Here is a 144179-nt window from a genome sequence, read left to right on the forward strand (position 1 = left end):
TTAGGCTTGACAGATCCAAGATATCAACAGAGCAATCTACATTTACAGCCTACCTGCTTAACTACCATGGTATTCTCTGTTTCTTAAATCATAGCTAACAATTATTGAGCTGTTATTATGTGCCAGGCACAGTTCTAGCCTGTATTAATAATTAAAATACATTAAGTGGTACCAAACACAAAGAGGCGCTCAATAGATGTTAGAACCCTGTGGAATAGGTACTACTTTACCTACATTTTCAGGGAAGAGAGCTAAAGTCCAGCAAGGTTAAGTAACTTAATCCATTTTATAATAAATTATGCAACTAGGAAGTGATAGAGCTATGATTTGAATCCCAGAATCTGACTACTCTTAACATTTAAGCATTACACTCCAATTTCCGATGTCTCAATATTAGGGGAAAATTTGAGTGCCTGAGCTTGGGCAAGCTAACCTCTATGTCTCAGAGGGAGGAGGGAAGAGAAAGGGGAAATACTGGACGAAGTTATGTTGTTATATTGTGTGTGTGTATGAATATGTAACAACAAACCCCACAGTCATGTACAACTATAATGGACCAAATAAATGTAGCAAAAAAATAAATGCTGATAATTATTATTATTTTACATGACCATTCATGTGTCTTTTTTCTAAAGCATAGAGAAAACTGGATTTGTTTCCTTGAAATTGAGCAAACTTTGATGACGTTTGAATACATCTAAAAAAATTATAATCAGAAGGTATGTTCGACCCTTCTAATGGGTCTTGCTGTTCTGAAAAAGAAATAAGAAACTATATTATGCATATTTTAGTATGTGTTGTGAAGGCAAAAATGCACTTTCTTCAGGCTGGAGATATAGCTCAATTGGTAGAGTGCTTGCCTCCCAAGCACAAGGCCCTGGGTTCAATCCCCAGCACTGCAAAAAAAAAAAAAATGCACTTTCTTCCCATTTATTTTCATAACATCATTCTCATTTAGAAGAGAAAACTGAAGTTGAGAAGTGTAAAGAACTCATGGTTATCTCACAGCCTGAATTCAATTGATGAGGAGTATACAAGACAGGCGTCATCTCATCATCTCACAAATTTTGATTCAACAAGTTTTCATCAAATAACTTCTCTGTGCCTGGTACAGTGAGATTTGATTCTGTGGTAGGTTATTTGGCCAGGCACTCTTTTGTAGTCAGAAACTATAAAGTGAACCATAATCAGAAAATTCACAAATGTAGGCTTCTCATAATGTGTATGGCTATGTGGAACTAGCAGATCTACAACAGTTTATAAATTCCTAAAGTTCTCCCAAACTAAAATTTAAAACAGAATAAGTATTTTGAAAAAATAAAAATAAGATTATTTAGCACCATTAATCAAACAAAAAAGCCTCTCCTTTCTTCTGGGTCCTCCATTACATTTCACCCTCACCTCTGTTCCTATTGCATGTACAGGTATTTTGTAGATAAACTTCAGGTGTTATTTGGCCACAGTCACTGAGAAGGATCCCTCTCACCTTGGCCTCAAAAAAAAATAAAACTAAATTTTTTTCTTCCTGAAACTTATCATATTCTTGTGTTCCTTATCTCAGTTATTGGTACCACTACATTCACTTGCCTAAATAACAATTTCATCACTCATTAGGACTTTTGAAATCTTTTAGCACAGGAAAATAATGGTGCAGCCCCTACTCCCGCTAAAAACACATACCATAAAAAATAAATATTAAGAATAAATATTAAGGAGTCCAACAAAATTCTCATTGTCCTATAAAGACAACTTTAGCACCTTCTTTGAATTCTAAAATGTCAAATTATTTTTAAAATATTCTTGTGCCCCCCCCCCCCCCCCTTGAAGATGGCCTCAAAATCTAGGGAGTAAACCACATTGCTGACACAACTCTCCTCTCTCTCTCTTCATTCATATGCTCTCCAGCCACCTTTCACAACAGTTGGCTGACCCTCCTTAGTGATTTCTCTACCTTTACCTTTCTCACCTAAATCTATCCTTTATAGTGTTGACAGAATAAAGTCAGGCCAACACATACCTGTTCAGATCAGTTCTCTTCATAAAACTCTCAATTTGTTAGCAGGACACTCAAGTACTTCCTACATTGGTAATAACACAGACTTCCTGAATCATTTCTGGGTCCTTCCCTCCTCCCTGTGGCCTGTTCTCCAGGATCTCTAACCACAGCCCTCCCTGGAATGCCAGGGTATACCCATCTCCTGACCTTCACTCGACCTATCTTCTCTGCCCTTCCCTTTTCCTTTCACTGATATTGTTTTGATATTTCAATGATTTTCTAAAATTACATTTTTTTCCTTTCAAGCTATTACTCCAATGTTTCTATTTTAGCCATTTCTCACCACTCTCACATTCACAGCCGAAGTAATTTGCTTTTAGTGTTTTCAATAAAAGTCGGCTTATGAACACATAGAGCACGTACTACATTGTATTAAGGGTATAAAGTCCATTCATTTTCCTGCTAGACCTCTGTCCTTTGGAGGACAGGAACCCCATCTTGCTCCCTACTCTCACATCCCCTTTGCAGGTCTCAGAATACAACTGCCCATGGAATTTAATTTGGCATATTTTCCACACAGTTGTCAGCCCCTGGTCAGGAGGAGAACTCAAAGCACCACTCCCTTTTTCTGGAGCCTCTTTTTTCTCCCACTCAATTTTTCACCTCACCCAACTCTCACCCTCTGTTCAGAGAGAAGGTGGAACTGATTTGATTGATCAGAAGGAATCGCTGATGGAATCAAACTACTAGTTCCCGAGTTGAGGGAGGTGCTGGGGCAGTGTCCCCCAGCCCCTTCTTCACTCTGAGTGCCTGCTACTTCTGGTGGGCAGCTGCAGATAAGGAGAAGACATGTGACTCCAGGGACTCCTCTTGAGCCAGGAGCCTGAGTCATGAGCTCAGCCCAGCTGTCCAGAAAGCTCTGTGTCGGAACACTGGGGGCCAGCCGACAGGAATTGAGGCATTTTTAAATTTAGCATTTGCCTTACCCTTTGGGTGAGCATTTCCACCTTGGGGTGGAAAAAGAGATGGAAACCAGAAGTAGAAGCGAGATATTCTAGAACCCCTGACTCTAATGTCTTCAATATTATCCAAACTAACTCTGATTCCTAACAGCAGAATAAGGCAATGATATTTTGTGTATTGAGAATAGCATATTAAAAAATTTTTGTCGTCTCTGATTTCAGCCTTCTTACTATGATACCTTTTGAGAAAGGAGTTATTGGCTTGAATACCAATTGGGATGAGATCAATAATAACAACATGTTCTTTAATAACTTTTATTATTTGTTTTACTGAAAAAATTTTTTGGTGGTTTAACCAGAATTGCATGCTTATTTTTGAAAAACCTGGATTATAGAGGTAATTTTGTAGCATATTTCAAATCTATCATCTGTAAACTCTCTTTTATTAAGTTCAGGAGTGGAGAGAGATCTGGTTCTTAAATCAACTCTAACAAGGAGAAATATTCTTTTGCACTTGCATTTAAAAAAGGGTAAGGCTTCAGTCTCTGTTCAACTTTGCATACTATGCTTGAACTGATCTTCAAGGTCATCAACATTTCAAGCAAGGTGTTCCCTACTTTTAGTGGGTACACATGAAGGAAAAGTGGGTCATTTACTTCAAAGCTGAAGCTATAGGCTATTAATGTGCTGTGCTGTGAAAATCAGTCTCTTTTCATGTTGCAAGTCAAAATTTTTAAGCAACCACATGTTTGTCATTGTAATTGATACCACAATGCTGTTATTCTCAGCTCTTTCGTCCTCAAATATCTGCAGTATAAATATTCCCTTAGCTCACAGTTTCTATTTCTTTCATTGATACCCAGTGCTCAGGAACTAGAAGTGCTGTCTTTAGTAATGAAACACTACAAACTGCAATGAATAGTATGTGAGTTTCTTTTTCATAATGTAAAACAAGAGCATTTGTTGTTAGTGTATTATTGTATTTCTGAATAAAAGTCCCTATTCCCACTGTAGCCAAATCAAATGAGCTTGTGTCAGATTTTATTCATCAGAATTGTGGTTAATGCAGTCCTCAGCTATGGCATTAGTTATGGCCTGCTCAGGACTGCTGAAGAGCCAGCTTTGTGATTTACCTGACTCAGTATGTAATCAAGCATCTCCATTATTGGAATAAAATGAAAACTTTCAAGATCATGGTCATGCAATAGAGGAAACAATTTTACCTCAGCACTAATGCTCAAACGCTACACTAATCTACAGTAATTCTGTTATTGCATTTGGAAGCAATTCCTTCTATTCACTCAGAGATAACTGTTAGAATACAATAGGCTGCCTCCTGCCTTTTCCCCCCAGAGAACAAAATATGCTGTTCATTGCAAAGAAACCAAGCAGTAGTAGGCTGTAGTGTTTGTTTCTATGTGAATTAACGTGTACATGAAGACCATCAGGAGGCATTGTATTATGAGGTTATAGTGAAATGGGTACATGGGATATGAGACACTCAAGCCAAATATGCATGGGGAGGAGATTATTGCCTTCCCAGATTTTAGTGAGAAATCTAATAAAAGATTCTTTGACTCCAGTAGTCCCGCCAGCACAACTCTGGCTCAAGAACTGAGCTGCCTGAATGGCTTCAGTATCATTATACAGAGGGAATTATGTCTTAAATAAATACCACACATTTGCCCTCCATGTGCCCCAATGGAGTTGATTCACTGATTGTTGGCTTCATGACTTTTGTTTTTTATATATTTTATTTTTAATTGACATAATCGATTTTCACATTTATGCAGAACAGTGTGACATTTCAGTACATGTCACTTTATGTCTTAAGTTTAGCCCCTGCATCCAGATTCAAATCAATCACTCAAGATAGAGGAAAATTAATTTTATTTGAGAAATTACAAAAAAATCCACTTCTACTTACTTTCTTGACTTAGATTTTGATTGCTAACATTTTTACATTGGAAAATCCTTCCCTGACTGTCTATAAACTGTCTTGTAGTGATTTCAAACCATATCCTTCTCAGATGAGGGAAGGATAGCAATTTAAGAGATGACCATAAATATGAGATGCATATTTTTCTTCTAATACCAAATTTTTCTAATTTTCTGTCTTATCAATCTCTCTGCCAACTGCTTCATGAAATGACTTCTCTTAACACATGATTTTGGCCATTCTGATCATTACTCTAATAAAACAAAGTGGATCATCTAGAAGTAACAGATTATTTTACAGTTGGTATCATTGGGTCTCTTAGTTAAAATCCCTGTTACATGTTAAACATTTAAGCTCGGAACGTGATTCTTGTCACTATACGGTGTCAACTTTCACACAAACAAGCCAAAATAAACACAAATGATGTACAGCTTATAAATGGAGAAATCAACAGTATCTGGGGAATGTTAAAAAGAAGGAGTTGAGTATCCATGGCTAAGAGAATTCAAGGAATGAAAATCCAGGGCTAATCACCCCAGACATTTTTGCCTGATTTGATTAAAACATGTGTTTTAAATGATGCAATGTGTAGATTTAAATAGAGTAGCAAGTCAAAGTTACAACTTAATCCTTCCCTAAATTGGGGAAATGAGATCATAATGATTACACAAAGAAGAAAGCTAATGGAAGATAAAAATACTAAACCTACTTTTTTCCATCTCAACCTCTGCCTTGTCTAATAGTCTCATGGCCTATGAAGCAGTTTCAGAATTGAGATGACATCATCACATCTCATGCAACAAAAAGGGTGGAGACTTTGTATACATTTGCAATAAGAAGGATCACACATATATTTGTATGCAGTGTGAAGCCAAAGGCCATAACTGACTTTTAAAGTTTTTGTTTTATAGGATAAAAACTATCAGATTTCTTTCCTATCCATATGAGTATTTCAAATCCTTAAATTTTGTTGCAAAATTTCATGTTAAGTGCTGAATGACATCCATGTGCCCACAGCTGTGCTATATTCATAATCCAAGAAAACACAAAGCAATTTGGTTGTTTCTTTGTATATTTCTTTTTAGTACTGGGAATTGAACTTGCTTAACCACTGAGCCACATCCCCAGCCCTATTTTGTATTTTATTTAGAGACAGTCTCACGGAGTTGCCTATTGCCTCACTGTTGCTGAGTCTGGCTTTGAACTTGTGATCCTCCTGCCTCAGACTCCCGAACTGCTGAGATTACAGGCATGTGCCACAATGCTCGGCTGCATAATTTTTTATATATATATTTTTTCTTTTGTTTTCAATGAAGATTTTATTTATAACCATTCAGGAGAGACATGGGAGATTCACAGTCCAAAGTCACAAGCACAAAAGTGAATGTGCAGAGGCTTAATGTTGCACCACAAGAGAGTGAGTAGTGTACCATGCTGCTCAGGCATCTACACCTCTAAATTCCTGGTATTCTTCCTTTTGAAATTCTCTAGTATGATTGCAAGCAAACAAGAGAGACAGAATCTTCTCTTTAGAAGCACCGTTACAATGCTGAACTTGATTTTCTGCCTCCCCCACTCCACCTGATCCTAACTTTTTAGTTAGGAAAGTTGAAGCTTTTAAGTGAGGCTTGAATACTCAGGGAGACAAGTTCAGAGAATTCCTTTTTGACTTTGTTGCTTCTCAGCTTGAGCTGATATTAGGAATCCCTGACTGCTGTCAGCTTTAGAAGATCTGTCATCCAATCCTTACCTCCTGGATGAAACACCACTGGGTGAACCTTTGAAAGCCTCATTGCTTTCTGTTCTCAACATTGGACTTGATTCTCACACATGGTTATCAGCATTGAGTTCATGCTCAGAAAACCATATATTTTAAAGGATGTCTCACCAACACAGAGGCCCAAAGTAATGAACAGTATTAAAAAATGTTGCTTTTCCTACCTTTACAAATATCACTTTAATAGGTCTCTTGCATGTAATTATAACTTCCCTAGCAAAACTTTTTTTGAGGAACCATCTGGAATAATATGGAAATGTTCATATGGGATCATATGTTGATCCCCCTTTCCTTTCCTCTGATACCTTTGGCATCCATATCCAAAGTAAACCTGGGAGGTGTTTGCCTCCTACGTTCATCTGTACTTTCTTAATTCAGGTTATTAAATACATGACAACTACAAAGATTTTGACAACTATAAAGACACGGATGTATTGGGAGAGTTATTTTAGATTGTGCTGAAAATATTTGTGATGACAATATTATTTTAGACACCAAGCATATACTAGGGGAGATGTTCTAAATTCAAAATTCTTCTTGAAATGTCCAGGGTATGTGCAAAATAAGCATAATCTCGTGTGGGTTTCTTTTCTCCATTTTTGAGTGAGAATAGCAAAGGCATCAGATGTTTAAATCTCATATTGTCATCTGCTGATTTTATGGTACTCTTCTGTCATTTGCATTGGGTTCTAAGGGGTAAATGTGTCCCCTACCAGCTTATGTATCTTAGTCATCATTTGGCTCCTGTGATCTGACCCATTCAGCGTGAGCTTATCTTAGTTGTGACACTCACCATCCTGGTAAAGATTGTTCTTACCAGAGAGGACAATAAGAGGAAAGGCTAAAAACTCTACAGTCATTTCCAGAAGGAGCATGTTTTCTGCCTCTTCTAGTAGCATAGTGCGTGCTAATTGCCACACAGAGCAGATTTAGGTTTTGTGAGGTCTAAAGCTATGCTATTTGGGGTAATATATTTTTAAGAAAAATTGACAAAGTTAATAACTAATGCTAATGCTTATTTTCCATGAAAAACAAATCTTAACAAATTTTAAATTTTAAAGAACTAACAAATATCATGAACACCACAAAATTTAGAAACACAGCATAAATTTTTTTTATGAAATAACTACCAGGCCTTCCTCTAATAATTCACTGTAACTTGGCTGTATTCTTTGAAGACCCTTTCATGGAGCTGTGTGATACATTCTGCAGACTAATAAAAAGATGGTTCTGTTTTCCATTTTCTTCTAGTATGGTTGATTAATATATTCATTATTGTTTTTATATTACTGATAATTTAAATATTTTTCTTTTAGTTTCAAAACCACTATAGTAACTTAATATAAATTTCTATGGGAAAATTTCTACCAATCTTTTTCACATGTGAGTTATATAAGATTTGTAAAAATTTTCCACAGATGAGCTTCTAGCTCTGCTCCTCTTTTTTCTCCTCGCTTACCTACTTCCTCTTTGATGACAAAAATCATATGGCAGGCCCAGTTTGCAATCAGTCTCTGGTTCTGCACCCTTAGGTCATGGCACAGGGTGAACAGGCGATCCCTAACATGTGTTCCTGGAAACCATTCATTTGTGCCCTGGAAACTGGGGCAACTGGAAGCATCTACCTAGAATTTAGCATGAATTCAGATTCTTCACCAGATCTCAGGCCAATCGTAGCCCTAGGTAAAGCAATTAAATGTATTAATATAACCTCCTCTTAGTCATACCTCCAAAATTTGTGTAGCTGCTCCAGTGCCACCCAACACAAAGAAAAGGAGCTGAGGGGGGATTTGGAGTGGATAGGGACAGTAGTCTTAACTGATTACACTTAAAATATCTTACTTTTGCAAATGTTGCAAGACACACAGCCATGTGAACAGACTTTCCTCCTAAGGGGTTAAATGAGCCCATGCAAATGAGGCATCCTGAGTTTTAAAGACACGAATGTCTTTATTTTTATTTTCTCTTATTTCATTTATTTTAAATCCATATAGGGCACCAAATACACATTATTTTAAGATATTTGCATGCAATATTTTTCTTGTTGAGATAAAACACGTCATAAAATTCATCCTTTTAAATAAATGATTCAGTGGATTTTAGTGTATATGTAAGATCATACAATCATCACCATGATCAAATTCCAAACATTTAAATCATCCCTAAAAGAATTCCTTTACCTGTTTACAATCATTCCTTACTCTCTCCCCTCCCTTATCACTTCCACTTCCTCCATCAGGGTCACTTTCTACTCGCTATTCGTATGAATTACTTATTCTGAACATTTCATGTGGATTGAATAATATGTGTCCTTTCTGAGTCTGATTTCTTTCACTTAGAATGTTTTCTAGATTTATCCATGTCTCAGATATTTATCCTTGTCTGCATGTCTCAGTACTGTATTCCTTTTTGAGACAGAATGTGTTCTAACTATTATTCATATAATGCTGCTGTGAACATTTGTCCAGGTTTTCACATGGACATACATTTTCAGTTCTTTTGAGTATATACATAGAAATGGAATTTCTGGGTCATGTGCAGCTCTATCTTTAGTTCTCCAAGGAACTGCCAACCTGTTTTCCTAAGCAGCTGTGCCATTTCACATCCCTACCAGCAGTGCATGAAAGTTCCAACTTCTCCTTACCACCCTTCTTATTTTGTGTCATTTTGGTTATAATACAGCTCCTAGGGGTAAGATGTGGCATTTCACTGTGGTTTTAATTTGCATTTCTCTAATGATTAATGATGTTGAACATCTTGTAGAGTCATCCAGTTAAGGCTATTGTCCTTTTCTACTCCAAATTCCCTTTCAGCTCCATGTGGTGGGTGGCATTGGAGCAGCTACATGAATTTTGGAGATGTGTCTAAGAGGAAGTTTAATTGATACATTTAACTGTAATTGTATATTTTCTTTGGAGCAATGTCTCTTCAAATATTTTGGGCACTTTTTAACAGGGCTATATGTCCTTTTATTATTTCTTTGAAAGAATTTCTTATATATTCTGGAATTTAGTTTCTTAACAGATATATGACCTACAAATATCATTTCCCACACACAGGTTTCTTTTTCAGTTTATTGAAAAGGTTTAAGTCTTGAACTTCTTTGTTATACTTATTCCTAAATATTTTCTTCTTTTAGATTCTAAATTTTCTTTTTTCTTTCTTTCTTTTTTTTTTTTTTTTTTTTTGCTGGTATATAAATTGAACTGATATTTGCATATGCTCTTGTATCTTTCTACTGAAACTGCTTTATTAGTTCTAATAGCTTGTGTGTGTGTGTGTGTGTGTGTGTGTGTGTGTGTAGAAATTAATTGGGATTTTCTTAACACAAGATCAAGCCATCTGCAAATAAATCTTCTTCCTTTATCTGGTTGCCTTTACTTTCTTTCTTTTGCCTAATTTGCCCAACCTTGTATTTCTGAAATAAATCTTACTCAGTTGTGGTGTGTAATCCCCCAGATATGTCACTGGATTCAATGTTTTAGTATTGTGTTGAGAATTTTTGCATCTATGTGTATAAGAGATATTAATTAGCCTGTAGCTTTCTTTTCTTATGATGTCTTTGTTTGGTTTTGATACCAGATTGGTCTCATAAAAAAAAAAAAAATTGGGGGGAAGAGTTCCTCCATGAACTCTTATTAAAAAGTTTGTGAAGAATTGGTATTAATTCCTCTTTCAGTGTTTGGTAGAATTTATCAATGAGGTTGTGGTTTGGGGCTTTTCCCTTGGAAAGCTTTTGATTACTAATTTAATCCCTTTTATTGTTATGGGTGTATTATGATTATTTGTTACTCTTTGAGTCATTTTTGGTGATTACTTTCTAATTTTTCTGCTCAATCTAGGTTATTATTCTTTTTTCTAAGAAAAATAATGTAAAATAGATTAAGGTAATTTTCTAGGGTTCAAATCTTTATATTTGAACCCAGGTCTGTCTGTTGGATGCTTCGGTGCCAAGATCTTCACCATGAAGTTATGGCTTCTCTGTCACAATCACAAGGGGGCAAAAAACATCTCTAGAACTTCCTCAAAGGTCCTCAGAGGTCTAACACCAAGGAAAGACACTTATGTCACTCCACTTGCCAGCTCTCTGCTAGGAGAAGTTTTTTGTTTTTGTTTTTTTGAAACTACAAAGTGGAGTGTGGTAAAATCTGAAGAATTCGTATTTTTATATCATTTGTATTCCTTAAAATTGTATTCCTTAAATTTGGGAATTATTTTCATATATTTTAAATTCAAACTTTATTTTCTGAATCTGTTAGATTTAGCATCATCACTTTTTAAAGTTTAAATTTCACTCCATTTATTTTCATTCTTAAGATTTCTTAGCTATTTTTTTCACGACGTGGTAGCACATGCTTATAATCCCAGCAACAACTTGGGAGGCTCAGACAGGAGGATCACAAGTTTGAGACCAGTGTCAACAATTTGAGAAGGTCCTAAGCATCTTTGAAGACCAAAAATAAAAAATAAAAAGGGCTGGGGATGTGGCTAAGTGCCTCTAGGTTAAATCTTTGGTACAAAAAAAAAAAAAAAAAAGAAAAGATTTTTAGCTACTTTTATTTTCTTATTCTTTTATATTTTATTTTTAAATCTTGGGAATATTTTATTAAGTAGAATTAATATCAAACATAATATTTTCTACTTTCATATTATTTAAAAATTTACCTTAAATAATATACTTCTGTATTAACTGACATTTTTATCTTTTCTTAGAAACTCATATTCACTCAGGTAATACAAAAATTTTACTCAGGTAATACAAAAACCAAATGTATAAGTCAAAGTCAGTCCCTGACTCTAAGAGGTTTACCTTCTATTACTGAAAATATTTCAATTGCCTTTCACATGTTACCATTTTAACTGACCATCAGGAAATTAGATACTATTATCACCTTCATTTTGCAGATGATGAGGTTGCAGGAATACAAGTAAATCAACAAAAGTTATGTAGAAACTAATAATCAAATGCAAAATTTCTCTTAACCACCACACATTTCTGATTTAGATTCCATCTTAAATCCACATATGGTTAACTTCTTAAAATCTAACTGCAAAGACATCTGTACAGACTGAACCAGGCATGTCAATGCTAGAATTCTTAAGAATAAGTGTGTCTTGGCCTATAGGCCTATAGTAATGTTATGTCAAGTGAGATGGGATATAAATATTTTTGGTCCAAGCAACCTATATCATATTAGAAGTAATTTCCCTTTAAATAATGTGTTTTCAAATCTGTTACATATTTAAATTCTTGATGTTCAAGAAAAACTGTAAGTTCATAATATAGTTAATCTTCCACAATTCATTTTCCCATGAACATCCTCTCTTACAAACTCAGCTACTTGGACAGTAATCTAAAAATAGTATGTTAATAGCAATGCTATTTATGTGGAATATCTCCATGCAAAAGACAAGAGTACAAAAACAGTAAGTTCATATTTTCAACCCCAACTTTGAGCTCAAACCAACATTTATAAACCCATCAATATCTGAAACGCAAGACCTAATGGATCTCATCTTCTGTATTCTTTTTCCTGCAATCTTTGCTTTGGTGACAGGCATTGCTACCCACCTGGTGCTCAAGCCAGAAACCTAGAAACCATGTACACCTCTTTATATATTTCCTCTTCCCCAAACCCTCCTTCTAAACACATAGTCAAACCCAAGTCCTTTCAGTTCATGCTCCCAAACAGTTCTTATTTCTTCCTTTCTTTTCATGACTGCAGCTACTGCCCTAATTTGAGCCTTGTCCTTTTTCCTACAGGATATTCCTTCTATTCCTCTGTCTTTTCAGAGTTGAATCCTCAAATTTGCCTTTCTTCTCTATCTCATTCCTTCTCTGCACTGCCACCATAATGATCTCTGGAAAGTTCAAATCTGATCACACAAAATTATCAAATCTGATAGAAAACATTAAGAATTATTAACGGTCAACCACAATTTGGTCTCCAGTGGACTCTCCACTTTCACTACTTCTTGCTTTCACTTTTTGTGTGGTTTTTAGGTTGTTAAGGTCTTCCTTCAAGCTATAACAGCTTATATGAAAGGATGGAGTCACACTTAGTAATCAATTGTGTTTTATCAACCTGTGTCTGCACCTGCTGACTTCTATCTTGTCTGAAAAACTCGCTCTGTACTTTTTCGTGTATCCTTGGAACTGTTCCATATTAGCTCATAAACTACTTGGCTCTGGGTACCATGCAAAAGCAGTTGTATTGTTCTCACTTTTCCCCTTGGAAAGATTTCTTGTCCATGTTAAGAATTCTATTCTCTAATGCTTCCCAATCTGGCACACAGACCAAGTGGAGGCCTAAAATGTGTTGACCTGGGGTTGGTATTCAGATCTGGAGACCCCTCACAAAGTCTTATCCTGCAATCCTGGACTACCAGTTTTATTAGATAATTACCTGGTTTTCTTTCTTCCCTTCTAGAAAAATCTCCTCTAGGAAGGCAATCTGCACTCTCGTTTGGAGACCTCTTTGTGCACTATAATGAAAACCTGTAACTTAGTATGCATCTTACTTCACCGTCTTCATTATTCTACACTTGCTTTCTTTGATTTCATGAGGAAGCGCTGCAATTAGGGACTCTCTTTGTATGCCCAGCATCTACCACAGTGTCGGGACCATAGGAAGTACCCAATTAAAGTTTGTTAAATATACAAAGAACATCCTTTCCCATGTACACTCATGATTATTGGAAACAATTTATTAATGATAAAAAATTCTGCTTATTTTTCCTGCTGGAGTTTCTATCAGGAAAAGTTACACTTCAAATAAATTCAAGTATTTCTCCTTTTTTGAAATATCATTGCAGTATTTTCAACTACAAGCTATGAAAAAGTTAATTCAGGTGACTCAGATCATGAATTAAGACTCTTCACACTCAGTGATGGGAGTCATTGATTAGACATGCCTTTTATCACAAGAAAGACCCAACTAGAGAAAACAAAGAACAAGAAAAAACACAGAATTCTGGTTTTGTAGAAAAATGTTAAAGGAATCTGTACTTAATCAAAACACACAAAACAATATCCAGATACTGTCTGGCAACAAATTTAGGATTTGCAGAGCTGAAATGTTGATTTGTGTAGCTATAAATATCACCTTGATGAAAGACAGTCCTAACTCTGTCTTTTGCCACTCTATGTCTGATAAGAAAGTTGCCATTGCATGTGGTCTCTTAGGAAGCCATTAGATATAACCTTTCTGGAAACATCCACAAAACATAGTTATTTGGTATGTAAAGAGATATCTAAATTTTGTAAAGAAAGTACCCTCTGAACAAAGGTGCAAAAAATTGAGTAAGAGAACAAGAACAAGAGTGAAAATTTTATTCAAATCTAAGGACTAATCCAACAGCTTTATAAAAGAAAAAGAAAGAAAGAAAAGAAAACTCCTTTTCATGTCAATGAGAATTCTGAGTTCTCAAGTTTGGGCACAGAGCCCATCCTGTGATATGTTAACTAAAAGAAAAAATTTCTTTTTCAGGCATCTGCCTTCCTTTTTCTCCATTTCCACGGCAAGCTGTTTCAAGGTGCTTCATGAAAAGCTTCTCAAATCCAATGTGTTCTAAAAGCTACAAGTTTGATGACTGATGAAAGAGTCACAAGAGAGAGTTTTTGCATCTCTTCTTTAGTGGAGATCTTGAAAAGCCAAACGGCTGGGAAAGAGCGTGATTCATCCTCTGCAAATGCTGAAGAGTGTGTTTAACTGTCACCTACTGCATTTCACAGTGGTGCCTATTCACAAGCTCCCCAAAAGATGCACACACTATTTGGAGGAGGAAGAAAAATCTGAGTCATGATAAATCTCATACTGAACTTTCTTTCATTTATGGAAATTAGGAGTTTAAATGTTACAAATAGTCACATTTCTATTCACATTATGTAAAAACACATACAGTAAGTCCTCAACTATACAGAACTCCCTGGAAATGAGTTATTCTGAACAGCTGAATGTTCCAGATGGCTTGAGGTTGGTTAACCCACTAAGTTCCAGCCACAATGTAGTCTCCAAGTCTCCAAAACAGACTTGGATTTGTCCTTCTGAAAACTTTAAGGCATAAACCATATTTACAGATTGGTCAATGTTTCAAAAGTTTATAGTGCACACAATATTCAAAATACTCAGTAAAATTCCGTGTACAAAGTAAATACCTCAAGAAGTATTAGACATTGTTGCTACTATTTCTTTGAATACAACCACTACTCCTAAAGATTCTTGATAGTTTTGGTAAATAGTATTTAGAAATAGGCCAACCTTGGATCATTTGACTAAGAGTTACTTAGAACAGAAAAGAATTAAGTGGTCTCATTTAGATAGCCAACCTAAAAGTGTCAAATGACAGCTCTATGTAATTCAGTATCTGAAAAAGAATTGAAAAGAAATACTCAATGATATTGCACAGAGCAAGTTAGTCATTGTTGTTTTGATCCATCAGGGCACTATAGAATTCTTCTTGAGCTTCAGTGTCAATTTATTCCTATAAGTTTATGACAATTTTTCAGGTTTCTTTCCTTTGTTATTTGAAAGAATCATGTCTGTGATCTACCAGGGTGATTGACATGCAGTAGGTATAAAACAGTTGTTTAATGATGGACTCTGGTGCCCCCTCCACTGCTACAGGTGTGCTTGGCATAGCATAGATCTCTGTGCCTAATTTGTCTTATTTTCTAATTTCACTGGGAGGGCAAATCTCACAAGTTGTTAGATTATAGTGATTTCTAAACCTTTGAGGGCTAAATCCTAAGTTCATTGTAATTGGGGACCATTTAGTATTTAACTTTATCCAGCAGAGCCACTGTGGTTTCTAATACACAGAAGCCCTTCAGGGCTCATAGGCAGAATGAGGCTAATGTTGGTGGTATTTTATCATCACGTCCTGCTTCACTCACTCTCCATCACTGTGATGAGTCTACCACTGTGAAGTTCAGGTAGATTTATATTTTGACCCAGCAGAAGTATTTTTCTCTTCTTCGACATAGCTAATAAATTTTAAAAATAGTCTATTTCCTCAACAAATAGTTACAACCTGGTGGTTGAGAGCAAATCTTTGGAGTGAAAGAGATGTGAGGTTATAAAGCCCAGCTCCATCATCAACTGCTTTAGTAATCTTAGAAAGGTGACATAACTTTTCTTATCCTCATAGATAAACTCTAAAAAGACCTCTTGACTGTCAAGAGGATAGAGTAAATTTCCATACAGCCTTTAGGACAGTGCTTGATACTTAGCAAAGTACTCAGAACCTCAACATGTCTTCAAATATATTTTATATGTTAAAATATTTGACCTCTGCTATGAAAAAGATAAGAAAAAACTATTTTATCTATTTTATGCAAAATATTGTAGTAACCTTCTGTTTACACCACCACTTCAACTGATAAAAGACTGCTTTGCCCCCTTTGGTAGAGTTTGTTCATTGACTGTGGCTGTTTATTAGTAAGGAGGTTTTGTTTTGTTTTGGTATGTTTAGATAGGAAATTAAATTGTTCCAGGAGTCTGGGAATTCTGGAAAGCTAATTGCTGAACTGTCATAATTTTAACAAATATTGTCCCAACTATTTTGAGCACTGTAATTTATAGTATCTTATAAATTAATGCTTCTGATTTTTTAAATATTACTAACCTAAGTTAAAGGGAGAAAAAAGGAAAACACTTTTTTCTCACCAGTTATAACCCTTACCTTTGGTTAAATATTTTTGTAGAGCGACAGTTGCAGAAATGTTTATATCTTAATTTACATATTTAATAATGGGTTAAATTTCTGAGGGAAGAGCCACAGTTTATCATGAATTAGTCAGGACAGCTACATTATCATTGAAATCCATAAATGTTCTACTAAGCATCAAGGATCATCACAAAGCAAATATTATATGCACCTGTGATCACTTATATTCAGATTATATAGAATTGATGTAAAAATAGTAAATGCAATAAAATCTTATCTATATAATCTTCATACACTTTTCAGGTTGTGAAAACATCTAAAATTCTAATGAACATGTAGATTCATCTAGATGTTAATACTGGGGTCTTCCAGGACTCTGTGCTGGATGCTCTTCTTCCTCATCCATACGTCAAAAAGCCATAGATAACTTCATTGATTTTAAAGATCAGAGAAGATACTTCACAAAAACCAATAAGAACAGGAAAAGTCATGTTTTAATCATCAGGAAAATGAAGATTAAAAATCACAATGAGATATCAATTCACCCCTTTTAAATGGTTAAAATTAAAAAGATTGACAGAAATTAAAAAGATGTTGAAGATACTCTCATAATTTTCTGTAAAGCAATTTGGCAACATCTCAGAAAATTAAATATAGACTCCATAGTATAGCAATCACACTACTAAGTATTTATCCAAGACAAATTAAGGTGCATGTGTACAATAACACTGATGTGCTCATATCAGCTTCACTCATGACAGCCCAAACTGGGGACAACCCAAATGGCCAACAGTTATGAGCACAGAAATAGTCATACAATGGTATGAAACTCAGAAACAAAATGCATCAAATTGCTGTACATCAAACAACATGAATGAATATCTGAGATATAAAGTTAAGTGGGAAAATCTCTGTGACAAAATATATAAACTATAATTACATTTGCATGAATTTCTAAATAGGAAACACTGAATGACAGAGAAACAGACCAGATCAGTAGTTTTAGGATGAGGAAGATGAACTGGACAGGAACATGGAAGAACTGATTGGGGTGATTGGAATGATCTGATCTTGAGTGGAGTGGGGAGTATTGGGTGTCTACACATTTGTCAGAGCTCTAACTTTACTATAATATTGAGACAGAGTACACATACATAATTTGTATTAGGCAATATAAATTATTTGCATTGTTATTTGTCCCCAAAATAACAATTAAACTTAGTTGATTCATTTTCTATTTACTCACTGATCAATCCATTTAAAATTTGTTTCACACTAGAGGAATAAGCAATAACCAAAAGAGGCCATACCTGCCTTCTACCTGAAAAAGCTTACATAATAACAGAAAAAGTGGGAAATAAATAAAACAAAACAGAGTTATAAAAAATTATTTTAAAAAAGACTATCTTCCATGACCTCCCCACCATGCAAGCACAAATGTAACTTTGCATAGTGATGGATGCATTTATTTAACTATCATAATGGGCACATAATTATGTTATACACATTAAATATGTATTATTTGTTAATAAAGTATTTTTAAAAAACCAGAGAAATACACCAGTTTTCGGACTATCAAAACCAAGACATATCATTTAGTTTTGTTATTATTAAAATAAATAAAGCTTAAAAAAACTGAAATATTGCCAATATAATGGTGCATGCCTATAATTCCAGCTTCTCAGAGGCTGAGGCTGAAGAATCATAAGTTCAAGGTAGCCTGGGTAACATAGGGAGCCCCTGTATCAAAGTAAAAAATAAAAAGGGTTGGGGATAAATCTCAGTGGTGGAATGTGCCTGGGTTCAATCACCAGTACTGAATTTTTTTTAAAACATAGAAAGAGAAATATCAATTTATAAGTAAACACCTATCTTGATATGTTGATATTTTCCTTTAAATCAGATAATACAATATTGACAGGTCTTGTGGATGCTTTTCCCTAGAATTTTTCCAGATTGTATACCAACCAAATGAATAGCAGAAGGTTTTAGTACTATACAGAATTGGAATATCATCAACTTAGCATGATTTATTCATCTAGGTCTATTATTTTTTAAAAATAAAAATTTCTATTTAGATGAGATCAAATCCACATTATATTCTGTTTGCAGAGAGGTTTTATTAATTGAAATTATCTTTGCTCACCCTCCTGCATTAATAAAATGTGCCTGACAGTCATCACAGTCCTACAGGCCACAGTTGTTATGAAAATATGGTTGCTAGGATACCTTCATTATTTCATTGTCATGTTACACTGGTCTATCAATTAATAAAGAAACACTCAAGTTAATTCTCAGTCACATTTATACACATTCTTAGCATATGATTCCCCTTATCTCCAAGTGACATTTCCCCCGTAGCATTCACCTTCTACTACATAAAATATTAAACATGAGGTTATCACATCAGTTTACAAATTACAGCCATGATGCACATCTTCTACTTAACCTTTCTATTCACTTTCCATCATGGTGAAAGTTCTTACAGTAAATATCATGCTTCGACTAAATTATTTTTTATGCTTCTAGATTTATTTCCAAGAAAATTGATGCCTGGGGAAAAAAATACATGCGTTGAATTGATATCCTCAGTCCATTTTAGTTCTTTCTAAGGGAAACAGGAAGGGAAAGTGAAAAACCTTTTGAAAGTTACTCCTGCATCTTTAGCTGTTCATAACTGTGCCCAGCTTACTGCTTTACACTTTAGGGTTAGAGTCACCCAAAATGTTTGGTATGGGGTCATATGAATATATTTCTTATGACTATTACATTGCAGTCAGATTCACCATATGTTGTCTTGAGTTGCTTCTGTTAGTACATTATAAAAATAAAAACAAATAAAAATCTGCAATACAGTGAATTTATTTCATTATTCCTGTTCATGAAAATTTAGTGCTTACTCATCCCAGTTTATGCTGCCAAAATAAAATTGATTACATTGATTTCTCAAAAAATGAGAAAGCAACACATTCTGAAAATTGGCAAAAGAAAACATTGACTCTAATTATAAAGCAGTATAAAAATATAGAAACTTTTTCAAGACTCCATATATTTTTGATAGCCTTTCTAAAATTCCCAGGAAATAAAAAGTATTCTTAAGGGCTGGGGATGGAGCTCAACAGTACAGTGCCTGTCTATCATACACAGGTCCTGGGTTCAGTCCTTGGTACCACAAAAGAAGTAAATAGTATCATTTACCTTACTCCACAAGAAAACTGAGCATTATATGATTAAGTCAAGTGCAAAGTATAATGTACAGTCAAGGATAGAATTAAGGTTTCTTATGTTTAGAATTGTTCTGAAAGTAGTATCATCCTTCCAATATGGTGGTCAATATTTGCACTTCAGATTTTGTTTAAATTGTATAATCAGTAAAATGGAAGAACACACAAAAAAAGAGGATACGATTCAAGGAGTAGATATCTCAACTATTAAAAATGTTGTCAAGCAGTCCAACATATCTCTATATTATGTGTAAATACATAAAAGGTGATTTTTATCAAAACCCAAACTGACCACACAGATGTAATCTTTCAGAAGAGGTTGCCTGTGCCAAAGACAGTATACAGCTGTTTTAAATTCACTAAAGTATATGTGTGGTCCTCATTTCAAGTCAAAGTAAAATCTGTCTCTTTTAAGATTTCCATGTGGGTCTTGGCAAATCTCAGCATTGAAGTAAGAACACACTTAAGTGAGAAAATCTTTCTTTATCAATCTTGGTGTCTTGTTAAATGGGTTAAAACTCTCTTCAACTGATAGATTTCCTAATGTATTTGATGTTTTTCAAACATTCTCAAGTGCTACTTATGCATTTTGAACATAATGCACCAATTCTTTTTTAAAATTTGAGAATCAGAAATTAAAATAGTGGAACAGTAAACTCAGAATTATGACATTTTCAATGGAATTAAGAGAATCTGAGAATTTTGAGTGTCATGTTGATGTCAGTCTTCTTTGCATCACAGATCACTTCTTATTTTTCCTTAGAAAATGTGGTCACACTTTAGTTCTCAGATACTGTTGCCTCTGGTTCATCTTACCTATACTTCCATCAGGTATAATATATTCTAAATATATATTTTAAGTATAAAGTATTTTCCCTTAAAGCAGGAAAAAAAAATCATTGGATATTGATTATGCTTCCCTATGATTTGGGCAGACTTAAGAAAATCTAAACACATTTTTATTTTCTTGTAAGTTCCATTTCTTGTTTTAAATTCATCATAAAACCTGTGTCTGAAAATATCATGAGGTGATCGTTAACATAACAAATTCATGTTTTCATGCGTTAAATTCCCCTTTCTAATATTAAAAAATTGAATTAGGGTCTAGCAAATGATTATATACAAGGTTATAACAAGAACATATCTTTTCTCAGCTTTGCAAATGGCCTCACCCATCATTCCCTCTAGCTGCCACTAGGGTAACTATGGTTAAAGAATATACTTTCCCTAATTTAAATATTAGCTCTTTTTTGTCTGTTTATTTTCATCCAATTATTTTAATCATAATTTCTAGTCTTGAAGCAGAATTGATTCTTTTTGTTTATTGTCATAATGCAATAATTTCTAGTTAAAATGACACATTCCACGATGACATTCCTCTGGTCAACTCATCAAATATTCATTAATGTGTCATAGTGATGGTAGGCTTCTCTGCCCGCCTCACTTAATCTCTGTACCAAGGTTAAAAATGGCACAGTTGGCTCTAAATATGCATTCAGACTCAAGAGAAGGGATCAACATTGCTTGTGCTTTAGGCAGATGTGAAATAGGATGTAATCTTTTAATCTTTCTCCATCTTTAATCATGAATACCTTCCTGGGGTTTCCCCCACTTCTTTTCTCAGGTATCAAAGAGAACAAACTAAAAAAAAAAACAAAAAACCAGGATGCAGTCAGTTGAAAATGGAGAACGACATCCTGATGACCCCATAAATGAGACTGAATATGTATGGTGTGTGAGGACAGGAAATTATTACATGTAAGAGTATGGAAAAACATGAATGACAATGAAAGAAAATTAAGACCAAAAGGAGAGGATTAAAGGAATGACTCCCTGCCAAATGCCAAATGTTTTCTTTACCTGTGTGTTTTTTATTTGGTTTACTAGTTTGACTTCCATACTACCTGTAAAGTGTTTTAGAAATTATAGAATTCACATACAGGGTCAGTACAAATACTCAATATTTTGAAGCAAGGATAATGTACATTTTTCCTGTAGGTTCTCTACTGAAATACACAGACTAAAATAAGTAACAACCGTGCCAGGGTCGGACTATTCTTTTTAAACATGGAGTACAAAAGTTCTATCTGAATGTTCTGTTTGGAGATCTAGTGTTCAAAATCACACTTTGTCTGCAAAGTTTCACCCACGCTCTGTTGAATACTAATACCTGAGCTCTAATGGGAAGCTGTCTCCACGTGGTCTCAGGATTCCCCTTGCTATCTCAGTCCACATGTTCATCAAGAGGCAGTTCCTGAGCTTTAAATCTCTATTTCACAGACTACTTCAAAGGGATGACATTCTTATTAAAACTCCAGGCTTAAAAGATGCTAGAAATCACCCAGACTTTGGGTCAAAAGAACTGGGACTTTATTTCTAATGCTCTCTGGAGAAGCATAACCTTTTACAAGCAATAATTTACTCAGCAAACAGAAAGGGAATAAATAAACTTCCCCAAACACCTTTATTAGGAACACAGTATTATAAGCATGGCAGGGTATCAGTGGTCTCTCCTTTATACAGATCAGGAAAATGCTATGTTCCTGGTAAAGGTGAACCATACCTGGTACCACAAATCCATTAACCAAAACCCAGACCACAGCCCTATAAGATAAGCTCAGTCCCACACAGAAGCCTGCACAATTATTTTAGGAGTCATGGAGCAGTTGTAAGGGTCAAGAACTATAGTATATAAATGTAAATTCAAACTAGAATCATTCAGTTTTCCACATATTCAAATAATTTTAAAAAAATCTTTTTTGATTCCTGTCTAGCATTATATAAAATCTATTAAAAGTGTATATATATATATATATATATATATATATATATATATATACATAGAGAGAGAGAGAGAGAGAGAGAGAGAGAGAGAGAGAGAGAGAGAGATTCTGCTTCTTGGAAGCTCAGTGTGTGAATAAACTTATGAAAAAATAAATAGAATAAAACTATATGTTTGAAAATATGTCATTCTAGAAAAAATGCTAATAGTTATAAATTCTACAATTTTTCTCCTCCTTAAAATTTGGATAGCACAGACAAAAGTCCTTCAAATATTCTCAGGATTTCCTCCTCCTCAAGAAAGAAATCCCTATTAATAACTTCAAAAATTTCAGCAGTATTTTGACCTTAGATTGAGTCTTCCATTAAGATGAAGAAAATAAAGCATAGAAATTACATTAAACTTCCATGTTCATATACTTATTCAACAGTAGAGTCAGAATTCTGAAAATACCTTGGGTTACCTGACATTGCACATTTATGAATTCTGTAACCCACACTAGACCCAACAGAATTTTAAAAGTGTAATTATTTTTTTTCCTTATCCTTTCCTGCCAACACTTGAAATGAATTCAACTGCAGTGGTGTTAGCAGCATGGGCCTGGTGATAGCACATGGAAGTATGAAATTCAGAGAAAGCTAAGAAGAACTTTATAAAATCCTAGGACATTTCTTCTACTAACTTCTTTCCTGCTATTTTAGACCAAAAAGAAATGTTATTTGCTGCTCTGCAGCATCTGACCACATCAGAAGACATACCTATGAGAATGATTTCTATTGCTTCAAAGAAGTATTTCTCAAATCATGCATAAGAGTGATTTTAAAAAAAAGTTCTACCTGTCAATCACTTGAAAATAAATATGAATATTCACTTGTCACTCATTTGAAACCCTGAACTTTTGTACTTAGTCTAGCTCAGTGTTCATTGTTTCACAACATGTTTTTGAGAACATAATGGAAAGAAAATTATTCATCTAATTTGGGAGAAGTGGCTGCTACATTTTGGTGTGGCATGTGGCCTTTCTATGTACACAATGATACCCTGCCATGTACCAGCTTTTCAGCACTGGCATGTCACCTGGCCTGTGGCATCTCACATTCTCATGTTCTCACACTTGTGCTGTGGCCCAACCAACTTATTAAGCCAAAGCCAAAAAGCAGGTGGAGCTCATGCTTGTTAGAGACTGGAATGGCAGGCCACATGCCTCTCCAAGTGCTGTAAACACCAGGGTTTGTTTGGAAATTTCATCTCCTGGTTACAGTAAACATGACTTGATGGAGCATCCAGCAGAGAAGTGGCATGCCCTTTTTCTGCAAAAAAGAATTTTCTGGAAACAATATAAGCCATTAATGAATGGCAGAACAATTTTTCAGATTGCCTATTTACTGTTGAACTCTATTTAAACAAAACACAGTTTAGTATAATGCAATCTAATATCTTATGATATAATACACAAAATGATATATGAGTAATAAATAAAATGATATAATAATTTGCCTATAAGGTTTGTTGTCCAAATTTTAGAAATATATGATTAAAGTTTAGATGATAAACCTTGTAAGCAATTTACTATAGATTGAATATTAAAATAATGCAGCTCTTGGATATTATGCAATAACTTTTCCAAAGTTAAGGTATAAATTTTTTCAGGAAAAGATTAAATGACAGCATAGTATAATGATTACCTTTTATCATATCCTTTCAGTTCAAAAGAACCCCAATTTTTAAATTCTGTACTAAATTCAGAGAAAAGTCCCATAAAAATCTTTCTAGTCTAAAAACAGAAATCTAATCAACTGTATAAAATTGGGTAATTTAAATTCTACTATTATCAAGTTTCAGCATTGTACAAAACAATCTAGGAACTTGAGAAACTCATAACTGTGACTCAGCAACTTGATTTTCAGTCCATTACTCAGAATTTAAAGATCGCCATAGAACAATAGGCTACTTAGCTCCACTTGATGATTGAGGTTCTGTTCTTCTAAATTGGATTATAGGGTCTTTAAATATTTTGTTTCTTTGATCTTACACTCAAAAACTCCAGTCATATATTTTAACTTACTTATTTTGGACCTAATTGTGATTTTTTTTTCATGTAGAAATGCTAAGAAATTGGGTATAGTGGTGTATGCCTGTAATCCCAGCAATTCTGAGTCTGAAGCAGGAGGATCTCAAGTTCCAGGCCAGCCCCAGCAACTTAGTGAGGTCCTCAGCAATTTAACAAGACTCTGTCTCAAAATAAAAAATAAAAAATGACCGAGGATATAAGATATAGGTCACTTCTAGAGCAACCCTGGATTCAACTGCCAGAAGAAGGAAGGAAGGAAGGAAGGAAGGAAGGAAGGAAGGAAGGAGGGAGGGAGGGAGGGAGGGAGGGAGGGAGGGTGGGTGGGAGGGAAGGAAGGAAGGAAGAAAAAAAGGAAAGAAGGAAGGAAGGGAGGGAGGGAGGGAGGGAGGAAGAAAGGAAGGAAATGAAAGGCACTAAAAATGCATAGGTTATTAGGAAGATAAGAACAGATTTATTGTTAATATATATACACTAAAAAAACTTACATGCTCAAATATATCAAGAGTTTTACTAGATTCTGCTCAGCTCTACCTTATTGGTTACTTTTAGCTAAACTTCAGATTGTGCAGTAGTGACTAGTTGGAAAGATTTTCACAAAGATTAGCCTTCAAAAATTATGGTTCTAAACCAAATTCTAAATCAACCAGTGACTTCCATTTGGCAGGGCCAGTTATCCAGGATGTTAGATGCTTTGCAATTGTCTTGAGGATATGTTAGGAGTTTTCATTTACCAAATAGAAAAACCTGCTCTGATTTGTATTAATGAGGCTTCCATCCTTACTGCTGACAGCATAGGTTAGATGACAAAGATAAATGAAACTTTCATTGAGGGCAACAGGAAGAACAGGGATGATGTCATTCCCTTCTGTTTTCTTTAAAATTGAAACACATTTCCAGTGAATTTCAATTATAATGTTAAAAGGAGTCTTGAAGCGAGAGTGAGAAATGCTTTGAAGCTTTTCTCAGGTGAATAGCTAAAGGTGGAAAGCTTTCTTTTCTTCTGATTTTTCTTTTCCTAGATTACAGGCTCTGTGTATCCATCTCCAGACATTTTACCATGCACCTTATAGGTGCAAAGCATGGCATAGCTAAGGTTATGCAATTTTAGCTAGTCTCTGTCCTCAAAAAGAACAAAGATTTGAATAGCTATAGTGCCTAGCAGACCATAGTAATTTCTGTTACAATTATAAAGTATTAAAGGTGACAGAGAAAGAATACAGGTTGAAGAAATTTTTTTTCAAAAGTTTTCTGGAGGAGGAGGCATTTGAATATCAGTAGGGATTTGACAGAGAGGGACTGTGGAGAATATTTTTGGTAAATGGAGCAGCTTGAGGGAAGATATAAATGCCCAATATGTGCTTGGGAGTTAGCCAGGAGGACAGTTTGTAACTCAAAAAAAAGCAGAAGGAGAATAGGGTGAAACACCAATAAAAAATCTCATGGTCCAGATCAGAGGTGATCCGGGGTGCTAGGCTGAGGACTGTGTATGTAACAGGCATGAGAGAAATACGGAGGGCTGCTGTTAGTTGGAAGATGATGCTCTGTAACGGTTCTTTAAGATTTAGTGATCAGTTCTGCCCTGTAGAGGGAGGATGAATTTGAAAGTGGAGAACAATTATATGAGATTTTAAACCTCAGGTAAGGGTAAGTGGTCAGTGTAAGAGGCCACAGATCTGACAGTTACAAACTGTAACCAAATAGACATGTAACTTGGATCAATTAACCTTTTTTAGCATTTGTTCCCTGATCTAGCTTACCTTCTGACTCTTTCTAACAGTAGCATCCCACAACTCAAGGTAATGCAGAGGCCTGGAGTGTCGCAATGGAAATGAGCATAAAAGTACAAGATGGACTCAAAGCCTTTAAAGAGGTGGACTACTCACATTTCTCCATGGGAGCTTCAGTGACATTTGCAATGTCATTTCCAAAGATAAGAATCGCAGATATTTTAGCATCTTTGGTCCCTACCACTCTGTTTGAATAGCAGCATCCCTGCCATTGTGGCAAACCAAAAGTCTGGTATATTTCTAAATTTTTCCTGAAGGATTGACTATGACTTCTGTGTCTTGCATCACTTCAAATGTAATAACAGTTGTAAGTCTATAGTAAATAACATTTTGACATAGTGAAGAACTAAAAGACTATTGGTGTCATTAATGTTCATGGAGAATGTGCGAGGAAGAACTGCTTTACTGATGAACATTTTAAGGACTATACGGACATATTGAATTTGAAGTGCCAGATAACCTATTTATAGGCAAATAGATAATAAGAGAGTGAAAAATAGCAACGAAAGTTCTTTAATTTATCTATTCAACCTTAAGAGAGAAGTCTTTTCTTTTTCCTATATTCAGGTATTTTTATTAAAACAAAGGAAGTGCTTTGGCCTTTGTATCATCCCTAATGCAAAGGGGACACTAAAATGCCATGTCCCTGAATTTCCCCTTTCAGGGTTCCCAAAAACCTAGCCAAATTAAGGGAAAAATAAGAGCAATCCTGGCCTGGAAAGCTCAGATATATATTCTCCTGAATGTCACTGTCTTTCTCTATACACACTGGGAACCAGGACAAGTAAGTGTTAGCTGTAAAAAGTTACTTTCTCTCATATAGTTGCCCAATAAACTGTATGCCTTCTATGCTGCCTCTAGACCCTTTGTACTATCTGCAAGCTACCCAGCTGCCCTGGCACAACTGGCTGTGCATGAGACAGTCTTGCTGGGATCTGCCAGTCTGATCCACTTCTATTGAAACTTTCTTTTGAATTTCTAAGTAAGCAAACGAAAATGTCCAGATCATGGGCATCTACATGAATCAAATGTTTGCCAGGTATTTTCCATGTGTGTATTTTTCACATTCACAGACAGGTTGAATATCTGAATCAAGATTAAACAGTTAGTAGCAGAGAAGGAAGATTTAAGCCAGTTCTGTCCAGCTCCAAAACCTGGGTTCTTTTCACTACCGTAGTGTGACCGTTGCCTAACTTGAATTTCAGCAAGCCATGCTAACATGCAAATTGGTATTATACATTCATGTACTATTCCCCCAAGGCCTCCCTGGTGAAGAGCGCTTGAGGCAGAGCCACTCTGGTGGGAATTCTCTGTGTCATACATGGTGAACCAAGATGCAAACTATTACATGCATAAATCTCATCAGGGAATACTAACTCCTGTTTGACCAGGGTATTATTATTTAGACCACTTTGTTTGGTTTATATCACCTTTGCAATGGTGGAAACAGATTTCTTCTGTACATTTTAATGAAAATCTCAGATCTGGGCACAATCCTTGAAGTTATGGGGGAACAGTGTACTATTCCCCCCAAGTGCAGACCCAATTATCAGTCTCCTAGTATCCCCAGATTTGGCTTTATTCTGATTTCTACTAGACTTTGCATGATGTCGATATGATATGATTCCTGCATATGTATGTGAGATGTTTTGGAAGTGGCGAGTGCTTCTTACTTTTTGCAATTATTGCCTTAGATTCTTAATTACATCTGGTGTTTGGAGATAACCTTTACTCACCTCTACTGGCTCCTTTATATTGAATTCTCTTTCTGGCTTCTTCTCTTAGTATCCACATCCCCGATCCCCTACTTTTTTTTTTTTTTTTTTTTTAATCATGATGTCATCAGTACTCGGAAGCCTGGATTTCAAAGCTTTTAGTTTTGATCTTGTCTCTGATGCTGTCCTGTCACCTGCAGCAGTGAATGGATTTGTAAAATTAGCTGTGCTCATTTATTCTCTCTCTTCTCTTAATGTTTCAGTTTAGTCCTGTTATGAACTCTGAAATATCCTGGCAAGCCACAGGTTATAATACCTGGATTGTACCTCAGTGAGAGACAAGGAGGGATATCTGACCCAAATAAATTAATGTGAAAGGCTTAAATCACCCTTGTACATACCCATCAGAAGTTAAGATTAAAACTTACTTTCAATGTTGACATAATACTTTGAGTATGTATACCATACAAAAACAAATTATATATTTCAATATGTGAACATGCAGAGGTTTTGTTCAATTGGTCAATGATTTCACTGCTGTTCTGAATAATTGTTTGCTGAGAAAATGTATATTAAAACTGTCTCTGTCATTAAAGTCCAGGAAGAAATATCTGTCTAGAGGGGGCTCAGATCTCTTTTTGTTTGTTTGTTTGTTACTGAGGATTGGACCCAGGGGCATGTAACCACTGAGCAACATCCCCAGCCCTTTTTATCTTTTTATTTTGAGACGGGATCTTGCTAAGTTACTTAGAGCTTCACTAAGTTGCTGAGAAATAGCTACTTTTGTTACATAGAGTAGTCCAAATGAAAATTTGAGGATGAAAGAAAACTAAAATATTTTTTCTCATTTTGAAAGTTATAATAAAATATGTGATTATATCTTACTTGTTAGCTAAAGCAAGAGCAATCAGGCCTTAGGAAATTCAGTGAGCTATATTTGGCCATTTTTAAGCAACACCACTTTTGAAAAAGTGAGTAGAATTCTAAATTAGAGCCTAAACAGAGGTATCCCTATTCTTAAAGAGAAGGAACCAAAAATGACTTTTGATTGAAAGATCTTCCATAGTTGCTCTTACTAATTCTATCAGGTAAAAATTTTTCAATCTTGGGTGACACATCTATTACTTAAATCTGCATATGTCAGCATGTACTTTATATGTATACACTTTAAATCATTTGGATTTTGACTTACTTCCTGTTAAAGAATGATGCATTTTTATGTCTCATTGCAAACAACAGTTGTAACTTCTCACTGACTGTTAACGCAAAATTTATTTAATTAAAATTTCTCTCAAATGAGTTTAGCAGGGCATTTTCAATAAACTACTTCTGGTTATCTTTGTATGTGGTCACAGATCCAGGAAACTCAATATTTTGTTTCAGATATGTGCTACTTTTTTAGGAAAATGTAATCTAGTAAATGATTTTAAATGTGTAAAATCAAAGTTAACTCTTGATGTCAACATCTTAGGGTTACAGTATTAACAAAGCAATAAATATTCAACAAATAATAGATATATTATTATTACTGTCATTGACAAAGTATATTTTATGTCTTCATGCCCAGTATACATCCCAGATGTAAGCCCCTGGTTATTGGCAAGGCATCCACTGTTTAGAGTTGTCCTGTTCTTCGAGATTTAAGTAAAACTGTTTCAAAAGCCCCATCACGATATCTCTAGAGATTCAGAGCCGGGGAATTAGACTGATATTTTGCCTAGACAACCATGGATTTTATCTTCATGTCTCATAGCTTCTCCCTACTCTGGTTTCTCTATGAACCAGTTATAAAACAAAAGTCCCTTTTCATGATAACTTTAACATATGAGAAAGATAGAGTTGTGAACTTGTGTCTTAAGAAAACACAAGTTGAAGGCTTTAATAAGTGTTGCCTGCATTACAAGTATTTTCCTGGTGAATTTTAGACATTTTGGGCTGGGGATGTGGCTCAGTGGTAGAGTATTTGCCTAGCATACAAGAGGCCCTGGGTTCAATCCTCAGCACCACACACACACACACACACCAAAAAAAAAAAAAAAAAAGGAAAGAAAGACATTTCTATTGCCATTATCATCAATGGGACTGTCCCACTTACTGATTCTTCTGCCCACCTCACATCTATACTTTATGGGATATCCTCAAACCCATTCCTGGAGTTCAACCTCTTTTCATTTTTGGGCCTCCTCCCCTCTTACCCTTGGCTGCACCCAGAAATGCCAAATTATTATGCCAAGCGGCACAACTTTGTGTGTGGTGTGTGTGTGTGTGTGTGTGTGTGTGTGTGTGTGTGTGTGTGTAACTCTTATCACAGTCTAGTAATATTCTCAGGAATAGCAAAGAGAACAAATATAGACCCAAATGTTATCTTGAAAAACAAAATAAAATTCTCATTTCTAAGATAATTCAGATGCCATCTTTGAATGAACAGTTTTATCCCCCAACCAGGTATGCATTTCCCAAGGTTATATGAACATGTACATGAAATATATACACTTGTATATTTAACTTTCATCTCATTTTTATTCCATCCTCTGGTATTTCATCCTCTATATAGTTAACTCCAACTAAAAGATGCAAATACTCCAATATTCCTAAGCTTTATTGAACTTACTAACTAGGTGATGCTGACACCTGCTACTGCTATCAGTCTACTTTATTTCTGCATTTAACAAGTGAACCTTCTGCTGCCACTGGTCCTCACCGTCTGTTCTTCCTTGATCTGTACTTGCCTTCCATTACTGCCATTCTGCCAAAGGGATTCATCAATCCCTTTGTACTTCTAGGAAAATCCCTTCTTCTTTTTCCTCTTTATGGAAGCAAGTTTCTTCTTGCAGCTGCATCCAGGAGGTTTATCTGGCAATTAGTACTGGTGGCTGCCCTCTACTCGACCATCCCACCACCACGTCCTGTGGTTTCCATTCTCTAACATTCCACTTCTCTTCTTACTCATGAGGGACTTATGTATTGGTCTACTGCAGATGCTAGCACCAGCCAAACAACTCTCAAATCTACAATGTCAGTCATGACTGTTCAGCATCTTTTCAATGTTGCATTTCTACTTCCTATAGGAACTACTTAAAGCAGGGAACACTGAACTCATTACTTGGCCACATAAATTTATATTTTGTAGTTCTTTATACTAAATAATGATTCTTCTCTAATCAACTTATGCTGATGCCTTTATTCTTTGGAATTGATCAAGTCTTATGCACTGAACCTTTGACTACTTAACACATTCTCTTAAGTTCAATCTTTTCTCCTCTCCATTTCTACAACCACTGCTACTACCTGAGACCTAATTACTATACACTTTAGTCATTGAATCTTCCTCATGTATAGCATAGCTTCTTATACTGATCAGCATTCCAAATTGCTTCTTAAATTTGCCTTTTAATACACTTACATCCAGTACCTTCTCACTGCAAATACAATCAGTACGCATATGTACCTAGATATTTTTCCTCAAATGCAATTTGAATTACATCACATCATGTGATCTAGAATTAAGTTTCTATTGAATTTTGAGTCTACATTAAACACTGTACTTTCCTTGGTCAGTGGTCCTTCCCCTGTAGTGGGAAAACTTGTCTCAACAATTCTTATATGCATGTGCTGCTTTCTACCTTAATCATGGTCCTTCCCTCTGTGTCCCTCACTTGGGCTGACCATTTCACTGAAACCTTCCTTAACATTTACTCATTCCAAACATTTGTACTTCATTATTATCACTTATCTTTCCTCTGCACATGTCAAATGATTATAACATATCAGATAGATCTTTATAATAACACTTCTAAATGGCAAACTTCTAGTTGTGCATTTTCTCCATACTTTCTCAACCTTGTTACATTATGTACTGTGATGTGTATGTAACGGGTGTTAAACTGTAGGTGAATTATAGAAGTAGGCAACAATATATTCTATATGGTGAGTCATTAAGGAAGTCACAGTGTCTTTCCACCTTTAACCTGCTTACCTACCCTATAACTCCCTTAAAAAAAAAAAAATTAAAAAAGCTCTGTTAAAAGTAAATGAACAGAGTCAGGGGAGAGGAAATACTAAAACCCCCTGTTAATTCTGAAGCCCACCCAAGCTGAGCAATGGAGAGGTGACACTCTGCATCAGCCAGCATATCTTTAATTTCTCCCAGCTCCAGCTCCTATTATCTCTCCACTGCCACAGCTGCATACTGCTATTGTCAGTGGTAAAGATGAGACATCTCTAATTAGAGGGCAGGGTAAATTGCTTTTATCTACTTTTAACATGCTTTTACATGGCACCTGGTACACAAGCCTCAGCTAGGCAGCCATAATTTGAAAAGCAAATGAATGTTCAGAGAAATACGATACGTTTTTAAAAGAAAATTAAATATATAGAGTAGCAAAATCAACATGCTGGAGACTGCAGAGTTTTAAAGCTGTCAGAGTTTAGTGCATGTATATATTATAGTGAATTAAAATAAGCAACCAGAATCCACGGACCCTGCCGAGTCCAGTGGTCCTGTCTTTCTTTTTCTGTTGGAAACAAATGGTGGGATTTAAAGCCTAGAAAAATCATCAGGGCCAGAAACTTACTGATGCTATTTCCTTGACAGTCTAGAATAATACATTTTTAGGTGAAAAAAAAAAAAAAAAGAATCAACAGAATCTTTTCTGTTTTTCATTACATCTATTCATCTTTATAATAAATAAACCCATTGTGTAAGAGTTGCTGTTGCCGATTTTGGGTTCAATTTTTGTTTCTTTAGCAGACCATGATGTTTTCAACAATCAATCAGTTTATCTGGTTTTGAAAAAGAAAACAAAGAGAAATCAACCACGGGTAGATCCATAGTGTGTCGGACAGCAATGCCATTGTATAAAAATATCTGACATTTATTATTGCTTGGAATAGAGATTCCAAAGTTCTGGGAGCCTGAGTCACACACAAACTCCACAGGCTCCTTTTCCTCAGATCATTATCAGCAAAAATGTAGCCAGTGTTTTCCTCCAACAGCATCCATCACAGGAGGACACGTGCTCTCCACTCTGTGCCTTTTTACAGCCCTTCCTCCTGCATAATTCCTGCCACTGCTGTAGGAACTACAATGTTGCCCTCCAAACTTTGTTTGCTTCTTTCCGTGGAGATTGCCTGATTACTGACTATAACTTCTAGGCTGTAAGAACTGGCAGCTCTAAATAATAACTGGGCTACACTGTATATTTATGGCTGCTGAGGAACAGAAAACCAACCCAAGTCCTTCAGTGCAGTGGGCAAAAAGGACTTTCAACTAAGAGAAGAGGATCTCATAAATACAGTGGTTATGGCAAGGGAACTGCCTGGTTCTCATTTGGAGACACCATGAACAAGAGGGTATAATTTAGAGGGCTAAAGCAAGAGGCATATTTAAGAAGTATTTCTAATTTAAATATTTGAGCCATATGCAAGATTAGAACAAGTGTTCCCTGCATGAAACCATTTAGAATGTGCTTGTTCTTGTTTTCTTCTTGCTGTCTGTCTTTAGCATACTTGGCTAAACATTCTGTTTTCCGTGCACATGATAGGACTGCATTTCTGGACCACTTATGCTGAGGCATACCCATGTGACTATTTCTAGTCAATGATTAGTGAGTGAAAAGAACACTTGATGGCTACTGTGAGAACTTTCAGATCTCTCCTTTTTTTTCTGCCTAGGCAAACAGGTTTAAAATGGTGGCTAATCCATTAGTTTAGATGGTGGAGTAAAACAATTTAAAGAAGCCAGAATTGACCCATGTTGGTCACATAGTACAAGCAAGAAATGGTTTGTCCTTTTAAGCCACTGAGATTGTAGTACTTTTTCTTATTGTAGTGTATCTAGCCCACGTTGATTGCTACATAATTACTGTACCTTTCACATTCTCAGCTTTGATCTACCTACTTTACTTGTGGATTTAGCTTCTTAGGCATACTTTGATCATAGTATTTGATCACCTAAATTGCATTTACATTCTCTCTCCCCTTTTTAGACTAAAGTGTTCTTAAGAACAGAAATACTTCACTTATCTTCATATTTTCAGCCCTTAGTACCTTGTCCTTCAATTGTAGATACTTGATACTATTGATTTAAACTGAATTAAATTTACCCAAAGTCAATAGTTCATCTCTGTTCTCAAATGGTAGTGAGTGAGTATATGATGATTAATCTTAAGTCACATTATTTGGATATGTGCCTCTCTTGATGTTTAAAGATGAAAAAATAATGAAGTCTGCCTCATGTAGTAAACAGATGTGTTAGAGTTACCAGGTTTTAGTTAGACTTCCAATTCTGACTGTGTGACATCTGCTAATGTATTTTGGCAAATATTTATTAGTTATCCACTTGCTATATGCCCATGGTTTAGATCCTCAGAATATTAAGAGTATTAAGTTTTGTTAAGGAATGATTGGGATTGTGGCATGTCGTGTAATGAGTTATATTTTTATCCTTTATGATAAATTAAAGATAATAATATCTACTTTACTTAGTGTATTTATTATAAGGTTAGATGGAAATAATATTTACGTGTTTTATGAATTTCAAAATATTTTATAAATAGGAATGTAAAATATTTTAATAATTATCTGCATTAATGCTTCATAATTCAGTATTCTAGATATTTGATCTCTCATTTCTTGTGACAAATTAGAACCCACAAAGACATAACTTAAGTCATTTGGTAACCATTGTGAAATTTTTAGATCAGCAAGTATTTTGGTTTGGAGGAGAAGGTCTATGTAAAAAATAATAATAATAAGAGCAGCAAACACACCTTTGGTTTGGCAGAATGCAAGTTCTAATTTCTAATTTAAAAAAATGACAACCCTTCCTGGGGGGAAGGGAGGACACTGCTTTAATTATGTAACCAATGGGAGTCAATAATTATCAATCCCCAGTACCAGAAAAAAAAATGAGTAATATGTAGGAAGAGCAAAGACTATAGTTGGGCTTATCATGTGACTGAAATAGTTACAACTCCCATTTATAAAATGATTTATTCAAATGCATCTGATTCAAAGAAGAAATACTCAGTACATGTAAAATACATATATATATATATTTAATAATTTATATATTCAAAGATAAAAATTTATGCTAAATGAGCCAGCATATAAACACCTACCAAAAATCTTCCCTTAAGGGTAATTCTTTTCTTCTGTTCTCTGATTCTCCCTCCTCTACAAGTCCAGGGAGCATTGGTTTTTACTTTTATTTTTGTTTTCTCTCTACGTCATAGAAAAAAATAAAAGTAATTATAAAAGAATTTGTTTTTCTGAATATCCATGGCTTGTTCCATAAATTTGACTTCATTTCCTTAAAAAAGGCAAGAATTAACTTCAACCCTTTTCCTTTGCACTTGGAGGCATCTCTTATAGTGGATCTCATAATTTTTTAAGTTCAAGGTCTAGTTTGAGAGAGAAAGAGAGAAAAAGAGTGTGTGGGTGAGTGTGGGTAGGGGTAAACAAAAATGTGGTGGGGATTATAAATATTAAATATTATATCATGGCTGCCTGTGTGGTGGTAGTATAATATTTGCACAATGCACAGCAGTGTTAAGATGTATGACACTGAAATAAATATTCCAGAATGTCACAGGGAAGGAAGAATGCAGTGAGAACCAAAGGATTAGGAAATTTTCTACAGGACATAGGAACTCAGTGAAATTATAGTAGGCAAATCTAAGGTCAGGAATTCTAAGGTAGGCAGGCATCAGAAGCAAAAGCGGATTGGAATAAGTCCTTGGAAAGGTGAGAAACTTCACGAGGGTCTCCTGGTGATATTCCACAGAGGGTGGAGGGAGTTAAGAGGGCATATCTGTGTTTGGATGGACTAGGAAGGCTGCTGAAGATGAGGACTACTGTCTAGGTGTAACCATAGCTGTGTCTTCAGGACATAGCTGTTGTCTAGTGACTGTTCTTACCAATACCTACCCTCTAGGGAGCACATCATTTTTTAAAAGATCTTTAAACAAAGGGTTACAGAAATGGAAAGAATATAGAAAAATTACCCAAGTTTTTTTCGATAAAAGTATTATCAGTTTCTGTCCAATAAGGACTAGAGTAATTTTAATGTCATGTATTTTGAAGCCATATCATTTTATTTTCATTAAATTCCACCTTCTCATTCAATCAGTTCTACAATGGCAAATCACACAAGTGGTACCCAAGACCGGTCTTCAGTGAACTCAGCCAGTCCCTCTTATAAGACCATTCTGTGCAGCCACATCTATGCCACCAAAAATGGCTGTTCTTTTAGAAACCCCAGGTTTGTGGTGTTCTTGGCACATGGCTTTTACTCTTGCAATCATTATTTACTAATAACTTCCATTTTCAAGTTAGCATTTCATTTTTAAGAACAGATTCATATAACTAGTTTTTCTTAATCTCTTAAATTTAAATTACATATTATATTTTTAAAAATATTTTTATTAGCTGTTGATGGACCTTTACTTTTTATTTACTTATTCATATGTGGGGCTGAGAATTGAACCCAGTGCCTCACCCATGCTAGGGAAGTACTCTGTCACTGAGCCACAGCTCCAGCTCATATATTTATAATATTTTAATAATCACTATTAGCAGTGGTTTTATAACTTGAATGATTGCCTCCTCATTTATCTGAGTATGTTGATATATCAGATATTAAGGCCAGTATGAGAGATGGAGCCACAGACATTTGGGAATCTTGTTCATATAATCAGGAAGAACAAACAAAGCTGAAAATGCAGTATTCTATGGTTTTGGGAACACTGTAAAGTCATACTTTATCAAATTTTCCATTTCACCTAAAGAAGTTAGCAATCCATTTTGGAATTTTAGCTAACTTCCTTCACATTGCAATTGGATTTTTTTCTTAAATTTTCTTGGCTCTTTGAAGATATTAAGTGCCATCAGATTGGATTGAGCATTTTCCTTTTAGTCTTCTGTCTCTGCATCATGCTTTCTAAGATCATTCCAACATCCAAACAACAATACCAAATGGCAAAATGTTGCCTAAGCAAATGTTAGAGAAAAATTCATGCTAATTTCATACTCCTATGGACCCATTATATATCATGCTCTGTTGAAATTCAACATATCTTGAGAAAACTATAGTGGGAAAAAAAACATGGCTTTTGTCCTCAAGGAGATAAAGGAAATAGACAAGCAAAGAAAAACTTGCAAAGCCATGTTTAAGTGCTGGCTGTCAAACTAATGGGAAAGGCCAACAAATCTCTTGGAATGATCAAAGATTCTTTCTGGAAGAAACACTTTTGATTATTACATTAACCATTCAATTTGCTTTAGTGCTTTTTACTAAGGTGATACTGAACAATAGCTCTCAGACTGCATCCCTCAACCAGTAGCTTCAGTAGCAGCACCTGGGAACTTGTTAGAAATACCTACTGAAGCAGAAACTCTGTAAAGAAGTTCTGCAGTCTGGGTTTAATAAGTCCTCTTGGTGATTCAGATGCATGGTAAGTTTAAGAATCACTGCCTTAATATAACACTAAGCAAAGTAAGGTTGGTATCAAATTATGTGCATCTTAAAAAATGACTGTCTTCCAAAGTGAAGTTATATATTGATGAGGAGTTTGTGAATGACTGTTGATTGCTTAGTGAAGACCACGAATTCTGATTTGGGATTCTGAAATTCACTGTTCACTGTTTGAGAAAAAGTGGTTTTAAATCTCTCAAAAGTTCCCTGATCAAATATTGCATTTAAGCATCCTCAACAATTCTGAATGTGAATGACCCTAGATGAACTTTTGCAAGACTATCAGAAAAAAAAAAAAAAAAGATGAAAAACTAATGAACAAAGGACTTTGAATTATGTCCTTCATGGCAAGTTTAGTTCTTAAAAGCACAGTGAAAAGTAAAACAGAAAAGCTACTCATTTACTGGATGTTTTTCTATCAGGAAAATAATAAATAGAGGAAGGATGAGCAGACTTTCGACAAGACAGTAACTCTTTTAGTGCAAAATCACTCCAGGCTAATCCCACTTTAAATCACTAAAATGTACTGCATGAATGGAGGCAGCAAAGGAGCTCAAAGAAATCGAAACACATGCAAAATTATGACCCTTGGCACCTTCTGACATATTCAATAAGTTTCAAATTCATCAAGATGAAGATCTTTGATATAGAGTGCTCCTTATTTCTCATTCATATTGGGTGAACTAAGAAAACAATAGTTCTAAGATGCAGCACAAGAAACCAGGTCAGATAAAAGAAATCATTTGCACCCTTCCCCAATCCAAGATGATTACATAGAGCCCAAATGATTTTCCCCAATAATGCCCAGCCTTAAAAATGAGACAAGAATCTGGCAATTGGCTATGACTACTTAATTTATCATTACTCGGTGGGGTGAGGGAAGCTATTCAGAAGTTTGGAGTAAAGTTGTATGAACGCTGCTTTGGCATCATTTGTTAAGAGATAAAAATTTCAAAATCCACTTATGACTAGTGCTAATCCTAAAAGAAAGACTTTTGTTTCTAAGGCTAATCCTCCCCCCAACCCCCCTTTTTTTTTAACCAAAAGCAATCTTGATGTTTCTGGATAAAGACAACATAATTCTGATCACAATGAAAATATGGTCATTCTTTGGCCTCTCCAAATACCCACTTATGAATCAAGTACCTGTATCAATGGTTAGATTTCCTAGTCAAATCAGCAGGTATTCACAACTTCAATGTAGAAATTGGTCAGTGTGGAAAGAGATAAGCTCCCATGTACAGGATAAGGATAGGAGTTTCTCTGGCATGTAGCATGTTTACAGGTGACTTCACTAAATTGATCATATGGAATTATTTTAACATGATAAAATTTGAGATTTTTCATAGCATTTGCCAAGGTTTAGAAATTGGCATCTTTTGTGTGTTTCATTGGGAAATGTGGGACATGTCTCTCTCTCTCTCTCTCTCTCTCTCTCTCTCTCTCTCTCTCTCTCTCTCTCTTTCTTTTTTACTAAACTGTGTTATCATTCATTTAGAGACTGTCAGGAGTATAAGAAAAGAATAATGTGAATTCATTTTCAATCTTAAAAGAAGAAAGTCAGGAATAGTATAAAACCTTGCTTAAAATCAGAATGCATCTGATCAACTGTTTTTCAATTTAGTTGTGTCACTTAGGCACACTGAAAGGGATTTCGGTCAGTAGACAAGAAACTCACCTCTATACTATGAAAAGTGAATTCTTCTACCTTTCTATAAGAAATTTTACCAAAAATGTATGACATGATTCTAACATATTAATATACAACATAGAACACATCCAATGAATTATAACATGAACTGTAGGAACCGAAGAAGTTACATTATAACAATAAAAAGTACCTCTATTTAAGTTATAGTGCAGAATACCTAGCAGTGAGTTATCTTCATGATGGAGAGTCCATAATAAAACTTGCTACTGCTTCTATAGTGATGTTTTAGTAAATGCCATAAAGGTAGACATCCAAACTAAAGCAATTTGTATGAAACATTTATAGAATGATATCTTATTCAAACCTGTTTGGAGCTATTATGGAAACTATGTCAAATTTCTTTAGATGCCTCTTACACAAAATTATTTACCATAGACAGTCACCACTCCAAAGAAATACACTCCTTTGCCAGTCAGTTCTCTCTCTAGAATGTGAAGGCTACTTTGAATCACCACACCCTAAATAATGGATTTCTGTAGCTTGCACAAGCTAATTCCCAGTGCAGCCAGAGCTCCCATCTCTTCACATCCATAAGCTGAAAATTAACAGCAATTTTTCATTATGACATTGGGACTCCAACTGTGCTCATAAGTGTTTCAGAAAAAATACAGCATGATATGATTTCCATATATCTATATATTTTTGAGGTTTCAAAAAGCACAGCATTTTGCCGAACCACTTACGTAAATACAATGATACTCTAATAGAGGGAGAATTATCATTATATTTCATTTTAAATGTTTAAGAGAGAAATACCTCATGGCACAAATTTGAACTAGCACATTGTTTTCTTGATTTACAGGGTTTGAAGAGATACTGAATGAATAGCCCTCCCTAAAGCAATATTTCATGTACTTTCTATAGGTCTGTGAAATTTCTATAATGCAGCAAAATAAGCTTTGCCTCAGGTTTAATGTGTTCTGTTTATTAGCAGAATACTGTGCACCTGCTCAAGACACCTGCACATTTTAACTTAGCATTTTAAACCAAATTCAATCAAGTATGCATTAGCACACTGACTCACCATCTAGTACATTAAGGATTTAGGGTTCAATTCATAAATTGCTTAGCAAGATGGATGTCCCCTCTCCCCTGCCTCCTTGTTGCTCCTCCAGTCCCACCACCCCATGCAGAGGATTATCTATCACAGTAGAACAGTAGCTTTATCCTTACTGTCAAGTGGAATTAGAAGGTTATTTAACTCTTGGGAGGCAGATCCATAAGACTCATGGTCTGTTGTTCATGAGACAACAGGAATTTTATTTGTGATTATAAATAGGCATATTTTCAAAAGGAAATGTCCATCAATCATGAGAACATGAACCTGTGCATGACAATTTTTCTTTTCATTTGTAACACCAGCTGCCAAGTCAGTTTCCTATAGGTACAGGAAAAAAATTAAACTAAAAGCCCTTTATATTTCTTCTATATAGGTTTTGATTAATCATCTTTGTGTGCTTTTTCAAAATATGTGGCTCACCTTTTGTATTTATTCCTTCAGCAAATGTTTTTGAGTTCTTACTGTCCCAGCACCATGAAAGGTGCTAGTAAACACCATTTAACAACAGGAAATGTTCTTGCAACTTACAACTTACATCATAGCAATTGGTGTAGATGTTGGGAGCAGACATTAAATGAGTAAATAAACAGATAAATAAAAGCAAAGATTCAATTTACCATAACTGTGATATGAAAGAAAAAAATAGGGTAATATGATAAGAAGAAACTCATTTCTATGTTTAATTCAGTTCACTTAATTTTATGCATTATCTCTGACTGTAATAGTTAGTTATATACTGTTAACCAGTCCCTATTTGATAATGGAGCTACAAAGTGAATAGGTTTAGCCTATATATTAACAGACAGAAAGAGAAACACAAATACTTATGACAGACTGTGACAAGTACTGTGAAGAACTTTCTATGATCAACTGAATGGGAAAAATTCTTTGATGCTACCTAAAGAGGTGAGGGAGACTTTCAAGAGCGAAGGACAACTGAATGGACAGTTGAATAAGTGTAATGTTCATCTAAGTGACCACAAACTCAAAGAGCATTGCTGGTGGGCATGCAAAAGCATGGAAGTTTAGAACATCATGTGCACTTGGGGAACTGTACTTAGTAATTAAAACAGAGCATGCCTGTTTGTGTGCCAGGATTAAATGTTTGGATTTCATCCTGAAGGCAGGAGGTAACTACTAAAAGACATTAAGAAAAAATAGAGATGAGATCAGATTTGGACTTTAGAGAAATCATTTTAACAACTTGGATGGAGTCATCATTCCAGGAGATAGTTGCAGGTCCAGATAAAGGTAGAGGGACCTGCAGGAAATGCAGCAAGTGATAGCAAGATCCACTGGGTCCTGAAATGGCACAGTGTAGGCATTGTGAATGCATATGCATATGTATATGTTAGTGAAGAATAAAAATAAATACCCAAATTAAAGGTGGAGCAGATAGGAGAGTATTAGGGAATGAAAACAGCTTTTTTATTTGACTCAACTCCATGACAGCATATTGTTTTAATGAAACATAATGTGAATCATAGTCCTAAGCAGAAAAGCTGATGTTTAGAATGTGTTCAAGTTCTAATCAGGTGTTCTAGAGCAATGGTTCTCAGCTCAGGGTGATGTTGCCACTCATCCTACACTAGCAGAACATATGGAAAAATTTTGTTTTTCACAACCTGGGGGCAGGTGCCACTGGCACAGTGTATAGAAGCCAGGGTTGCTGCTAAACGTCCTATAACGCACAGGTCAGTCCCCTGCAACAAAGAATTACCCAGACCAAAATGTCAGAAGTGCCACAGTTGAGCAATTGTGGTATATGGTAGACAAGTAATCTCAGTAGGAGCAGGTAAGCCTACAGTACAAAGCCTAGAATCAGAAGTCACTGTATGGAGGGAAGGTCTGGGAGATGAAGCTGAGCTTGAAGATTTATAGAGTCTGGCTCTGGGTCTGTAAGCTCCATCCATGTCAAGTAAGTAGGCTGTTTTCTTCAACCCTGCCTTTCTTCCTATGCCTTCAGAGAAGACACAACTAAAGGAGATATTTGGAAGATACATGTCTTTGTTGGTATTTATTTCTTGGTAATATGCCCACACACTGCTGTAAATATACAGAATTTCCTAATCACTCTGGGGGAGAAATGCAGCAGTACATTACCTACTGGATAAACTATACGCAGGTTTCAAAACCTGTTTTAAAAGTATAATGCAATCAATTACCAGTCAGTGAGAAGATCAATAATGAAATTGGAATATCTGAGAAAGCTGGTCTCTGTGATATTAATAGCTAATACTTAGTGAGTCCTTAACGGATATAAGTTTACCTGCATTGCTCACTTAATCCTTAAAACTTCCCATGAGGAAGGTAGTATAATTACTTGCATTTTGGAAAGAGGGAATCCAAGACACAGTGGAGTTCATGGACTTGTCTGAGTCCTACAACTAACCCGTAGAGCCCGGACTCACTTGCACATGTCTGACTCTAGAGCCACATCATCCTTTTTAATCACACATTTCAATTACTACAGCCTCATACTGTTTAACTTGTGGACAAAAGAAAAAAAATTTTTTTTTTCATTTTTCCTAGAGGTGAAATGGAAATGGTTGCACAATGGTGCCACAATGTTTCCACAGTAGAATCTTTTTTAAAAAATTTCAGATTTAGCAAATGGGAGTAAGACGAAGGTTTATTGATCTCTTCCAAATCATGAGGGGAGATAGTTTCAGTTCTTCTCAAACAAATGATAACAAGTCCTTATTTTAATTGAATGGGAAAATTAAAAGGTTTAGAAAACTTGGAATAAATGAAAAATGAAAAGTGTTTCTTTAAAATTGAAAAATAATATTGCCCCATGGGAGTATTATGAAGCTGCTTTGTTTCACGTGGGACACCTTCTGAAAATAAAAATACATCTAGTGATGAAGAAAAATCCATATAGGAATTAAGTCTTGTTGGAACCTAACACAGCTTGCAATAATAAATTCTGTATTGATTCTATCTCCATCAGCAAGAATAGAAACAAAGAAAATTGTGCATTTATAAATTAGTTCCCCAAAGTACAAAACACTTGCAGCAGAAACCCTAAAAAAATTATTTTTAAAAATCTGGTCAAAGTAAAAAAAGATTGTAACAAAAATTTTTTTGTTTTCCTTTTCTAGATTGTGCTTCAATTATATATTCCTCCCTGAGAAAGCCTTTTAAAATATATTATTCTCAGATACAAAAAAATTAAGGTTTGAGAAAAGATGAGCCATTTTAAATTTAAAATTTAAAAATTTTCAGCTCCTGGTATAGAGTCTTGCACATAGTAGGTATTGGTGGAATACTGAAGATTTTAGAATGTCTTCCCAAAAGTTTAAAGAAATTAATGTTTACTATATAATTTGGTATAAACAAAATATATATAAGAAAGATGAAATATAATCCAAGGAATTGATTAGTAATTGGACTGATTTACCTGAACATCAGATTGTAGATTTGAAGCTGGTGTCTGCATGAGTTGTTCACACACATGTAATATGACATGAGGGGTGTACTCTATAATGCCATTTAAAATGGCACTTTATAAAGTACATTCACCCCCATTATTTCATTTAGACCTCTAATATTCCATGAAGACGCTGGTATATGGCCAGTTTACAGAGTCAGAAATATTCAATAACCATCCTAATGGTCTAACAGGATTTGAACCTAAGTCCTCAAATAATTGAGCCAGTACGGATTATTTTTTTCTCATATAGAGTTTATACATTCCTCAACCCTTTCCCATGCTGGGTGTGCTAGTTAGTTTTTTGTTGCTATGACCAAAATGCCTAACAATAACAACTTAGAGGAGGGAAAGTTAATCTTGGCTCATGGTTTCAGAGGTTTAGTTCATAGTAGGCCAAATTCATTGCTCTAGGCCCAAGGTGAGGCAGAACATTGTGGCAGAAAGGCATGGTGGAGGGGCACTGTTCCTTCATGGCACCAGGAAGCAGAGAAAGGGGAAGGGACTGCAGGGAATGTGAATCCTTCCAGTGTAATTCCCTGTAACCCACCTTCTCCAGCCATGCCCCACTTGCCTGCAGTTGCCACCCAGTTAGTCCATTCAAACTAGGATGAACCTATTAGGTTACAGTTCTCCTAATCTAATTATTTCACCTCTGAATATTCCTGTATTAACACAGGTACATTGGGGGGACACCTCATCTCCAAACCATAACACTGGGATATTTCACCTTTTTATTTTTCTAATGAGAAGTCAGTCCTTCTTACCTTCATCTGGACTTTTCCCTACTCAAGTGTGGGAAGAAGTCCAGAAGTTCATGAAAGTAAAAGGCATCAGCCAGGCATAGCTATCATGTTCCACTTTCAGAGTTTATGGATGCTCTCCAATCTCTTTCACTGGCATGGGAGGTTGAAGCACTATTTGCTTTGTGCATTTAACTCTACCTCAAAGACTTCCATCCTGGTACTGGACCTAGAGAAAGGGCCCTGGCTTTGTCAGCATGCTTGGTGGCATGGGCAGTTATACAGTTCTGGTACTGCTGAACTAGGCAGGATCTTTTTCAATCAAGTAAGAACAGCCACATTCATAGTTGACTGGAAAAGAAAACGCAGCTTTGGGGCACTCAATGGATGGTGGCGGAACATTATAGCGAATGATTTTCTTCCCTTCTGCACACAGAACACATCATATATTCCCTCAGTCCCCTGTCCTGGAGGAAAGGGTGTCTGTACCTCCAGATGGAGGGGACTTAAATCCTTTAATAACTTTACCAGGACTAGGGAGTAGTATCCTTTTTTTTTCTCTCTCTCTCTTTGGTTTATTCTTTTTGGTTTATTCTACCTGAGAATAGGAAAAACAGACAAAAATGCCCACAAAATATATGTGCACAGTAAAAATTATGACAAGAATGCTCTCCAAGATAAACAAGCTTCAGTTCTATTTCCTCTGAGATTCTAGCACTGGCTGTCATACATTGGTAACTCTGGCTTACTACTTTGAATGATTCATGAATCAATGCCTTAAACTGTAACTGATTTCAGAAACTTAATGGCAAATCTCCACTACAGAAATTCAATGTGTTTGTTTAAAAATAAATTAAATTCTTAACCAAAGATCCAGAAACTCTCCCATAGAGAATCCCTTTCTTTTATCAAGAACATATTTAGATAACTTGTTTATTTTAAAGCCTGTCCTTTTTAGATTAAATTTGAATTTGCCTAGCTGGGGAATCTGCATTATTAACTGTCAGCTAAAAATAACACAATAAGGAAATCATGTGGAACAAGTCAAGGCAAGACAGAAGCATGAAAGATTGTTATTCTCTTCAATGTCCCTCTTTTGGAGTAAGAACTTTGAAGCAAATTGTCACCATACACCATGGATACAATATTTTTCTCCTTTAAGTCTGATGATTTTGTTTTTTAGTAAATAAGTCTTCTTAGAATTTTCCCCAGTGCTTCCTCCAAAGAAGTAATTGGAATTGTTTTTCATATAACAATGTGAAGTGACTTAAAGAGAACCAAACGCTCACTTCGCTAAACCTGTGTTCTAATTCTTAAGTTTTTAAATCAAGGGGGTGAGTAACAAGGGTCTACGCGTAATTACTACTACTTCTACCTACTTTCTGAGATCTGGTAATGTGAAATGTGCATGCTATACTTAGTTCGCTGTAAAATTAATTTAAAACTAGCCTTAAGGAAGTATTTAAGGCATTAGAAAACTTATGATTTGAGATTCTTTGATTTGTGTTGGGTGAGCAAGAGGAATTATTTATATTACAGCTATTTTAAGGCTAAAATGAACCTAAAAGGCTAATTATTTTATGAGAGATTTTTCACTATGGAGTGGTTAAATTTCAAGAAGACATATTTTAAAAATTCATGTGCTACCAAGTCAATGTCAATTCCCAAATTTTAACTGTCATTTCTGTGTTCTTGGGCTTGTTTGTGTCTACCTCAGTGTCAGCATTGACAGGATAAGTCTCTAAACACTATAGGATCTTGTGATGTATAGAAATTAAATATCCAACCATATTAAAGGCCAAATATGAATTAGAACCAAAGGGGGAAAAAAAAAAAAAACCAAACTAAAGCTCTTCTATTAGGCTATCTCTAACTGAATATTTAACACTTTTAAAATATTTGACTAGCATTAACACTTTGAATCTTCAGAAAAATTTTATTAAAGAGATTATTAAAATGATCTCTAGGATGTATTAAATAAAGTATAAACTATTCTCTATTTCATAAAAGTGTTTCAAAGACCTTTAAAGTACAGGTTGGGAAGACAAAAAAAAAGAAAGAAATACATTGGTAGGTTCTCTTTCATCTTTTTCATGTGAAAGATGAGGGAAGCGAGTACATTTCGAAATTTTAAAGAGAAATCTTAGAAAATGTACATGAAAGAAAAAGTAAGATTTTGTTTTCAGACAATGTGAGACTTGGCTCATTCTTCCCCATCAGTGAGAGGACAGGGCAGATGCACCCTCAAACCCTGTGAAACTGGCACCCACATCTCCACCATGGTCTTCTGTGGCTTCTCACCTTTCTGTGTGCTGAATATTGTGACCATCATAACCAAGCCCTCTTTCCAGGATCTGTCTGATAAAAATTAGAAATAAATAAAATAAGATAAAATAATTAAAATAAAATAAAATAAACAACTGTCATGTTCCATATGAAGTCTACTCCAGTTGCCCTGGGCAGAACTGTTCCTTGGATTCTCCTTAGAGTTACCAAGACAATTTATTCTTATTAGGAGGTAACTCTCTCCTATCTTATCACCAGACTCTGACATTTTATCTCCATGACCTAGTGCATATGCTTAGCATGTGATTGATTCCTAATAAATTCATGAATAAATGAATGAGAATAATTTGAAGGTACTTATTTTGTTTTAAAGCATATCCCAGAAATTTTTTTTTTCTTTTAAAATATTTGAACTGTATGTGGGGAGAGTAAAACATCCCAGAGTTTTCCAAAATGAGATTCAGTCTCAAACTGTAAGACTTAAAGATGATCAAAGACTAAGAATAAGCAAAATAAGTAACATAGCTGTTTACCATTGAAATTTGGACTTATCTATTGGTGTAGGAAATGAATAGGTACAAACTTTAGGAAAGAAGTTTGGTAGACTCTATTTTATATACTTGAGATAGGTAAATTTTTTATGCATAAAGTTTTCAATACAGTATTACTTTAAACTGCAAGCAAAAATATATAAATGATTGTTCAACAACAGAGATAAAATAAATTCATTCAATAAAATATCAGGGAAATTTCTTAATTTACGGAAAAATAATAATGAATGATATGAGAAAAGAAAAATTTTACATATAATATGACCGCAACAATCTAAAATATGTATAAAAATTCTAATGAAAATAAAAAATAATGTAGGAAGACTTTTTCATTTATCAAATCTGAAGGTTTCTTTTTTCACTATAGCTAATTTGGTTTTTTTCACTATCAAGCATAAATTTTAAAAAAGTGTACAACCAAATATGCTCTTACTATTCAATACATTTTTGTCATAAAATTCCAAAATATTAAAGTTGGGATGAAAGTTACAGAACAGTTGTTTTCACCTTTATCTGAGGAAATCAAGGATTCCAAAATGGTGCAGGTGCTGTTGTGAGTAGTAGATAATGTGTCATTAAAAAAGAACAGTCTTATTCTTATCTTTTTTGTTTTTTTTTTTCGGTACTGGGGATTGAACTCAGGGGTACTCAACTACTGAGCAACATCCCCAGTCCTATTTTGTATTTTACTTAGAAACAGGGTCTCACTGAGTTGCTTAGCGCCTCACCATTGCTGAGACTAGCTCTGAACCATCGCTGAGACTAGCTCTGAACTCACTCCTCCTGTCTCACTTTATTGACTGGGGTTCTACATAATGTATCACTTGGAACGAGAATTCCGCTACTAAAAATAAATTAATTTGAAACTGTAGCTTTTAAATTACAGATGAAGAAACTGAAGCTTGGGCAGTGTTGGTTTCCCAGGGTTGTAAACTGAACTTAATGGAAGTGATGCAGTCACTTTTAGGTCCCTTAATATTCCAAGTTCAGAATTCTATCAGATTTAAAAACATGTCTCTCCCTAAACTACTGCACCAGCCCCCTTTATAACCCGCACATTACTTTGTGTTAGGCGAAAATAGAAGTCAACCTGAGAATTTCACCTGTCACATCAGGACCCATTGTCTTGTTTAGCTTCCCTAAATCTATCCAATGTTCAGAAAGTTCTTTCCTGAAAAAGTAAATTCACTCATGAGAACATTTGTTGAGTATATCTCAACAAATGAATCCCTCTTGTCTAGTAAAAGATGAATTTACAATTTCCTCTCTAAATTAAAAAGAGAACTTTGAGGTTACTTATATAAAATAGCATTCCGAAGATCAAAATTCAGCATGCCAAAATTATATTTCTGATATCAGGGCCTTTTAAGAAATTAATTTTATTGAGGTCTAACTTATGTACACTGAAAAATACCCATTTTATTGGCATGTCCAATGAGTTTGGATAAGTTTATGCACCTATGTACTGTGCAAAAATGAACATGGAGAATATGTGCACTGCCCCCACGTCTCCCTCATGCCCCTTGCAGTGTGATCTTATGCCACCCAGACCCAAGACAACCACTGATGTCCTTTTCGTTACCATAGATTTGTTTTGCCTCCTTAGTAATTAGTTATTATTGAGGCTGCCTTCAAGTTGTCCCAAAGGCATTCATTTAATGTTATGTTATACAGATTGTCGTGTCGACATAAAAACAGAATTAGGCAATAGCTGGCATTTGCAATTCAGTTATGAGCCACATAAAATGTTAGAAAGGTCTGAACATCAGTCCATGAGCCCAATAGTTAGAGGACCACCAACAGGGAATGTGATCTTTGTCCCTACTACCAGAATGGGTTGGATCCAACCATGCATTTCTAATCTTTTACCTTACCAGGATTTTACATTGTTTCACGCTAGAGAGGACATCTCTTTTAGTATAAAAATAGTATAAAATGTGTTCTAAAATATGACCCTGAAAAAAAAAAAATAGTGACCCTGCTTTAAAAATAACCATACAGACTTCCCACGTCACATCAGTAAGAGGAAATTTATGATCAGGTATGAAATGACTCTGCTTCTCTCCCCAACTCTCATATTAAAATATTGCCAATTGGTTTTTAAGATTTTCTCCTACTGCAGCAACTTAAAAATAATTTGGATATCAATTTTTTTGCTTACTGTTGTGTTGTGATTCTTTCCTCTGTTGTCACAAGTATGAATATCAGGTAATGGGCACCATTCATTTTTGTGCTTAGTAGTTTTCCTGGGGTGCCAGTGACAGGAGAAATGTATGCATTAAAACAAGCGTGATGAAAAGCAGCTCTCTTTATAATTTCAGCCCAGCTGCTGTATTGATGGATACAATCTCTACCACATGCTCCAGGTGGCTTCTAATGCCTGACTCCCTGCAGAAGCCTCTATTTGCACATCTTAAACCACTTATTGGATTTGAACAGGATTTTTCAGCCTGAGTGCAGTAACAGTGTTCACTTGTGTAATATTTGTAAATCCTGGCTTTACATTTCACTCACCAAATCATCGTCAGAAGACATTCAACAGCGCCTTTGTGCATCCCTGATTCTCTTTTTTGGATTAGATTGTGTCCATTTTGTGTGACTAAAAAGTGTATTGATAAATATATTTCCATCAAGTTGGCATGCACAATGAAAAGCAATTCAATTAATCAGTCTTCTCCAATGGTGCTTTTCTTTGTCTCTCAAATTCATATAAAATTCATTTAAAGGCTTTATATTCAAAGTTCGCAAAGGTTGACCTTTTTTTTTTTCAGAGCATGCATTTGAAAAGGCTCTGCTCAACTTGTCTGCCTGTGTTTAAATCTCTACTTTCTACAGTATCAGTTGCTTTGAATTATTGTGCTTGAGATCTTTGTTCAGTGCTAACAACACTTTAGTATGAGACCCTGTAGCCTGCACAATTCCAGGGTTTTATACTTACGATGGGAACTAGAGATGACTAATGCAAAGGCCTTTTTTTGGTTTAAATGTATTCAACACAGCAACCTCCACACAGATATTTTTCTTTGCCCTTTGCATGCAGGTAATACAAATTCCAGGAGTTCTTAATATAACTGATATCTCCACTCACATATCTAATTCACATAACATTTAGGAGACTTGATAATAGGCTGGTTCACCAATTAGCAGGAACAGCCAATGCCTCTGATTTATAGGCAATGCCCCGCATGTGATTATGATGCTGAACCACAAGGAAACCTTATGCCTTCACTAGATCCCACTAACTAGAATTAATTGCACATCAACATATCTGTAACTCTGCTCCTCTGGTTTTATTTTAAGGATTCTTATCTCTGAAATTTTGGGCTTCTTTCATCTGGAGTTCTTTTACTGGCGAACAACATTGGTATTCAGAAGCACTATATGTCACATAGGCTAAGCATCGGCATCTCTGTATCCTCTGTGCAGAATAAAGACATATTCTCTTGTTGAATGATACTTGTGAGTTGATATTCCAGAGCAGTTGGCTTGAATTGTGACCTGAATTCAATTATGTGTATGTGAAATGTGGATGATTATAAAAGGATACTCTGAAGGGTGCTGGGGTGACAGAGGAACAAGAATTGTGACCTAATGATTGTGTTTAGCTTTGGAGTGGGCTTACACCAATGTTCTCCACTGAACTCTCCAGAGCACAAAGACTAAGCATGCATGGGCAGCAGCAGAGGGGATATAATAAACCAAGGAAGCATTAGACATCTCGTGGGTCAATAACCCTTGTACTAAGAGGGATTTGCATTCTGAAAGGAACTATCCTTTACCAGTAGTAGTCTGCCAGAATCAAAGTCCATTTTCTGAAAGGTACTAAAACATAGTATAGTGTGTTAATCCTATCAAAATATTCACAAATATACAATACCAAAATATTCACTACGTATATATAAACCCCCCAAAATTCCAAATATGTTTTAAGACCTTTGGGGCTTGAAGGGAACTAACAAATAAGGTATAGGGCAAAATCTATAAGCAAAATATGAACAAGCAAGCATGATTTTATTTATATAAAACCCTTACATGCATGAAGTGCATATGCATATGCTTATACTATGTAACATACAATCTTCATTTTAAAAGTTTTAATGGATGTGTGGGCTATTTTAATAAGATGGGGCAAAAGCTCAGCCTTCAGTTTTATTTGTATGTGGCTCTAGAGACTGTTAAGCTGCATAGCTAAGTATTTATATCTGACTCTCCATATTCTGATTTTACTAATTGTGATCTGTTTTAACACCACACCCTGCTTTCTTCTCAGTGGTAAGTGGTCTGAAAATTGTCAACTATATTATCAATACTCAGTCCCATGATTTGGTAAAATGTAGTCATATATCAAGAGTAAAAATATACTGATGAATATACTGACCAATAGGACTCCACATTTGCTTCATCTGCATCTCATCCACATCAGAGATAAAATTCAAATAAGAATTCAATTTCTCTGGCTATTGGAGCAAACTCACAGAGAGACTATCCTCAAACTAAGTCATTGTTTACTATCTTGAACATTCCCGAATACATACCTGCTTATACCACTGCCTTAGACAATGGTGTCCCTTCCTATCAGCTGTGACACACCTCACTCAGGATGGCACAGTGCTTCTGACACATTCTCTCCTCATGTAACAGTCTCTTTAGGGAACTGTCCTGTCCTGACAAATTCTGCTGCATTTGTGTGCTTTTAGTCACCCCATAGGTATTTTCCCATGCTACCTTCTTCTCCAGAGCCTCACGATAGTGACTGTTAAACACATTGAACTTCCAACATGGACAGGTCCTTGTGTCTCTGTAAGAGGCACACACTCATCACCTCATTATCATTCAGCAAGGCAGAGGCAAAAAATTGCTTCTCATTCACAGTAGCCTAGACAAATGGCTAAGTTTGTTCACTAAAGACCCGTGAGCAAAATGGGAGGGTAGAAGCCTGTAATTACTCCAGTGTCACAAGAAAAGATAACCACAACATTATAGACAAAATAACACAGCCAGAGCCACCATATGTCGAGATAGGCTTAGGAGGACTGATTTAACTGCCAGTCGAACCAAATTCTTTATTTGTGAGGATTGTTATAAAATGCACTTCTTTGCCACGGGCAACTCTACCCTTGTATTTCCCTAAGATGTCACAATGTCTACCCATATGAAAGCAAGGAGGGGTTTGAAATCCAACCTAAGTTAGGTTACAGGTTTTTATTAATCAGTCATCTCCCAACACACACACACACACACACACACACACACACACACACACACACACACACACTTGTCAAATAAAATAGAGCAGCAGAAGAAATTACATAGACATAGAACACCAGATTCTATGCATTGACCTTGGGATTTCCATTCTGTATGAAGCAGAACACAGTTTCATCCTAATTTTGTAGCCTTTGTGGAACAACTAATCAAGCCACCTAGTCCTGTTTCTGCTCATCACATACAGACAGACTCATGCTGATGCAGGGCATATTAGAAAGTCAGAATATGGCACCGCAAATAGCAATCTGTTATGAGAATGGGTCTCCAGGTTGCCATTTGAGAAGAAACCTGTACTTCCCATCACATTGCCTGGAATTTCAGTTTTCCATCATAATCAGTGTTCATGTAATGTAAACCCTTCTTAAAGGTACACTAATAGGCCAAGAAATATTTCTTATCATGGCCACTGGGATGTTGCCTTAAAGTAAATTTGACCTGTTCAAAAAATATGCTTGTTCAAAAGGGGAAATAAATTTATTTGGAAGAACTGGAGGATATTTTTGTGGCAAAAGTTATAGAATCATGGGAGACTACAAATATTAGTATTTGATAAAGCCTTCAAACTGCAAACAACCAGAAAAGGGGAACAGACACAAATACAAGACAATTAAAATAGACTTAATGATCATAGGAAGTAGTTAAACATAAGTATATTTAGAACCTGCTTGCCTAGACTAAGCCACAGTACAAATCCAATGTGTGTGAGATTTGCTACATGAAAACAAATGTTATAGATGTGACATGGAAGTTGGGAAATAAGAATCATTAAATCATGGTAGTTCACCCTTCTTTATGGTACTCATACTTCCTGGTCTCATTGTGCTTGCAGCTAAATGTGCAGTTCTAGCCAGTGGGCTGTGACTAGAAATTACATGTGTCACTCACAAACTGAAGCATTTAACTGTCCTTTGAAAAACCTCCACAACACATTTATTTTCCATTAGTCATAACGACTAGAAACATTCAAGACCATGGCTTTCCCCTGAGCCTGGGCCTAGGGTAACTCAAATGGTCAAAGTGTCTCCACCAACTCACGATGGATAGGAAACACAAACAATATTTTTTGTAGTCCCTGAATTCTGGGATTGTTTGTTAAGGCAGCATCATCTACTTTTTTCTGCTTAAAAAACAAAAATGAACAAACAAAAAAAAAAACCCTCAGGAACAGCAAAGACATTACTTAAAAGGTAACCTGTTTCATTTGGGGATTTGTCTAAGATTAAGTTTTCATCTCTTTTTATTTTTTATATTGACTCCATCTATGTCTTTCCTGTACCACCCCATTATTGTACTGTTTTTACCTCTGGAGACTATAGAAGCAAATCTAATTCATCTTTTACATGATTGCCTATCATATTCAGTTAGTCATTCATTAAAGAACATTATTGATCATCTATTAAACGTCTGGCAATGAGCTCAATGAGCAGCACTAACAATGAGTAAAACAGAGGCCCTGCCATACAGGCTTATGCTGTAGTAGTTATATCCCCAGGCCCTGTATGTGAATACAAAAGGGTGTGCTAAGTATCCTTAGCAATTTTAATTTTGTCTTGTCTTTCTTTCTTTTTCTTTTCTTTTTTCCCCCTTTTTTTGTTTATTAGTTTTTATGCTCCTCAGCATAGGTCAATAATAGAGTTTCTAAACAAGGGTTGAGATGACTGGAGGTTGGGTCAGTATCTCAAAGGGTCTAATGTTGAAAAGTGAATTTTCAAGCCAAGAGATAGAATTTTCACGGAAATTACTACAACCCTTCATCCATAGCATCTCTGGTAAAAAGCTTGCATTACTTTATGACTGTCAGAGCCTTTTCTTGTGACAGCTCAGCCTGGCGCAATATACAAGCTCAGTTGTTTCAACTCCTCCCTCCTCACTACCCCTCCTCTCCCTATGTAGCTGACATGCTTCCACGCATAAAAATTAATGTTCCCATTTCAACTGACTCGTTTGGCAGGAACAAGTTTGCAAGCCAAAGCAAACATGGAAGGAGGGAAAGAAATAAAGCACAAACAAGAAGGATGAAGAGTGCATTTGGGATTTTACAAAATGAGTCCCAGCATTGCATACTTCCTAACGATAAAAAACCACTTTTAAATTTTTTTCAACTGATATCAAACTGATGCTCAGCAGTTCACACTAATGAATAAAGCAAAAATAAACATGCCTAAAATCAGAGGCAAGTAATAAAGTTTACATTAGAATTATAAGGATATAAAGTATATACATGTCATGTAATTTTGGTGGTATATTTTTTCCGCTAGAAATTTCACATAAAGGTTAATAATTATTCCATTAATATATACACTTCTCCCCTTGGTCCATTATGAGTTTTACAAATCAGTTCTTAAATTGTCTTACTCATAGACCTCAACTAAAGCAAGAGTTTAATTTAAACCAGCTAATTCTCTTCTTTGCCATTTCCTTTGCCCTGAAAAGACTCATATTTTTTTCCAGTTATGATAGCTTCAGAAAGAGTATGTTAAGGGCCTTCAATTACAGAGAAAACCCGGTGGGTGGGTGGTTTGCTTGCATAATAACAGAAGAGTAGGAAAAAGAAGTGACGGTCACTAAATAATAGACAAATAAAGCATAATTTCAACATTTTATATAAAATGACTTTAAAATATAAGGATAATAAATAATTACAAGTAAATGATTATTCACACTTGGACTCCATAATTTCCTGCTATGTTTTTCTATTAGCTAAATAGCCAAAACAATAGATAATTATTAGGATTATAACTCTAGGAAAATAATATTCAAAATCATCCATATATGTTAAATGAGGAAAAATAGATGAAATAATTATCTGGCAATAGCTATTTTAGTCTGAAAAAAAATGAAAAGCTCATGGAGAAATACTTGGAGATGTGGATAGAATGTAAACAAACAATGGGACTATCCAGCTGGATTGAGCCCAAACAGCTCAGTTCCTCCTCAGCCTTGATACATTGCCCTGTTCAAACACAATGTCCTCGTAGGTCAGAGAAATGAGGTGTATTTTTCTCCAAAGAAAAACAGATTGAAAATTTATATTTCTCCCCTGTCACATCCTATTCTCTTAAAGAGCCAAAGCAAAATATATGGCAGAACTAATGTAAGGCCCCGTATTTTTATCCCTATGTATGTGGATCTATAACTGCAGCAGTAAAACTTTCAAAATCAAATGACCCTTTTTATGTCTACTTTTATTTGTCTTGTATTCCAATTGCAAAGAAAGTCTATAAAACAGTTGCACTCTGTAACTTGTAATATTCAATGCAAGTTGTCAAAATAATGAAGGAATGTTTGCAGTTTAAAAATAGATTTGTCTACGACCTTCATTAAAGTAGGTAAGAGAATTTAATTATTGAAAAGGACTACACTAATAAATAAACTTTATCTGGACTTAATTTGTAGGCAATGAAAAACAGAATTTAGGACATTCTTTTTTTGCACTTTGCCTTCCAATCAAGTGCTTTCTGAGATTTTTGTCAAAGATTAATGTATTCAATTAATTTTAAAAATCTTCTTCATTTGGCTATATCTTATTTTAAAGTTTGAAGTGCCCTTTAATAGTTCCATAATTCTTAAGAGATAAATGAATGGATAATGTTTTCTTTAATTTCAATTTCTGGGCAAGTGACCCTATTGAGTGATCAGTGAATTAGCATGGTCAGGAACACAGAATAGAGCATAATCTGAGCAAATGAATCCTATGCAAATATCTGTGCACTATATTTTACCAACAAGCAAAACTCTGACACTATCAGCAACAAAAATATGAAATTTGTAATGCTGACTCAAACTCAGATTACTTTTACACATCAAAAGAGCATGTTTTTAGTTTTTCTCCTCAGATTTTGTCCAGGAAGATTTTGTTTGTTTGCTTACTGGCTGGCTGGCTTGCTTCATTTGATTATTTAATGACCTGGGACACAGAAGTTCTGACCACTTGTCAAAGATCTGCCACAAATGTTCTTTCTGAGATTATTTTACCTATGAGCTAAATGGTTGAATGAGTTAATCCCTAAAACCATGAATTAGACTATAATCTATCAATCTTTTTCAACTATAGAATGTTATGTTTTCCCATATCTCTTGTTCTCTATTCCACACAGCAGTAGGCTACTCCACAATTCATCTTGGATAGAAGAGTGGATATTCAGGGGGTAGACAGCCTCTGGGGTCCTTATTGATGTCCCATCTCTCTGGTAGTCATTATCTTGTCTAGTCCTATCACAAAATGAATTAAGACTGGCCCTGTTTGACCAATAAACTGGCAGAAGTGACAATGTGACTTCTGAGGCTAGGTTAGGAAAGGCATCATTGTTTCTGCTTTGGCTTCTTAGATAACATGTGCTAGAGGAAGACAGGCACCATGTTGTAAGGACAACTGCAACTCTGTGACCAGGTTTTCAGCCAACAACCACCTCAGAAGTGGATTTTTCACTTTGTTCAGGCCCTCAGATGACTGCAGTCCTCTGACTTCAACCACACAACTCTGCTGGGAACTACCCTGTCATGCGCTTCCTGAATACCTAGCCTAAAGAATCTGCAAGCTTAATAAATGGTGGTTTGTATCACTGATTTTCAAGTAATTTGTTACATAGCTATAGTGATTGGAATATAGTTAAATAAGATGATGACAGGAAAAGAAAACTAGGATAGAGACAAAATACTTTCCTGTCTTATTGATTCTGTGTCACCCTAAAGCACATAAATTAGATTTTATTTAAAGTGAATATATATTCAAAACATAGTAGTTACCTAATATTCTAATAGACTTCATGATCTGTGTTTGTGTAGAAAGATCAGAGTCACTAAGACATAATTGTTGCTCTTAAAGATCTTGAAGTGAAATGGGAGAGGCAGTTTTTGTGCTAATGGTCTCAAGCCTCCTTTCTCTGCAACCAAAAGGACCAACTCCTAAACTCTAGAGACCACTGCAGCTGAGATGCTCTGCCCTTCCCAGGCTTCAAAGGAAAGTGTTATTGTTCTTTAAAACCTTTCAAATGTAAATTCAAGAGAAAAGAAGATGGCTAAACGAGGATAAAGTCAGGTGAGACAAGGAAAAAACCCCAGGCAGAAGAGAGAGAGGGAGCTAAAAAAAAAATTGGAAGGAGAGAAAAAAAAATGAATTGATAGGCACTGGATATTATCACTGCCTTTAATAAGATGTAAGTAAAAGCTGAGATTTTCTTCACTGAATTATGTGTGCCCCTTTGAGCTGTGCATTGTTGGTGCCTCTGTTCCTGCACTGCATGCATTGTAGATTCCCATAATTATAAAATAAAGTATGAAATGCATCTTAGCAGTGTGTTCTGAGTTTGCTACAAAAGGAACTACCAACTGGTCCAGAGCAGTCACCAGAGGTCACAAAGGGGACGAGATCGTCGTTGGACAGGATGAAACATCTGCAGGACATGGAGGTGGAAACTCACTCCTACAAGAGTGTAGGAGGGAGCAGGAATGTCCAACTGAGTGAGACAGGCAGGGACAAACATGGAGGGAGTTTGTCTAACTTGCCTTTATTTTTTGGTTGTTGGCTCTCACACACACAGGTACTTTATCAAAGTGCCTTAGGGGTTAAAGCCTGAACCTACTGATAGTCCACTGAATCAACTTCTTCATAACCTGAGTTACACCAGGAGACACTCAGGCAACTAGGTCTGGAGTTTCTGCAGAAGCATGTGACATCAATGGAGGATTTTTGAGAAATAAATAAAAGAATAAATAACATGATCATAGATATCATTTAGAATGTTCATTCTGACCAGAGTGCAGATGATGGATTATGTGGAAAGAACAAGTAGGCTAGGAAGCATGGAGGGAGATTCTTCAGTACTGGTTGTGGTAAACAATGAGGATCTGAACCAAGGCAGTAGGACTGGCACAAAGAGAAAAGGAATGGACTAATAAATTGATCTAGAATCAATAAATATTTGAGATTGATAAGATGTGGAGCATATAGTTTATACATTAAATCTTCAGAGACTCCTTGGCTCAGCATCTAAATCCTCCATCTATCTGGCACTACCTAAAAGTCTTTTTAAATGAATGCTTTCATTTTACATCTATTGAAAAGAGCTTAAAATCTAAGCATGAGTAATTGCAGAGACTCTGTAGAAATCATTCACACTTATGGAATTCACTAGAACATCAACTTAAAAGGATGGAAAGCCAATATCAGATTATTTCTCCTTTAAATGAGAAGCACCATCAAAAAGGAAGAACATATTGTGGATGATGAACATACACCTCAAGGCCTTCATAATTTTTCTCTAATAATAAAAGAACTATATTGATTTGAAGAATATTGACCATCACCTAGATCTTTTGGTAAATCTTTCTAAGCTCAAGACCTAAACTTTCACTCAAATGAAAACTTGATTTTGGGCATGTTAGACATTTTTTGAATAGAAGGATATCTGAATACTTTGAGTATATCAGAAACAAGACTGTGTCTTAATATGCACTCTATGCTGGAAATTTTATCATTTATTTATCTTCAATAAATCTATGAAATAAACGTTATCATCTATGTATCTTTAATAAATATCTATTTATTGATCAAATATTTAAAAGGCACTCACAATGTTCCCAGAATTATTTGAAATTTGTGTGCGTGTGTGTGTGTGTGAGAGAGAGAGAGAGAGAGAGAAAGAAGAGAGAGAGAGAGAGAGAGAGAGAGAGAGAGAGAGAGAGAGAGAGAAAGAGAGAGAGAGAGAGAGAGAGAGAGAGAGAGAGAGGAGAGAGTGAGAGAGATGCTGAGTATTAAGCCCAGGGCATTGCACATACTGGCCAAATGGTCTATCACTGAGCCACATCCCAAGCCTTTCAAAATTCTTAATATATACAATTGGTTCCTCATGAAGTCTTATGAGAATGTATTATTATGTATCTTGATGTAGTCAGAGTTTCTCAGGCAATGAGAGGCTAAGTAACTTGCCCTGGCTGACACAGCTAGCACAGTCAATTCGAATCCAGGCAGTCTGACTCCAGAATCTGTGCCCCTACCTTCCTCTATAACATATCCTCCACCAAAATTAACTCAGAGAAAGAAGGAACAAATGAAAGAAAGAGGCAGGGGGAGGAGAGAAAAGAAAGAAAGAGAGACAGAGAAAGAGAGAGAGAGAGAGAGGAAGGAAGGAAGGAAAGAAGGAAGGAAGGAAGGAAGGAAGGAAGGAAGGAAGGAAGGAAGGAAGGAAGGAAGGAAGGGAGGGAGGGAGGGAGGGAGGGAGGGAGGGAGAGACAGAGAGAGAAAGAGAAAGATCAATTTTCTACATGGTTCATAAATTCATTAAGCAAATATTCTTGAGTTCCTATTTTGTGCCAGGAACTGTATTTACCATCTCTTCAGTATGGTCGTATCTTAGGAAATGTGAAGGATCTATATTGATGATGATGATGGTAGCTAGAGAGCAGGATTTGACTGAGCTAATTCCATGAGACCATTATTTTCAAAACAGAGCTCATGTAAATGGAATCTTCTGGAACATTCGTTGTATCTTTAACTTAAGAATAAATTGTCAATTTTCTAGATTTATTTTCTAAAATGAAGCTTTGCTCATGAATATTCAAAATCAGTACTGACTACTAATAACAAACTTGATTACCTTATCTCTGTAAAAAAGATTACAAATAGGTAAATGGAAGATATTTACTATATTGAGATATGAGACTATAATTAGTAGGTTCCAGAAAGACTTATTATTATGAGTTGGAAAATAAAACTTCACTCTGAAAACCTAATACATCTCCATTAACTTGGACTTCCAGTTGGTTGTTTTATACATAGATGATAAAGTTATCTTCAAAAAAATAAGCACAGAATTCACTGTCTGGTTTGCTGAGGGAAGAGTTTTTATGATCTTACTTCTTGGTCAATCCATAGAGCTCTCCATTTACTTTTCAGTAATAATAAGTATTAGATCATAAATGTATTGAGAAGAGGATACTTAACAATACAATATTGATACAGCCCAGAAAGCAATGTTTTCAGTTATAAATAATATTTCAATTATATATAAATTATTCTTGGGTATCCCCCCGAATCATTAATCTGAAAAGAATACACCAAACTCATCTTATTGTTATCATAACCTTGCAATTTTTATGGCCATCTCTCATGGGGAATTTTTTTTAACCATTGCCTTATTCTAACTGTTCAGATGAAAAAGTGGAAGCACATATCTCTTTTATTTTCCTGGAATATTTTGGGCTATCTATTTATTTGGAGAACTTTGAAACAGATTTTTCACTACAATGAATACAAGGTAGCAATTTAGTACCTGGTCTATAACAAGAATTATTTATAACAACACTGAATAATGTATAAGCTTAGACTGTGACAACAGTAAGATGTCTTTGGATAGCAATAACGAAGGAGCATTATTCTAAAAGAATATCCTAGAAGTTTGTGAAAGAAATTTCAGTCTAATAGAGTTATGAAGAAGTATCAAATATAAATGAGCTAGTTACATGAACAGGAGGAAGCTCTAAGTCGCTCTAATATCAGGAAATCTCTGCAGTGTGGATGATTTTATTCATTCCTGACTAGGTATTCTAGTGTTGAAAAGCTGCCTGTTATATCATTTAAATTATTTCAGATGAACTTGATATTTTTCCCCTCCATATAGTTAAAACAAACTTAGGATTTGGGTAAGGACAAATAGATATATAAAACTAACATCATTTCTAGTCTACTTGCTTACATTTTTTGATGTTATTTTTTTCCATAGCAATTTCCTCTTCTTGGGAAATAGTTATTTTACCTGGCTTTTCCAATGGAAAATAAAAAGTTGTAGTTCATGCAATTCAGAATTAGCTAATTAACATTTTAATATTCATGATTGATAACTTTTAAAATTATTTTAATATGTTTTAAATTTTAACATTAATAGTTAATAGTACTTTTAATATTAAAAATTCATTATAATATTTGGTTAAAGGCTTCAAAACAGAGAGTAGATTTCCAAATGATATCCAGGGTTGGAATAGATAAAGGTTTCTTAATTAGACAACCTCCCATTTCTCATTGCTCCTATATAGTCTGAGAACTGCCTAGGTTTATTGTTCCTTCACCATCTCTGTCTGTAGACATCTGGTCTCAAAAAATAATAAATTCCTGACTTTTCAATCCCTCTGTGTTTAGAAGTTGTTCCTGCTTGCCCTTTATTCTTTCTCTAAATTCTTTGGGCACAATTTAGAGGCAGTTCATCCTTATTTTTTCCTTACCAGTTACTCTTCTGTGGATGGTTTTCTAAAATTGAAAGACTACACTACTACAAAACTTAATAGCTGCCATAATTCTGTAAAACAGGCCAAGAAAAATCAAATAAATTCCAATGGTAAAATACTCAATCTTACCATGATACATTTCAGAATTATGGGATGAAAGATGGATGCTATTTTAGATATTTAATATGTTTGCTTAACGATGGTTCCTTTCACCTCTAGAATGCTGATGCGGGACTTGATACAATATCATCTAAAGTCACTTTTAAAAAGTTAAATTGTGGGTGCCCTAAGCCAGGCATTATACATACTTTGAATGAGAAGTCTTAGTTACAAAGTTAATCACCTCAGAAACGTGACTCTGCTGCGTGCTTTCATTTCACACCCAGGAAGCAGACACGAAAATCCCAAACGGAGGAGATATACAAACAGGTTTCAGTATGCACACACTGCTACCCTGGGGCTGGGTATGTTGCATGTTTGTGTACATAGTATATGAATGTGTGCAGAGCAAGTGGGGATTACAGCTGAAATACAGCATAACTAAATGCGCTGCTAGAGGAAAAAAAACCTTACGGGAGCAAAATAAAGGTGCAAAACACCTTTTAAAGTGTGCTTTTATGTGACATGCCACAATGTTTTCTAATTATTATAATGTGAAAATCATTAGAATAAATAGAAGCAAATTTATTTTCCTCCCTGATTCCTAATTACAATATATAGGCTACAGATAATAGCCTTTTTCTGTTGTCACTGTTTAGCAACTTTGAGTCAGTTTTTAGCAGTCCACCCTCTCCATTGTATGATGCTATAAATTGCAACACAATTGAGCACATCGGTGTGCAATTTCCCCCAAGGTTTTATAAAAATCATTAATATAAAACATGAATGTGAAGGGCTGTAGGCCTTTTTTTTGTTAAGAGTTTAAATCTATTGACTTGTAACTGGCTTTTAAAATGACATTTTTCCTTGCTGCCTTCAATTCAATCCAAATTTAAAAAAAAAATAAAATAAAAAGATGCCAGATGTCATGAGGCCAATAAGCAGGTGGGCCGAAGCTTCTGTACCAATTCAAACTGGCACCGCATCAAACCTGGTGGGTATAACCTTTAATTCACTGCTTCCCTGGCACCAGATCTAGTGCCATCTGCTCAGCCTTGCTAAGCTGTGCTTGTTTCTGTGCAGGGACGATGCCAACAATGCAAACTGTCTCCTACATGTGCAGGGAATCATCAGTGCAACTAGTTTTTCGAGACCCATATGGTGGCATCTGCGAATGCACACTGTCAGCATCGCTGCCTGTACCACCCTTCGAGTTTTAAGAATGGGAGGAGAGAATGCCAGTTTGTAATTCACTGTAGAGAGCCAGAAGGAAAACTTTTTTCCTCCTTCTGAGTGCTTTTCCTGGGGTCTTTAGAAGGGAGCACCCAAGGCCTTGGAAGAGGCAACTTTAACTCCCAGGCCAAGAACCCCAGGAAGCCTCTCTGCACTATTCCCAGAAGAACCTCTCATGTCTACTAAAGAAGCCAACAGCCCCCTCCCTCTGTGCACCCACACTCCAGAGGGCTATCTTTAAAGATTCTTTCTTATTATCCTTAAGACTTCAAATACTAAGATTGAAGGAGATATGGGGAGGGGGCCTATCTTGTCCTTCCAGAACACAAATAAAGATGGGAGAAGAGATTTGATTGTTGCTGTCTGCACTCAGCATGCCTTAGAGATGTTAAGTATTTTTGAGGTATATTCCTTTATAAAGAATGAAACTTCATCTACTTAATCATTTGACATTATTTTCTGAGCACTGATGAGGTAAATTGAAGGACAACACACACACACACACACACACACACACACACACGTTTCTGCCTAGTGAAATGGCTGCAGAGACTTAAGCTATATGTGAACAGTCAATTACCACAGAGTCCAAGTGAAAGAGTAAACTTTCTAGGTTTGTGTCCATGGATAAATCCCCTCTCTGCTTCACATCCCAGGAAAAATGCTCTGAGTGGGTCTTTCAGTGGACTCAGAGAGGAAACTGTGATCAACACTCTGCTATTAAACAATTAAGAACAGATTTGTTAGTTTTCTTGTTCATTACTTATTTTTCATACTGACTACGATTTCCATGAAAGCAAGTTTTCACCTAACTCACTGTTCTAAGTCCAACTCCTAGTGAAGTATCTCATGCATAGTGTTTAGTCAAAAAGTACATCAAAAAGTGAATTTATAAACACAAATAAAATTCTACTTTAGATACTCTAGGAGAAAAAACATGTTCCTGAATATATGAGTGATAACAAATATTGGCTAATAAGACTGAATTAATATTGCTATTAATAGAAAATTATAAATGAAAGGTACTATTTACTACATACCAACTCATACTAAATGCTTTGCTAAACACTTCATATTATCTTATTTTATAACTCAGCAACCCTATTAATTACTAATATGATCCCATTGTACATAAGAAAGAACTGGCTCTGGAAGGTTTATGAGTCATCATTACTGTAAGAGCCAAATCCAGAGATTTTAATCACAACATTAAATAGTCTCTGCTCTATCAAAATATTTGGTAAATTTGGCCTAAATTGAAAGAAAAAAAAAAGTGTCAGACAAATAGGTGTATGTTTCTACCATATGTTAGGTTTTGTTTCAAAAGTTTCCTATTTATAAAATTATTATTATTTTGTGATTATTACTAAAATAAGGATGTGGAGCAGGTATGTATTTAACTTTACTTTTATTTTTTTAAAAGACTTTAATATTATATCATATGTAGAATATATGTCTCACTAAGGGCCCGGAAATTCTCAAGTACAGAAAATAACAATTCTCACTTTGTTAACACCCATTTCTAATGGTTGCATTTCTGTATATATGGGAACTTCTGACTGCTGTATTAGTGCTCTCAATACCATCTGGCAAAATAAAGATCTTGAAATACAAGATAGAATCATTTAGGGCGAGGATCATGATAATTGCAGTGTGATATTTATCCCACACACATTTGAGAGGATGTTCATTCACCTAATAAATGATCACAATTCTCTGAGGAGAGAATATATTTCCTAAACATAAAAGAACTGAAAATAAGTTAGTTATCACTGATACTAGCTATTGCTATATACAATGAGATAATATAAGCAACACAAACAGAGCTTAATAGTATTGCTTCACCAAAAGAAATATATCCCATAAAATCATAGTTGCCTTGAATTCACACATCCATGGATCCTGCCTTATATATCCAAAGTATCTCTTGTGGAACATTTTTATGATTTATCTCTCTCTTTGATTAGTGAAAATCCATCCTCTTCCTCACCCTTCATCTCCACTCTCCTCCAGTCCATATGTGCACACCTATTTCTAGTAACAACAGAAAGAAGGAAGGGAGGGAGGGAGAGAAAGAAAGGAAAGGAAGAAAGAGAAAAGGAAAGCAAAGAAACTGAATATGTTAACACCTGCTATAGGGAAAATATCCAGCAGAAATTCAGCCAAGAGTCTCGTCTCAAATGTGCATTTCTTCTCAATAATTAGTTTTACTAATGCTAGAAAGATATTAGAACAAGATGGAAAGGTCAAAGGGTAACATGATTTTTTAAAAAGGCAAAAGGATTATAAAAAATAAAACTTTAAATAGCAGAGCATATACACTGAGAGCAGAAAGGAGGTCACAGTATCTCAGGCACAGAAGCACACACTCCAAATGAATGCCAGTGACCATGTGTCCTTAAAGTATATGCCTAATCTCAGGCTGCAGTAATTTTTCTAGTTCACTGAATTGCTTCAAGGATCAAATATGATAATGGATATGACACTGCATTGTTCGATGTGGCATGGAACACAAATGTAAGGTGACTTTTTATAAGCATTATTATCATTCCTTATTGCCAGCCATGGCCCAAGCACTCTGTCATCAGAAAAGGGAAGGGCAAGACTCTCATCATCAGGAAAGTCTGAGTCCAAATGGCAGATGCCTAGAAAATGACCACTTGGCACCTTTCAGTTCCACCTCATCTCACATCAGAGCTGCCAGGTCAACTGACTTGAGCTTCCCAAGACTAACTCAGCACTTTATGGTTCTCAGTGACCACAATCCTAATTTGCATTCAGGTGAATCTTACAACTTGGAAACTCTTCAGTTTAAACCTCAGTGGAAAAATCCCTTTGACTGAGATTCATAGGAGAAGATATCACTCCTGAGCAGTTTCCTAAAATGGCAGGACTAATGGCATCATCAAGATTTGAAAGCCTGTCCTGCCTTCTGACTCCAGCCAGATCCAATCAGACTACCCAGGAGGCTCAGCACAAATCAGCACAAGGTCGGGTGGGGCAGACATTCTGCTGAGTTCTCTCTCCTCCAGCCTTGGTTGTACCTTCTTTGACTTTCCTGAACTTCTCTGGTAGGTTCCTCCTCTTCCTACCTCCTTTAGACTCTTCATAAAACTAGGCATGAAATGGCACCAGCTCTGCCAATTCATTCAGGCAACACTGAAGAAGTACACACTTCTTCATAAAAACATCCATAACATGAACATAGTTGGAAACTTATTAACCAAACCCATTCTCTAAGCACCTCATTCTATTTAATCCTCATGGAAATTCCTCAGATAGATGTGAAAATTAAGATTTCTTAAAGGAGTACTGGTGCTTGCATACCAAGGGAGAGGTGGGATGTATGTTTGGAGGACTAGAAGCCAGAGATTTATCATGCTGCAATATGCAAGGCTTTTTATTTGAAGGTTCTTTGGAAAGAAAAAAATATTAAAGCAAACAAGATGTATTATGGAGCAGAAAACCATGAGAATATGAATTTTTAATTTAAGAAAAGTGGAAAAATTTAAGAAATTCTGAGCCTGTCACAGCTACCTTGTCATGCAGGAGCTTCTGCCCTTCACTCTGAAACTGGGAGTAGCCCAGTAAGAGGAGAGCAAACCGGACACCCTGACTCATGCTAATAAACTCCTCTGTAAAGGAGTGGTTCTCAAATCTGCCCACATATTAGTATCATCAGAGATGTATTTTTAAAAATACCCATGTGTAGGCTTCACCCACAAAGATTTTGATTTAATTAAGGTCTGGATTTGTACCAGCCAGCAGTATTTTTTTTAAAGCTCCTCAGCTAGAAATGAGAATGACTTTGCAACAAAAAGTATGCATAATATTATCATTTAAATAAACTTGATTTAAATCACTTCTTTTCAATTTTTCAATACATATTCATTATAGTATATAAACCTGAGCAGGGCACAATGCTTGGCACAATGGTACTTGTAAATAATTCATCGATTCAGGTCTGAGGTGTAACCTGTATACTTGAAATACTTTTCATTGAGCTGTCTCATTATTTTTCATTTCCTCATTTCTGCCCTCAGACAGACTGTATTCAATAGTACTATGAGTAGACCCTTTTTATAGCCCCTATCTCTAGCTGGTGGTGGAAGGTAGAAAAACAAATCTAACCTGATGTCACCAAGAGACAAAGTTACCATAGAACTAGTGCTAAGTAAAGGCAAACCACTACAGAGTTTAACAGGGGGAAAGGAAAGGAATGGAAATAAGACACAAGAAATATGGATCTCCTGCTGAAAATGTACCTGCTCACACACCTGACACTGAATTCTGAATTCCTCTTCATAAGGCACTGAATGATCACTGAGCCATATTCAAATAGAGGATGATGGTTATTAGCATATGACATTTGTTCCAAGCCAATCATTGCAATGGTGACTCTGGAGGGGAGAGAGGGGCAGGAGAGAGAGAGAGAGAGAGAGAGAGAGAGAGAGAGAGAGAGAGAGAGAGAGAGAGAGAGAGAGAGAGAGAGAACAAAGAAGATAGTATGAATGGATAAGAGATCTTGTCATTTTAGGAAACCATAGTTTTTGGTAATGTGAGAGAAGACTATGAATGGCTACAGAGATTGAGCAGTGTCTAGTCCAGTTTTAAACATTTCATATTTTGTAGAATTTTCTTATGGGTTCAGGACTCATTCCACCTTCCAGGTGTCTATTTGCAGTCTGTTTGCATCAGGATTTGAGTCTTCCTGATGACATTGGATAACATACTTAACCCAAGCATTTAATTCATCCTTGTGTTTCCTTAGAGATGATGACTGCTGTACCATTTTGAACATTTCTATATGTGATGTGCTCTTCTAAATACATTTCATGGATTAAAACCATTTCACCATTGCCACAGCCTGTTTCATAGTGACTGCAGCAGCCAGACCATGCACAGCTCAGATCTCTGAGCACGAAAAACCTGCTGTGAGGAGCCATAGTTAGCTGACAATCTCCAGCTGCCCTACTTGGGGGATCTATTGCAGCACTCACTCTGTGGCTGCTCACTCCCCAAACTGTTACCAGTCAATGACTGAGCACAGTGGGGGTACTAGAGCCAAGATATTATGTCTAATACAGAACTCCTCTAATGGCAATATTTGATTGGGGACTCCCCATCAGCCTGGCTAAGTTTTTTTTCCTACACTGCAGAGTGAGGATCTTTCTACACGATTCTTCTCACTCTCCTTCCATGTATATTAGTCCTGAATTGTGATCTGAAAGTTCTCCATGTATTTTCTTGCTCCCTCCCCTTTTTAGACAACATGGAAGCATCTTCCAATGACTTGCATCTACTTCTGAAAGCACTTGAACTGACATATGTTGAATAACTGTGTTTAACAGAGAGGTTCATTATACACAGCTAAGATCTCATGACCAGGAACTATCAGAGGTGGCATTTCCATCCAGGCAGTGACTTTGCAGTTGTTTCTCTTAACAATTACATTGTTCCAGGTTTTCATATTGAAAACTCCCTGGAGGAAAGGGAGAGGGATCCAGGCCACATCCACTCTCCATTGACATGGAACATGATGGTTTGAGAGGGGCAGCAGGAAAAAAGACAAGCAGGCTTACTGGCAAGGTACCCATCCTAGCTACTCGGACACCTAGCGAATGGTGTTATGATGGACTGCACTCAGCTCTCAGAAAGTTAGAGATTCAAGGTGCTGAATGAAATGTGCCCTATGGTGTGAACTGGTAAAAACTGGAAGTTGCTGATCACACATTACTTAATGCAAATGCAATGAATACTAGAGCTAGAGGAATCTCTTTTGGGTCTTTGCAAGTTACCTTCAGGTTCAGAAATACCTTACGAAGAACAATAATGTAGAACAGACCCATAGGCTCTGGCAGGAAGCTAAATTGAGCTTGAGTTCAAATCTTTGCTATTTCCAGGGCGACACTACAATATTTAGCTTCATGGATACTCAACTTTCCTCTCTGGATTCTGCAGATAATATAATTGTATTTTTAAAATGTTTAAATATTAAGTGAGATAATATAAATGAATATCTGTGATGCATGGTAGTAAATCCACAAATACAGATTAATTTCTTTTTGCAAGCATTCTTTTAATTTATATAACGTGCTTCCATTTCCACTTGTACTGAGAAGACTATCAGGGTCTGGTAAAGTCTTGACCAGTCAGCAGGTGAAATCTTACTCCAATTCTTGTTATCTGAAATGTGATGGATTAGTTGGTATTCATCTTACTTTCCTTGTCAGTGTTCTTGACAGATGCAGTGACTCCTTATATTATTCAAGGAGAAAAATCAATTGCATTTCAACCTTTGAATGAGGTCACAATTGAGCACACAATTCCCCCACCCTTGCTTCTTCTCTCTTTGTGACTTATTTATGGACAATAGAGATTCAAGACCTTCCTTGACTATTCTTCAAAAATGTCAAATTGTGCTCTACACATTCCTTAGGGTCTATTAAAGCGCTGTGGGTATGAGAGAGGACAAGTAGGTGATCCTTAGATCACTATCTCTGTTTAAATTAGAAATTCTCCTCTTTTAAAGATTCTTTCTAAAGAAAGGGCTGACAAATAGACAAAGAGACAAAAGTGATTTCTATTATATCACTGCATAACAAATCACCCCTGTAGCCTAAACTAACCATCATAATTAGATCTTCTCTCAGGTTGCTGGGTCAAAAAGTTGGAAAGACCTTGCTTACATGGCTGCTTCTGGCTCAAGGTCTCATGCAGGTGAGGTCAGATGGTGGCTAAAACTGGAGTTGCTGGGGACTGGTAGGGTTTCTCTTTTCATTTAGCCATGGGAATTCTCCTCATGGTGTCTCTAATGGACCAGTGTAAACTTACCCAGTGAGTCAGCTTCAGGGTCATGAATATATGTACACATAGATGTTTGAATCTACTCATTCCTTTTGTGTACTTCACTCACACACACACAGAGTTGTGCACCAGCACTGGGTTTCTAGCTCCTAAGACTAAAGCACTATTGCCTTTTATTACCTGGCAACAGAAGTCATGTAGTATCACTTCCACCACAATCTGTCAGTTAACAGCAAGTCACAGCCCCACTCAGAATCAAGAAGAGAGTTAGGTTCTCTCTCTGAGAAAAGGAAAGAGTTCTAGAAGAACACGTGGCATTGCTACAACTTCTTTGGAAAATAAAATCGATTGAAAATAGACATTCATAAAAAAAAATTGGGGTAGTGGGAACATTCCTTAACATTGTAAAGGCCATCTACGTTAAGCCCATGGCCAATATTATTCTAAATGGTGAAAAACTGAAAGCATTCCCCCTAAAAACTGGAACAAGGCAGGGATGCCCTCTTTCACCACTTCTATTCAACATCGTTCTTCAGACTCTAGCCAGAGCAATTAGACAAACCAAAGAAATTAAAGGGATACGAATTGGAAAAGAAGAACTCAAACTATCCCTATTCGCTGATGACATGATTATATATTTAGAGGAACCTGGAAATTCCACCAGAAAACTCTTAGAACTCATACGTGAATTCAGTAAAGTAGCAGGTTACAAGATCAATGCTCATAAATCCAACGCATTTTTATACATAAGTGATGAATCTTCAGAAAGAGAAATTAGGAAACTACCCCATTCACAATAGCATCGAAAAAAAAAATACTTGGGACTCAATCTCACAAAAGAGGTGAAAGATCTCTACAATGAGAACTACAGAACACGAAAGAAAGAAATTAAAGAAAACCTTAGAAGATGGAAAGATCTCCTATGTTCTTGGATAGGCACAATAAATATTGTCAAAATGGCCATCCTAACAAAAGTGTTATACAAATTCAATGCAATTCCAATTAAAATCCAAATGGTGTACCTTACAGAAATAGAGCAAGCAATTATGAAATTCATCTGGAAGAATAAGAAACCCAGAATAGCTAAAGCAATCCACAGTAGAAAGAGTGAAGCAGGGGGTATTGCAATACCAGACCTTCAACTCTATTACAAAGCAATAGTAACAAAAATGGCATGGTATTGGTACCAAAATAGACAGGTAGATCAATGGTGCAGAATAGAGGACATGGACACAAACCCAAATAAATACAATTTTCTCATACTAGACAAAGGTGCCAAAAATATGCACTGGAGAAAAGATATTCTCTTCAACAAATGGTGCTGGGAAAACTGGAAAACCATATGTAACAGAATGAAACTAATCCCCTATCTCTCACCCTGCACAAAACTCAACTCACAATGGATCAAGGACCTCAGAATCAGACCAGAGACCCTGCATCTTATAGAAGAAAAAGTAGGTCCAAACCTTCAACTTGTTGGCTTACGATCAGACTTCCTTAACAGGACTCCCATAGCTCAAGAAATAAAAGCAAGAATCAACAACTGGGATAGATTCAAACTAAAAAGCTTTCTCTCAGCAAAGGAAACTATCAGTAATGTGAAGAGAGAGCCAACAGTGTGGGAGAATATCTTTGCCACTCATACTTCAGATAGAGCACTCATTTCCAGAATCTATAAAGAACTCAAAAAACTCTACACCAAGAATACAAATAATCCAATCAACAAATGGACTAAGGAAATGAACAGACACTTCACAGAAGAAGATGTACAAGCAATCAACAGATATATGAAAAAATGTTCAACATCTCTAGTAATAAGAGAAATGTAAATCAAAACTACCCTAAGATTTCATCTCACCCCAATTAGAATGGTGAATATCAAGAACACAAGCAACAATAGGTGTTGGCGAGGATGTGGGGAAAAAGGTACACTTATACATTGCTGGTGGGGTTGCAAATTAGTGCAGCCACTCTGGAAAGCAGTATGGAGATTCCTCAGAAAGCTTGGGATGGAACCACCATTTGACCCAGCTATCCCACTCCTTGGCCTATACCCAAAGGACTTAAAATCAGCATACTACAGAGATACAGCCACATCAATGTTCATAGCTGCTCAATTCACTATAGCCAGATTGTGGAACCAACCTAGATGCCCTTCAATTGATGAATGGATAAAGAAACTGTGGCATATATATGCAATGGAATATTACTCTGCCATGAAGAATGATAAAATTATGGCATTTGCAGGCAAATGGATGAAATTGGAGAATATCATGCTAAGTGAGATAAGCCAATCTCAAAAAACTAAAGGACGAATGATCTTGCTGATAAGCGGATGAGGACATATAATGGGGAGTAAGAGGGGTTAGCGTTAGGGTTAGGGTTAGGTTTAGGGTTAGGGATAAGGAGGGTGGTAAGAATGGAGGAAGGAAGGACTGTATAGAGGGAAAAGAGGGGTGGGAGGGGTGGGGGGAAGGGAAAAAGATAACAGAATGAATCAAGCAACATTGCCCTATGTAAATTTATGATTTTTAATAAAAAAAGAATAGGCAGCTATAGATGTATAACCTACTGAATATTTATATTACACACACACACAAACACACACACACACACACACACACACACACACACACACACCAGTGTTTCTCAAGGTAAGATCTGTGACCCCCTTCCAGTAACAGAATCATCTCAGTGCTAGCTACAATTATTTGGCATGTTACCCACCCTCAATGAAACTTTGCATTTAATTTTCCTTAAGCTATAATAAATATTAGTGTAACTCCATCTGCAAAAGATCTATAACTGTGGTGCAATAAGAATTGTTTCCAAGAAAACCTGGAAGCTCAAGTTGAATTGCCTAAACAATGGGATCAAATCCCTCTCTTCCAGGGGAATATAAATGGAATTTTTCCCACCTCTCCTCCCCACGATAGGGCTCATATCTGCATTCAGCCTCTCATTGCATCAGCAGATTCTCTCTCCCAATAAAAGCAGCTATAATTTCTCAAAATCATCAAAGTCCCCAGATATTGGTCACCATTCATTACTAGACAACTTATATGAACAATTGGCAATCAAGTCCATAGTACCAGATATCTAAACAGTTTATGTGTCCCTATCACACTTAATCTCAACTCAGATTTCTGGAGAAAATATGCTGACCTGAAATATAGACTCATACTCCTTACATAGACACACATCTAGTTATCCTAAATCATATCATGTTTTTCTCTGATGACCATATTTCCTTCCACAGCATCCTTTAGAAAGCCCACTTATTTTCATAGTACAGAATTACACGCGTTGAGGTTTATAATTTTAGACACGGGTTCTAGACAAAGGACATACATAACAATACTAAAATCACTTAAGATACAGCTATAAAATTGAAAAATGTTGGCTTATTTATTTGTCATATTCACCTTGACAACTCACATTCACATTATGCCTAAATACCTACTTAAAAAGTGAATTGATCATTCACTGAAAAGTTATTGGCCTTTATATTAGGATTCTTTGCTTGTAGGTGCCTCAAATTTGACAGGTTGACATGCCTACACATCAGAAATTATAAACCAGCTGCTCATAGGACATAGGCAACTTGCAGTCATGTGTCTCTGGCCTGCACACTTTGAATTAATAGCTAGGATATAAAAATAGAATGATAGCTTGAAATTGAATTTCTAGTTTCTCTTGAAAAATCATCAGAGCTGGCATCACAAGACCCATGTTGCTTCTTGCCAATGGGCAGGTGATGGCGAATGGTAGCTGTTCTCTTTCCCCCAGTCAGTGACTAATCTGCTTTACTTATTTTACGTAACCTCTTGTCCCGTAGGGCATTCAGTTTGGGACACTTACTAAATTTCATATCTTAAACATTCAGTTGATCAGATAATGAGTGGTAATACAATGTGTGTCATAACTGGCACATCCATCTATTGAAACACAGGGGAGCAACAGAAAACCTCAGAAGAGCGATCAACTCAATGTACAATCACCCAGGAATAATAGTAGAGCCATTTGGTGGTGATCCATCTATCAGCCTCAGTACATACCTAGGATCTGGAAGGGAAACAAATAAGCACCAGAGCATCCTTAAGATGTGGCATCAAATTTGTGCACTAGAGTTCATGCACTTTCTCATAGGCAAGTACCCCAAACCATCACTCAATATTCAATACCCATGTACTCTTATTTTAGATCATACAAGTAGAAACCGTAGAAAGCACAACAAAAGTTCTACAAATAACCCATAATCCTGTTAAATAGAATACCATTTATGATATATTATGGCATCTCCTTTTCTTCAGGCATATGCATGCAAATTTAAAAAAATAATAATATTGTTTCCACGGTGTATATGTTCATGTGTATATACTACAAATAATCTATAAACATTTATTTCAATTAATATATCCTTAATTTTCTCCATATTAGTAAATTCTTTCTACATGTTTCAGTAACTGTAGTATTCTGCTATAGAAAGTCACTATTATTTATTTGATGTATTTTTCTATTTATTATTATCTTTCTATTAATTATCAAAATTATTTAATAAACACCCTTGAAAATACGTTTTCACTCTATATCCCTGATTATTTTCACAGTATAATGTAAGGGTATAAACACTTAATATAAAGTACTAGGAGTAGGGATTGTGGGTTCAAAAATAGGCACATTTTTAAGATTGGGCCCTTAGGATGATCTCCCCCAAATGTATCAATTTATATTACAATAAACAAAATAAGTCATTTCCCATTGCTCCACAAACTGTCTTCCTCATACTGGATAATACCATTTTACCATTTGAATTTCAGGTGTTAAAAGTAAAAGACAGAAAACAATAGCAAATAAACTAAAACTAAGAGGAGGAAAGGGGAAAATACTTTATAATTGCGAATAAATTCTGAAATTGTCCCTGGGTAGAGTGCAATGATGGATATTCATAACAATGATCACGAGTCATCAAGTAAAGGTTAATTAATGCTCAAATAACTCTGCTTTAAAGGCATAAAGTGCTAGTGATAAGGTAGATTGGTATAATCCTTTGGAAAAATAATCCTGACATATACTTAGAGTCTTAAACATTATACCCTTTGACTCAGTAATTCCACTTCTGGGACTCTGTGTTAAATTAGTAATCCTTATGTAGAAATGGCCCAGAGTTCATCAATGTTCACTAATAACATTATTTATACTAGCAATCAAGCAAAATAATATAACTCAAAATATGAAAACTAAATATTCAATGAAAATGGAATATTTACATAAATTATATCTACTTTTGAGCTGTGATAAATAGCTATTATGATAATTTTTATTTATAACTATAATTTAAAACAGCAGAAAATGCTTACATGAAATTGTACAAACAATATGGTCATAGCTATATTAAAAATAAGCTATATGTAAAGAAATTGACCAAAATTATTACATAAAATCTGTCAAATATTAGTAATTGCCCATCATCTTAGTATGAGAACCATCAATGATAGTCTTCTTTTTATTTTTCCCTGTGTAACAAATTTTTAATACTGATAATATAATATTTTCATAATGAACAGAACCAGTAAGCAATTATTTTTTATGGAGTATCTCCCTTTAAAAAAATCTAGATAAGGACCCAGCTATGACACAAAGTTTTCTTTCTAAACATTTATGCTAATTATTTTCTGTTTTAAGTGGTAAGTTTTCACTGTCTAAGGAAATCCTTCCCATTAAAGTTCAACCTGTTATTGATGAGTCATAATAGATAAGCAGCTATTACTATTTATAAATTATCTCTAGTTTCTACTTGCATTATTACATAGGCTAGAAGACATTCTGATACTATCACCAGTAAGTATTACTGATTATTTTTTTGAAAATTCACATATATATCAGTTATCCATTGCTACAATAATGCTACTAATTGAAGATCACAATGACTTAATCACAAACAAAAATAAATATGTGTGAAGCATAGGAGTCTGTAGGTCAGAAGTTTAGGCTGGGCTTGGTTGGAAATCTCTGTGATTGGCAGAGATTGCTCCCACCTTTAACATGGAGTTGTTGCATCCCCTCTTCACTGGGTAGATTGCGAATACTTGGCATTTTTCTGCATGTTCCTCATCCTCCAGCAGTCATGCTCCCATGCTAATGGCAGAGGGAAGAGTACATAAATGTTTATCAATACTTTGCCTGGATCACATCTTCAATCACCCCATTAGCCTAGAAAAATAAAAAATGTCCTTTGCCAAGCCCCAAGCCAGAGTGAGAAGACACTGCAGTTACATGGTAGTAGGTGCGGCCCCAAGAGAGTATGATGGATTTGGCCTTTAATAAAATTGTCTTATGTGGTATAGAAAATATTTGCAGTTTTTCTTTTTAGATGCTATTCTAGGTTCCTGAGCTGCTGTTGCCATCAGCACACTGATTGTTCTAGTACATGTGTGAACCCACTAAACCTAGGAAAAAAGGCAAGTCTTATTCCTCTTTATAACTCACACTCCAGGGACAAACCAAAAAACAACTATCATATCCAAATGGAAAAACATTATGGAAAAAGTATCTATTGGGACGCAGCTGGACAAATCTGATATAGCTGGAGAAAATTTCTGTTGGCCTTGGCTGACATGTATTCATTTCAGAACCAAAAATTGAAAAGAGCATCTGGTATTTTACAATGAGTCTTTGTTAACAGTTTATTTTTAAGCTTGCATTTTATCATCCAACACAAAGTTAATTGCATACAAAACTAATTCCATGAGAGCATGATGGATAAATGCTCATTGAGTAACTGAATGCTGGATTTAATCAATTGATATTTGAATTATGTGCTACAACAAATTAATAATAGAAATTTCTCTGCCTTCTAATTCATCATGACAGAAATAGACTATGTATGTTTTTCCATTTCTCCCCCATCACCAGACAAATTGTTATGGACAGAAAAACAAATGTAAGAGATGTCAGCTATTTATTTACAAATATATGTCTTATCTGGGAAGTTTTACTAAAATAATAAATTTGAGGACAGTGTTAGGTGAAGAATTAGCAGATAAATTGTAGAAGACTGTTAGTGGTGGAGAGATCTACATCTATTCTAAATTTTCTCATTGAGATAGTAAAATAATAATGTTATGTAATTAGGAGTTATACATTACTATATTTTGTTTCATTACTGCTGAAACCATTTTGAATTGTATTATATGGCAGGGTTGATGTATAATAACATTGCTTAAAAATAAACTATTTGTACCTTTAATTGTAGGGTGTGGTGGTACATGTCCATAATCCCAGAGATGCAGGAGGCTGGGGCAGGAGGATTACAAGTTTGAGGCCAGCTTCATTAACTTAACAAGACCCTAAGTTACTTAGTGAGATCTTGTCTCAAAATAAGTGGGGAAGTATCTCAGTGATAAGTGCTCCTGGGTTCAATCCCTAGTACCAAATAAATAAAGAAATGAATAAACCAATAAATAAGATTATTATATCATAAAAAGCTTGAAATTCTGATATATGCTACAAAATAAAGGAGCATTGAAAACTCACACAGAGAGAATGAAACCAGTCATTAAACATAGTCATATGATTATATATTCAGAACCGAAAAATCTACATAGATAGATTAGGTTTTTTTCTAGAACTGGTTTGGGATAGAAATACAGAACAGGTATAGGGAATGAGCACTAATAGGTACTGTTTCTTTGAAGATTTTGTTATAAAATAGATTCTGGTGAAGTCTGCACAACTCTGTGAATGCACTAAAAGGTCATTGAACTGCACATTTACCAATTTTGTCTCTGTGTGTGTGTATGTGTGTTGGGGGGTATTAGGGATTGAACCCCAAGGCACTCTACCACTGAGTCATATCTCGATCCCTTTTTCAAAATATTTATTTCAATACAGGGTCTCACTTAGTGGCCCAGGCTGGCTTCAAACTTGTGATTTTCTTGCTTCAGCCTCCTGAGGAGCTGAAATTCTAGGAGAGCACCCAGCTTGAGCTGACCATTTTCAATAGGTGAATTTTATTGTATGTGAACTATATCTTGATAAAATTGTAAAAAATGTAAAGTTGAAAATCTATCAGTGATGCTTACAGAAAAGGCATGTGTGAAGAATATGCAGAATATTAATTGTTTTAAACCAGAATTATTTTCCTAAAATTATATAAATAAATCAAAATGAGTTACAATATCACTTAGATTTAAGTAAGCTGAGCTAAAAATCATTTTTATCATTAGTGCAATTAAAATAAAATGCATGAAAACATGAGTTCCTTACTGGGTTTAAGAAAGCAGACAGTGAGCCAAAGGAAAAGCAGAAGTTCATGGAAATATGAAGACATGAAGGTAAATTCCAGGGAAGGAAGTGAAGGGATTTGAAAGGAAGAAAAAGATCAAATACTAGAGAAAAGAGGTCAAACAGGAAAATGATGCATTGTAATTCAGGGCTCAAGTTCTGTGATGTTCTTTGTTGGTGAGGGACAGAACAAACTAGGTTCACCCCCAAGTTGAATCATTGCAGCACACATTCCTATTTTCTTTGCAATCTTTTTCTGATAGAATCAGATGTGTCTATATTCACAAAATATGTGGGAGAGAAATAAATAAGGTTTCTAATCCCTTATCACTATTTCTCTTGCTTTAAATAATTGGAAGTCAATCATATCACATATATCTAGAATCACAAAACCCGACTAGCCCAGGAAAACTTAAGCAAGCTAATTCGTAAATATTCTCAAAGTGTAGATTCATTTATCTTGATTTTTTAACTTTTCTTCAAGGTTCTCCTGCCTGTCTCTGTGATTGTCTAAAACAAATGAGATGCTGTAAGAGTCAATGCAGGTGCTCAGGTAGCCGATTAGAGCAAGACACACCAGAGCAAACACATTGATCTCCAAAACCAAAAGACAGCATTAAGACAGTTCATCCTCAGGATCTGCTTCAGTTGGCCTGAGAATGCTCAAAGATTCTGGAATAAGAATTGATCTATATCATATATCCCAGTCACTTTTGCTGAAATCACATGCCCATATCACAGACAACATTCATATCGAATTGCTTATTTCTTCTCTGTCAAGCAACAGCTTAACCTTGGATTGACTTCTTAGCTTACAAGCTACACAAAGTTATTATGTGACCGAAAAGAGCTGAAGTACATGGGAGAAAAGCAGACAAGGAAGGACATCGAGTTCAATCCGAGCCAAAGAAACCAAATGACAGTTCATAGTTTGTTCTGTCCAAGGTGAAACGTCACAACTGTAGTCATCTCTCAGGGTTATGAGCTTCAGAATGTATTGTAGGAATGGAAACAGAGTTAAAAATAGAATATTCAAAGTGTATTATATGAGCATTTCATCACAATAATAAATTAATCCAATAAGAATTTGTCCTTGTTTAAAACATATTGTGTTATCTACATCATGAAGAACTCCTGAGGTCAGTGTGGGTCAGTGTGAGAAATTCATTCAAGAAAGTTCTTGTGCACAAAGTGAACCCAATCCTTTGGAACGTGTACTATTAGCTCCATTAATGCTCTTTCCTCTCTTTTCTACTCTTGGGATAAACTATTTCCAGATAGGACACTATCAATTTGGGGAATGTTTTTATCTTGCTTCTTTCTTGCCAGAACATAGATTTTTTAAAAGTCAACATATTACCTCACCTTTCAAATGATAATAGCTGTGTGTTTATGTTTAACAGTAAGAACTAGCAGTAAATATTAGATGACAAGTATAACAACAGGAACAGGTAAGCTCAGTAGTGAAGTTATATAACCATTCAAATTATTCTTTCCTCAGTTTATTGAGGATAAGATTTCAATCTGATGCAGTGAGAGAGCATATCTTTATTGCATCTTACCAAATATGCTTGTGTTATTGAAGTTCTTTTGAATGAGGCTCTCTGAAAAATCAAAAGCTACAGAAATATGCTCAAAACACACTAAAATCTGGAATCTGTGGATTTGCATTTACATGACTTTTCTCATATGAAACAGGTTAGAAAGTGAATCTTGGTTTAGAGGATATTACTGAGCTCTAATAAGGACTGAAAAATAGGCAAATATGTATATTAGCTTTGTGTCACTATGACCAAAATACCTAACAAGAACAACTTTAGAGGGAAAGTTTATTGTGGCTAATAGTTTCAGTGATTTAGTCCATGGTGGGTCAACTCCATTGCTGTGGGCCCAAGGTAGAGCAGAATATCATAGTGGAAGGTCATTGTGTAGGGAATCTGCTCCATTCATGGTGGTTAGAAAGCAGAGACAAAATGTGGAAGGGGACACAGGAAAGATGCATCTGTCCAAAGCACAAGCTTTCAGGAACCCCCCGCCTCCAGCCATGCCCCTCCTGACTTCAATTACCACCCAGTTAGCCCATTCAAACCAGATGGACTGATTATGTTACAGCTCTTATTATCCAATCACCTTCTCTCTGAATATTTCTTCAGTAACAGAGGCATGTCAGGGGGACACCTCATGTCCAAGCCCTAATTATATTTCACATGAAATAACAAAGAAAAACTAAAATACAAATTTAGATGCAGATGAGATACAAAGGAAACATTGACATAATGATGGTGGGGAAAAAAAACTAAAAGTGTCAGGACATTTGAGAGATAAATTAAGTTACTAACAAAATCCTCCCAAAAAGTTCATATAATATTTTTAGAAATCAACAGGGAAAACTAGAAATTAGAGAAGGTAAATAAGAACTGCTCTCACATTAGGAAAGAGAGATGCATGAAAACAATTTGTAAATAATATGATCTTAACTCATTGCTATATTGGCAAGATATAAGCAATAACTAATTAATTAAGATATTCTGAAATGAGTGGCCTCTTGTTAAGATGCTTTATGGAGTACATCAACATTTTTAGAACTAAAGGAAAATATTAGAAAAAGGTGAAAGTTTTAGACTAAGAAGAAAAAGATTTATTGGAAATAGAATTTTGGGATTTTTAAAAAAAATGTTATTGTGCATGTCACTTCCTGAAATAAAGTAATATGAAAATCAAACAATATTACTTGTAGTAGATGCCATAAAATAATATAACATACTTTTATACATAGCATAAAAACTACTATTTGTACAATGTTTCTCCATAATTACATTTTTATTCCTTTGTGTTAAGGTTTTTAATTACAGATTCAATGGACAGACACTCTTCAGTTTCTTTTTGTGTATCTCCTTTTTTGTTTATTATAGTTATATATAATATTGGAGTCCAGTTTGACATAATTACATAAGCATGGAATTTAATTTGTTCCAATTCAGTTCCCAGTATTTTCCCTTTCCCTCTCCTCCTTCCTCCTACTGATCTTTCTTCTATTCATTTATAATTCCAATTTTTAAAATGACGGTATGATGAGAATTTAGATATTTTAAATTTAGGAGTAAATTTTGGATCTAAAATCAACTTTCAGATGGAAAAGCAGTTACCAATACAGTCACCTGAGATATCTGCCAAGAAGCCAGGTGCTTTGTGGGAATCTCTTCCATAGCTTAGCATCTGGGTTTTCTAAGTTGTTACCAAGGGAGGAAAAGGGAAAAAAAATCTACCATGGTGTGTAGTACTGAGGTTACTGGCCTCTTCAGAACAATAATATAAAAATGTTTTCTTTTCAACAACGAGACTTACAAAATGGGAATAGAAATCCAAAGGTAACAAAATACTGTATGCTCGAAAATGTCTTTTCTGCATTATTTTTAATTTATGTTAAGACTGTATTAGCTTCAGAGTGTTTATCTATGTCCCCAAGAGAGGATTAGCTGGGAACATTCTTTGAGATAAACTAAAAGAACTATTTGGTGCTGGCACTGTTAAATTTTTCTGATGTGCAGGTGTTTGTAGTATTTGCACAGTTGCCTGATTGGTTTTCATCCAGGTAAATCCACAGAGAATAAGGTTTATCGTTTCAGGATAGAGAGGTGCAGAGGCTATTATAGAATATATGAAAACCTGCCACTAGCCACTTCCACACTGTTTCCTGAAAGGTTTCATGTTCTGACTTTGAGAATATAAGCAAGTCTTCACTACCTCACTGAACAATTTTTACTGAACTTTGCTGAATCTCATCTATCTTGTATTTTTCCTCCATCTTTCATAATCAACTCTGTGTTCATAACTCTTCACCAGCATTCCAAATAAGAATATATATTGTTAATGAAAAATAATAAAATGCAACAAAAAAACTTTCTATCTTTATAACTCTATTGGAAAAAGTTAACTCTTTTATTCCATAAATCCATCAATGACACATCATGAAATTTTGAAAATTTCCAGGCAATGTGCTGAGTGCAAGGAATAGAAAAAAGATCAAAGTAAATGATCTCTGCTTTCAAGGTGTTTATGATTTAATGAGGAGACAGGATAAATGGGTATTATTGGAATTTTAACCACAATTCCAAAGTATACCAAATATTGTATTCCATAGGATGCATTACAACACAATCTGAATTAATTTGGTCATATGTTAACACACAGTGGGTGCATAAAACTAAAATTTTGATCCTGAGATGCCTACTGGAGACTTAAAGCTCAATGTCAGGTACCTCTCATGCATCAGGCTACTGAAGATTGGGAGGTTTCATTACTATATGACTGTTTTACTGTAGATTTTCTTTTTTCTCCTTATTGAAAGATTTTAAGTTTTTATTTCTTTACTTTTCTTGCTCTTTTCCTTTTGTTTACCTGGTCCCTCAGAGTCTCTTTCTCCCTTTTTTGCATGCTAACATCCAATTTCTTTTGACTACACTCTCACCCTTTCTATTATCTAGAACTTCTGTATTTTTTTCTTATCCCATTAACAGACACATTCTACATCCCTCTGCATCCTCTTTGTCTTCCATTAGAAACTGCAGACCTTATTGCAAATCTCTTCGTTTTACTGAAGATAATATTTGAACTCATTCTGTTTATTATGACAATTTTGTTATAGTCCTCATAGGGGTTATAGGATTGCATAGTGTCTAAATTGGGCACTGCTAATATTGATCTCCCCTTAAAGAAAAGGTTTTGGAAACCTATAGGGCCACTATAAGCCTATAGGGGGAAATCTGCAATGCTCCAGATCTGCACTGCTAGAGGGGAAGATACATGAACAACATGAAAAAAACAAGGGAAGAAAATGATCCACACAAATCTAGATTCTATATTAATAGAATCCAATGACAGTATGGTAGAAGAAATGTCAGAAAAGGACTTCAGATTATACATGATTAAGATGATTCATGAAGCAAAGGATGAGATAGGAGAGCAAATGCAGGCAATGAATGATAATACCAATAAGCTGACAGAGCAACTGCAGGAAGCAAAAGATCATTTCAACAAAGAGATAGAGATTCTCAAACAAAACCAAATGGAAATCCTTGAAATGAAGGAAACAATAAGCCAAATAAAAAACTCAATGGAAAGCATCACCAAAAGACTAGACCACATGGAAGACAGAACCTCAGACAAGGAAGACAAAATATTTAATCCTGAAAATAAAGTTGCCCAAACATAGAAGATGGTAACAAATCATGAACAGAATCTCCAAGAACTATGGGACATCATGAAAAGTCCAAATTTAAGAATTATTGGGATTGAGGAAGGCACAGAGATACAAACCAAAGGAATGAACAACCTATTCAATGAAACAATATCAGAAAATTTCCCAAACCTCAAGAATGAAATGGAAAATCAAATACAAGAGGCTTACAGAACACCAAATGCACAAAATCACAGCAGGTCCACACCAAGTCACATTATAATGAAAATGCCTGACATTCAAAATAAAGATAGGATTTTGAAGGCCACGAGAGAAAAGCATCAGATTACATATAGGGGGAGACCAATACGGATAGCAACCAGACACTAAAAGCTAGAAGGGCCTGGACCAACATATTTCAAGCTCTGAAAGAACATGGTTGCCAACCAAGAATCCTATACCCAGCAAAACTAATCTTCAGATTTGAAGATGAAATAGAATCCTTCCATGATAAAGAAAAGTTAAAAGAATTTACAAATAGAAAGCCTGTGCTACAGAATATTCTCAACAAAATATTCCATGAGGAGGAGATGAAAAACAACAATGGAGGTCAGCAAAGGGAGGAACTACCTTAGAGAAAAACCACTCAGAGAAGAAACCAAGCCAAGTTAAAAACCCAAAATAAGCACAAATGAATGGGAATATGAATCATATCTCAATAATAACCCTGAATGTTAATGGCCTAAACTCATCAATGAAAAGACATAGACTGGCAGAATGGATTAAAAAGAAAGACCCAACAATATGCTGCCTGCAAGAGACTCATCTCATAGAAAAAGACATCCATAGACTAAAGGTGAAAGGATGGGAAAACACCTTCCATGCACATGGACTCAGTAAAAAAGTGGGGGTTTCCATTTTTATATCAGATAAAGTGGACTTCAAGCCGAAGTTAGTCAGAAGGGATAAAGAAGGACATTTCATACTGCTTAAGGGAAGCATAAATCAGGAAGACATAATGATAGTAAATATTTATGCCCCAAAGAAAGGTGCATCCTTGTACATCAAACAAATCCTTCTCAATTTCAGGAATCACATAGACCGCAACACAATAATTCTGTGTGAATTTAATGCACCACTGTCACCACTAGATAGATCTTCCAAACAAAAACCAACCAAAGAAACCATAGAACTCAATAACACAATCAATAACCTAGACTCAATAGACATATATAAAATATTCCATCCATCAACGAGCGGATTCACTTTTTTCTCCATAGCACATGGAACCTTCTCAAAAATAGACCATATGTTATGCCACAAAGCAGCCCTTAAGAAATGCAAAAAAATGAAGATACTGCCTTGTGTTCTAGTAGATAATAATGGACTGAGAGTAGAAATTAATGACAAAATAAAAAACAAATTATTCCAATACCTGGAGACTAAATAATATGCTATTGAATGAAACATGGATATCAAAAAACACCAGGGAGGAGATAAAAAAATTCTTAGAGGTCAATGAGAATGACTATACAACATATTAAAATCTGTGGGACACTATGAAAGTGGTGCTAAGAGGAAAATTCATTGCATGGAGTACATTCCAGAAAAGAATAAAAAGTCAACAACTAAATGACCTAACATTACAGCTCAAAGCCCTAGAAAAAGAACAGAATAACAGCAAAAGAAGTAGAAGACAGGAAATAATTAAAATCAGAGCTGAAATCAATGAAATTGAAACAAAAGAAAAAATTCAAAAAATTGACAAAACAAAGAGTTGGTTCTTTGAGAAAGTAAACAAAATAGACAAACCCTTAGCCACACTAACAAAGAGAAGGAGAGAGAAAACTCAAATCACTAAAATTCATGATGAAAAAGGAAATATCATGACAGATACCACTGAGATGCATAGCATAATGAGAAGCTACTTTGAAAATCTGTATTCCAACAAAACAGAAACTACTGAAGACATTGACAAATTTCTAGAGACATATGCTCCTCCCAAACTGAACCAGAAGGACATATACAATTTAAACAGATCAATATCAAGCAATGAAATAGAAGAAGCCATTAAAAACCTACCATCAAAGAAAAGCCCAGGACCACATGAATTCTCAGTCGAGTTCTACAAGACCTTCAAAGAAGAACTCATTCCAATACTTCTCAAAGTATTCCAGGAAATAGAAAAGGAGGGTACACTACTAAGCTCATTCTATGAAGCTAATATCACCCTCATACCCAAACCAGACAAAGACACATCAAGGAAAGAAAATTTTAGACCAATATCCTTGAGGAATATAGATGCAAAGATCCTTAACAAAATATTGGCAAACCATACCGAAAAATATACTAAGAAAATTGTACACCACGATCAAGTGGGGTTCATCCCTGGAATGCAAGGATGGTTTAACATCCATAAATCAATCAATGTAATCCATCATGTCAATAAACTTCAGTATAAGAATCATATGGTTTTATCAATTGACACAGAAAAAGCTTTCAACAAAATACAACACCCGTTCATGCTCAAAACACTAGAAAAAATAGGGATAGTAGGAACATACCTGGACATTGTAAAGGCTATTAATGCTAAGCGCATGGCAAACATCATTCTTCATGGAGAAAAACTGAAACCATTCCCTTTAAAAACTGGAAGAAGACAGGGATGTCCTCTTTCACCACCTCTATTCAACATTGTCATTGAAACTCTAGCCACAGCAATTAGGCAGACTAAAGAAATTAAAAGGATACAAATAGGAAAAGAGGAACTTAAGCTGTCACTATTTGCTGATGACATGATTCTATATTTAGAGGATCAAAAAAACTCCTCTAGAAAACTTCTACACCTCATCAATGAATTCAGCAAAATAGCAGGCAATAAATTCAACACACATTAATATAAAGCCTTTCTATACGCAAGCTACAAAACATATGAAAGGGAAATGAGGAAAACAACTCCATTTGCAATAGCCTCAAAAAGCATAAAATACTTGGGAATCAAACCTAACCAAAGAGGTAAAAGATCTCTACAATGAAAACTATAAAACAAGAAAGAATTTGAGGAAGACCTTAGAAGATAAAAGATCTCCCATGTTCTTGAATAGGCAGAATTAATATTGTCAAAATGGCCATATTACCAAACGTGCTATACAGATTCAATGCAATTCCAATTAAAATCCCAATGATATACCTTACAGAAACAGAGCAAGAAATCATGAAATTCATCTGGAAGAATAAGAAACCCAGAATAGCTAAAGCAATCCTTAAGAGGAAGAATGAAACAGGGGTATCACAATACCAGAACTTCAACTATACTACAAAGCAATAGTATCAAAAACGGCATTGTATTGGCACTAAAATAGACAGATAGATCAATGGTACAGAATAGAGGACACGGACACAAACCCAAATAAATAAAATTTTCTCATACTAGACAAAGGTGACAAAAATATGCAATGGAGAAAAGATAGCCTTTTCAACAAATGGTGCTGGGAAAACTGGAAATCCATATGCAACAGAAGGAAACTAATCCCCTATCTCTCACCCGGCACAAAAATCAACTCACAATGAATCAAGGACCTTGAAATCAGACCAGAGACCCTGCATCTTATAGAAGAAAAAGTAAGTCCAAATCTTCAACTTGTTGGCTTAGGATCAGACTTCCTTGACAGGACTCCCATAGCACAAGAAATAAAAATAAGAATTAATAACTGGGACAGATTCAAACTAAATAGCTTTCTCTCAGCAAAGGAAACTATCAGCAAATCAAAGAGAGAGCCTACAGAGTGGGATAAAATCTTTGCCACTCATACTTCAGATAGAGCACTAATTTCCAGAATATAAAAAGAACTCAAAAAACTCTACACGAAGAATACAAATAACCCAATCAACAAATGGGCTAAGGACATGAACAGACACTTCACAGAAGAAGATCTACAAGCAATCAACAAACATATGAGAAAATGTTCAACATCTTTAGTAATAAGAGAAATGCAAATCAAACTACCTTAAGAGTCCATCTCACCCCAATTAGAATGGCGATTATCAATAATACAAGCAACAATAGTGTTGGAGAGGATGTGGGGAAAAAGGAACACTCATACATTACTGGTGGGGCTACAAATTGGTGCAGCCACTCTGGAAAGCAGTGTGGTGATTCCTTAGAAAACTTGAAATGGACCCACCATTTGACCCAGCTATCCCACTCCTCGGCCTATACCCAGAGGACTTAAAATCTGCATACTACAGAGATACAGCCACATCAATGTTCACAGCTGCTCAATTCACAATAGCCAGATTGTGGAACCAACCTAGATGTCCTTCAATTGATGAATGGATAAAGAAACTGTGATATATATATATATATATATATATATATATGTATATATATATATACACACATATACATATATATAACTGTGATATATATATATAAATATCACACACACACACAATGGAACATTACTCAGTTATAAAGAATAATAAAATTATGGCATTTGCAGGCAAATGGATGAAATTGGAGAATATCCTCTTAAGTGAGATAAGCCAATCTCAAAAAACCAAAGGACGAATGATCTTGGTGAGAAGGGGAAGATGACACATAATGGGGGGGGCAAGAATGGAAGAAGGAAGGACTGTATAGAGGGAAAAGAGGGGTGGGAGGGGTGGGGGGGGAAGGAAAATATAACAGAATTAATCAAACATCATTACCCTATGTAATTGTATGATTACACAAATGGTATGCTGTTACTCCATGTACAAACAGAAACAACATGTATTCCGTTTGCTTACAATAAAAATCAATTAAAAAAAAAACTAAAATTTCATGAACTCATACTACCTACTAACCTCAGTATTACATGAGGACTACACTATGGTTAATTCAATCATTCTCTTAATATATAGTATTTTTTCTACATTTTTCCTATTATAATTATGTTGCAAAGAACTTTATTATGAATATTTTCTGTGCAAACATGTGAGTATTTCTTTAGGACATCTGTCTAGAAATGGGATTGCTGGGAGATAATGCATGAACACCTTCAGTTTAGCTACATGTTGCCAAACCATTCTCTGATGTGATCATACCAATTTCTATTTCCAACATATAAGTCAATACTTCAAAACTCAAACTTTGCCAAAATCTGATGAGTTTTAAGTGGTATATGTTTGTTGTTATGCATTTTCCTGACTACTCATGAATAATAAAACATTCCTTTATTAAAAAAAAAAAAACAAAGCAAGTTATTTACCAAGCTACCTCTCCCTTGAAACCCTTCATCCACAGTGGAAACATGGCATTAAAGATTGGGATGTTAGGAGGTATTCAATGAATGAGGCTGCATGAAGAGTTCCCTAAACAAACCAACAAGTAGGGGATTGAGTGTGCCTATTCTTCTCAATCATTTAAACAAAATGTCAAGCTTTTTTAAATTATTTATTTATTTCTTAATTTTTTACAGACTGCATTTTGATTCACTGTACACAAATGGGGTACATCATTTTGTTTCTATGGTTGTATATGATGTAGATTCATACCATTTGGGTAATCACACATGTACATAGGGTAATGGTGGAATGAGACAGACATCAAGATGTTTTTTTAAAAGATTCCAACCCTGGACTTACATAATTGTGGTCCACTTGCCTCTCAACCAAACCCCAACCTGGCAGGAGATATTTTAAGAGGAAGCCATTGAAGAAAAATACAAAGAATTTAGGCAACAGTCAGCTTTAAACATCTTTTAACTTATCTTAGTCCATTTGCTGTTACTACAATAGAATATCTGAAATTGGATGATTTACAAAGAAAAAATTGTCTTACAGTTTTGAAAACTGAGAAGATTAAGGGCATGATTAGCATCTGTTTGGTGTCTACAAAGGCCAAACATAGTATGGTGGAGGCCATCACATAGTAACAGATCAAGCGTCCTAGCTTGAGCCTCTTTCTCCTCTTACTAAGTCATTAATGCCATCATGGGGGTTCTAGTCTCATGACCTTATTTAATCATTAATCCTCCCAAGGACTCCATCTCTAAATACCACCAGTATGTGATTTGAGTATTAAGTTTTCAAAATATGAACTTTGGAGAGACACATTAAAATCATACCACAGGTCCAGAAGGACTGATATTTCCTGTCCTAATTCCAGTCAAGACTGTATTATATTATTGTGTTTCATCCTCCCTCTTTGCCAACTCAAACATCAGCCCCCTTCTTGGTGGGGTAAGAAGCTGCAGCTGATAAGTGGAAGAGGGAGTGGGGGCTTCCTATAAGTGATCTAAGAGCACTAAATTGAGTCTGAATTCTTGCCTTTCCATTATCACAGGTCAATTTTAATACTTAAGAGCATCAGTTAAATTTTTTGTACAGTATTAAGGTAAAAACTAGCTAAATGAACAACAATGAAGAAATAGTGAAAAATACAGATGTTTTATTCCTATTTTGTGTACCAGTTATATGAGCAATTAGACATATTTATAGTTAAGAATCAAGACACATGTTTTGTAGAAAGCAAGCATGGTGCTTAGCTTGACAAGTAACAGTGGGGGCCACTTTAGATAGGATGGTAAAATGAAGCATCTATGGGAATCTATAAGCATCCGAAAAGGATGAGACAGAGGAAAAATCACAAAGAAAGTCCCTTCAACACTAGAATGCATGGTTCTTTTAAGAGTCAGAGGCCAGGGCTGGGGAGATAGCTCAGCTGGTAGAGTGCTTGCCTCGTAAGCACAAAGCCCTGAGTTTAATCCCCAGTACCACAGAAGAGTCAGAGGCCAGACTCACTAGCGTGTACCCACTGGAGTATTAGAGAGACTGGAAAAGATGGCAAGGGCCAAATCAGGAAGGCTATCAGAACTTTATTTTTTTCTATTTCATGAAGGTCCATGTAAGAACATTGAAGAGGAGATTGGCCTGGTCCATTTTTACCACAAAAATCCCAGACAATGCAATAAAATAAGAAAAAGAATTTAAATGTGTAAGGAATTGAAAAGGGAAAGTGAACTGCCTCTATTCACAGTCAAGACAGAATATCCTGAGGAATCCTCAGCATAACCATTACCGAGAGCTGATAAACAAATTTTGCAAAGTGTTAGATAAAAATGACTATTTAAAGATAACTTTTGTTTTTATGCATTACCAGGAAAGATAATTAAAAAATAAAATTATGCTTGGAAATAAAACAAAAAGAAATATTTGAAGACCTCTACCACAAGAAACAGGAATCCTCACTGAGAAGAATTAAAGAAGACCTAAACAAATGGGGCTGAAGGATTAGAAGATTCAATGAGGTGAACATGTCCATTCTCTCTAAGAGGATGTACAGATTAAGATGATAAAATTTGCACACACACACACCCAAAAATGTTCAGTCTATTGTTATAGTATTTGTTCTATTGTTTTTAGACTTCTATATAGCTCTTCAGGCCCCAAAATAGTCTATTAACATTCTAGAAAAATATCTAAAAATCTTCACCCCTGTGTGGAAACATAAGTCGAATGTAATAAAGTGAATTCTGTTTTCTCTTTCTTAGTGTTTTGAACACAGTTTCATTTATTTTAATTTGAGATTAAAGCAGGGAAGAAAGTTATTAAAGCATAATTATAACATAATGTTTTTCTATTGTTGCTATTCTAAGAATCTTATGATGATGAATTACTTACCTTTAGTTTCATTATAAATGGAAGCTGCATTCATTTGCAACTTTTGTTTAAAAAATCCAAAGTAGAGGGAAATGTTTGCTTACTTCTGTGAATGAAATAAAAAAATGAAACCAGGTTTAATAGAAATTAAAATAAGAGGGAATCAATGGAAAATGATTTACCAAAACTTATTATTTATTTACAATAGGTTTAAGCCTTAGTATTATATAAATTATATATATCAGTAAAGGGCCTTTCGGCTTCTCTCCAGGACCCTTGGCACATCTATACATTTGAATAAATTTTCAAGGCTTTTTTTTTTCTGATGAGTTCTTTCATTACAAATTAAATACTTATTGTAAGCAAGTAATATTTTATGTAGTTATATTTCTTCATTTCAAAAGCATGTGTATGCTTGATTCATTTTAGACAATCCCCATTTGTGGGGTGTTACAGCTTTTGTTAATGTGTAATTATGTGCCATTAAAATAATAACAGCTGTCATTCATTCAATACCTCCTATACCTGACGCTGTGCTAAGCACATTACCTACATTATCTCAATTAATCCTCACAACAGGCCTAGGAAGTAGTGCAATAATTAATCCCCATTTTACAGATGAGAATTCAGAAGCTCACAGAAATTAAGAAATATAATCAAAGTCTCATTGTTAATATATGCTGAAACAGTATTTGAATTAAGTTCTCTCTGACCTTACAACCTGTATTTAAAAGCCAAATTACACTGGTGCTCTGTTTCTCTTAACTTGATACATATTACTTGTGCGTAACTAATGTCACCCAGGAAGGGTGTAACATCACATGTCCTAGAAAACACAAAGAGAAATGATCCATAGCTTTGCCATGACTCTTCTCTTCACCCAGGAGCTGTCTAGCTGAATGGCACTAAGCAATATAAATACTGAAATTACCTAGATGTAAACATAACTTGTCACTAGGTTTCAGTGACATCCAATTTCCAGTTGTATTTTACCTTAAACTTTGCTCATAAAGATCCCATTACTAGAAATGTCAGGTTGATTATGCATTTATTTCTTCTTCCTATCAAAACCCTGCTAAAAGAACAGTAACATGGTTAAAATGGTATTAAACTACACGGACAACAAGACAGGAGGAGAAGCAACAGAAAAGGATGCTTTGAAAATGAAAGGGGGGAAATGACCTTTTTAAAAAATATGAAATAGAAAATGAGGTACGAAATTATGTTTGGAATAAAAAGTCAAAGAAATATCACAGAACATACAACAAAAAGAACTGTGGAATACATTAAAGGTAATACTAATTTTCCATTATCTGTAGGGTAACACTTGTAGAAAGAGAACAGAGAAAATAAAGAAGGAAGATTCACATATAATAAACAATAAACAATTTTAAAATTGAAGGACACAAATCTCCAGACTGAAAGTGTTCTCTGAGTATCCAATAATGCACAAAAGATAGACCCAAAATACATTGTTTTGAAATCTCAGAATGTCATGAATTCAAAGAAAAGTCCCTGAAAAAAAAAAAAAAAAAAAAAACGAAAGAAGGTGGTTCGTAAAGAGAAGCAGGAAGCAAAGTTATGTCAGACTCCCAACAGAAACTATGGATCATAGAAGATGATGTAGCCATATTTTCAAAATTTTAAAAGAAAAAATATTTTAACCTAAAATCCTAGATAAAACATCACTCAATTATGAGCATTGTTATAGTTTGGACCTTAAATATTCCTTGAAGGTCCATGAGTTAAGGCTTGGTTTCTGGTGTGACACTAATGGAAGGTGGTGGAACTCAATGGGATATATCCTTAAGTCATGGGGGATATGAACTTGAAGGGGATTGAGGGACCATGGTCTCTTCCCTTTTTTTCTCTTTTGCACCCTCACTATGAGGTTAGCTGCTTTGCTCTGCCATGTGTTCCCACTGGGATGTGCCCCCACTGGGATGTGCCGTCCCCCAACAAAATTAAGGGATCTGCCTGATCATGGACTTGAACCTCTGAAACCATAAGTCAAAATAAATCTTTCCTCTTTATAAGTTTATTTTATTTTATACATTTGTTATAGAAAGAGAAAGATGACTAGGACAAATAAAGTTATTTGCAAGCATACAAAGTATATCATCATATGCTAAAGGAAAATGCTAACAAACATGATATACCTTAATATATATCATGCATACTTGATATTGTTTTAAAGGTGTACCTCTTCTTTTTTGGTGCCTGAGCTCTCCTATTTTATTGCACATCCTGGGAGGAGCACTAAACTCTTTCTTTTGACATACCCCAACATGCATTCTAAGAAACTGGAAAAACTAGATTTCATTCAGCATCATCTCAAGATAAAGGTTCTGCTTACCATAGAAAGGTCTCACTTCAATTCATCACTTAGTTTGGACTCTGAGAATTTTCCTTTCTAGCAAGATCATTGATGTACTTTCAGTAGTTAAAGAATTATTTTATTTTTTTTTAAAGGGGGCAGTCATCCAAGGTCTCTAATTGCCATTCTTAAGGAAATGTAACAGGTATCGCTCTTTTTTTAATCTCGTCTTTTCAACACTATTTATTTATTTCACTATGTGGGCAGGTATTAATAAATAGATTTCATTACTGGTTATTTGTTTGCTTACTCCAGATCCACAACCTAACTAGTAACTGAGTCTCCAATCTTTGCCCAAACTCATTGATGGAAGAAAAAATATAACTATGACTACTTTAGTTTACCCTTGGTGTTTCCAAGTAAAGCAGAAAAATGAGATTTTAAAAATGTAATCCATTATGAACACTAATGTCACCCAAATGATTTCCTCCCAACCTCAAATAGTCTTTTCACATAGTTTACCTCATTGTTCTGTTTGGAGTGGGCAACTGACCATATGAACAAATCTCTGCCTGAAATTCATTAGGCCTCTTCTATAACTAAGTCAGCAGATCATTTTTCTGGAAATTTGAAACTGGGAAAGAGGGACTCTAATCACTTGAAGCTGAGTTCTGGGATTGTGGGTTCAGAAAGCAAGGTCAGTCATTTTACCTTATGTAGGCAGGAGACATATGAATGCTTTAGTGATGAGACCATTTGGTCACAGAAGAGGCAGTTCCTGATGACTTTAAAGTGAATCAAGTACATCTGAGGACCAGAGGTACTTACTTCACTTCTGTATATAAGATGATTATCTCTCAAATCAGACATAAAATCCTGACTGCACCAGCAATGTGATCTTGCAATACTATTTATGATCCAGTCTTTTGTATAAAATTAGAATGATAGTAATTCCACCTCATAGGTTGCTGCGAATGTGGTAGATTTTCCATATGGTTTAGTCATTGTTCCTTTTCCTTTTCCCTCAAACCTGGGTCCTCAAATAAAGAAGACTTTTGAGACATAGCCATAGAGAGGATACAATGTTGACCCTCAGTTGACATTAACATGAGTAAGGAAAGAAAAAAATATCTATGTTGTGGTCAGTCACTAGAATTTAGGAATCATTTGGTAAAACATCATAATCTCACAAAATTTACCCATACAGAAGTTGGTAGCTAGAAGCAGGAAGGTTCTATAACAGAAACCTAAAAAATATGGCATTATCTTCCAGACCAGGCAGTGAGAGGCGAGAAAATGGTTTTGAAGGATGGAAAAGTGGTGATTCATGTTGATTCATGTTATTCAGTAGCAAACATTTGAAACATTTAGTAAAAATATAGCCTGTTATAATTCAAAAGGCAGATAATGTAACAAGCATTTTCCCTTTAGATAAAAATATGGGATATCAGAATGTTGATATCATCATTTAAATGAACATGCATGCTTTTGACAAAATAAAACAAAAAATGGGTGAGCCCAAAAAGTATTGACCAGCTTACAGACAGAATTGGAAGATGATATAGAAAACTCACAAATTCTGTAACTTGCAAAATGTAAATATATTCTTCTTTCATAGGTAAAACATAAAACTGTGTAATGTTTTCCATGACAAAACTTGATTAAGACAAACTCATAGCAAGAAACAAAATAGTGGTGTGATTAACAAACTTTTTGTTAGAGCTTCTGAATTCAGGTGATATCCAGTAAATCCTTTTATACAAAATGAGCTCAGGGCAAAATGTCAACGGATGTTGCTTACCTATAGAAACTTGATAAGAATCTGGAAAATTTAAAAATGCTCTTGTAGATAATACCACATGGAGTGACTGAAATCAATAAATAAAAATCAGACAATATTTTTAGGACAGTGGCATGCCAAAAGAACTGTTTCCCTGAATTGTCCTTAGAATGGAAATATTTATTGAGGTCCATTTCTCACCAATGTATGTTGAGTTTGGGTGTGGCAGATAACCTCTGGTTTGGGTTCATGGGTTTCTAAACCAAGAGGATCATCATTGAAAGTAGAGATGGAGAAGAAGTTTCAGAAAGCAGAATAAGGAGGAAGTGAAGAGATGCTGAGGAGTGATATTGGCCAAATTATATTGTCATATTGTGTACATGTATGAACATGTAACAACAAAACCCCATCAATATGTACAATTGTTGACATTTGATGTTTGCATATGGCATGTTAGTCAGATTTGTGTCACTGTGACCAAAATACCTGACAAGAACAACTTGAAGGACGAAAAGTTTACTTTGAACTCACAGATTTAGAGACTCAGTCCATGGACAGCTGGGTCCATTGCTCTTGGCCCAAGAGGCAGAACATCATGGTGGAATGGCATGGAAGAGCAAAGTTGCTTGGCTCATTGCAGTTGGGAAGCAGAGGGGTTGGAGAGCCAGAGAGGAGATATAGTCCAAGATCACACCCCTATTGACATACTTCCTCCAGCCACATCCACCTGCCTGCAATTATCATCCAACTGTTCATTCAAATTATTAATCCATCAGATGAATTGATCTACTGATGAGGTTAAAATGCTCAGAATTTGATCATTTCTTCTCTAAAGATTCCTGCATTTCCTAACATGTGAGCTTTTCGGGGTACACCTCATATTCAAAACACAACAAGTAGCACCTTGGGAAGAACTCATTTCCCCACTCCATTGACTGCTCTGATTGGTCATGGAACTTGCTCAGTTCAATGTACCATGACTAAGAGGAAGTTTTAGGAACCATTTCATGGCTGGACTATTTCTCCTTTCTCCTCTGTCCTGAAACTGAAATAAGGCTACTGCTTCAGTTATGTGCCTTAAAAATGATATAAAGCAAATCTTATATCAATATATAACCAGTATGTAACAGGAGAAAGAAGTAAATCTTTGATGTTGTAAGCCACTGAGACTTGGAACTATTTGTTACTACAATAGAATCTAGCAAAACTGGCTAATATAGAAATAATTTAACTATGGGTGTGCTTAGAATAGTTCTATTATTTCTCCTCAGATTCACCTGTACTATTTCAGTAAACTTCTTTTTGCTTCAGTTACTTGTGTTCTTTGAAAATAAACACTTTCTATACATGATAAAAATATTCTATTAAAAATAAAATTAGCTGATAACTTTTCACAAGTTACTCTGTGATCCAAAATATCATAAACAATTGACTGAATGTAATTATAAGCATATCATCATGATAGAAAACACAATGTGTAGCCTTTCAAACCAAGTCTATTATTTCTTATTGGATGAGTTCCAATAATAAAATAGTTGCCTAAAGTCAACTTCCTAATTTAGTAAGTGATATAAGAAGATCATCACAATTATAAAGCTTTATCTTTGTTTTAGTTCTTTTTAATTTTAAAATTAATGTAATGAAATATCAGTGGAAAAATAATAATATGTATGCAAGCTGACAAAAAAGGTTAACCAAAAGCTTAATCTGAAGTCATAGAAAGTTTGTTTAAATTTCCTACTTAATCATCATTGCAGTTGTTTGTTATTCTATTATATGTATAAAGGTCTGTCCAATTTTTCCAATAAAAATATTATCTTATAAATAAAATAGTCAAATATCTAATTTTAACATTAGGTTTAGACGTAAGTTGAATTCTTACAACTGTAATTTCTCAAGTCACTCACACACTATGTTTTATTGAGTAACACTCACTATTGCCAAATCTCAAGATATAAAAAAAGCCTGCATGAGAGTTCAATTTCCTTTTCTAGAAAAGGTTAAGAAACTAAGTATTCTGTTTTACTGAATATACTGGTTAACTGAATTATAGCTGATCTATAAATTATTAATTGAAAAACATACATATGGGACTAGGATTGTGGCTCATTGGTAGAGCACTTGCCGAGCATGTATGAAGCACTGGGTTCAATTCTCAGCATCACATATAAATAAATAAATTAATGTCCATTGACAACTAAAAAATATTTCTAAAACAACACAAATATGAGGTGATTATTTTTTTTATTTTTACAGACTGCATTTTGATTCATTGTACACAAACGGGATACAACATTTCATTTCTATGATTGTGCACAATGCAGATTCACACCATTCATGTAATTATACATGTACATAGAGTAATGATGTCTGTCTCGGTCCACTGTCTTTCCTTCCCCCACCTCCTCCCACCACATTTCCATTTACACAATCCAAAGTTCCTCCATTCTTCTCTTCCTCACCCCCCACGAACGGCCCCCGATCTTTACGTATCATTATCCACTTATCAGAGAAAACCTTTGGCCTTTGGTTTTTGTGGGATTGACTTATTTCACTTAGCATGATATTCACCAACTCCATTCATTTACCTGCAAATGTCATAATTTTATTCTTCTTTATGGCTGAGTAGTATTCAATTGTGTGTTTATACCACAGTTTCCTTATCCATTCATCTATTGATGAGCATCTTGATTGGTTCCACAATCTGGCTATTGTGAACTGAGCAGCTATAAAAAATTGATGTGGCTGCATCACTGTAGTATGATGCTTATTTTAAGTCCTTTGGGTATAAACCAAGCAGTGGGATAGCTGGGTCAAATGGTGGGTCTATTCCAAGTTTTCTGAGGAATCTCCATACTGCTTTTCAGAGTAGCTGCAACAATTTGCAACTCCACCAACGATGTATGAGTGTGCCTTTTTCCCCACATCCACACCAACACTTATTATTGCTTGTGTTCTCGATAATATCTATTCTAATCTTAGGGTGGTTTTGATTTGCATTCTCTAATCACTAGCGATGGTAAGCACTTTTTCATATATTTGTTGATTGCTTGTAGATCTTCTGTGAAGTGTCTGCCCAGTTCCTTAGCCCATTTATTGATTGGGTTATTTGTATTTTTGGTGTAAAGTTTTTTAAGTTCTTTAGAAATTTTGGAGATTAGAGCTCTATCTGAAGTACATGTGGAAAAGATTTTCTCTCATTCTGTAGGTTTTCTTTTCACATATTGTTTCCTTTGCTGAGAAAAAGCTTTTTAGTTTGAATCCATCACATTTTTTGATTCTTACTTTTATTTCTTAAACTCTGGAAGTCATATTAAGGAAGTCTAGTCCTAAGCCAACATGATGAAGATTTGGGCCTACTTTTTCTTCTATTTGATGAAGGGTCTCTGGTCTAATTCCTAGATCCTTGATCCACTTTGAGTTGAGTTTTGTGCAGGGTGAGAGACAGAGATTTAATTTCATTTTACTGCATATGGTTTTCTAGTTTTTCAGCACCATTTGTTGAAGAGGCTATCTTTTCTTCATTATATGTTTTTGGCACCTTTGCCTAATATGAGATAACTGTACTTATGTGGGTTTGTCTCTGTGTCTTCTATTCTGAACCATTGGTCCACCTGTCTATTTTGGTGCTAATACCATGCCATTTTTGTTACTATTGCTCTATAGTAGAGTTTAAGTTCTGGCATTGTGATACCTCCAGCTTCACTCTTCTTGCTCAGGATTTCTTTGGCTATTCTGGGTCTCTTTTTCTTCCAGATGAATTTCATGATTCCTTTCTCTATTTCTATGAGGAATGTCATTGGGATTTTAATTGGAATTGTGTTAAATTTGTATAAAGCCTTTGGAAATATGACCATATGAGGTAATTCTTTTTTTTTTTTTTATTTTTACAGACTGCAATTTGATTCATTGTGAATCTTAACCCCAATACTGCTTATAGCTGTTCTTTATGAATTCTCAGTATCTTTTCTTGACACAGAGATAACATCAATATTAATTACTATACTATGGTCATGTACACATAGAATGTATAGAAAATTCTAGTACAAAATTGTAGTTCTGTAGTCCAAAAACTATTGTATATGTCAGATATTGCTTTTTGACAAAATCACCTTTGCTTCAAAAAGCTTATAATCTAGTTTAGATGCTGGGCCACAGGACCATCGATTCATTCCCTTTCCTTTGATCCACCTGGATAGCCAAACCTCTGAGAAGGTCGTGTCTACTCAGTCTCCATGCTGCATTCCCATTCACTCCCACACACTGTGGAGCGCTTCTACCTCTGTTAGTCCTCTCAAGCTGCTGTCGGCCAGTTCCATCCCCTTATTCCTAAGTTCCACAGATACTTTACACTTCTTGCCTTTGCAGTATGAGCAGCTATTGACCACCTGCTCTTCTGTGGAATGTTCTGGGCCTCACTTCCATCATGGTCTTCATCTCCACTTCTTTTCCCTTAGTAACTCCTTTGGTTGCTCATCTTGTGAGCTTGTCCTCCACTGGCATTCCTTAGTTTTTGGTGCTACTTAGGTCAATGTACGCTTTCTTGTCTTCTCATGTGTTCTCATCTACCCCGTGGTTTATATTTCCACTTATATACTAATGGCTCCCAAATAAGTATTTGTAGCCCAAAGCCCTTTCTGACTCACAGACACAAATCTCCACTTGGATGTCCCACAGGAAACTCAAATTTTAAATGTCAGAATAAAATGGTTTTATGAGTTATGAGGCTAACTTTAATTTCATGAATATGCCATGCTTGACTTTTACCCCAGGGGCTTTGCTAATGCCATGATCCCAACCCCTTCTAACTTTTCCGTCTGACCTCATCCTTCTACCAAACTTGAATTCTTCCACAACCCTTCACTTGTGCTGTGGATTTGGCATCCTCTCCAATTACAATCATCACACCCTGTCACTATACCCTATGTTCCTCATTAGCCCAGGGGTAATAGATGACCTTGGCTGGATTTGATCCTAGATATAAAGAATACAAAACCAAGTAACTCAGTTCCATCCTCAGAGAGTTGACAGCCTGTTAACAGGGATGTGTATGTGTAGTACACTGGTTAAATAGAGGAATGTGCACAGAGAGGTAAGAGAGTGAAGAGCTCTCCTTGAGGCAGTCAGAAACTTCAAGGGAGGAAACACACGGGAATTCTCTAGATTCAGGAAAGAGCACAGATGTTCTCAGATGAGACATGTGCAAAATCTCAGAAAGGTTAAAGAGTAGAATGGATCTGGAGAAACAGACATGATTCAATATGTCTATAAGGAAGGCTGCAGTGAAGGACCTGCTATCAGTGACACTGAAGTAGGTAAGACCCCCAGAGACCACAGAGGACTGTGTTTGGATGGACTTCATCTAAATGTTTGGGGACACAGTTTAAAGCAGCTCTGTTTAAGATTTAGAATGTGGTCTGAGAAAGGAAGTACACTTTTCCCAGCATGAAATTTGCTTCCAGAATATGAATGTGAACACTGAAAATATAAGGCTGAATTTTCCTTGGAGGAAAGATAAAGATATTAATTCATGTTGCCATAATCACAAGCAATAACTTGAAAACAGTCTTCTAAACACAATTCTAATTTCATTGCACCCTAAAAATGAAACAAACCCAACTAGCAAAACAGAAACAATTTGAAACCATTAAAATTAGAAATGAGCTCATGTTTAAGTTCAATTTTATAGTCCTTTTTATGTGGGTTTCAGAAAATCTAGTAGATTCAATAAAATAAAATATCCCAGACACCTGGTATAATTAAAACAAGTGAACCAAGTGGTAAAAATATCTCTGATTGAGGCTATGTTTGATGTTTAGCCAGAAAGCCTGCAGATTCCGTGGCCTCAGCGTCTGAAATAAATATATGGGATGGATTGTGAATAGCACAGATATATGATGACTTTTTGTGAGTCAAAAGGTAACTGCCCTATTCTGAAAGGTATAGAAGGTAGGTTCTTTGCTGGCTCCTTAAATAACTCAACTTTATGTACCTGCCACATTTATCCTGTGGAGTAACCAGAGGAAACTATTCCTTACACACATGTGCTGAAAATAATCAAATTCAGGAGTAGAGATAGCATTCATGGAAGGGCTCAAACACGTTGCCACCTGCTTCCCATGTACCAGGATAAACTGACCTACCATAAATCTTTTACTTGTTGGTCATATCTAAAAGAAGTTTCCTGCAGTTCTGCATACTAGTTCTTTGTAAGCGATCCATGATTACAAAATCTCTACTCCCTGATAGTGAAGATGTCACCTTTCACTCACACACCCAAGGGTGTTAGCCCTAGTAAGCAGATAAGTATGTTTTGAAAAAAAAAGTGTTTCAAAAGATTCTTAAGTTCATTAAGAAATGATTTTTTCCCTCCCACAGAAAGAGGATGAGTGATAGGAACTGCAGAGCTTCCTACTAGAAGGTGTTTTTAAGTTACAACTTTTACACACTATGATTCTGCCTCAAACATGCAGTTTCCATAGCAACTACCATATCATCTGATCCTAAAGCTGTTTTTTTAAATGCAGATAAATTTCTTAAGGAAATGTACCAGCCTCTCAAGGTAAATTTCTTCCCTAAATCCTCTCTGCTCCCAGTGACACCAGCAAAATTCCAATTTGACAGCAAATGTACTCAAGCAAGTATTTTTGTGTGTTTTACTTCTTAATTTCACAGTTCATCAAAATTGAGTTCAAAATTGTCTCATATTTGTCTTATATTCATCTCTTATTTGTTATATTTATTTGGTAGTTTAATTTAGATACGATGGATATTTAATAGACCACATATTTTACTGTAATTTTAAAAAAAAATTTTTTGTTGTTGTTGTTGTTGTTTGTGTTTTTGGTACTAGGGATTGAGCCCAGGGGTGCTTGCCACTGAGGTACATTCCCAGTTTTTTTTTTTTTTTTTTTTTTTTTTTGAGACAGGGTCTAACCAAGTTTCTTAGGCCTCCTTAAATGGCTGAGGCTGACCTCAAACTTGTGATCCTCCTGCCTCAGTCTCCCAAATAACTTTGATTATAGGTGTGTGCCACTGTGCCAGCTAAACTGCATATCCTCAAAGTATAAAGTTCGGTAAGTTGAACACATGAAAATACTTTGAAACTATGACTACATCAAGATTGTGAGCATATTTATCATCCCAAATGTTTCTTCCTGACTTTTATAATCCCTGCCTCTCTCTGCTCTCCAATCTTCCAACTACCCATTCCCAGAAAATCATTGATCTGCTTTCTATTACTGTAAATATCTAGAAACTTCAATGGATGAAATCATACAATATGTAACTATTTGTTGTCTGGATTCCTAGTTATTTTGAGGTCCACCCAGGGTTTTATTGCATCAATAGTTCATCCTTATTCATATCTTAGTAGTAGTTCCATGTATGAATAGACCACACCTCAATTTCCTTACCCATTCATCTGTCAATGGTCATTTGTGCTATTTCCAGTTTGGGACTATTACAAATAAAGTGGTCATGAACATCTTTGTACAAGCCTTTATTTGGAACTTTGCACTCATTTCCTTGAGCAATTACCTAGGAATGAAAGATCTGAATTGTATGATAGGTATATTTTAATTTTTTAAGAAAACTTCATTCACAAGTTTCCTACATATTTATTTCTTTTCACATCCCCACTAGTGTTTATGAGAATCTAATTGCTCTCTTTGTCAGCACTTGGGTATAATCAATCATTTTCATGTTGGCCATTCCAATACATACATTCCAATACATGGATACATCATTTTTGTTTTAATTTGCTTTTCCTAAAAGATGAATGACATTGAGCATATTTTCATGTGCTTACTTATTTTAAAATATTTTGTCCATTTAAAAAGTCTGAGTTGTTTGTTCTTGAATTTTGGGAGGTTTTTACATATTATAGATAGAAATCCTTTACTGGATATGCAATTTGTAAATATATTTGCTAATGCCATGATCCCAACACTTTCTGACTTTTTCTGCCTGACTTCATCCTCCTATCAAACTTGAATTCTTCCATAGCCCTTCACTTGTGCTATGGATTTTGCACATGCCTCATCTGAGAATATCTGTGCTCTTTCCTGAATATATTTACAGACAGAAATATTATTTACAAATAATGTGTTTCTTGTTCTTTCATTCTTTTGATAGTTTCAAAGAGCAGAAAATTTCATTTCATGAAATTTAAATTGTCATTTTTTTATGTACGGATTATCCTTTTAGTGTTATAGCTAAGAAACCTTTGCCTAAAACAAAAGTGCAAAGATTTTTGGCTATCTTTCTCCCAGAAGTTTTATAGTTTCAGGTATTAGATTTAGGTCTAGATTATTTTTCATTTAAAAAATTAAAATTAATTTAACATTTGTGTGTAGTGACATAAATTATCTTCCAAATTTTGTATTAATGTAATCTCAAAAATTTTGTGTTTTCATTTTCATTCAGTTCAAAACACTTCCAAATTTTCCATTTGATTTCTTTGTATCTTGTAACTCTGATATTGGGTACATAAACATTTCAGATTAGTGTGTTTTTCTGGATTAACTGGTTTATTTCCATTATGAAACTTCTTTATCCCTGGTAATATTCCTTATTCTTAAACCACTTTGCTTGAAATTAATATAGACATGACAGCTGCTTTCTGGCAATTCTATTTTTCTTTTCTTTTTTTTTTTTTGGTACTGGGGATTGAACCCAAGGGTGCTTCACCACTGGACTACATCCCCATTCCTTTTTAAAATTTGTTTTTATTGCTGAGTCTGGCACCAAATTTGCAGTCCTTCTGCTTCAACCTCTTGAGTCACTGGGATTGTGACAACTAATTTACTTATATTTTTGTCTTTATACTTAAAGTGGTTTTCTTATGGGTATCATATAAGTAAGTCTTGCTTTTTTCATCCAATTTAATCTGTTATTTAAATGGGGTTATTTTTATCATTACTTTTCAGTTTGTTTTTTATTGCTTCAGAATACCAAGGGCCAGAAATTTAGCAGTTTGAAAAGACATTCCTTGGTTATCTCCAGATTGTACATTAGAAGTCCAGATGAGCTCACATGGGTTCTTGACTTAATCTCAGGAGGCCAAAATCAAGGTGATGGTGTGCTGGGCTCCTATCTGAAAGCTCTCTTTGTCAGGTTGGTAGCAGAACTGGGCTGCTTGTGATTATAAGACTTAAGTCCTCATTGCCCTGCTGGTTGGCAGCCAGGAGCTTCTTTCAACTTCTACAGGCTGAACAGATACCAGACTCCTCACCACATGGCCCCTCAGTCTTCAAGTCAGCAAAGGCTCTAGAACTTGCCCTGTACTTTGAAACTTTCTGATTCCCAGCAGAGAAATCGCTCTGCTTCTCACAAGTTTAGTAATTAGACTAGGGCCAACCAGATAAGCTCCCTTTTTCCTATAGCTTAACACAGTCACTAACCTGATATCTCATATTCACAGACATAGGGATTAGGGAAGAATATCTTGGGCATTCATTTTAATATTTTGCCTGCTAGAACCATTAATATGATCATTAATGTAGGTAGATTTAAATCAATGGTTTTGTTATTATTTTTCACTTATGCCATTTGCTTTTTGTATTCTTTTTCCTTTTGAACAACAACAAAAAAGCATGTTTTGCATTCTTCTAGACTAAATATGCTTTATTATTCCATTTCTTCTCTTTTGTTGGAGTTTTAGCACCAATTCTTTGTTTTTATATTTTAATGATTGCTTTGAGGCTTGCAGTATATACGATTTATTTTATATGATAACATACCACTTCATGTACAGTTAAAAAAATAATAAAACCCTTAGATTGTGTCACTTGGTTTCTTTTCTACAGGCCATCTGTTATCATTGTCACACATTCCACCACTACATGTGATAACTGCTCCCCACTACATGGTTACAGTTATTATTTAAGTAATCAATTATCTTTTAATACATTTAAAATAATAGTAAAACAACTTCAATCTATTCATATAGTTAACACATCCACGATTTTTCAACCCTTTGAATAGACCCATATATTCATCTGATATCATTTTTCTTCTGCTCAAGGTATTACCTTTAATATGTTTTTATAGTGTGGTTATGTTGTTAATGATGAATTCTTTCAGATTTTATATGTCTGAAAACAATCATTATATCACTTTCATGTTTCAAAACATTTTCTGTGGGCATAAAATTCTTTTATTCTTCTCAATACATTTAAGATGTTGCTTTCAGATTGCTCACTATCAGGCGCCTATAATCCTCCATTTGCCTGCCTCTTGCCTGTCCATCACCTGCTTTACACCTATCCATCACCCAACACACAAGGTTCACCTCCCGATCCTCCTACAACAGTCAGCTAACTGATCTCCGACCTCCAGTGGAGCACCAGCTGCCTGCTGTTGCCTGGAAATTCACTGTTACAGTACCTACAAGTTTGATTACATGTCGCTGCCGCCATTTTGAGACAACAGCCAGGCCCCGTAAGACCCCTCGCCCGACTGACTGAGCCCCATCTCCAGGATCCCTCAGCCCAACCGATCACTCCCTGCCTCTGGGGCCCTCACATCGACTGACTGCTCCCTGCTGCCAGGACCCCCAGACCAACTGACTGCCCCCTATCACCAGGACCCCAGACCAACTGATTGCACCCGGCCTCCAGGATCCCACAACCACACCAAACACACCCAACCTCCAGGACCCCTGCTTGACCAACCGCACCACACCTCCAGGACCTCCAGCCAATGACGTCCACACCCTGAGCTGCAGCTCCCCATTTGCCAACACACTTGGAAGTCAGAGCAGCTATCTTGGATAATCCTGGAAGCCTTAGCTCCGATCATTAGGTGGGGCAAATCCCATCCTGAGACGCCTGCTGGAGACTTGAAGCTCATTGTCAAGTACCTGTCATGCACCAGACTACTGAAGACTACTGAAGGGAGGTTTCATTACTATATAACACTTTTACTGTAGATTTTCTTTTTTCTCCTTATTGAAAGATTTTAAGTTTTTATTTCTTTACTTTTCTTGCTCTCTTTTCCTTTTGTTTACCTGGTCCCTCAGAGTCTCTTTCTCCCTTTTATGCATGCTAACATCCAATTTCTTTGATTACACTCTCACCCTCTCTATTATCTAGAACTTCTGTATATTTTTTCTTATCCCATTAACAGCCACATTCTACATCCCTCTTTGTCCTCCATTAGAAACTGCAGACCTTATTGCAAATCTCTTCGTTTTACTGAAGATAATATTTGGATTCATTCTGTTTATTATGACAATATTGTTATTGTCCTCATAGGGGCTATTTGGTCTAGGATTGCATGGTGTCTGAATTGGGCACTGCTAGTATTGATCTCCCCTTAAAGAAAAGGTTTGGGAAACCTATAGGGCCACTATAAGCCTATAGGGGGAAATCTGCAATACCCCAGATCTGCACTGCTAGAGGGGAAGATACATGAACAACATGAAAAAACAAGGGAAGAAAATGATCCAAATAAATCTAGATTCTATAGTAATAGAATCCAATGACAGTATGGTAGAAGAAATGTCAGAAAAGGACTTCACATTATACATGATTAAGATGATTCATGAAGCAAAGGATGAAATAAGAGAGCAAATGCTGGCAATGGATGATAATACCAATAAGCTGACAGAGCAACTGCAGGAAGCAAAGATCATTTCAACAAGGAGATAGAGATTTTCTAAAAAAAAACAAATGAAAATCCTTGAAATGAAGGAGACAATAAACCAAAAAAAAAAAAAAAAAAACACCTCAAACTCAATGGAAAGCATCCACCAAAAGACTAGGCCACTTGGAAGACAGAACCTCAGACAATGAAGACAAAATATTTAATCCTGAAAATAAAGTTGCCCAAACATAGAAGATGGTAACAAATCATGAACAGAATCTCCAAGAACTATGGGACATCATGAAAAGTCCAAATTTAAGAATTATTGGGATTGAGGAAGGCACAGAGATACAAACCAAAGGAATGAACAACCTATTCAATGAAACAATATCAGAAAATTTCCCAAACCTCAAGAATGAAATGGAAAATCAAATACAAGAGGCTTACAGAACACCAAATGCACAAAATCACAGCAGGTCCACACCAAGTCACATTATAATGAAAATGCCTAACATTCAAAATAAAGATAGGAATTTGAAGGCCACGAGAGAAAAGCATCAGATTACATATAGGGGGAGACCAATACGGATAGCAGCTGACTTCTCAACCCAGACTCTAAAAGCTAGAAGGGCCTGGAACAACATATTTCAAGCTCTGAAAGAACATGGTTGCCAACCAAGAATTCTATATCCAGCAAAACTAATCTTCAGATTTGAAGATGAAAAAAAAATCCTTCCATGATAAACAAAAGTTAAAAGAATTTACAAATAGAAAACCTATAACAGAATATTCTCAACAAAATATCCATGAGGAGGAAGTGAAAAACAATAATGGAGGTCAGCAAAGGAAGGAACTATCTTGGAGAAAAATCACTCAGAGGAGAAACCAAGCCAAATTAAAAACCAAAAATAAGCCCAAATGACTGGGAATAAAAATCATATCTCAATAATAACCCTGAACATTAATGGCCTAAAGTCATCAATGAAAAGACATAGACTGGCAGAATGGATTAAAAAGAAAGACCCAACAATATGCTGCCTGCAAGTGACTCATCTCATAGAAAAAGACATCCACAGACTAAAGGTGAAAGGATGGGGAAAAAATCTACCACGCACATGGACTCAGTAAAAAAGCAGGGGTTTCCATCTGTATATCAGATAAAGTGGACTTCAAGCCGAAGTTAGTCCGAAGGGATAAAGAAGGACATTTCATACTGCTTAAGGCAACCATAAATCAGGAAGACATAACGATACTAAACATTAATGCCCCAAACAATGGTGCATCCCTGTACATCAAACAAATCCTTCTCAATTTCAGGAATCACATAGACCACAACACAATAATTCTGGGTGAATTTAATGCACTGCTTTCACCACTAGATAGATCTTCCAAACAAAAACCAACCAAAGAAACCATAGAACTCAATAACACAATCAATAACCTAGACTCAATAGACATATATAGAATATTCCATCCATCAACGAGCGGATTCACATTCTTCTCAGCAGCACATGGAACCTTCTCAAAAATAGACCATATTTTATGCCACAAAGAAGCCCTTAAGAAATGCAAAAAAATGAAGATACTGCCTTGTGTTCTAGCAGATCATATGGAATGAAAATCGAAATCAATGACAAAATAAAAAACAGAAGTTACTCCAACACCTGGAGACTAAATAATATGCTATTGAATGAAACATGGATATCAAAAAACATCAGGGAGGAGATAAAAAAAATTCTTAGAGGTCAATGAGAACGACGATACAACATATCAAAATCTCTGGGACACTATGAGAGTGGTACTAAGAGGAAAATTCATTGCATGGAGTACATTCCAGAAAAGAATAAAAAGTCAATAACTAAATGACCTAACATTACAGCTCAAAGCCCTAGAAAAAGAAGAATAGAATAATAGCAAAAGTAGTAGAAGACAGGAAATAATTAAAATCAGAGCTGAAATCAATGAAATTGAAACAAAAGAAACAATTCAAAAAATTGACAAAAAAAATTGGTTCTTTGAGAAAGTAAACAAAATAGACAAATCCTTAGCCACACTAACAAAGAGAAGGAGAGAGAAAACTCAAATCACTAAAATTCATGATGAAAAAGGAAATATCATGACAGACACCACTGAGATGCATAGCATAATGAGAAGCTACTTTGAAAATCTGTATTCCAACAAAATAGAAACTACTGAAGACATTGACAAATTTTAGAGACATATGCTCCTCCCAAACTGAACCAGGAGGACATACACAATTTAAACAGATCAATATCAAGCAATGAAATAGAAGAAACCATTAAAAACCTACCATCCAAGAAAAACCCAGGACCACACGGATTCTCAGCCGAGTTCTACAAGACCTTCAAAGAAGAACTCATTCCAATACTTCTCAAAGTATTCCAGGAAATAGAAAAGGAGGGTACCCTACCAAACTCATTCTATGAAGCTAATATCACCTTCATACCCAAACCAGACAAAGACACATCAAGGAAAGAAAATTTTAGAACAGTATCCTTGATGAATATAGATGCAACAATCTTTAACAAAATATTGGCAAATGGTATCCAAAAACATATTAAGAAAATCATGCACCACAATCAAGTGGGGTTCATCCCTTGAATGCAAGGATAGTTTAACATCTGTAAATCAATAAATGTAATCCATCATGTCAAGGATAAGAATCATATGGTTATATCAATTGACACAGAAAAAGCATTCAACAAAATACAAACCCCTTCATGCTCAAAACACTAGAAAATATAGGAATAGTAGGAACACACCCAAACATTGTAAAGGCTATTTATGCTAAGACCATGGCAAACATCATTCTTAATGGAGAAAAACTGAAACCATTCCCTTTAAAAACTGGAAGAAGACAGGGATGTCCTCTTTCACCACTTCTATTCAACATTGTCCTTGAAACTCTAGCCAGAGCAATTAGGCAGACTAAAGAAATTAAAGGGATATGAATAGGAAAAGAGGAACTTAAGGTGTCACTATTTGCTGATGACATGATTCTATATTTAGATGTTCCAAAAACTTCCTTCTGAAAACTTCTACACCTCATCAATGAATTCAGCAAAATAGCAGGCTATAAAATCAACATGCATAAATCTAAAGCATTTCTATACACAAGCAACGAAACATCTGAAAGGGAAATGAGGAAAACAACTCCATTTGCAATAGCCTCAAAAAGAGTAAAATACTTGAGAATCAATCTAACCAAAGAGGTAAAAGATCTCTACAATGAAAACTATAAAACATTGAAGAAAGAAATTGAGGAAGACCTTAGAAGATGGAAAGATCTCCCTTGTTCTTGGATAGGCAGAATTAATATTGTCAAAATGGCCATATTACCAAAAGTGCTATACAGATTCAATGCAATTCCAATTAAAATCCCAATGATGTACCTTACAGAAACAGAGCAAGAAATCATGAAATTCATCTGGAAGAATAAGAAACCCAAAATAGCTAAAGCAATCTTTAAGAGGAAGAATGAAACAGGGGTATTGAAATACCAGAACTTCAACTATACTAGAAAGCAATAGTTACAAAAATGGCATGGTATTGGCACTAAAATAGACAGATAGATCAATGGTATAGAATAGAAGACACAGACACCAACCCAAATAAATACAATTTTCTCATACTAGACAAAGGTGACAAAAATATGCAATGGAGAAAAGATAGCCTTTTCAACAAATGGTGCTGGGAAAACTGGAAATCCATATGCAACAGAAGGAAACTAAACCCCTATCTCTCACCCTGCATAAAAATCAACTCACAATGGATCAAGGACCTTGAAATCAGACCAGAGACCCTGCATCTTATGGAACAAAAAGTAGGTCCAAATCCTCAATTTTTGGCTTAGGATCAGACTTCCTTAACAGGACTCCCATAGTACAAGAAATAAAAGCAAGAATCAATGACTGGGATAGATTCAAACTAAATAGCTTTCTCTCAGCAAAGGAAACTATCAGCAATGCAAAGAGAGAGCCTACAGAGTGGGAGAAAATCTTTGCCACTCATACTTCAGATAGAGCACTAATTTCCAGAATATACAAAGAACTCAAAAAACTCTACACCAAGAATACAAATAACCCAATCAACAAATGGGCTAAGGATATGAACAGACACTTCAGAGAAGAAGATCTACAAGCAATCAACAAACATATGAAAAAATGTTCAACATCTCTAGTAGAAAGAGAAATGCAAATCAAAACTACCCTAAGATTCTATCTCACCCCAATTAGAATGGCGATTATCAAGAATACAAGCAACAATAGGTGTTGGAGAGGATGTCAGGGAAAAAGGTACATGCAGAAGACATGTTTGGGTAACCCTAAGATGGCGGCTGGCATTGAGCCAAGAGGTGGCACATAATTAATGTTAACACAGCGTGATCTACCTTTGCCTAATTAGTTAATGTCTCCTTTGTGCTAGTGGTCAACAGATATTCCTCATTCTTTCTTGATTGGTACCTTGGCACATGCTCCAACCGTGCTACTTAATCCTAAACCTATTGGCTCCCTTATGTATATAAGACACACCTATAGGAAGCACCAGGGATAACCGGTTAAGCAAGGATAAGCACGGAGATATCAGCACCTCTGATAGATTGCAGAAGGCAGATGGCAGATCACAGATCGCAGTACGCGGGATGCACCTTTGACACGCCTTTAGCATGCACTTCTACCACGCACCTTTAGGACACCGGATGTAGGATGCACCTTTAAGAAGAAGAAGCGGAACTCTAAAACGAAATAGCATCTCTGAAAGTGTAGCCTCTCTGATAAGCAGATTCTCTCTTAAGCAAAGACTCTCTCTTATCAAAGCCTTTCTCTCTCTCTCCTCTCAAAGCCTCTCTTCCTCTATAAACTAGCAAGTAAGCAAGAAAGCAGCCCACTAAAGAAAGATAGTAGAAGTAGCTCAGTTTCCAGTCTACCTCCTATAAATACCCACACAATTTTTGCTGCAGGCAGTAACAAATTACTGCAGGATTGTTGCCGCAGGTGGCAACAGGTACACTCATACATTGCTGGTGGGGCTGCAAATTAGTGCAGCCACTCTGGAAAGCAGTGTGGAGATTCCTTAGAAAACTTGGAAAGGACCCACCATTTGACCTAGCTATACCACTCCTTGGCCTATACCCAAAGGACTTAAAATCAGCATACTACAGAGATACAGCCACAACAATGTTCATAGCTGCTCAATTCACATTAGCCAGACTGTGGAACCAACCTAGATGTCCTTCAATTGATGAATGGATAAAGAAACTGTGGTATATATATACAATGGAATATTACTCAGCCATAAAGAATGATAAAATTATGGCATTTGCAGGTAAATGGATGAAATTGGAGAATATCATGCTAAGTGAGATAAGCCAATCTCAAAAATCCAAAGGATGAATGATCTCACTGATAAGCAGATGATGACACATAATGGGGGTGGGAGGGGTGCAAGAATGGAGGAAGGAGGGACTCTATAGAGGGAAAAGAGGAGTGGGAGGGGTTGGAGGGAAGGAAAAAATAACAGAATGATTCAAACATCATTTCCCTATGTAAATGTATGATTAAGCAAATGGTATGCTGTTACTCCATGTACAAACAGAAACAACATGTATCCCGTTTGTTTACAATAAAAATAAATTTTAAAAAAATCCCAATGTGGGAAAAAAAAATGTTGCTTTTTTGTATTTTGCTTATATTATTTCTTGCTAAAATATCTATTACCATTTTTATATTTCTTCTCGGTTTACATATTTTTTAAATCTGGTTCCTTTATGATTTCTTTTTCATCACTGGTTTTGAGGAATTTATTATGATGCACTTTCCTATAATTTTATTTGTGTTTTGTGGGCTTGGGGTCCATTGAGCTTCCTAAAACAATGTATTTATAGTTTGTATCAAATTTGGAAAACTTTTAGCTATTGTTGTTTTAAATGGAATTCTCTTCATGCAATCTTTTAGTGCAACTAATCACATTTAGATTGCATGAAATTGTCCCAGTGATCTCTCAAGTTTATGCCCCTCTACGTGGATAATTTGGGTATTTACTTTTTCTGTTTTTCTACAATGTCTAAATCTGACAATCTCACCAAGTAAAAGAATATAGAGAATACATTATATAATCTATACATATAAACACACACATATACACACACACACAAGTACAGTACATAATGTCTTTCCTTAACCTAAGTCTTTTCTTTGGCTTCGTGAATATTTATAATAACTGTTGCAACATTCTTATTTTCCAAGTTCTGAGTTGGCTTCAGTTAACTGATTTTTCTCCTCATTGTGGAGAAATTTTCTCCTGCTTCTTTGCATGCCTACAATTTTCAATTGGATGCCAAACATTGTGAATCATACCTGGTTGGGTGCTGACTATTTTTGTATTGCTAGTGATAGCCCAAGTTTTGTTTCTGGCATGTAGTTCAGTTACTTGGAAATATTTTGATCACTCCTTATAAGATTTGGTAAGTAGAATCAAAGCAGTGTTTAGAGTTAACTGTTTCCCACTACGGAAGCATGATCCTCCTGAGTACTCTATACAATGTCCCGTGCATTATCTCTTTTTTCCAATTTTGCTGGTAGAAACATTCTATATTCCCAGGCCAGTTTGAGCCTCCAGTACTTTACCCTCTAACCATTTCATCTGTTTTTTTTTTTTTTTTTTTTTTTTTTTTTTTCCCCCAGGCCTGGTTAGTTTTAGTATACTCACACTTACTGATCAATGCTTGGCTGAACACTCTTTAGAAACCTATGCAGATTTCCAGTACTTTCTGCACAGTTCTCTCTTCTTTTATATTCTATCCTAAGGCCTATAGCTACTTTGCTTTCTAATCTCTCAGTTTCATCATTTCAACTCAGGGAGTTTCCGACTGGGTTCCCCCTCTCCCAAGGAGTTAGTCACCATTGGGAAACTCTCAAAACACTCAGCTGGACAATGGTAGGATCCCTTGCTTATTTCCAATACCTTGGGGTTCTCTATCCTTAAAAGTCAATATCCAATATCTTGAAAACACCTCATATTTTATCTATTTTTAATTGCTTTAGGCAGGAGAGAAATCCCACTTCTCTACTCCATCTCATCTAAAAGTAGTGACTTAAGTGTACATTTTAAAAGTCTAACAGCATCAACTCTTCACAATATCCAAAATACATGTGATCCTAGAAAGATAATGCAATTAAACAATTAAAGATATTACTGTCATAGAAATTGCCTTAACTATGTTGATTAGAATTTGTGCCTATTCAACTCAAGGGTAACAACATTTATATGTTGCCTTACCTAAAGAGAGAAATCTTACCCACAGCTGAGATTCTCCTGGCTTTAATATTTACCACAGATGTAAAAATAATGAATCATAAACTCTTGCTCCTCAAATTTTCAATGGGAGTCATAACTTTTCACATACTCTGAAACCTGAGTCTACCTGCATAGAAGAAGATTTCAGTAGTTGCCACATAGATTCAAACCCTGAAACCCATTATGCACAGGAACCAATGTTCATCATAAGAATTATAAAATTCTATAGTTCTACCTAGTAAATAAAAGAAACTAAAATGCCAAACTTACCTTTCTATAACTACTAGGGGATATACCACACACACAATGTGCATATTCTTTCTATTATTCATGGACATTTGAATTCTTCTCAAGTTTGGGCTGTTATAAAATATGGCATAGTTGCCAGGTACAGTATCACACACCTGAAATCCCAGCAACATGGGAGGTGGAATCAGAAGGATCCCAAGATTGAGGGCAACCTCAGCAATTTAGTGAGGTCTTAACGCAACTTAGCAAGACCCTGTATCAAAATAAAACTAAAAAGGGGGTTAAAGGTGTAGCTGAGTGGTTAAGCACTCCTGGGTTCAATCCTCAGTACCAATAAATACATTAAATAAATAAATAAATAAAGGTCTAGTGAACATTTCTGTACACGTTTTCTGTTACACATGAAATTATGTCGAGGAGTCATGCTTAAGAGTATAATTCTTGAGTCTGTGATAATATATCTTTAGATTTCCTTGATAATGCAAAAAGTACTTGAATAAATTTTCAGCCCATGAGCAATGAACAAAATCACTTTTTGCTTCTTCTCTTTACCTATATTTAATGTTTTTAAATTTTCAGATGTTTTTTAAGAAACCAGAGAAAATAATAAAGTTTATATTCATTCCTTTTTCCATTCATTTCTCAAGACATCTATTATATATTTACCTTTCAAGTGCTCTAGATCCAAAGATGAAGACAGGATGACTACTGACTACCCCAGAGGCAGCCACAGAGCAGGGGATTTAGCATTAGTTGGTAAAAAGTAAAAACTAAGATTCACTTCTGTGTTAAAATAAAGGGTTGAGATGTAGCAATATATTTGTAGCCCTGCCATACATATAACAATGAATGAGATGAATGTCAGTAACATTCAGTTGGGTGATGACAACTCTTAATTTAGCCCAGTCTAAAGTTTATAACTAGGTGGAATAAATATACCTGGAGTTTGGGGGTGGTGGTATAGAGACAGAGACAGAGACAGAGAGAGAAATTTTAAGGATAAAAAGGAAGTCTATGTCCAGTTTGTTGAAAGTTCCTTCAGAGGATCTATCTGCCCTAGATTTATGTCAGGAATCAGATAACTTTTTAAGCACAAGCTCAGATAATACAGTTTATTTTTTGTGGGTCATAAGGTCTCTGTCTCAATCCCTCAACTCTGCCTTTGTAGTGTAAAAGCAGCCACAGACAGTATCTATCAGTTGGTTGTATCTGTGTTTCAATTACCTTTAATTACAAAAAAAGGCTGGAGACCCGATCTGAGCCAAGGGCCAGCCATAGTTTTTGGACCCCTAATCTAAGGTATGAAAACTTATCAAAGAGGTCAACAGTCCATGGAGAATTTGTTAAAATTTGTGTGTTATGGTTTGGATGTGAGGTGTCCCCCAAAAACTCACATGTGAGACAATGCAGGAAGGTTCAGAGGAGAAAGGATTGGGTGGTAAGAGTCTTAACCCAATCAGTGAATTCATCCCAGGTGGGATTAATTGAAGTGGTAGAGTGTGGCTGGAGGAGGTAGGAATTGGGGTGTGCCTAAGGGGTATATATTTTGTATCTGGAGAGTGGAGTCTCTCTGCTTCCTGATGATGTGAGCTGCTTCCTTGTTCCGCACTCTTCCACCATGATGTCCTGCCTCACCTCCAGCCCCCACAAATGGAGCTGGCTTGCTATGGACTAAGACCTCTGAAACCATGAGCCCTCAAATAAACCTTTCCTCCTCTATAATTGTACGATCAGATCATTTAGACATAGCAGAAAAAAGCTGGCTAAAACATCGTGTCACTTATTTTACACTTTATTGTAAATGAGGACTCAAAAGCAGGTTGTGACAGAGAGTGGAAAAAGAGAAATCATGATGATGGTCATGAGGGCAAAGGAAAATACCCCTGCAGCCTGACTTTGCCAGGGGCCTGAGCAAGGATGGATGACTCGTGAAGTTTTCATTTCCGAAACCAATAGTTAACTATATGCAATGACAAGATGCATTTTAGTAAATGAAAGGATTATCTGGAAGTAAAAGTAACATGCTTCATTTTACATGAAAGAAGATGATGATAAATTTACTGAGCTCCTCAAATTGAGAGTGTTCACTGAAACTGCATTCCTAAGTGGGTAAGTATGTAAAGGAGAGTTTTTTGTTGTTGTTTTCATTGCTGGGGTGTTTTTTGTTTTGTTTTTCCTTTCTGAGGTTTTTTTTTTTTTTTTTTTTTTTCATCCACTAAGAATTTGTTAGTCTTTTCAATTTAAAGTGTTAAATATGAATATGGAAAGCAACACATCTTTTTTAGTATATGGAACTAGAATAGATCTAAAATACCATTTGTATTTTTGTGTAAGAGACAGTAGAATATTATCTCCTCTATAATATTCCCAGTAAATAATTAGCAAAATAGAAAATCTATTTCACAATATTTAAAAATTTAGAATTAAATATAATTTAAAAGACAATTAGGTGCCTATAAATCATTACTCATAACAAGCCTACGATTAAGAAAATATCTATTTTATTGATAAAGAAACTGAGACAGAGGGAAGTTGTCTTAGAAAGGGAAGTTGGTATAGCTCTTAAGAATTGGGGTACTGGTAAGTACAAGTACCAAGACTGTCTTCTGTCTGTGTGTGTGTGTGTGTGTGTGTGTGTGTGTGTGTGTGTGAATAGAGAAAGAGAGAGAGTGTGTGGGTGTACTGGGGATTGAACCTGGATAAATTTTATCACTGAGCTACATCCTCAGCACCTTTTATTTTTTCTTTTGAGACAGGGACTCCCTAAGTTGCTGAGGGCTTCCCTAAATGGCTGAGGCTGGCCTCAAAATTGCAATCCTCCTGCCTCAGTCTCCTGAGTTGCTGGAATTACAGGTGTGCTATGCCTGACTCAGAGCCACTGTTTTAAACAGTATGCTATTTTGCCACTCATCCTGAGGAGACTACTCCATTTAGTAGCCTTTCTCTCTCTCATGCTCAAGTAGTATATAGTTATGAGTAGACTAAACGTGGCGTTTTAAATTAGGCATTGAGAAAGTTGACCTTTTAAAAGATCAACACACTGGAAAGGAATACAAAAAGAACTACATTCTCTATGTGCTTGTTACTGAACATATGTTACCAAAGAAAAGATACTTTTCTCTCTGTGTATAACAACTTGCAGATTTTCCCAAGTTCTTCCAAACTTTCCCCTCATCTCCCCCACAAATAATTAGTCCTTCCTATTATCTGTTCCTCCTGTTAGAGTGCGACGATAGATTGGGTAGCAGTAGTTTGGTTTCATATTTGTCTTTTTCTCTGGGCTGTGAGCTCCTCAGAGAGAGTGAACATGTCACATTTACCTTCATTATCTCTAGAATCTTCACAGCATCCACCCAAGGAGAAAGCTCTCCAATGTTCCCCCAGCAGTTGAATGAATGCATGAATCAAAGTTCCCTCCAATCAGTGGTTTCCAGCTTGTTACTACTCCCCAAAGAGATAAGACAATATCTAACAATTCTAAAAACAAAACAAAATCTTTTCAAAAGATGCCTTCTTAATCAAACACATCTGTTTCATTTATTGCAGATGTGTGTGCGCATTACTGGAGAGGCTTACTGTCCAATAAACAGCAAGCTCTGCAACTTAGAAGAAGTCATGCTAATACACACTGGCTGTCCCCAAGCTGCAGATGCTGTTGCTTTGTCTTCTCAGAGACACTTCCACAGGGACACAGCTATAGCTCATTTACCTCCTCTCAAGTTTTAATAATATTCTTAAAGAATCTGTTGTAAGAAATTGCTGAGAACACTTCAGGGAATTGCTAAATAACTCCACATATTTCTGCTGAAACATTTTAAGTGCTAGCCTGCGTGAAATCACTGCTTTTTTATTTTATTTTATTTTATTTTATTTTTGTTGTTGTTGTTTGTTTTGCATGAAACAATGTGACTATCACCGCTGCTGTCCTTCTAAATAAAATGTTGAAAGAAATTCAATGTTCAAAGCTTTCATCTTGCTGGATTAAATTATAATAAGTTTAAAATTTAAAAAGTGGTGTTTCAACTTAACACATGGGATGGGCTTCCCAAAACAGTACAGTAGGAGGGGAAATTGCAAAGTAATTATTTACCCTTTTGCTTTGTCTTTCATGACATGGAATCCTTTGCCGAATTATTCTACTTAGAAGGTTTAGGGTTGCTTTTTTGTGATGCCGTATACATATTTTTTGTTTGTTTGTGTTATAAGGCAGGATTATTTCTTTTCAAAGGGTGGTGTCACAAGAAGCATATTGTAAAAATCCAGAGATGCTGCCAGCAATTAGGCAGCTGGGTGGCCTAGAAATTGTCTCCATTACACTGCTATTTCTCTGCCAGTTCTCCCTTCTCTCTTCTGGGAAAGGAAAACAACCAAAAAAAAAAAAAAAAGAAAGAAAAGAAAGAAAAGAAAAAGAAAAAATAAAAAGTTTTGTTTTTCTTTACATAGTTCTTATAAACAGAATGAATAGACTTTTTTAAAAACTTTGGCAGAGTCTTCTGATGCAACATCAACTTCCACATTTATGATTTATGGTCCGGCTTTGATTGTCAAAAACATGTTTAACAAATGATCAGGATACAATATTTAACATGTTAAGGGGTTTCCCACATGCACATATGCTGACCACATGGATTAATATTGTGTCCATTTTTAAAACCAAAACAGTTCTCAAATGATAATCAAGATAATACATGTTTAGGACTTATAATAAGGGAGAACCAAACTACGGGACACTTAGTAGGTTTTCTTCTTTTCCTCTCTCTCTGAATCTCTGATATGTTCTTTCACTACAACAGAAGAGTGTGAAGAATGACCACAAAGTTGTGTGTCGCATGTGTTTTGAAGTTTCATATTTATATATGGAAGGGAAATAACTGCATGCTGTGGAGCCCGGAACTTAGTAGGTGTTCTAAAACTATTTATTGAACTGAAATTGTGACTATTATCCTACCTGGAAAAAGAGGGAATATTACCCTATACCGTTAAAGGTAGAATTAAGTTAAAGATCTTGAGTGGAGGAACTTCTGGATTATCCTGTGGACTCGAAATGCCACAGCATGCATTTCTCAGGCAGGAGTTTTGAGAAAATTGTGTAGAGAAGGAGGCAATGTGACCACAGAGGCAGAGATGGAGCAATGCAGCCCAGATCAAGGAAGGCCAGGGAAGCTAGCAACCATCAGGAACTAGAGGAGACCGGGAACCAATCCTCCCACAGAGCCTGGGAAGAGTACAGACCTGAGAACACTTTGTCGTCAGACTTCTTGCCTCCTGAACTGAGAAAGAATGTTTCTGTTGTTTGAAGCCACCCAGATTGTGGTAATTTATTATGGACATGAGTGTGTGGGCTGACCTCCTGGATCAGACAGGCAGAGATCTGGGCCTATGAGAACCTGGAGGCCAGACTGTGGGGAAGGCGGGGACTGAGGGAAAGCATCTCCACTGGGAGGCTGTTCCATACACATGCTACCCAGCTAAGTTTGATCCAGGCAAGCACTGGTGTTTGAGATAGCCCCACGGAGGAAGGAGGCAACTCCAGCAGTAATTTAGGTGGTAGGAAAAACCTTGAAGTCAGTGGACTATCAGTAAGTATTAGTTGTGATTCATTTTGAATATTAACAGGAGAAAATATTAAGAACTCACAATTTGCCAGGCTGTGAACTAGCATTGACCATACAGTAGGTTTCATTTATCTCATTTTATAAGTGAGAGATTAAATTCAATAAGATTAAGCAAGTTTTCTAAGATCACACAAATAAGTACCAAAAATAAGATTCAAACTCCAGCTTATCTGGTTCCTTGTAGGTTTTCATGACTGCTATATTCTGCCAACATAAGAACTGTAATTAGGAAGCAAGATCCACATTCACAGGGTATGTTAATAAGAAGTGGACAGCATCCAGGTTCTGCCACTCAGGACCAACCTCCAGACCAATCAAGGAGAGAGAACAACGCAATGTAATAGAAATGAAAAATGATGGTGCTTACTGGGTGTGATGGCGTACACCTCTAATCCCAGCCACTTGGGAGGCCAAACAGGAGGATCACAAGTTCAAAGCCAGGCTGAGCAAGGTAATGATACCCTGTCTCAAAATAAAAATTAATAAAAGAGCTGGGGATGCAGCTTAGTGTGGTAAGTGCCCCTGGGTTAAATCCCAGTACAGAAATAAAACTAAAAAGAAAGAAAGAAAAATGGTGGGCTCAAAGCAAGTTACAGTCCCATTCAAGCTTGGCCACTGGTTAGCTGTCCAATCTCCTTCTCACAATGTGAACAATAATAGCTATTCCACTGGATCGGTTCATAAATCCATGAGCACATATAATGTAAGCCAAATACCATGTTCCGTATCTAACAAAAGTGACTTCCTGTTGCAAGATAGAGTTTGAAAATGGGACAAAACAATGACAAGCATTGTTATTGGTTAATATAAATTACAGTAAACACAGTCCTGTGTCCAATTTTTGAAGTAAACATGAAGTTTAATTAAAACTATAGGTTTTCTATAGTTTTAAGTAAAGTTTTTCATTCATAGTTTTAATTAATTTTATTTTATTATTACTTATAATAATATAATAAATTATTATTTATTTTTAATTATAGTTTTAATGAAGAAGTATTTTGGTTTAGTGAAATGGTCTCTTAAGAAATCCAGTTTCCTAAAATTTCTAGATTCCCTGCTTACACAAACAACTAACTATAATAGTTTTGAAAACACTTGGATTTCATTCAAAGAAAGGCAGCATGTTATTTGTTTATAATAAATATAAGTAAATAGCCTAATGTGCTGACCTATATTCTGACACACAACATATATTAGGTTTCTTTGGATGTAATTCTATTTGGTCTTTCTTGTCAAACTTTTAGGGTATAAGATTTGAAATCTACCTTCTGGGGGCATCATTGGTCTTTCAGGCAAATATCAGCATATAGTATTCATATTTCAATGGAATTATTTGTAATCTTTAAAATATATTAAGGGGGACTGGATTTGTGGCTCAGTGGTAGAGTACTTGCCTGGCACATGTGAGACCCTGGGTTCAATTCTCAGCACTGCATATAAGTAAAATAAAAAATCCATTAACCACTAAAGAAAAATATTTTAAAAATATATATATTAAGGGTTGGGATGTAGCTTAGTGGTAGGGTGCTTGCCCAACGTGTGCTTGGCCCCAAGTTTGATCCTCAGCACAGAATGTGTGTGTGTGTGTGTGTGTGTGTGTGTGTGTGTGTGTGATTATGTGTTCTTTAAATTAATTTAAACTAAAAAATCAAAAAGTTGATTTATGATATAGACTCTTCAGAATGGAAGAAGATTAAAGAAGGAAGACTTTAATAATTTGTTCCTTTGTTTCTCAAAAAGGAAGGAAGCAGGAGCAATAATGAAATGTGTATATATGCCGAGGCAAAAACAAATAGATTATTCAAATAGAATGATTTAACAGATGGCTCAAAAATAAAATCTGTATAAGGCCCATCATCCGGCTTAACTATACTGAATTCTTACACATTCTTATTAGTCTTAAATGATTATCTAATTTTTAAAAAGAGGGCAACTTTTGGAAGTTTGAGCTGTGCATGGTTAGAAGTACATCACCAACCCCAGTACGACATGATCTTTGAATGGCTTTTGTTTCAGTATTAACAGTGTTTTCTGAAAATGTGAATGCTCTCTCTCCAGTTAACCCTCACAACCTGCAGTACACATTTGCAAATAGCTGACTTCGGTTTCCAAGGCCATTGGAAGGACAAAGCAAGAACAAAGCATAGCTGCATCCACTCCAGTGAAATCAAATCTATGACCTGATTTCTTTAGCACTTTTTCCAATCAAGGGATAAAGCTACAGTGAACTCCTCTTTCTGGGAGGGGTTGTCAGAGCAGACTTGTTTGAAGGCCTCAAAAATAATTTCTAAAACACAAAATGAGAATAAATGATGATTCAGTCCTTTTAATCTTTTAGTTCTGTAATTCAATCACTAGTTGATCCAGATTGGTAAAGGAGGGCGATAGCTAATTCAGATGAATAATAGTATCAGAGACTTTTAGGAGCACGAGACTTGAGTACTTTCAAGTGCTTTCTTGAGAATAGGTATAAACTATTATGTTATGGGAAGAGAGTGTAATAAAAGGAACCAGAATAATTCATTTGTATACCAAAGGATATAACTGATGATTTTAAGTAATTATAAGCTTGATATCATAGCATGTAAATGGTGAAAATCATAGTTAGCCATTGTAAAGAGTTTTTTTAAATTAATACATACACAAATGAGTTCCATCAAGAGATATATCATTGACTCCCCTGAATTCACATGACTTAGTAAGATCAGCATTGAAAACTTGGAAATATTACATTTGTTCGAAAAAACATGAGATTCTCAAATGTAGCTAGAGCTTTTTCAAATGCACCGTCTATCACTTTGTCTTTGTACCAGAAGCAAATTATTTTTTAAGTGCTAATTGGCAGTTCTGTAAAGATTCCACAGTGCCCCCACGCTAATTGCATCGCCTGCAGAATTCTCAGTCGGACTCCACTTCCAACCTGTACAGTCGGGAAGTCTGACAAGAAAATGTATGCTCAAAGTTCTCAACAAAGGGAAAATTACTTTATAGTTTGCTCTAAACATGCAAAGATAGCTGAAAGTTATTTCATTTCACTCATTAGGGATGGTCTAACTTGGCTAATCTACAGTGGGTTTAAATTACACAGTGGCTATTTCTAATTTGGGGAATAAGTGCTATATTTCTGACCCACATGCTAAATATTTGAAATACTTTGAACCAACATATGTGGCACTGTGGCTTGTTTGTAGTTGAGTTGATTACATTGCCCTACTCCACATTTTCACATGGTTCTTTCCCACGTAAATTATTCCAATCAGTGTAAAATTTGCCTGTGCTAGAAGAACTGTGTTTGAAAGGTGATTGTTGGCTGCAAGCAGTTGATCAAAGAAGCAATTTCAAATGATAGGAATTATTTATAAGGTTAAGTAGCTGATATGGTACAAAACCATGGGGTAGATATGGGAAAGAAAGGGTTGTAACTGTTATACATTTTATTTTGTGGTTCTACAAGTTACTGTAACCTACAAAAAGTTAATTTCTTCATGCCTCAGATGGCTTATCTGCCAAACAGGACTAATATTTGCATTATATTTATAGAAACTTCCAATATTATGGGTTAAAAGTAGTCAAATATTAACCACTCTCTGTGGTTCTATCTAATAATAATATCCTTACCATAGATTATTATTGCAATGATTAAATAAGTTAATGTATGGAATGCACTCAATACAATGACTGGAACATATTATGTACATGCAAAAACTGTTAGTCATTTTTAAAAGTATTATTACTATTGTTAAGACTGAGTTTATGTAATGAGATATATGGTATATACTAATAATTAATAAACTTCCATTTCAACACAATGCTTTTATGCTATCTCACTTTTAATGGGTGGGACCAAATGTGAAAGGGTTAAGCACTAACCCAGACTGAGGCAAGAACACTGCTTATCCTCCAAGTACCATAATGCTGGGTGACTGATTCAAGAAAGGACAGTTCAAAAATCAAAGCCAAGTGCAAGAAGGCAATGAGTGTAAGTGCCAAGGATTGAGTCAAGGAGCCATTATTTCATTTCAGAAGCTGGTCCCTAAAGCTATAGTTGGAAATCTCAAGTAACACAGCTAACTGTGCCCAAAAGGCCTAATTAGTCATGGGTCATAGGGAGGAGAGTTAGTAAAGACCCAAAAGTCACCTGTACTAGGTAAAATAGATGGCCTCTAATCTATCAGTGACTGGTAATGTCACTGATAAATCTACCTTACAACTAGAGGGTTTTGAGCCACCACAAAGCACCCGAGTCATAAAGGGATGGCCACTTGGGGAACCATTCTTGCCTTTTGATCCCCCAGCTTATATGGGCTGCCTGGATAATTGTGAGACCTAATGCTATAATTATGTTTACTCCATGGAGATGAGAGCACTCTCCTTGTTATAGTTCTTATAAGATGTCATCTCCCTAGAGAGAGACAGATGAGGTCAGGATATGAATTTGATAAATTTCCTTGCTGTTCAATTGAAGGACCACAGCACCTTCTAAGAAAATTGCCATGAGCCTCACCATATTCTCAAAGTCCCAGTTCTTCCACAAATCATTCTCCCAATATGTTCCAAATAATATTATTTTCCCCTCATCTATGTTTTCTGATTTATCATAAGCTCATTTCAGCATATAGCAAATAACTAAAAGAAACAGAAACACTAAATATGGCTTGCCTTAATTTTAACGTAATTTAATTGTAGTAAACTATATTAAAACCCTTAAGTAGCATATACAGATAGCAGACAATTTTTCATACTATGCTAGATGCATTGGATGTTTTAGTTATATACATATATTATATATTTTTATATAGCTGGGACAAAACATTCTATCAAATGCTATAATATACCTAGGGTAAGCTAATACAAAATATTTTAGAAATGACATCTTGTAATGTGAAGCCAATGGTTCTCACAATCAACTGGACAAGAGTCTGGTACACCTTTTGGTGGGCATGCCATTATGATAATGAAGACTATTCATGTGCATGTTCTACTTAATCCTACTGTAGCTCAGTTTCCTTCATACCAACTATTCGAAGGGCTATAATTTAGAATGGCATAATGAAGATAACATAGGTTTTGAGACCCAAATCTGGCTCTGCCAATAGGTGTCTCTATGACTAGGAAATCAATTGAATTCTCCAGGTTTAGGTTTCTTACCCTATAAATAAAAAATAAGGGTTACACACAACAAAACCTACCTGGGGTCATGTGCTGTGTATGCAAAATACATGAAAACTAAAGCAATTACACAGTTCTGTTAAATGAGGATGCACTAGGCTAGGAATGTAGCTCAGTGAGTAGAATACTTGCCCTGCATTCAATCCCCAGTACCAAAATAAATAAATAAAAGAAATCTGACCCAGCCCTGGATGCTGATTCTCCGGATCAGGGTTTGTCTAGAACTTGCCTATAACAAAGATATGCCTAAAATCCTTCAATTCTCTTCGGTTTATTCCTTGAATCAGAAATCCTACCGAGAGGAACTGATTTTCAGTAAATAGTGTCAATGTAATACTAGCAATCTTGCAATAATTTTGGTAGGAATAATATTAAAAACTACCATTTGTATAATCATATGCAAATTACTTGATAACAGCATTTAATCCTCGTAAAAATACTGTTGTCTTCATCTTACCATTGAAAAAATATTGAGATCCAGTCTGTGGTGGTGATCTACCTAATTCAAAATACAATGAAACTGGGAGCTAGTCTCTTAGGCAGGACTTTTCCTGAAAACAAGGCCTCAAAATCTCATACTTAGAGAAATGGTTATTTTATGAATAAAAAAGTGAAGTACTCATTTTAAAATACTACTTTATTTTAATAATGTAGAAAGTGGAAAAACTTAGAGGACAATAGGGAGCTCTATATTGCTGACCCCAGATTTCTTAGTTGGAATGATTATGCTTCCCAACATATACATTGTTTGATACCTTTCCATTACAAACTATCCTCACTTAGTTGTAAGCTTAGAAAAGGTCATTTTCATGAGATTAATTCACCTTCCAGCAGACATAGATTCAGTGAAGCAGGGCCTTGGGAGAATCTAGTCAATTTTTTTTTACTAGTATTTTCCTTCTTGTGTACAGAGAAGAAGAAAATAGATGTATTATGGATCATAAATACCAAAGGACCAATTCAATTGCACATGGAAGAGCCAAGATATATTTTGAGTTAGGTGCAATATATTTTCAACAGTGAAGAAATAGACACATTGCTTTATAAATTTACAATCACTGATTTTTTTGTTTTGTTTTGTCTTGTTTTTGTTTTTGTTTTTCACCTGATACAATGGTTTCATCTCTGCTGGTCCTTGACTTCAAATACTTTATCAATTTTTTAGTGATATTAGTGAAAAAAATAAAATATAGGCAATACAGAAAGGGACTGGGTTGCTTCTCTCCTATTTTCAGATATCAAGAATATTTGAGAAGTAATAGACCCAGTGAAAAATAGCATAATCTATAAGTGTTAGGATTGGCTAATTTTCCTGAAACTTCTTATGGATGAATTTATAATAGTGTCAAAGATATAATGGTCTTCCAGCTATCACTGTAGCATAAAATACTTATACCTTACTTATACATTGGGCTTTGAAGAGCAAAGTGTATACATAAATTGTGAAATATTCATTCCTGCTTAATTTATTAAGGTTGAAATCCTTTTATGTTCCCAAGCATCATTATTCATAGGCGCTTGTTTATACATAGAAGGTGCCGTCTTCGCAGAAGTCATTACATCTCGTGGTGACTGCAAAGCTTTTTCCATGGATGCCTCCACCTTCTACTTAACATGTCAAACTACACCAACTGCTACACCTACTGGCAGTGGTGAAATTGCAGGGGTAGCCTCTTGTCTTTCTTGTCAAGCCCACATCAGAGTGCTTTGAGGAAATAAACTAGGTTAAAAAAAGGCCTGGAAAAGCTCTTGTTTGTTTGAACAGAAAAGTAATCTACATATCACTGTCATCCAGTACCTCTGAAGATGTCAGGAGGCAGGTCATTTCTCTCTGCAGAAGTGCTTTTTCTTTTATTACCAGCCCTATAACAAGATTATTGAAATGATTCAACAATAGTCATGCCACTGCTATAGAAACTTGTTGAAAGTAAATAATAAAAGCATTTTATCTGAATGGCTGTCATTTTCCTGTTGAGGGATACATCTGTTACGTAAGTACGTTTGTGTGAGAGCCTGCCTTATGTGAACTGCTCTAATTTGGTTATCCTGATAGGTGCCATCATAGCTTCGTTCTAATAACATTAGCAGAGAGGAGGGGGTCTGTCATTTTCTAACTGCAATTTGCAGTCACTCCAGTCAAAGGGATTGCAACATGATTGAAACCTAGTAAGAACGCATTTTAAAGAAACTACGGGGAAGCTTTCGAGCACCACACCATAATTTGGTATATGAGTTCACTTTAAGCAGAACTCAATTAGAAAAAGGAAACAAGATCACTGCTTTCAGAATAAAAAAGATAGTCAAAAAGTATAAGCTACTCTTAAAGTTACAAACTCAATCACTTGTGTCTATACCTAATTTTTGGCATTGTATAAAAGCTGGAACATTTTTAAATAAAAATAATATTTGTAACTTTATTTTTATTTCAGCTGAATATCATTTTTAATTATTTATAATCTTATCAGGGACTCAAGGATTATAAATTATCTTATACTATTCTATTTTATTCCCACCAGGAAACCAATAATTTCATAGAAATTTAAGAAAATTTTCTTTTTCCTCACATTTCAAGTAAATACTATTATCTGAAACAGTTTCTTGGGTGGATTTCCTAAACGCAGAGAAAAAATGTTGTGTTTCCATGAAATCAAATAACCATATTCTACAAATGTGTATTGAGTACATCCATGTATCAGGCATTTTGCTAGGTATTGGGCAAAGAATATTGTTCTAATGGACTTTGTAGTATGTGTGGAAAGTGAGACATAAGACAAGCAATTACTTAAATTGCACCAAGTCTAAAAATGAGACAGATGATAGTCTCTGAGATTTGTTGGCCAAGGGTCCACAATCCAGGTGGTTCCATGGAAGAAGAAAAGTTTAGATTCCTAATCAAGAGATGAGGGGAAGTTAGTCCAATGAAAAGACATGGCAAGAGTGTTCTGGAATAAAAACATCTGCCCAAATCTATTTTATAGAGAAAGTGAAAAATTCAATGAACAAATAGAAGCTTTTTCTACTCTGAGTAGAAAGCAAGGAGATACAGAGATGAGACTTAGATCTTAATACTTAGAGATTTATCCAGTTAAAAGTGAGAAACCATTGCTACTGAATGGTTTAAACTAGGGAAGTGATGTGACAGATGCAGGCACTGGAAAATCATTGTGACTCCTGTTTTAAGGATATATTAGAAAAGAGCATGATGGGGGCATGCATATTTGTTAGAAGTCTGCAAAACAGTCCTGCTGAAAACTAATGGTGGCCTGATCTAGAGAGTAGTTGATGAGTGAAGTCTAGGTCACAGGATGAACAAGACTTAATGAGAAAAACACAACAAATGATGAAGAAAGAGGCATAAAAATTATGTGTTTCTTGTTTGTTTTAATCTTGATTTTTGTTTTTGGCAACATGGTATCTGGTGGTGTTCTTTACTAAGATGGAAAACATTAGGAGAAAATTGGCTGAAATTCTTGGTGTGTGACAGGAAGTTAAAACCATTATGTAGCTATTTAGTTTTATGTAGACAGGTATTCTTTATAAAAACTTATAAAGACATGATGTTATTTACAGAAATTCAGAATGCATAATTTATTAGTTACACTATTTTAATGAAACAGAGATCCAGAATTATTAGTATACTTTTCCAAGAAGGAAAATTTGAAGAACTGAATAATTAAGTGACCCAGTCAGAACAACATAGTGAATTGAAGGGCTCATCCCACAACAAGCTGACAATATTTTTTTCAAATGGAAAATGCCACTTGAGTCTTTAAAATACACCTTCTTTTCATGGCATTGAACATTTATGAATTCTGCACTGCCTATAGTTCTCTTGAAGAAAATAAAAATTATAAATACATTGTCTCTGATTTAAACTTTCTTATAATTATTAATTCATACATTCATTAATTAGTGCATTAAATAGATATTTCGAACATTCACTGTTTGCTCAGCCTAGGTTTTGATCCCCAAATGAGTTTACAATATGCAGAACATACAGCCCATGATTTTGAGAGTTTATTAACTTGAAAATACATAGATTCCTCATCTGTATTCAGTGTGGTCTTAGCTTCTTTAATAACAGAGAAACAAAAAGGAGGGTCACTAGACCAGCCGGCAGATAAACTCCCTGCAAAGGTGATGCTGGAATGTTTGAATCAAGCTCAAAGATACATAGGAATAACCAGGAGAAAACCAGGGACAGAGTATTAAGCGGTTAGCTGTACATGGAAAGGGATGTAGATGTGAAATCACTCCATGCATCTGGGAAAGCACAAGCAGTAGGAGAACCAGGAAAGTAGGTAGAAATCTACTTTTTTTTTTTTTTTTTTTTTTTTTTTTTTTTAATCAGGGAAATGAAAGTGACTTTTGTCCTCATGGTCACAGGAAAGCCATTGGAATTACAAGACCTGTCTAGATCTCCTGTCAGATTACCTCCAGCAATATCATGGTTCTTAACTTTGAACCTGTTCAGAAATGGAAAGACCAATTCAAAGCCCCATTCTAAGTGAGGTGGTGGTTGGAAAGGTAGGAATAGATTTGAGAAATATGTAGTGTTTAAGTCAGCTTTGTTTGGCAACTAAATATGGAATGTAGGGAAAGAGAGAAATCACAGTCAAAGGGTCCTACTACACAATCCATGAATTTTCCTGGGAAACAGTGATGATTGCGAAAAGGAAAATTCTACAAGTATTGCTGACTGATTCTTAAACTCCTCTGATCTAACATATCACAAAGTTTATTGATTTATTTACTTTAAGATATTTATTATGTCCCTTTTTCTTTTTCCAACTGCTACTGTCTCATGGCAAATTTCCTATAATAATCTCCTTCTTGGTCATATTGTATGATCCCTGATTTAGTGGGTTAATTTATTTAATCAGCCTCCTTTTGCAGTAAAATGTACTTTAGGTATGTACATCACTTATCCTAGTAAAATTTAAAGAAAGAAAATATTTTCTTGGGAGCTATTTCTAAATCCTTGAACTTATAAAAAAAAAAACAACAACAACACCCTTTTGACTTTGTTATTTAAGGGCACTGAAATGAACTCACAGGTGCATTTAATATTCCTGAATACACCATGGTAAATAAAATAAATTTTCCCTTCTTCCAATTATAGTACAATTATATTACTAGAAGCCATGTTTTAAACTTGATTGCTATTACTGAAGTTGACAGGAGCCACAGTTTCATTGCATTATTCTACAGGCAGATTAACTTTTCAGAAAACCCCTCTTAAAAATATATTTCATTCTAACTAATAGATATTCACAAGTTGGAAAAAATCAACACATACATGTGCTAAATTAGGAACTGACTTATTTAGCTTCTAATCCTGCCTTTAAAGAATGTTTTAATCTTGGGTCTATGTGTCTGTGAAATTTATTCATTCTCATAAATCAAATGTTTTATACAAGGTAATACTGAATCAAGCATAATACCTCTACAGACGTATCAAAAGATTAGGAAGATTAAATTGTCAGTGTGGGTATATATACACACACATGCTCATATAGCATCAAAAATTATGGTTAATAAATAAGATATTTCACAATTCATGTGTTAAACAGTGTTGCCTAGAAATACTGTCAATTTCCTTTTGGATAAAAAGCTTTTACAAGCACATGGAAATAGAAGTGCCTTCCTATTCTGTACAGTACTGTATGTAGCATCCATCAGCTGGCCAGTCTCAATGAAGAAAGAAGCTGATTTGACAATACTTAATGGAAAACATGAAAGGTAAATCTTAATGGATAGAGAACTTTATCTGACCAGGAGTCTTTTATCCATTTCATCCCAGTGGTGCAGTTGTTACTTTGACATTGACATTCACATGAGTTATAAACTGAAAAAGAATTTCCATAAAAACAGCTAGCTGGCTTTGTTAAGTAAAACAGGTCCTTTTGCCTTCACAGTTTAATAAAGTACAACTAAAGAACAGTGAATAAGAAAGAAAAAGGCTGGTTTCCAACCTATGTTCTCTTAAATGTATACATTTTATGTAACTAGGAGGTGATAGCATCATTTCCTAGGCATGCTCAGTGCTGCTATCACATTTTATTTGCTTTGTATTTCAAACTTTTTGTTTGTTTAACCTTTTATAAACTATGATGTTTTCATGTGTAGACATAGGCAACTTGTTTCAGCTTCGAAGTTCTGGTTTCCATCTTTCCTGTTAGAAAAAATCCTATCTGAATTTTGAGAACAAGATGCAGAAACTTAACAAATGCCTATTGAATACCAAAGCTTTGTCAGAGTATTTTACTAGGTCCTAAGAGAGTGTCAATGAAAGCAATGGAAGATGCAAACTTTGCACAAATTTTCACTAACCAGGAATAAATCAAAGGACTTGCACATATCATGTTGTCCATCAAGACATTAACTCTTAATATGGAGGTTGTTAAATTACAGGAGGCTTTATTATTTATTATGTTCTACCATTAATCTGTTTAATGCCATGCTAATTACTAAACAACCTAATCATTTGTTCAAGTATGTGAATATTAATGTTCATCATATATACATTAGATCCTGACACACAGCATTAGCAAACCAGAAAATAGAACTAGTCTAAGCCAAATCTTGTAAATCGGAGAAAAATACACAAGCTCCATCAGCTCATTTCATCCTTCTCACTCCAGGAGAGAGGCATTATTCCCATCTTTTTTAACAGAAAATCCCAAGTCCAATAAGATTAGTGAAATTGTCATTCTCCAGAATTATCTAGGTAGGCTTGACTCTAGTGTTTTCTTTTTCTTTTTTTTTCTGCTACATCTGTTGAAAGTGAGTTCTACTTCCATGAAAGGAAGAAAAATAACTTTATCATTCACAATTCTATTAAAGCATGTAGGTGAAAGACCTGTCAGAATAATGGTACTTTTGGAGTCAAGGGTAAGGATAGAAACTACATTAATGCAATAGTGAGATGCGTTCTTCATCCTAAAAGGATATCTGTAATTTCAGGTAAATAATGAATTTCAAAAGTTTGCTAATATCTATGAGCATTTTAGGTCTGATGAACTTGTGTTCATCACTCAAAGACCAGCTCAAAGATGACCTCACCAGGCAGAGTTAATCACTGCTGGGCATTTACCTCTATTTTCCGTATATAACACAATGCATTATAACTGTTTGTTCAACTATCTGTGTCCCCCTGTGGGATTTTGAGCTCCAGAGTTTATGTTTTCCTTTTGTCTCAAGATCTGTAGCATAGTAAAGGTGTGTGCACTGTACAAATTAACGAAAAGATGATAGACATTTAAAATCTAGAGCATCAACATTTTTCATTCATCAGAAAGATAGTCCAAATTAATTTTTTAATCTCTTTCTTTTTGGTTGGTGGCTTATTTCATTCAAATGTAATGTAGGATTCATTGACAGTTTTATAAAAATAGCTCTATTCTTTATTTAATGTCATGACATTCCAGCATTTCACTGACATTCTATTCAACTTTATAATACATTGTTGCAATAATTTCTCTGAAATGTAGATAATTTTGCTTTCATATCATATGTCTATGGATAACACTTTCTTCTTTTCACTTCCAAGATAAAACTAATGGTAGATTAGCAAAAAAAAAAAAAAAAAAAAAAGCAATGAATTAAGATCTGTGTATTTCCACTCACTTTTTCATAAAATGGAGCAGAAAACAAGGTCTATTGGGAACTTACTGTATTATCTATCTTTTTCATTATACAACTGATAAAATTGCTTTAAAGAGAAAACACGGTGGAGGAAAGCAAATGTATGGAAAAATAAAAGTCTCCATCTATAACACCATTCTCCAACAAACCCTGTTTTCTTTATTTCCATATTAAACAAAAGAGCTAGTCATAGGCGAGTTAATAAAGTGAACACAAGGGAGATGTACCTCCGAATTAGAGCCAGACGGTGAATAACATAGCAGGAATGTACTTAAACCGGGTACCAGCTCGTGACAAGGTCTGTTCTCTGTCTTAGCCCTCGATTTTTGGAAAAGCTTCAGGAGCTATGAGAAAAACTTTCAACCTGACAAACACTCCAGGGCTGGGAAAGACTCCTGTTTTAATGCAGCCCAGATGTGAGCCTTAATGAAAGCATTATGGCTTTGCAGCTGCAGTAGATGGTACAAGCATTTTAAAAGAATAAATTATTTAAAAAGATTTTTTTCCCCTCCTATAATTATGCTTGACCTGTGTTGGGGTAAAATTTTAAGATAGATTATAAAATGATTTATGGTTGCTTGCCTTTTACAGTCTGAACACTGTACTAAAGTAGATGAAAAAGAGAGAAACATGAAAACTCACTATGTATGGGCTATATAAATATGTTTATCATTCTGACATAGGGTGTCTGATCCAATAATTCTCCAAAAGCTAAGTTTAAAGCATATGTGGTATGAAAAATATTAAGCCTACCAGAACATTGATTCTCATGATATAAGCTAAATTATTTACATGAATATTCCTTGCTTATTCATTTTTGCATTTTGTTATAGTATATACATATATCATATACATATATACATGTAAATATTATGTTTTCTAAATAACTTAAGTTGTAAATATAGAAGGAATGTCATTTTATTATTCTACTTTTTTAAAAAATATCACTTTAATAGGGAACAATAAAAACAAAAATCTTAGGAAAAAATTCTCAGGAATAATCTGACTTGCTCATTTAATATATCAGAAACATACTATGTTTAACACCTAAATGTCACCCTGACTTCATCTCAATATGATAGGAATCATTCACAGTATGATTTCTGTTTTCATCAATAAAATGGAAAAATGAGTGGACAATGTTTGGGGGAAATAACTTATGATTATTTTGAAGCAGTCTTTGTTTGCCTTGCTTATTGTTTTGGAAAGACTCTAGATTGGGAGGCTTCCAGTGGGAATCTGGGAAGAGCATTTTACATATTTATTGAAACATTTCCTAACCATATAACATTCCAGCTAAAGAAAAACTTCCATTAAACCCATAAAATAGTTTTAAGCTGTTATAGAAAGTTATTTTCTAAGAGTAACAAGGAAAAAGAAAAAAGAGGGAAGAACCAAATGATTGAAAGGTATTAAATGATTCTGTTTGAGAGCAGGAAATGCAGGTTATTATTTGCTAACGGATTATTCAGAATGAATTTCATCATTCTTGTTACAAATGTGTTTTTTGACACTTTAATTATGAAGGAACTATTCTGAAACACAATATGAGCAGAAGATGCTATAAGTTTAAGTAAAATGCTATTACATCCTCATTTTACAAAATTCACAATCACATTGAAATTAAACAGCATTTCTCTTTTGTACAAAGAAATGCTTATTGCAAAAATGGAATGCATGTGGATCCAGTGACATTTTAATCATTTTATTTTATACAGTCTTTAGAAATAGTGGAAATGGAATGCAGGAAGCTTTGCAATTTAATGCTTATATATACACTCATATACACATACATAATATGTATAGAGCACATTCTTATATGCCATAAAATGCCCTACTACTATTAGCGAAAAAAATATCTCCTGCTCTTTAGTGGAAAAAGAAACTCATTAAAAATTGTGAGTACCTAACAGATGTTGGTACCTGAGTATATCAGTACTCAGCTAATCTCCAAGCCCTTGCATCGTTTTACCTCCCGAACCCAATTTACTAATGAACATCTTGGTTTGTAATTTATTTGGATGCATTTTCTCTGGAATAGCAAGCCAATCAGCCCAATGACCATAATTTAAACAAATAATCTACAAATCATTTTTATAAGCTATGCCTATTAAGTTGCAATGTGTTGATAAATTTAAGAGAAAATATAATAGCATGTGAGGCTTTGATAACTATGTATTCTGAATAATAAAAAAAAATCAACTGATGAAATCTAATTTTTCCAAGAATTCTCAACTTGAGCAAATGTAGTCAATAGAATCTTTACAGTTGAAAACTCCACTATTCTTTTCAGCCAGTGGAGACAGGTTATAGCAAAAATTTTACCCTCCAAGACTGATGACTCTTACTGGTAGAAGCTTCCACATAAATTACAAGATGAGTCTTTCAAATTTCACTTCTATATGGTTATATAGACACACCTCTGACACCTGGCAAGATTTCTAAAAGTGTTATTCAATACCAAATGAAAAAATGTACATGTATAAATTTTAGGTAAGAATCTAAAATGTTTTTACTTTAAGGTAAGAGTATTGAAGATAAACACCTGTCTTTGATACATTACTATATATATCAGAAAACAGACCAGTTGTAAGAACATCCACTCTCATCAAAAGTTTGTTTATTTTCCATATAAACATGTCTGCACCAATGCATGGTAATTCTCAAGGCCAGAACATCAACTTCAGAGGTCTGCATTTCAAAAGAGATGCCAGTTGTGTGAATTAATTTTATTTCTAGACAAGTAAGGAAAATGACCAGAATTTTACTTTGCTAAAGAGGAAAAGACTATTTTTGCTTCCATCCTAGGATAGAACTCCAGCTTATAAAAGGAAAAACTCCAAAGGAAAAGACCAGTTCATCAAGTGTTTATTGTAATTAGACTTATTTCTCAAAGTATTACACTCTAAATGGTAATAGGTTTTAAAATTCTATGTTGTTGAGGGAGATGGCTCTTGTGATAATCCACCTCCTCCCACCCTCTCAGAAGCAACACTAGTAATGGTAATAATAAATTATATCATAATAAATATTAAATATTTTAAAACACACACAGGAAAATTATCCATTTTATTTAGCTAGTACCTGTAGACCCTTTTGGTCAAGCAGTGCACATCCCAGGATTAATAATATCAATCTTAGATAAGTGCTTTTTTTACAATGTAGATACTCCGTATCAATCTCACTTTATAGGTGATTTATTCATCCATTTTCTTTACCTCAATTTTTAAAAAAGAACTTTCAGTATTTAACATATATGTGATCAAATACATAATGTAATAAAAAGTAGGCTAATATGGTCAAACAACTATTAGGAGATATCCAGTCATAAAACTTTTTTTAAGATAAAAAAGAAAAAATATTTATTTTAGGGGTGATAAAAATAATCTCCTAGGGTTATTTGTTTGTTTGTTTTTTAACAAAAGAAAGTATAATTTCAAGCTGCCTTGCCTCTTTAATCCCCTTTGTATGGCTGGAAATTAGTGACGCATATGGTTTTGAATTTCAAATATAATGCAAAAGACTTTCTACATTTCAATCATTTGAATTCACATTTAATGTATTGAAACATTAACATAAATGGAATATTTCCAAAAATGTACATATCATACATGAAAATAGCATGAAAAATTCAATTTTCTTGGCTTTGTCTTACATTACTAAAGCTGGTTCGAGAGCATTTTGACTATGTCAAGCAACAGTATTTTTATTTCTTTTAAAGAAACATGAAGGCCATCCACCTTGCTCCTGCATCTTTCCTGAACTGTTTTAATAGAAGATGCCCTCATTTAACAGCTACACCTCCACTGTGCAATATGCAGGGAAACATAATTAAATTTAATAGAAGCTGCCCCTGTTTTGAAGACACACTTGATTTAAAGCCACTCACAATTTAAAGCTGCAGGGAGATGTAATTAAATTTTATAGAAGCCACGGCTTTTAAATGAAGACACATGATCTATGTGCGTGTATGTGAATGTACACACACACATGCAGTAAAACGGGAAATTTCAAAAGTTGTTTTTCTGTAATTATTTTTAAAATGATTCAAAATACAAGATATTATTGCTCAAATGATGTGAAGGTGTTTTATTCATATAATATCTATGACTCTCTAAGAACATATCAATATAATCATTCTTGTACTACTTTTTAATCTTTGTACTACTGTATACTATACCTTTATTGACAAAATTGATAAATATTAGTCAATGTGTATTTTACTGTTATTGAAATATACCTTTTTTTATCTGGTTCTAAATATGTATTGCCATGACATCAATAGGAGAAATCCTTTGATAGATAATGTTTATGTTGTATTTTACTACTTGTGTAACAAAATACTTATTTAAAGTACGTAGGTTATTTTAAATAATGTAATAATGAAATTTACATGTTTTCACTAACTTCAAAGTTGAAAATTATTATGCATGCTCTTATTACATATGTTCATGTAGTGTTTACTAAAGAATCTAGAAAATTCCAACTTAAAAAATATGTAAGAAGAATCAAGACACAAATCTGTCACAAACCATCTTCAACTTTCAGACTTTGGATTTAGTCTTTGGCATTAATTAAACTGCTAATATTAATTTATGTGTTGAATTTTGATTGGTTTTAAACTTTTACTGAAAGGGAAAAAGAAATCAATTAAGACTCTTAAAGTCATTAAGTAAATGTCTTATGTGGAAAAAAAAATCCTTTGTAGATTAAATCTTTGAAGAAGACCCTGTGGAAACTCTGCAGACTGACTTTTTTCCTTTAATGTCTGTTTAATGCCTTGGAGAAGATACCTTCTGTTTTGACCCCCTTGAACTTTAGAAACTAGCTCAATAAACCACAGAAAGACCAAAAGTTTCAGAAAGAATGATCTTTAAATAAAAAAAAAAAAACCTTCCTCAGGGCTATAAGCTATGTCCCCAGTGTGAGAACAAGCCCAAGGAAGAAGGGAAGACCTCCTGTCTTTGCCACCATTAATTATCCACCCAGTGATCTATTCCTGCCCCAAATGCAGCACTTCCCTGAGTGTCTTTCCCATGCCTTCAGCTATGGATCATCAGCTGACCCCCAACCCCCATTTCACCCCCCAAAAAATCCCTCCTTTGTTGCTCAAGAATATTAAGCTAGGTAAACTGTGTAACCAATATTTAAAGCAAACAATTAGACCTTTGTTGTTTACACTGAAACTCCTTAGGGGCTCACGTGATTTGTCTGAAGTTAGGAGTGTGGGAATCTCTGTATTGGTTAAAATTGTAGCCTGTTTTTTATTATTATTATTATTATTTTATTATTTTGTAGTGAAAAATCAATACCAATCCTTCATATTACAATTATTTATTGACCTTTTTTCCTTCTGATTTTGTTTTTTTTTTCTTTATTCCCAGTGTCTTGCAGAATCATTTTAAGTTGTATTTACTACTTATATTTCAAGCTATAGAGAATACTGAGGGGAAAAAAAACTGATTCAATCCAAATCTATAAATTAAGTTTCAAATACATTGTTTTCCCTTTGTAGAAACTACTAGTGTAGTAATCAAATCATCTAACTCATTACTAATGACTTCATGCCAGTCTCCCCTGTGAGTTAGGTGTTTAATGAATGTGTGTATCATAAAAATGTCAACAGTTGTTATCTAAGGGTAATGGAATCAATGGGTGACACTGATGTTCTAGTATTTTCTATATTTTTAAACTTTCCACAATAAATGTGTATTACATATATTAGGAGAAAAGTATATTTAGAGATAAGTATACATATTTATTATTTTTAACTGAAAGAAATAATTTTTTATGTAAAATAACTTTATGAGAATATTTTTTTAACTGAAAGCTGTCACCTACCATAATATTGACCATTATGTATAGAGGTATCAGCTTTAGATAATTTTTTTCCTGCTATCATTTTTTCTGTGTATAAATTACATCAGCCTAAATATTAGATTCTTCCATAAATTCTCTAAAAACATGAATTGATTTTTAAATGCAAATTTTCAGACCCAATTGTGGTTTAAAACTCACATCTCCCCTTAGAATTAATAAAATTATATGATTGATTAATGAGTATCATGATTTTAAAGAAGTACATATTTAAGGCTCACATGAGTCAAATTTTATCAACTTTTTTGTGTTAAAATGCCTAATCAAGTTTCAAGTTTTACTTAAAAAGTGGGGAAAAAGCAGAAAATTAATCTCAGTAACAGAATCAAAATTCATCTTTTAATATTAGCTAGAATTGTTTTGTTTTTATTTGTATTGTTTTGTTTCTCTTTAATAAGTTCTTTGTTTATATTTTAAATATAGTGCTTAAGATAAAGGCTATGCATTTACCATGCTTGGCTTTAAGGCTCAGTTCATTCTCTCATTCAGTGAATTTTGTTGAGTGTCTAATTTATATCCAGTATTATTTGACCTTGAGACTAAACTCAGTTTTAGTTCCTCATCTGTAAAAGAGAGCTAAAATATAACCCATGGGATTATTGTAAGCATTATGTCAGATGATCTAGAAAAGGATTCAGTGTAGCATGAACCACATACTAAACATAAAAGCTGTTATTATAAAGCATTTGTTTATATTGATTTATTTATAACTTATATGTATAGATTTGTGTATATATTTTATTACCATTAAATATACCACAGAACTGTTTATGAGCTTTTAACTCCAGCAGCTTATGAAAGCAAAGTGGATTTGATTTCTCTTTTTTAAAGACAAATCTAAGTACTTTTCTACATTAGTGGCCTGGTCTCTGTTATTATTACAGAGTCGTAACTTTAAAATATTTACAAATTTGCTTAGGACAAGTAACATGTTTTATTCTCTATTTTATTCACTTACAATAGCATCTGTGACTAAACTAGTACAAAATAAGTTATTATGATATCAAAAAGTTATGCATCAGAAAACATGATCAAATTGAGTCTTTTTCTAACAGATAAAATTATATATAAAATATACTGATTTTATGAGAAAGAAATCATCCATAGAGTCATAATTATGGTAACTGAGCCATATGAGAAAATGATTTTAAATAAAGCCTCCAATAACTAGGTTAATGTTTGTAAAAGTAGATTACTATAAAGATATAAACATCAACCTATAACCTGCTGAAAATTACATTTTAAGAATAAAAATTCCTAAAAACATTTAGGAAGAAAAAATTGCTCACATGTAATAATAGAGAAACAGGGTAGATGTCAAATTCCTCATGACCATTCAATGTCAGAAGAAAACGTAACAACGTTTTTAGAGCTTAAGAGCAAATAGTTGCAATTGAAGACTATTATACCTAACCAAGTAGTCAGGGGAAAATCTCAAAAAAATTCTTAATTCTGAAAGTTTAATACTGAAAATGATTTCCTGAAAAAAAAATCACTTAAATATGTTACTTACCCAACATAGAGATGCACAAAAATGGAGAAGGCAAAAATAAGGATGATTTGGTTTTAGGAAAAAATTTAAGTTTAAATTACTATATCTACATAATTTATCTATAAAACATAAGACAAAGTCATTAACAAAACTCTTGCTACAGATGTTAAAATTTGTGATAATGGCAAGATGATAATTGATGACAAGATCAAAATTCCACCTTGCATAAACAAAAGCTATACTTATGAACTCAGGTTGGCGGACTCACCTTTTCCCTATTTTTCGCTTTCTCTTTCCTTTTTTCTTTTCCAAATTTTCCACAAGTGAAATATTCTACACAACAAATGAAACAATCAGTAGCATTAAAAGACATCCTAAAGAATGACCGAACATATCTGCAAACAACCTATCTGCCAAAAGGTTAATATCTAAAAATCTCCTACACACAATAGCATAAAAGCAAACATGATTTAAAAAATGGGCTTAGGATTTAAGTAGACAATACCTCAAAGAAGATATAAAAATGGCCACCAAGCATATGAAAGTATGTTCAATATCACTAATCATCACAGAATGCAGATCAAAACCACAAGGAAAATATCATCTCATACCTGTTAGGATGACTACTGTATAAAAAGAAAAGAACAAATGTTGGAGAGAATGCAAAGAAATTGACACCCTCATCCACTATTGGTAGAAAGGTAGAAGAGTACAGCCACTATGGAAATAATGCAGAAGTTACTTTAAAAAAATTCAAAGCAGAACAATCATATATTTCGGCAATCCCACTTCCAAGTAAATAGCCACAAGAATTTAAATCAGGGTCCCAAAGAGCTCTTTGATCCAGGTATTCACAATAGTTAAGATATGGGAGCAACCTGAATGTTCATTCACAAAGGAATAGTTCAAGAAAAGTGAGGGAATATTTTTCAGGTTTATAAAGGAAAATATCCTGTCATGTGTGACAACATGAATGAACCTGAAGGACATCACAATAAACCTAATAAGCCAGATATAGAAGGACAAATGCTACATGATAGCACTTATATGATGAACTGAAACTAATCAAACTTGGAGAGGCACAAAAGAAAATGATAGATGCCAGGCACTAGGGAAAGTGGAAAACAGGAAGTTAGTAGAGTATAAAGTTTCAGTTGATACAAGACAGAGATACTAGAGGTCTCTGGTACAGCATAGTACCAAGGGGTAACAATACTGTATCTTTAAAATTTTGCTAACAGGTAGATTTTATGTAGAGCGTTCTTATCATGCACAAATAAATAAGAATAAAAGAATAAATAAGTTAGGAAGTGATAGGTTGATGGCATAGATTGTGACTTCACAGTTGTATCTTCATCTTCAAATTTATCAAGTTACATACATTAAAAATATACAACTTTTTGTATGTCAATTATATCTCAACAAAGGACTTATTAAAACAAAGACTATATTTTAATAAATATAAGTTTGAGCTACCAGGATTGTGATACAGCTCTTAATAGCCATCTCATACTTTACTTCATGGAAAAAGTTGGAAAGCAATTAAAGATGATCTTAAGATTTTCCTATCTGACAGTGTGCAAGAAGGAACTCTTGTCTGCTTCCATGGTTGCATGATGAGAACATGTAATAACTCTAAATCTGATCCCTGGCTCTTTTCTTCACTACTGATATTTTGTTGTTATTCCCTGTTCCCTTGACTTTTTAAATCATTTCAAACATAACATTTCCCAGGATACAGCAGGATGTAATAGGAGTAGATAGGGAGGCAGCTTGTATTCAAGGACAACTTGAAGATGGGATAGGGAGTGAATTTTTATCAGAACGATCAAAAGTGAGATGGTATTAAGCATGATTTTTTTTCTTTTTATATTTATTATTTTTTAAAATCCAGAATGAATCAAAAAGAATAATCAGCAAGGATGTAGGTGCCAGATGGGTCAGAGGGTAGCTAGAAAAGTATACTTAGGAACATTAGGGATTTAAAAACTACCTTATTTTAAAAGCTACCTAACATATATAGCTTAGTTTTAAATTGGCCCAGCTTCCTCTCACCCACCCACTACAAACATGGCACAGCTAGCTTTCTTGTGTCGCAAGGCCTCAGCCAAAAGACCCCATATACACATTGGATGCTATAGCAGTGCTCTTGACCAACTAGGATCTTCATGCCCATTATGGTCTCATTCCAGGTCATCATGCATCTCCTTCATTGTGTTTGATAGTTTCACCCTTTGAAAATATTGCCACTTCAGCACAAACCAATCATTTTAATGATTAGTAAATCATCTACCCCCAATACTTTCACATAGGTATGACATTTTTAAAGGAAGTTTTGTGTGGGTAAAGTATATGAAACAACAGAAGTGGAGGGAGGTCAGGTCAAAGAAAACGTAAGAAGTTAAGATTTTGCTCCATGCATTAGTTTCCCCTCACTATACCAAAAGATTTGAGATAATTATTTTTGTTCACAGTTTTAGAGGTTCCAGCCTAAGATTAAGTAGACCTATTGCTCTTGGCCTCTAGTAGACATGCGCGATGGCAATAGCAGAAATGAATGGAGGAGCAAACTACTCATCTCATGGTCAGAAAGAAAAAGAAAGAGGCCAGGGCTCCAAATTCCTTTCAAAGGGATGACCCTCAGTGACCTAAGGAACTCCTACTAAGTTCTGCCTCCTAAATGTTCTACCACTTCCCAATAGTATCATCCTCGGGATAAAGACTTTGACACATGGAGCCTTAGAGGATACTTATGCAAACCATAGCACTCCAGTTATCAGTTGTTGTCAAAAAGGGTATAAGAATATGAATAATGTGAACTGGTTAATGGTTTGGAAAGGTCTTTCTGAGTGCTTGATAAAAGATTGCCCCAAAAGCACCCAAAATGGATACATGGAGACAAGTTAAAAGGCACAATCAGAACAAACACTGTGAGTTACTGGTGCTTCCTTTCCTTGTGATATAGAATCTCTGGTAGAAGATGTAGTTAAGCTCTGTCAGAGCCAGGGGTGAGCTGGAGAAATGAGCAATGTGTGCAAGGTTGAGTACAGATAAGACTTTTGGTTGGAATCTTTATATGACAACCAACTCGGCCACAACCTGACCTAGTCAGAGAGGTGTTAGAAAGGATTAGCAAATAAGAATGATTTTGCCTGCTAAGTGAACTCTGCTTTCGTTTAGTTTATTATTTGACTTCTGCTATGTAACAAACCAATTCAAAGTTTCATAGCTCAAAACACTAATATTTTGTTTTCACTCATGTGTCTGAAAGTTGACTGGGGCCAGCTGACATGGGCTGAGCTCAGTTTGGCTTAACATTGTGTTACAAGTTGAGTCTTTCATGTCCCATGGGTAAATGAGGAATGTCCTGATGTGGCTATGGCAAAAAACAGAGAGGCAAGCAGAGGTACCCAGTGCCTTTTAGGGCCTAGAGAGATCTGGGATATGCAATTCTGGTATATGTCAAACCTGGTATTTGCTCACATTCCAGAGGCCAAAGCAATTTACATGGTCAAGCCCAAGATTGGTGAGATGAGGACATATGATTACATCCAAAGGAAGGCATCCTGAAGTCACAAGGTGAAGGTCATGAATGCACCAACTTTATGGCAAACAGTATAGCTGATTTTGGGGGTAGATTCAGAGAGGAGTGAAGAATGGAGAACAATAATGAAATCTACCGCTGCGAGACACACACTTTAAATCACACTTAAGGCACTGCCTTGTTCATGATTGTAATAAAAAGAAGCAAAAATAGCAGAATAATGACAGTGAACTATTGACTAAGAGAAGGAAAAGCAGACTATTAGAGGAAATGAGAGAGAAATAGAATAGAGACAAGGGTGAGGAAAATAAAGTGGAAGGCATTTGGAAAGACAGTAGAAATTCAAAAAGCCAGAGCAGAAAACTGACAGAGGAAAAAGAGAAGAAACAGAAAATTCTAGGCAAACTACATTGACCATAATTTAACAATAACATTCAGACATCTGGTTAACTCTGTAGTTTTATAATTTTTTTTTTTTTTTTTTTTTTGTGGGGGAGATAAATTTAAAGCATTACTCTCCTGAATTTTATTCACTTAAGAAATACAGGATAATATTTTTAGATAAATAATTAAATCTGTTAACTTCTCTTTAAAGGCAATTAAGATGGCTTTGAAACTAAGGTGGCTTTTAATTAGGGTAAAAATTACTTTTTATTGATAATTTTTGCTG

At 35.2% G+C, this 144179-nt stretch overlaps 1 long non-coding RNA gene across 1 annotated transcript; it reads right to left on the reverse strand.

Moving 5' to 3' along the window:
• Positions 1-27796: 27796 nt before the first annotated feature.
• Positions 27797-91020, reverse strand: LOC306647628. The gene is made up of 4 exons (XR_013760142.1): positions 90935-91020; positions 75846-75945; positions 35044-35146; positions 27797-28116 (listed from the first exon to the last, which is right to left on the reverse strand). It is a non-coding gene; the product is annotated as an uncharacterized lncRNA (long non-coding RNA).
• Positions 91021-144179: the final 53159 nt, after the last annotated feature.

Source organism: Sciurus vulgaris (assembly GCF_902686455.1).
Source record: "Sciurus vulgaris genome assembly, chromosome: 1".
NCBI lineage: Eukaryota > Metazoa > Chordata > Mammalia > Rodentia > Sciuridae > Sciurus > Sciurus vulgaris.